General features: G+C 47.6%; 2 protein-coding genes across 6 annotated transcripts; both read right to left on the bottom strand.

Moving 5' to 3' along the window:
- Positions 1-22,762: 22,762 nt before the first annotated feature.
- Positions 22,763-107,989, bottom strand: LOC142803169 (neprilysin-1-like). Its single transcript, XM_075888267.1, has 3 exons — positions 107,827-107,989; positions 107,286-107,518; positions 22,763-23,279 (listed from the first exon to the last, which is right to left on the bottom strand). Exons 1-3 carry the CDS (start codon positions 107,987-107,989, stop codon positions 22,941-22,943), a joined length of 735 nt encoding a protein of 244 aa, XP_075744382.1. The 3' UTR covers positions 22,763-22,940.
- Positions 39,857-52,517, bottom strand: LOC142804171 (uncharacterized). 5 transcript variants are annotated; one of them, XM_075890814.1, is made up of 5 exons: positions 52,108-52,517; positions 45,859-45,921; positions 43,482-43,708; positions 40,305-40,464; positions 39,857-40,207 (listed from the first exon to the last, which is right to left on the bottom strand). In XM_075890814.1, the coding sequence occupies exons 1-5, from the start codon at positions 52,298-52,300 to the stop codon at positions 39,876-39,878; spliced, it is 975 nt and encodes a 324-aa protein (XP_075746929.1). In that variant the 5' UTR covers positions 52,301-52,517; the 3' UTR covers positions 39,857-39,875. The 5 variants fall into 5 exon arrangements, with proteins under 5 accessions (XP_075746929.1, XP_075746930.1, XP_075746932.1 ...); XM_075890815.1 differs by having other exon boundaries at positions 45,859-45,913; positions 52,118-52,516; XM_075890817.1 differs by having other exon boundaries at positions 52,118-52,512.
- Positions 107,990-144,179: the final 36,190 nt, after the last annotated feature.

A 144,179-nucleotide genomic window follows, 5' to 3' on the forward strand; every position in this document is an offset into this window, starting at 1 on the left:
TGTCACGACTCCGAAGAACGCGCTGTCTTCATCGGTGTCCTGTGGTGGTGGGTCGACGGGGGCGCAGGACAGGCAGTCGGAGTGTTTCCTGCCGGATTTGTAGAATATTGTAACGTCAAACTCTTGCAGGCGCAAGCTCCACTGCCCAAGACGGCCAGAGGGGTCCTTCAAATTGGCGAGCCAACAAAGCCCATGATGGTCTGTCACAACCTGAAACGGTCTACCATAGACGTATGGGCGAAATTTTGAAATGGCCCATATGATAGCCAGGCACTTTCTCGGAGGCAGAGTAGTTTCTCTCCTCCTTTGACAGACCACGGCTTGCATAGGCGATTACCTTTTCGTAACCGCTTTGCTTTTGGACGAGGACGGCACCCAAACCGATATTACTGGCGTCCTTGTGCATTCCGTTTCGACGTTTTCGTCGAAATGAGCGAGCACGGGCGGGTTTTGCAGGCGTTGTGGCAGCTCGCAGAATGCCTTTTCTTGGTCGTTTTCCCAGCTGAAAGGGGTGCTTTCTTTCGTCAAGTGCGTGAGTGGCTCTGCAATGCGTGCGAAGTTTGCGACGAAGCGCCGGTAGTATGCGCACTGTCCGAGAAACCTTCGCATACCCTTCTTATCTTTCGGCCTTGGGAAGTTCGCAATGGCTGATGTTTTTGCCGGGTCAGGTAGGACTCCCGTGGCGTTCACGACGTGACCCCAGAACTTGAGTTCCTCGTACGCGAAACGGCACTTCTCAGGCTTCAGCGTTAACCCCGACGTACGACTGGCCTCGAGTACAGATTCCAACCTTGTGAGGTGTTCGTCGAAAGTCCGAGCGAATACGACAACGTCGTCGAGGTATACGAGGCAAGTGTGCCATTTCAGGCCTGCTAGCACAGTGTCCATGTAGGCGTATAGTGTGTAGCGACACCACGGACCCGAGCTAACGGGAGAGTTTCTACTCCCTCCCACGCCTAGCCGTGCGTGACTTTGCCGTGTCCGGGGAAAAGGGGATCCTGGGGGTTGAGCCGACGCTGGGTGATTGGACCTTTAAGGCCCCAGAGGCAACACACCTCTTTGGCCCCGGCTTCACGTAGACGTCACCCCTGGGCTGACCCACCCAGGGGAAATCGGCAGTCGCCTTTTCCTATCTCTCTCCCCCACATCTTCGTCTTTTCACCTCCTTGAATCTATCCTGTCCTCTAATTTCTTGTGTTACTTCTCCATTTTCATGGGCGGCTTGGGTTAACCTTGTGCAACTAGCCAACCTTGGCCTACGCGCATTAGGTTATCGTAGCGGTGTACGGCTGGCGTCTGCACGTTTCTCGTTTCATGAACCTTGTAGCGTCCCCTCGTTGGGCTCCGTGGTGGGTGGCCGCCATCGTTACTGAATTACATTCCTCTATCATGCAGAGAAGTTTTCCACTCCTCAATGATCGTGCCGCTTCAAGCGCGTACGCACCGATTAATTTTCCTTTTTCAGCCGACCAAAAGAAGTATTCCCTCGCTATCATGTTGTACACAGTGAGAAGCCCAACAAAACAGCCAGAACAGTGTCTCCGTTCATAGTATTACGGTCCCTGACAGCCACATTAGGTGATGGCTACAAAGTTACAAAAATGGCTAGTGGTGACCTTCTTGTAGAACTCCGTGACAAAACACAATTTGACAAACTAAAGAACCTTACAACATTCGGCGACATCCCCATCAGCGTAACACCTCATCGATCCATGAACTCTGCACGTGGAGTTGTTTCTGACACAGACCTCCTTGACCTGACGGAGGCTGAACTCCTCGAGGGCTGGAAAGAACAGAATGTGACCAACGTGAAGCGAATCACTATCCGAAGGAACAATCAAGAAACCCCTACGAAACACTTGGTACTGACCTTTGCCACCAGTCAACTACCACAAACAATAGAAACTGGCTATACAAAGACACCGATCAGACCCTACATACCAAACCCCCGCCGATGTTACCAGTGTCAAAGGTTCGGCCATGGCTCTCAGAGCTGTCGTGGTCGACCTGCTTGTGCCAAATGTGGTGCCCAAGGCCACATCTCTGACAATTGTAATGAAACCCTACATTGTGTAAACTGTGACGGAGATCACGCATCATATTCATGTTCTTGTCCTCAGTGGAAAAAAGAAAAAGACATTATTACACTGAAGATTCGCGAAAATATCTCATTCAAGGAAGCACGCCGAAGGTGTTCGGCTTTTCACGGCACAACTTACGCTGATGCGGCGCGTCAGGGGGCAGCGTCGCATCACCCTCCGCCACTACCTAGGCCCACGCAAAGTGAGCCATCGGGTGTGGTGGCCGCCCCCATGGTGGAAGCAGCCAAGCCTGCTTCACCTACCAAGCCAGAGACTCAGGTGACTCCAGGGTCGTCGGGTCGACCGACCACGTCTCACCAGGCGAGGTCGCAAATACGCAGCAGCAGCTCGCGTACGCGGGCGTCCAGTGCTTCACGTGAGGCAATGGACTCAAACACGGTACCTCAGGTGCCGGAAACGCGGCGTGGCTCCATAGAGCGCGCTAAAAGAACCAAGAAACCAATAACAGGGCCTGACAACGGCCCTGCTACTTAAGTTACAACTTCCCACTTGAACAGCCACTTCACTCTCGTACACACAGCACCACTTTTCAACAAATATGGAAACACAGATTCTACAATGGAATGTCAGAGGCCTTCTCACTAACCTCGACGATGTCCAAGAACTTCTACACATTCACTCACCAAAAGTGCTGTGTGTACAGGAAACACACTTAAAATTTAAACACACCAACTTTCTACGCAGTTACATTATTTTCCGAAAGGACCGTGATGATGCCGTGGCATCATCTGGAGGTGTAGCTGTCATAGTTAACCAAGGTTTAGCATGTAAACACTTGAAACTCCAAACGTCTCTTGAGGCAGTGGCTGTTCGAGTGGTGCTTCTAGGCAGACTTGTCACCGTTTGCTCTATATACATACCTCCACATATTCAACTACGCAAACATGAATTCCAGTCTTTGATGGATGAACTTCCCGAACCATATCTTGTTCTAGGGGACTTTAATGCACATAACAGGCTATGGGGCGACTCTCGTTGCGACGCCCGAGGTCAACTGATTGAAAAGTTTCTTCTCTCTTCAAGCGCTTGTCTCCTGAATCGGAAACAACCAAATTATTATAACCTCGCTAACAATACCTATTCCTCAATAGACCTGAGCATAGTATCTCCATCGCTTGTGCCTTTACTTCACTGGAAAGTCATCACTAATCCCTACGGAAGTGACCATTTTCCCATAGTTTTGAGCACACCTACATCAACTGAATGCCCGCCCCAGGTTCCTAAATGGCTATTAAGCAAAGCCAACTGGGCACAGTTTTATACCATCACACATATAAATTGGCGCGACATATGCACTTTAGACATTGAAGCATCTTCACAGCATCTTTGATCGATGCAGCAACAAAAAGCATACCACAAACAAAAGGACATCATCGAAAACGACGTGTGTCATGGTGGAACTCAGAGTGCCAAAATGCACGCAGGCAGCAAAACAAAGCATGGAGGGTGCTTCGGAACTCACCAACAGCCGAAAATCTTGCCACTTTTAAGAAAATGAAGTCTCAGGCCAGGAGAACGCGTCGGCAGGCCAGAAGAAAAAGCTGGCACAAGTTTTTATTGGGAATTAATTCTTATACCCAAGAGGCCAAAGTCTGGAGCATGGTTGGTAGAGTAGCAGGAAGACAAGTGTATTCACTCCCACTCGTGAACACACAGGGTGACAGCCTGGAAGATCAGGCGAACTTCCTCGGTGCACACTTCGAGCAGGTCTCTAGCTCGTCACACTATACTGAAGCTTTTCTAAGATACAAAGCAAAAATCGAAAAGCAGAAACTGGAATACAAGTGTACAATATACGAGGCATACAACCAACCTTTCAACTTAGCTGAGCTACAAGCATCACTAAATTCCTGCAGTAATTCTGCCCCAGGCCACGACCATGTCATGTATGAAATGTTGGAAAACCTGCCGCTTGAAACGCGAAAAACTTTGCTCTCCATATACAATGCTATCTGGCTTTCTGGCACCATACCTACTTCCTGGAAAGAAGCCATTGTTATCCCTATTTTGAAACAAGGCAAGGACCCTTCCTCTGTTTCAAGTTAGAGGCCAATTGCACTAACCAGCTGCCTTTGTAAAATTTTTGAAAACATGATAAACCGCCGACTTTTATATTTCCTTGAAACACACAATCTGCTTGACCAATACCAATGTGGGTTTCGAGAGGGTAGATCTACCACCGACCATCTGGTGCGTATCGAGGCACAGATCCGAGACACTTTCGTCCACAAACAATACTTTCTTTCTGTGTTTCTCGATATCGAAAAGGCTTACGACACAACATGGCGTTTTGGCATATTAAGAGACTTGTCTCACCTGGGTGTGCGTGGTAGAATGCTTTCCATAATTGAGAGTTACTTGTCCAATTGGACATTCCGTGTCCGTCTGGGCAGTGTGCTCTACCAAACATTTGTCCAGAAAGCAGGCGTGCCACAAGGTGGCGTGCTTAGTTGCACACTTTTTATTATCAAAATGAATTCTTTGCACTTGTCCATTCCCCGCAATATGTTTTATTGTACGTATGTCGACGACGTTCAGCTTGGCTTCAAGTCATGCAACTTGGCCATGTGTGAGCGGCAGGTTCAGCTGGGTTTAAATAAGGTCTCCAAATGGGCAGATGAAAACGGATTTCGACTTAACCCACAAAAAAGCACGTGTGTTTTGTTCTCTCGAAAGAGAGTCATGCACTCGGAACCTGACATTCGACTGAACGGGCAACGTCTGTCCGTCAAAGCCGAGCATAAATTCTTAGGGCTAATCTTGGACAACAAGTTGACATTCGTGCCGTACATCAAGTATTTAAAAACAAAATGTTTAAAAGCCATGAATGTTATAAAAGTGTTGTCACGTACTACGTGAGGTAGTGATAGGCAATGCCTCATGAACCTCTATAGAAGCCTCATTCGCACCCGCATAGACTATGGGGCCGTTGTCTATCAGTCTGCTACTCAAAGTGCCTTGAAGATGCTGGACCCCGTGCACCATTTGGGCATCCGCCTTTCTACGGGTGCTTTTCGCACCAGCCCCGTAGAAAGCCTTTACGTTGAGTCAAATGAGTGGTCGCTTCATCTGCAAAGAACTTACATGTCCTTTGTTTATTTCCTTCAGGTGAAAGCAGACAAGGAGCACCCCTCATACTCTACAATTAATGATATGTCGAGCTCAGCTCTGTTTCAAAACAGGCCTTCGATGAGGCAGCCCTTTTCAGTTCGCCTGAAGTGTCTAGCTGAAGAAACTGCAGTGTCACTTGAACACAGTTTAATGGCTCCTGTAGCATACCCGCCACCGTGGCAGTGGCAGACTATAGACTGTGATCTGTCTTTCCTAGAAGTTACAAAACATGCACCTATTGCCCACATCCGAACATACTTTTTGGAACTTCAAAACAAATACACACGTCCTGAGTTCTTCACAGATGCCTCCAAGACTAACTCCTCTGTGTCCTACGCTGCTGTCGGCCCATCCGTTTCGGATGCTGGCCCTCTACATCCACGCACAAGTATTTTCACAGCGGAAGCTTACGCGATGCTTGTGGCAGCTAAACACATCAAACAAGTACAAATACAAAAAGCGGTAATTTATACAGACTCTCTCAGTGTGGTAACGGCTCTGCACAGTCTTAAAAAACAAAAAAACCCGGTCCTTGTCTCACTTTACTCCATTTTGTGCACACTCTACACACTCAAACAACATGTTGTAGTGTGCTGGGTGCCAGGGCACCGTGAGATCGAAGGCAACGTGAAGGCGGATCAGCTCGCTGCATCCGTCCATGAGAGCACCGCCATTACATCCATATCAATTCCGGTCCTTGATCTTAAGCCGTCTCTCAAACGAAACCTCAGGGACTACTGGCAGAGCAAGTGGGATACACACACACAAAACAAACTACACGTTATTAAGCCACACCTTGGTCATTGGCTGCCTGTATCGAAATCGCGTCACACAGAGGTAATACTAACGAGACTCAGGATAGGACACACATACAGTACACACACACACCTTTTGTCCGGTGGCGATCCACCATTGTGTGACAGATCTGGTGAAGCATTAACAGTCCTTCACATTTTAATTCAGTGCAAACAATTGGACACTGTAAGAAAACAACACTTTCCATTACCCTACCGACAACATATACCTTTACACCCTGGAATGTTCGTCGGTAGGGAACCACTTTTTAGTCACAAATCATTGTTAGCGTTTTTTAAAAAAATTCATAGTTTTCATATCATATACCCGGGCATTCTGTAGCATGACCTCTCCAGAGAGGTTTTTGCTGCGGTGATTACACAAGAAAGCACGTGCCTCACGGCCCTTGGACGCAAGGGTATGAACGTGTGAGGCACTTGTGCTAATGCCATACATATCCACCATCGTCTTTTATTATCACCAACTTTTGTCATCTATTCACACCACACACCCCTTTCACGGCATGGTCATGATTTTATTACTTGTATGTTTTTACCCGCCTTGCCGCGAGGAATTTTATGGCCCTTATACAGCCGCTGATCACAATCATCGTCCACATTCCATGTCCCATGAACTGGCGCTCTTTGGCCATCAAATGGTGCTTGCGCCAAAAAACACCATATATCATCATTAGCACAGTGTCCATGACTCTCTGAAACGTTGCGGGCGCCGTGCACAGCCCAAACGGCATCACCTTGAACTCGTACAGACCGTCCGGGGTTATAAATGCAGTCTTCGCTCGGTCTCTCTCGTCCACTTCAATTTGCCAGTAGCCGGTCTTCAGATCCATGGATGAGAAGTACTTGGCGTGGCAGAGGTGGTCGAGGGAGTCGTCGATTCGTGGCAGGGGGTACACGTCCTTTTTGGTGATTTTGTTTAGTCTCCGGTAGTCAACGTAGAATCTTAAAGTGCCATTTTTTTTCTTCACGAGGACAACCGGCGCAGCCCACGGACTTTTTGATGGCTGCATTATGTCGTCGCTGAGCATGTCATCAACTTGAGTCCGGATGGCTTTGCGCTCGTGTGAAGAAACGCGGTACGGTGACTGTCTGGTAGGTCGGGCTCCATCTTCGGTTATTATGCGGTGCTTCGCCAAAGGTGTCTGACGTAACTTCGAGTTCGAGGAAAAACAGTCGCTGTAGCGACGGAGCAACTCCAGTAATCTGTCCCGATTTTCTTGCGACAGCGCCGGGTTCACGTCGAAAGGATGAGGCAGCCTGGAAGCATCTGCGCGTGTGCGTTCAAAGGTGGCGACCGCGATCACTTGACTCGCTTCTTGCGTTTCTTCGAGGAACGCAATTGCAGCGCCCTTGTTTAGATGCTCGTACTCCTCGGTGAAATTGGTGACCAAAAATGTGGGATCTGCGTTGTATAAACCACGCAATGCCTCTTGCGACAGACACACCGTGGTCTAGAAGCAACGTTTGGTCAGTCTCAACGATAGCGTCGACGTCAGAAGCAGCACCTTCACAATAGACGGCGATCATCAAGCTTGCGCGGGGTGGCAGGGTGACGTGATCGTCGGCGATCCTTACAGCAGCACGGTTTCGGAGGTTCGGCTGCGGCGTCGTGGAGTGATCGGAAGAAAACGTTATCGACCTGGTCTGCAGATCAATTATTGCGCCATTGTGCGTCAAAAAGTCCATTCCGAGAATTACGTCGCGGGAGCAGTTAGGCAAAATGACGAACTCCGAAGGGTACGTAGTGCCGTCTATGGTGACGCGCGATGTGCACATTCCACTTGGGGTCACGAGGTGGCCTCCTGCTGTGCGTATGTGTGGACCGTCCCATTTTGTCGTAACTTTTTTTAGCTTAGACGCGAATGACCCGCTCATGACCGAGTAGTCGGCTCCCGTGTCGATGAGGGCGACTACGTCAAGGCCGTCGATAGACAACTGGACGTCGGATGCCGCTTTCCTCGAATTTCGGGTGCGTCGGGGCGTCGTATCGCGGCTTGCGTGTGTTGATGGTCGGGCACTATGCATCGTCGTCTTCTCAGCGACAGGCTTCGTTATTTCGGGTACGCGTCGCGCAGCGTAGCTGTCGTCGTTTTCGGGGGTCTCGTCAGGGTGTCGTCGGGTCGTCGGGATGAGGGCATGTCGTGAGTCACGGTCTTGCGTCGTTGGAGGGTTTTAATTTTCTCGCCGTTGTGCAACCTCACCTCCAGAAGTTGCTGCTGTGAAGAAGAAGATGTGCCTGCGGTGAGCAGCATCGCCAACGCCTGGCTCTCTCGGCTCGTGCTTCGGTTCGTTGCTGTGCCTATCGCTGGACGGTTCTTGACGCTGTCTCGTCGCTGTCTAACGGCTAATAAACCTCCTCACATTTGGTGGAGGTGCTGTTAATCCCCGTTGCTACACCCTGGAGCTGCGAAGCCGCATGCTACCACCTGTCATGACTGCCAACGCCACTACATCGACGCCTTCGCTCCAGTTCAACATCCCTGGCCATCCTAAACTACGGGAGCCGAAGGTCTTCAGCGGTGCGGATGGGACCGACGTCGAAGACTGGCTCGAGCACTATGAACTGGTGAGCGCCAACAATAAGTGGGATGAAGCCGACAAGCTGGGCCACGTGATATTTTATCTCACTGGCGTCGCCAAATTGTGGTTTAATAACCACAAACACAACATCCCCACATGGAGCGTCTTCAAGACGTCATGTGCTGAAGTGTTCGGTCGGCCGGCTGTCCGCAAGCAGAGGGCAGAACAGCGCTTGCGCGTCCGCTCTCAGCAGACTGGCGAGACCTTTACCAGTTATATTGAGGACGTCGTCGACCTTTGTCGACGTGTGAATGACACCATGCCCGAATCCGACAAGGTCAAAAACATACTGAAGGGCATCGACGACGGCGCATTTCAAATGCTTTTGGCAAGGAACCCAAGCACAGTTTCTGAAGTCGTCAGCTTGTGTCAGAGCTACGACGAGTTGAAAAAGCAACGCACTCTGACTAGGCAGCCTCAGCCTGGTAGTGAGTCGCTGTCCAGCTTCGACTCCATGCCCGACAATTCACCATTGCTTCAGCAAGTCCGAGTCTTCGTCCGTGAGAAAGTCGCCCGCCAACTTTCCCTAGTGCCCTTTACTCACGAGACCACCACACGTCTACCTGCCCTGCTTCGCACGGCTATATCGGAAGAGGTTGCACAAGCTGTTCCTCGTGCGCACTACGAGCCACCTCTATCTAGCCGTGGTCACTGCCCGGGTGTCGCACAGCCGGTAGGCGCTCCTGTCGCCTATACGCCAGCCGTTCAGCCTGTTGCCGCGCCCCTAACCTATGCAACGCAGGCTGTGGCTCCGCCTGTCGCCTTTTCACAAGAGATGCAGCCCGTAGCCGCGCCGCTCCCATATGCAGACGCTGTACGTAGGCTCCCGCAACCACCCTACACCACGCGCTCACAGCCCGCACACCCGGCTGCTTATACTGCACCTTGGACGGCAGCGCCAGTCGCCAATTCCTGGAGGACGTCCGATAACCGACCGATTTGCTACGCTTGCTTCACTCCAGGACACGTTGCTCGCTACTGCCGCCGTCGACCTCAGGCGTTCGGCAACTATGCCCGGTCGTCGCAACCCGGCAGCCAACCCTTCGTCCAATACGGGCCGGTCTCGCCACCTCGCTATGCCCCTACTGACCACCTTGACTTTCAGCCGCAACGCGCTCCCTCTCCTCGTCGGCGATCGCCCTCCCCCATGCGTCGCCGGCCCGGACCCTCCGACCAGGAAAACTAAGCAACGCAGTTCTAGAGGCAAGAACTGCGCCGTTTTCGAACTGTCTAAGCCCTCGCTCCTCTCCTGCTAACGTGGTCGCAGTAACTGTTGAAGGTTATTGTACTTTCGCCCTTGTGGACACTGGCGCCGCTGTTTCTGTTATTGCCGCTAATCTCTGCCGTTTATTACGCAAAGTAACGACGCCGCTTTCGGGACTGTCGCTTCACACCGCAAGCGCACAGCAAGTAACGCCTCTCGCAGCCTGCACTGCAAGAGTCTCCATTGAAGGCATTATTTACATCGTGGAGTTTATTGTTCTTCCTGTCTGTTCGCATGACGTCATCCTCGGGTGGGACTTCCTATCCCGCCATAATGCCGTCATTGACTGCGCACGCGCCGAAGTTGAGTTTTCGCCCTTGTGTGATGTCCCATTACTGGACGCTCCTCATCAGCCGCCGAAGTTGCTCGTTCTTGAAGATACCGATATTCCACCTGGAAATTTCGCCCTTGTTCCCGTTTCATGCAACGCCTACACTGACGCTACAGTTCTTTTTATGCCTTCCGATATCTTCAAATGTCGTCGAGCTTTGCCGCTGCCTTTCGCAACAATTGACCTTGCCGCCGGAAGAAGCAACATGTTCGTAAGCAATCCGCTTTCCACACCTGTCACAATGCTTGCGGGGGAATGTCTCGGCCGCGTGCAGGATCTCGACCCTTCGTTTTTGTTTGATGTCCCGGACGACTACTGCGACCACCCAAAAGCACTGTCAGCACTTGGGGAGTCGTCCAATTATACGTTTTCCAGCGCCATCGCTGACACTCTCACTCCCACCGAACATGCCGACCTGCTGGATCTTCTCCATGAGTTCAGGAGTTCGTTCGATGTGTTGCAACCTCAACTGGGCCGCACATCACAAGTCAAACATCATGTTGACACCGGCCTACACCAGCCACTGCGTCAAAGACCATACCGTGTCTCCGCTGAAGAGCGCCGCGTCATCAACGATCAAGTCGAAGATATGCTTCGTAGGGACGTCATTCGACCATCTCACAGTCCCTGGGCGTCTCCCGTCGTCCTGGTGCGTAAGAAAGACGGATCTATCCGATTTTGTGTGGACTATCGTCGTTTGAATAAGATAACCCGCAAGGACGTCTATCCTTTGCCGCGCATTCATGACGCCATTGACACCCTTCACGGAGCGGAATTTTTCTCGTCGCTAGATTTGCGGTCTGGCTACTGGCAGGTCCCAATGGCAGAAGCCGATCGCCAAAAAACGGCATTTATTACACCAGACGGACTATATGAATTTAACATCATGCCCTTTGGGCTTTGTAACGCGCCTGCCACGTTTGAACGTCTTATGGATAATACGCTACGTGGCCTCAAATGGAATATGTGCCTGTGTTACCTCGACGATGTCGTGGTTTTCTCCCATGACTTTCCTACGCACCTCCTTCGCCTCAGGCACGTTTTGAGTTGTCTGACCAACGCTGGTCTGCAGCTTAACCTAAAAAATGCCGCTTCGCTGCACGCGAGCTCGTCATCCTAGGCCACATCGTGTCCAAGCACGGCGTATTACCAGACCCAGCAAAACTTCGAGCAGTCGCAGAATTTCCCAAGCCGACGACCATGAAAGAACTTCGCAGTTTTGTAGGCCTATGCTCCTATTTCCGGCGCTTTGTTCGCAATTTTGCATCTATCATGTCACCGTTAACGCAGCTTCTTCGCGGTGACGTGAACCTCACCTCCTGGTCCCCTGCATGTGACGTTGCCTTCGCTACTCTGCGCCGTCTGCTTACTTCCCCACCTATTCTTCGCCACTTCGACCCGACGGCTCCTACCGAAGTGCACACCGACGCCAGCGCCGTCGGGCTAGGCGCGGTCCTCGCTCAACGAAAGCCCGGCTATTCAGAATACGTTGTAGCCTACGCTAGCCGCACTCTGACGAAAGCCGAAACTAATTACAGCGTGACAGAAAAAGAGTGTTTGGCTCTGGTGTGGGCGCTTGGAAAGTTTCGGCCGTACTTATACGGCCGCCCGTTCGATCTAGTAACTGATCACCACGCGCTTTGCTGGCTTTCCACACTGAAAGACCCTTCTGGCCGCCTTGCGCGATGGGCACTCCGCATCCAGGAGTACGACATTCGCGTCGTATACCGCTGCGGACGCAAGCACTCTGACGCTGATGCCCTGTCCCGCTCACCTTTGCCACCAGATCCGACGTGCGGAAACACGTGCCTCCAGTACTTGTCATCGTTAAATCTTGAATCGATTGCCACCGAACAACGTCGTGACCCATGGATCGCCTCTCTTATCGAATATTTATCTGGCACGCCCAACCTTCCAGTATCTCGATCCCTCCGACGTCAAGCTCTCCATTTCGCCATCCGCGATCAACTTCTTCATCGTCGCAACTACGCTCCCGATGGCCGCCGGTGGTTGCTGGTCATTCCACGCACTTTACGATCGCAAGTATGCGCCTCCCTTCACGACGATCCGCAATGTGGCCACGCCGGAGTGTTCAAAACATATGAACGCCTTCGCCATCGCTATTACTGGCGCGGCATGTACAATTTTGTACGTAAATTCGTGCAGTGCTGTCCTGACTGCCAGCGACGTAAATCAACACTGCCACGTGCGACTGGCGCATTGCAGCCACTTCCATGCCCTGCCAAGCCATTTGATCACGTCGGCGTAGACCTCTACGGTCCCCTTCCATTGACACCAGATGGTAATCGGTGGATTATAGTGGCGGTCGACCACCTGACACGCTACGCCGAAACAGCCGCTTCGCTCAGGATGTCGCCTCTTTCAGCTCAGGATGTCGCCTCTTTCATTTTGCAACGCTTTATCCTTCGACAAGGTGCACCTCGAGAGCTCCTTAGTGACAGAGGCCGCGCTTTTCTTTCCGAGGTCGTCAAAACTCTGCTTTCGGAATGCCACGTCATTCATCGGAAAACGACAGCATACCACCCGCAGACTAACGGACTAACGGAACGGTTCAACCGCACGCTAGGTGATATGCTCTCAATGTACGTGGCATCTGATCACAGCAACTGGGACCGTGTTCTCCCATACGTCACGTTCGCATATAACACCGCAATACAATCCACCACGGGATTCTCACCTTTCTTTCTCCTTTACGGACGTGAGCCTTCCCATACAATTGATACCCTACTTCCTTACCGTCCTGATGCTTCCGAGTGTCCACCTATCTCTGATGCTGCTAGACAAGCCGAAGAGTGCCGCCAGCTCGCCCGTGCGTTCACCTCGGAAGTACAACAACGCCAGAAAGAAACTTGTAGCACCTCTCTTCCGGATCCCAACTATGCCCCAGGGTCTCTTGTGTGGCTTGCCATCCCATACCAAACACCGGGACTCTCCTCGAAACTTGTCCCGCGGTACGAGGGGCCTTACACCGTTTTGGAGAAAACCTCTCCGGTTAATTTCGTAATTGAACCAGTTTCCCGATCGGACGACATGCGCCGGCGTGCACGTGACATCGTCCATGTTTCCCGGCTGAAACCATACCATGAGCCTTTGCCTGAAACTTCTTAAGTCGCCAGGATGGCTCCTTTTTCAGCGGGGGCGATTGTGAAGAAGAAGATGTGCCTGCGGCGAGCAGCATCGCCAACGCCTAGCTCTCTCGGCTCGTGCTTCGGTTCGTTGCTGTGCCTATCGCTGGACGGTTCTTGACGCTGTCTCGTCGCTGTCTAACGGCTAATAAACCTCCTCACACTGCTTTTAGTTTCCCCCTCGTGGGCTGGGGGACCTCTTATGGGCGAAGTCAGCATGGCTGCGACGGTTGGGGGATTGGTACGGGTAGGGCGACGGCGAACGGTTGAAACGGGATGGTCCACGGCTGGTGTTCGACAGGTATTCTTCGATCTCAAATGGGCGTTGGCCGGCTCGCGGGCGGGGTGCGTTGACGGAGAACCCACGCAAACCCAGCCTCTTGTACGGGCAGCGGCGGTAGACGTGGTTGGCCTTTTCGCAGTGGTAGCACAGCGGACGATTATCTGGCGTTCGCCACACCTCGGTCTTCCTGGGCGCCTGGTTTCGGGTTACAGGAGGTCGGGCGGGCGACATTGGGCGGCGGTACGGCGGGGCCTCTTGATAACGGGTTGGGACGGGTCGGGGTCGACGAGCAGCAGCGGAGTAGGTCATCGCTTGTGGTTCGCAAGATGCTTCCGACGGCGTGGAGTTCCCCAGTGCTTGCTGAACCTCCTCGCGGACGACGTCAGTGAGGGAGGCGACTTGGGGCTGCGGCGTTGCTGGAAAGAATTTCCTCAGTTCCTCGCGAACGACAGCACGGATGGTCTCCCACAAGTCTTCCGTCGCCAATCCAGGGGCGTTTACCGGGTCCACCGAAAGGGTGCTGAGTGGTCTATCGTATTGCCGCGAACGCATATCCGAGGTCCTCTCGATCATCGAAGCCTCGGTGAAGAACTCAGCGACGGTCTTAGGGGGGTTGCGGATGAGTCCAACGAAGAGCTCTTCTTTAACTCCCCGCATCAGAAAGCGCACCTTCTTCTCTTTTGCCATTTCGGGGTCAGCTCTCCGGAACCGCATCTTCATCTCCTCAGCGAACAGTACAACACCTTCGTTAGGGTGTTGCATTCGCGTCTCCAACAAAAGGGTGGCTCGTTCTTTCCGCACACCGTAGCGAATGTTTTGAGGAATTCGCTCTTAAAGACGTCCAGTCGGTTAGGGAGCTTTCATGCTTCTCAAACCACGTTCGAGCTGCATCCTCCAAATAGAAGAAGACATGACGAAACGTTTCTTCGTCAGCCCACCTGTTAAAGATGCGGATGCGCTCCAGCTTCTCCAGCCACTCTTCTGGGCCTTCACCAGGAGATCCTCGGAATGATGGGGGCTCACGAGGTTGTTGCAGAACGGCGGGAGGGTTGCTAGCGCTGGTCATGGTGCCTGCGTTGATCATCGTGGTTTTTACGTCTTCTTTCCTTTTTTAGATGCGGAGCATCTAATACTCGAGGCTTGTAGTGCGGCGCCGTCCGCAAGCTTCCTCCTCCTTCTTCCACCATCTGTGCATCCCTTCCTCCTCTACACACCGCGCGCGCTTCACTCCTCCACCATCTGTGCACCCTTCCTCCTCTACACACCGCGTGCGCTTCTCCTCTTCACGAACATTCGATAGCTGTATAATGTAGCGCGCAAGCGCCGTCACGCTTCGAGAACATCGGCAGCTGACGCGCGCGCATGCGCCGTCGCGCTTCGAGAACATCGGCAGCTGACGCGCGCGCATGCGCCGTTGCGCTTCTCCCCCTTCTCGAACATTCGACAGCTGACAGTGCATGCGCCGTCGCGCTGTATATATACTCAAGGTCGGTGCTCGCTCGCTCAGTTGCCGCTCGTCGGTTGGTTTGTACGGCGCGTCGACGTCCGAGGTCGCAATGATCGACGTCCCTTCGACCAGCACCGGCCAAAGTGTTGGCGGAACCGCTCAAAGTTCGTCGCAATAAATAAACACCGCCCTTTCGCATACGTGTCGTACGTGTTCACTCATTTAACACCCCTCCTACAACCACGTTAACCAATTTAGCCATCGACCCAAGTAAGTCGCACTTTAACACCCCTTTAACCAATTATATGCTCCGCATCCTCCTCAGTGTTCCCCCGAGGGAAGCTGCGGGCAATTTTTTTATCCGGGAGCAGTCCAAACTCTGGCTGAAGGCCTTGCTCTCGGCGGCTGACACGAGTTGGGCGTGCTTGTCGGCTTGGCAATGGCTTAGGGTTCATGTACCCCGCACCTCCGCCAGATGTCACGCAGCAAAGGACGACGCCGTTGTCTATGAGGAAAACAAGTTTATTGGAGCGAACCTGTGCTCCCCTAACAACTGAAAAAATACACAGGCGGCGAAGCAGCAGCCAGCAAAACGACGGGCACGCTAGTGAGCGTCGGCGATCGAATGACGCGGCATCGGCTGTGCGGGAATTTATATCCCTCGGCGCGAGGGTTTCTTGAATAGTCGAATTGTATCGGGAACGCCGTGATAGCGTTTGTTAGAAACGCTCTTCGTTCGAACAGCGTTTCTAACAAACAACGCTTGAAGCGTTGTTTCCATGCATGGTTCGCGGCACTATCGAACAACGCCTGAAGCGTTGTTCGATAGCGTTTGTTCGAAACGCTGTGGTAGCGTTTGTTCGAAACGCTGTGAAAACGGCGATAGCACAGGCCGGCGCAACCAGGCCGAAAAAACAAAACACAAATAAACAAGCCCAATGCATGGTTCGCGCAATATTTATAAGACATTAAGTGAAATATATTTATTCAGACTCTAATAAAATTGTAATAATCTAAAAGAGGAAAAGTGTTTGGTGACTCTTTACCTTCAGCGTCCTAGGTAAACAGGGTTTAAAATATTTAAGAGTGCCCCGCAGGGGCGCCTGCGCAAGTAGGCGTTTGGTGTGTAGCGACACCACGGACCCGAGCTAACGGGGGAGTTTCGGCTCCCTCCCACGCCTAGCCGTGCGTGGTTTGGCCGTGTCCGGGGAAAAGGGGATTCTGGGGGTTGAGCTGACGCTGGGTGATTGGACCTTTAAGGCCCCCCGGCAGAGGCAACACACCCCTTTGGCCCCGGCTTCACGTAGACGGCACCCCTGGGCTGACCCACCCAGGAGAAATCGGCAGTCGCCTTTTCCTATCTCTCTCTGCCTACATCTTCGTCTTTATTTCTCGCTATCTATCTGTCCTGTCTTCTACTCTCTTCTGTTTACTTCCAAATTTCCTGGCGGCAAGGGTTAACCTTGTGTAGTTACCCAACCTTGGGTAGTTATATCTGGTTATAGTGGCGATGTATGACTGGCGCCTTCAAGTGTTCTACCTTGTAGCGTCCCCCTGTTGGGCTCGGTGGTGGGTGGTCACCATCGCCGCCGAACATGAAGTCCACCACATGGCAAAATCTTTCCCCCCCTCAATGATCGGTCCCTGAAAAGGAACCACACCGATGAAAGCTCCAAACGAACTGGAAGTGATTGTGACCACTTCCCACGCTTTTTAGTCATACACTCTCTGGCAGATAACGTCTCAGTTGCAGGACTGTCGGTTTTCCTGATAGCTAAAACCCTTGCTAACTTAATAGGCAAAAAGTACGAGGCAAAGAAACTGTCATCCGGTGATCTTCTTGTTGAAGTAAGCCAGAAACAGCATGCAAACACTCTCCTTAAACAAAAGCAGTTCGCCCACCTGGACGTGTCTATCACCCCCCATCGCAGCCTTAATACTGTTCAAGGCGTCATTTCACAATGTGATCTGATGCGAGAAACTGAAGCTGACCTCCTTGAAGGCTTTCGAGAGCAAGGCATTGTCGCCATCCGCCGGATAACCATCAGGCGAAACAATGAAGAAGTGGTGACGCCTCATATAGTACTAACATTCAACCGCTCCACTCTGCCAGAATCCGTGAAAGCTGCGTTCCTTCACTGCAAGGTTCGCCCCTACATACCGAACCTTAGAAGGTGCTACAAATGCCAGAAATATGGACATGGGTCGAATACCTGTCGCGGAAAACAAACATGTGCAAAATGAGGTGATCATGAGCACCCAACAGAGAGCTGTACTTCCACGCAAACAGAGTGCCCTAACTGTCACGGGCCGCACGCAGCGTACTCGCGGACATGTGAAATTTTCAAAAAGGAAAAGGAAATCATCCAGATTAAAGTAATGGAAAACATAACATTCTCTGAATCCCGGAAGAAGGTGTCACTCTTCTCCGGAAGAACGTACGCTGACGCAGCGCGCCGGGGGGCCGGGCGGCGTCTAGTGACGGTGGGCACGCAATACAGCTTTGCTGATGCGTGCACATCTCTGCCCCCCACCAAGCAGCCACAGGCTGCACCAAACTTTCACGTCCCGGAGGTCGAACTTCATCAGACACTAGGGACCACTCAGACAACTGAGACACCTGTCTCTTCTGACAAACCTTTATTAGCTTCTGAGGGTCCACCGGAGGCAATGGAAGTGACACCAAGATCCTCAGCGTCTAAGATGCTGACGGAAATCTCCCAAGTGAGGCGGGGCTCCATAGATCGCCTCAGAGGGAAAAGACACCCGCCAGTTAAGCCTCCTAATAAAGGCAGCGAAGTGTGAATAAGTCACGCTCTTTCCCTCATTCATAAAAATGGCTGCCGAAAATATTATCCAAAGGAATTGCCGAGGCTTACTTAAGAACTTAGACGAAATCTATGAAATATTTGCACAACACCAACCATACATACTTTGCTTAGAAGAAACACACCTAAAACTTACACACACTAGCCTTTTGAAAAGATATGTGGTATACCGAAAGGACAGAAAGGGCACTTCCCATTCATCTGGTGGTGTCGCTATCGTGGTGCAGAAAGCAGTTCCGTCTCAAAGCCTCACTCTGGTTACTGACTTAGAAGCAGTGGCAATACGAACCCTAATTTTTGGACGAGTAACAACCGTGTGTTCACTATACATCCCTCCAGACTACCAACTCTCTACTAAAGAATTTGAAACGCTCATCGACCAGCTTCCGCATCCATTTCTGTTGGTCGGAGATTTTAACGCGCACCACCCTTTATGGGAATGTAGAAGAACGGATTCTCGAGGCTTCCTAATTGAAAACTTTCTGTTGTCCTCCGGCTCCTGTATATTTAATAAAAAAGAGCCAACATACTTTACCGCAGCGCACAACTCATACACAGCAATAGATCTTGCTATCGAATCTCCTTCACTCTTGGCAACCACTGAATAGGCTGTAATTCATAACCTCTATGGAAGTGATCATTTTCCTGTTTGTCTAGAATACAAAGGAAAGACGAGTACAATGACTGCGAATGTAACCAGGTTTCGAGAACAGGGTGTGAACTGGACGAAATTCCGAAAACTCTCAAAACTATCGCGCTCATCAATTGAAACCCTAGGCATCGATGAATCTGAAGCGTTGGTCACACTACACATTATACAGGCCGCAGAGCAATCCGTCCCACATACATCTAACAATACACGGAATAAAAGACGACCTTGGTGGAACTCTGAGTGCAAATTTGCTCGTGACAATCAAAAGAAAGCATGGTCGAAATTCCGCAGGTATCCTACAGTCGAAAACTTGGTGAATTTTAAGCGTGCAAAAGCAAACGGTAGACGTGTCCGACGAGAGTCTAAACGACAGAGCTGGCAATCGTTCCTATCATCCGGGAACTCTTACACTGACACACATAAGGTGTATAACAGAGTAAGAGCACTCCAAGGGCACAGCACTCATTCGATGCCCCTTGTTAGTACTGCTGGTGATACACTGGAACACCAGGCAGATGCCTTAGGCCAACACTTTGAGTATATTTTCAGCTCAGCACATTATACAGACTCTTTTAGGCAATACAAACTTGCCGAGGAACGTAAACTTATTCGTGATGACAGGCCATTGGCGGGAGGGTACAATGCCCCCTTTACTATAGGTGAACTAAAGGCAGCACTGGCAAAGTGCGGCAGCTCAGCAGCAGGCTCGGACAGGATTACTTACGGCATGCTGAAACACCTACACGAAGAAACGCTTGACGTAATCCTCATTCTTTTCAACAGTGTATGGTCCTCTGGGCGTCTGCCCATGACCTGGAAAAAGGCAGTTATCATACCCATCCTTAAACAAGGAAAAGAAGCCACACTTGCTTCTAGTTACAGGCCTATAGCGCTGACCAACTGTTTGGGCAAGGTGTTCGAAAAAATGTTGAATCGCCGCCTTATGTATTACCTTGAATACAATGGCCTCCTTGATCGTCATCAAGCTGGATTCAGGTCTGGCCGGTCGACAACTGACCAACTGGTAGCATTTGAATCCTATGCCAGGGATGCCTTCATTCATAAACAGCACTGCCTATCTGTATTTTTCGACTTAGAGAAAGCTTACGACACGACATGGCGTTATGGCATTCTCCGTGACCTGCGATCTTTTGGAGTGTCAGGAAACATGCTGAATACTATTGAAAGCTACCTTTCTGACCGTACATTTGTGGTTCGTGTTGGTAACGCCTTATCGAAGTGATTTACGCAAGAAAATGGCGTCCCCCAGGGTGGTGTTCTTAGCCGCACACTATTCATCGTAAAAATGAACTCCATAAGCACCATATTGCCCAGAACAATCTCCTACTCTGTATATGTGGATGACATTCAGATCAGCTTCAAATCATGCAACCTAGCCACATGTGAACGTCAGATTCAGTTGGCAGTAAACAAGCTGTCAAGCTGGGCAGACAAAAATGGGTTTAAGTTTAACTGTGACAAGACTGTTTGCGTACTCTTCTCAAAACTACGTGGCATAAGGCCACCCCCCAATATTTCAATTAATAGACAAACCATAACTACCAAAAAAGAACACAAATTTTTAGGTGTTGTGGTTGATGAAAAGCTCAGCTTTGTTGCACATATCAAACAGCTACGACTTAAATGCTTGAAAGCCTTAAACCTGCTCAAGATTCTCTCACATCAGTCATGGGGCACAGACCGTGACTGTCTACTAAACCTTCTCAACAGTGTAGTGCTATCACGTCTCGATTACGGCTCGGTGGTTTACGAGTCAGCTTCAAGATCTGCATTGAAGATGCTTGACCCAGTGCACCATCTTAGGCTTCGGCTGGCCAGCGGTGCTTTCCGGACCAGCCCAACAGCCAGCCTGTATGTTGAGACAGACCGGTGGTCACTAGAACGGCGACGTCAGTTTACAAGTGTCACGTATGCCACCAAGGTGCTTTCCCATATCGACCACCCAGCTCGTGCGCTATTGCAGGATACATCGAACGCCCCCCTGTTTTTGAGGTGACCATCAGCTACGCCACCGTATCCCCTCAGAGTGGCCTCACACCTTGGAAATATGCACATACCGGTCTCCAGTCTTCAACTAACCTCTCACAAGGACACTGTTGTGCCATGGGAAATGCAGGCTATCGATTGTGACTTGTCATTCCTAGAGGTAGGAAAAAATGGCCACTCAGTCGCGATCGATCAACACTTCAAGTACCTGCAGGCCAAATACAGGTGTGCTGAATATTATACTGATGCCTCCAAGTCCTCCGCAGTCGCATGTGCGGCACACGGTCCCGCTTTCTCTGAATCTAGAACAATGAACGAACATACCAATATATTTACTGCAGAATGCTATGGCATACTTTTAGCTGTAACGCACATTTTAAAGGAGAAAGAGCCAGCCTCAATCATATACACACATTCTCTCAGTGCTGTGACTGCGCTGTCCTCCACTTAGATACTCAAAAACCCAGTTACTAATACGCTTCGAAATTGCATCATGTCAGCCCGCAAATCTAAGCTCAAAATCACGCTATGCTGGATTTCGGGACACTGCAACATTGCTGGCAATGAGATAGCGGACAAACTTGCGAAGTCAGCAGCACTCCGCCCATCAGTTGACGTAAACACCATCCCGTATGAGGACCTGAGGCCACTCATCATATCCCGAATGCGTAGACATTGGCAAGAAGAATGGAACGCAGCAAACGCAAACAAACTGCACTTAGTAAAGCCAAGAATAGGAAGATATCTGACTGGTAAACGTAACAGGCACCAAGAGGTTGCACTCTGCAGACTCAGGATCGGTCATACACATGCAACACACTCGCACCTTTTAAAGAACTCTCCAGCACCACATTGTGCAAAATGTGGTGATGAGCATTCTGTCGTTCACGTTCTAATTACCTGTCCGTACCCCGAAGCAGAAAAACTGTGTCACTTTTCAAAGCTGTACAAATGTCACATTCCGCCTCATCCACAATATTTTCTTGGAGACGATCTCTTGTTTCCCCCAAAAGTAGTCTTAAAGTTTTTAGCTAGTGTAGGCTTCCTACATTCCATAACATATTCTCACTAATCTCAGCCTCCTCTCAATCCTGAGGGAACCGCTGAGTCTTTTTTTTATCAAATGTCATGCAGCACGCACTCCTTGTCTTGACAAGGACTGTTGACGACACGGCATGACTTTGTAAAACCCATAAGCCTAGCCCCTTTTGTACCCATCACACATAGTCACTACACCTAAGTTTAAGTTCTATACACTACTCTTTTACTCTTGCCACCCTGAGTAGACTTTTTATAATCAAATCGACCAAAAACCGCGTGTTTGGCGCTCTTTGGCCTGAGTTGCCCTTGCGCCACTAAAATCTACCATCATCATCATATTTAAGAGTGGCTGTCCAGAGGGGCCACGATGGGGCGTTTAGGCAGCGCCTGCCCGCTCCGTTGTGGGAGCTGGCCATGGTGGAAGCTCCCGTAAGGGGACTTTCCTAGTCGCCCCTGAGAATCTTAATAAAGTAAATTGTGTGTGTGGCTGAGGTTTAGACTTCATTATGTTGAATGATGCGTCACATCATCGGAAAATGACGTCTTGTCTCCACAGCAAACCTTCATGCCCGAGCCAGGCGGGCTTGCAACCCTCTAGAGTCGGGCTCCGGCTGGTTTTTGCGCAATTAGCAGGGCTGCGCTGTGTTCAGGCTCTACAATTCAACCAATGCACAGCTCTACATGAAAAGCGGCTACTATTGTCAACTCAGATGAGGCGCGCTCGCCCGTTGGTAGCCACATGGCACAAGAGGCTACACCTGTTTTTTCATCATGTGGCAGTGACACTTCTCACTAAATGCGCGTACCTTACCCCCATGCTGAGAATATCTCTGTGAGGATGAAGCAAGCAGGAATAATGAAGTATCAAATTACATGAGTATATGACAAGGTTAGTTCGAAAGACCTCTTAAAACACGGGTGACGACTACTCACAAATATAGTTATAGCCTATAAAAATACCTCGTAGTCGGAAACTGGAACCCAGAAAAATTAAGAAATCGACAAAAAGAACAATAAAAATTCTCATGGAAGAGATACTCGAACTTTCCAGTTTCCAACTTAGGAAGAGCAATGAGTTGGTACTTATAAATAAAATACTAAACGTATCGCTATACTAAACGTTAACCAACATGACACTTTTCCGAGAATTTTTTTGTATGTTATGTTCCTGTTTCAAAGGCTGCAATGCAAAAGCTTTTTCATTCGCAGACGTCACAAAGGCATTAGAAATACGAATTATTAATCTTTTTTGTGTGTGTAGTGGTCCGAAGACGTACGAGCGAATGGATTCGCGCAAACAATCCGCACCGCAGCATGTGGAGATGGGTACCATTCACGCCCAAAAGCGGCACTTCTCTCTTGGGTTCATGGGCTCTCCTGCAGTGCAGCCAAATGCATTCGAGAACTCCGGCATGTTCATCAACGGTACAATACAGCGAGAGCGGTATGGTGCATACTGTGGCGCCAAGTTATTCACTTGGGAGCATGATCGGAAGCAGTGGCCAATAAAAAAGAGGCGTTCGGCTGACATGTTGAGGCCGACCAATGTGAGCCTCCGCTGGTGTTGGGGCAACGACGAAAAGGCCTTGTACGCTAGTCTTACGCCCACGAAGTCGGCTAGGTTCTCGGAGTCGGTGAAGTCATCCACTTCTTCACGGGCCCTTTGTCGTATCTGCGAATTGCGAACACCGTTCGTGTTACAAGTGTCAGGTGAACGGCGCACCGACAATTAGCACAACAGCTAGGTTACAGTTTCCTTCGTAGAGAGATGCCAGTGAGCCTCACCGCATGGCAGCGCGGTAGTTGCCAAGGGTGACAAGCTTCACGGTACCCTGACAACTTTAAAAGGGCCCTGAAACACTTTTACTAGTAACCATAAAATGAATTCATCGGAAGAACTAATTGCCTTACGAATTCAACGCTGCAAAATTTTAAGAATACGTTCAGTGCGAGTGGAGTTACAATACTTTGTCGCATGCTCCAAATGCATTCTCTCTTCTCTCGTCCTGACGACAGCGCTGGAAGCTAAGCAGAGAGAGATGGCAGGTACAAAGAAAAACGTCACGCGCGCCTCGTGACTATAAGCACTTTTAAATTTTTTCTTTCAATGCATGGCTTTTTCAATGTGATCACGCTCGCACGCGTGGAGAAGTCGCGGCGTCCCGCGGCGATCTCTGTAACGACCGAGCGCGCCATGTTCAGATCAGCCAATGGCTGAAAGATGGACATTTTACGAGTGATTTTTGAGCATCTCCCGTGATTTGTCGACCGAATAGAAAGCTATGTTCAGCTGAGTTTCATAATTTATTGTGAATTCCAGGCTACGGGCTGCGCTATATAATATTTGGCTTGCGAGTTGTCGGGACCCTCTATCCGATCACGAGCGTTTTCGGCCCTGCTAATAAAGTGTTGCAGGGCCCCTTTAATGCTAAAGAGTGTCCGTAAGTGTGTCGCCATATGGAAACGAAATTTCTTCACAATAGAGCGCAGTGTTTTTATGAATCGTGTGCTACAATTACGTGTTGTGGTTTTATGTGCAGGTTGAAGAACTGATGGTGATTGATTGATTGATTGATATGTGGGGTTTAACGTCCCAAAACCACCATATGATTATGAGAGACGCCGTAGTGGAGGGCTCCGGAAATTTCGACCACTTGGGGTTCTTCAACGTGCACCCAAATCAGAGCACACGGGCCTACAAAAGAACTGATGGTGTGTGGCGTTCTTTTCACTTCTTGATTTTTTGTGAAACAGTATGAAGAAAGGGCAGAGAGTTCAACAAAATTTACATTCAGTAGGTTGTTGATTTAGAATTGTGACGGTTTTGGCGCAGGGCGTAAGCCGGCGCAAAAAACAGAACCCTAAAAATTTGGCTAATTTGGTTACACTTTTTTCTTTTCTGTGCAGTGCTTTACCGGAACATAAAAACTGTTTGTGAAAATGCGATAAAGCAGTTTGCCATATTAGGTTTTTTTCAGTCATATCGCGTGACATAACGCAAACGTGTCAGTTCCTATGTGCTGCTTTTAGGCACTCTGATGCTTCCGATATGATTTGTAGTGCCGAAAAATGGTTTTCTTTTACCGAAAAACGGCACCGGGCGAATGAAAATTGTGCCAATTTTTACTGCTGGGCTCTCATTATAGTTGTGTCTTAATAGTGCCACGTTCCATTTCCCAAGTTTTTGTTATCGTCCCAAAACACCACACGATTCTCAGCGCAAACCGCGCCTGCAGTTTTCGAGAAGGTTCCGGACTGTAGTAGATCATTTCAATAAAATCACGCCCACTGTGCGAACGGTACAGATTGTTCTGCAACCTACGCCACCGCCAGCGATAACGTTAGAACATTTGACAGCAAGAGTATAAATGCCGACGCGCTTCGCCGCTTGTCAGTTGTTGATTGAAGGCCGACGCTCCGTTCGCCGCTATCAGTCCGAGACTGCTATCTGTGCAAGACTACTGCTGTAATTGGACTTTCCGTTTATCGGGCACAGGTTTGCCCAAATAAACAGTTAAATCCCAACACGAAGTCTCCTGTCTTTGGCCACGTCACGACCCCGTGACATCTGGTGGAGGTGCTGGGTACACGGCTTGACGGTGGCGTCCGGTACATGAACGAAGCCCATGTCGGGGAGAAGACACCGACGCCAACCAAGAGCAGCGAACAAGCCGCCGACAGCAAGGTCTCCCACCGGAGTACGGGCTTCTACAAGACAAGGCGCGGAAGGCCAAGGCCATGACCTCTACTGCAGCGACAATGACAACCGGAGCGTCCCAGCCCGCGATCGTCAATCATCAACCCAGGGAACCACCAACGTTTCATGGGTCATCGTTTGAAGACCCGGAAACCTGGCTAGAAACATACGACCGTGTGGCCGCCCTCAACCACTGGGACAACGAAGAAAAGCTTCATCGTGTGTACTTCTACCTGAAAGACACCGCAAGGACCTGGCTAGAGAATCGGGAGTCCACGCTCCGAACGTGGGATGTCTTCTGCGGCGCATTTTTGCAAACGTTCGCGAGCGTCGCTCGCAAAGAAAGGGCCGCTGCTCTACTAGAGACCTGGGTTCAGCTACCAAATGAGAAGGTTCGAATTTTCACAGAGGAGATGACCCGCCTATTTCGTCACGCTGACCCAGACATGCCTGAGGAGAAGAAAGTTCGTTTCCTCATGCGAGGGGTCAAACAGGAGCTCTTCGCGGGACTAATGAGGAATCCACCAAACACCGTCCAAGAATTTGCATCCGAGGCGACCACCATTGAAAAAAACCCTTGACATGCGCACCAGACAGTATAATCGTCGCCTGACTCCAGAATGCGCTGCTGCTCAAACCAGTGACTCCGAAAACCTGCGTGAAACGATCCGAGCGATCGTGCGGGAAGAGCTGCGCACACTGTTGCCTTCGGCGCACCCTCAAGTGGATTCGATCGCCGACATTGTGCGAGGAGAAGTTCGGCAATCACTTCGAATTCCCCAAACAGCTGCTATCGCCGACTTCCCGCCGCCCACTGACAAGATGGCCGTGCGCTGATTTCTGGGCCTGTGCGCCTATTATAGGCTGTTCGTGAAAAACTTCGCCCGCATCGCCAATCCTCTCACTAACCTTACCAAGGCCGACGTGGAGTTCAAGTGGGAAACGCCACAGGAACACGCTTTCCAGGAGCTTAAACATCGCCTCCAGACGCCTCCGTTACTTGCCCATTTCGACGAATTCGCCGAGACAGAAATACATACTGACGCAAGCAGCGTAGGTCTTGGCGCCGTTCTTGTGCAGAGGGCTGATGGACTTGAAAGGGTTATTAGTTACGCCAGCCGATCGCTATCCAAAGCAGAAGCAAATTATTCCACAACAGAAAAGGGGTGCCTCGCCATCATCTGGGCTACGTCGAAACTTCGCCCCTACCTCTACGGCAGGCCCTTCAAAGTTATGAGCGACCACCACGCCTTGTGTTGGCTAGCCACCTTGAAGGACCCTTCAGGTCGCCTCGCACGATGGAGCCTGAGACTTCAAGAGTATGACATTACTGTCATTTACAAGTCCGGGAAAAAACACTCCGACGCCGACTGTCTCTTTCATGCGCCTGTCGACCAACCGCTACCCGACGACCCGGATGACGAGTACTTTTTGGGAACGATAACTACCGACGACTTCGCTGAACGACAGCGGGCTGACCCGGAACTTAAGGCTCAATAGAATACCTCGAAGGCAGGACCGCCGAAGTCCCGAAGGTATTCAAGCGCGCACTTGCGTCTTTCTTTCTACGAAACGGTCTTCTACAAAAGAAAAACTTTTCACCGCTTCGAGCTAAGTACCTCCTTGTGGTGCCTTCAGCTCTGCGACCAGAACTCCTGCAGGTTCTGCACGACGATCCGACGGCAGGGCACCTCGGTGTTTCTCGCACGCTCGCGAGGATACAAGAAAGGTACTACTGGCCACGTCTTAGCACCGACGTCACTCGTTATGTGAGGACATGCCGGGACTGTCAGCGACGCAAGAAACCGCCGACAAGGCCAGCAGGACTTCTGCAGCCAATTGATCCACCTTGCCGACCTTTCCAGCAGATTGGTATGGACCTACTGGGGCCGTTCCCGACGTCGGCTTTCGGAAACAAGTGGATCGTGGTAGCTACCGACTACCTCACCCGCTACGCCGAGACAAAAGCTCTGCCAAAAGGCAGTGCATCTGAGGTAGCTAAGTTTTTCGTCGAAAATATCGTCCTACGTCACGGCGCCCCGGAGGTCCTTATCACCGACAGAGGAACGGCATTCACTGCCGACTTAACCCAAGCGATCTTGGCATACAGCCAAACAAACCACCGCCGGACGACAGCGTACCACCCACAGACCAACGGCCTCACCGAGTGGCTTAACAAGACGATCGCCGACAGACCCAAGCGATCTTGGCATACAGCCAAACAAACCACCGCCGGACGACAGCGTACCACCCACAGACCAACGGCCTCACCGAGCAGCTTAACAAGACGATCGCCGACATGCTGTCAATGTACGTCGATGTCGAACACAAGACGTGGGACGCCATTGTTCCGTATGTGACCTTCGCATACAACACGGCGGTGCAGGAGACGACGCAGATATCTCCATACAAATTGGTCTACGGAAGGAGCCCGGCAACGACGCTCGATGCCATGTTACCCAACGTCACCGACGAAGAAAACCTCGATGTGAGCGAGTACCTTCAACGCGCCGAAGAAGCCCGACAACTTGCACGTCTCCGTATTAAGAATCAACAGACGACCGACAGCCACCGTTACAACCTTCGACGACGCTTCGTGGAATACCAGCCCGGTGAACGTGTTTGGGTGTGGACGCCGATACGCCGACGTGGACTAAGTGAAAAGCTTCTGCGACGGTACTTCGGACCGTACAGGGTGGTTCGACGTCTCGGCCCACTTGATGACGAGGTTGTCCCCGACGGCATCACGAACTCTCAACGACGCCGATCGCGACCTGAAGTCGTACATGTCGCGCGCCTCAAGCCGTTTCATGCGCGTTAACAAACTGAAACAGTGTTTTTTTTGTATCGTAATTTATTCATTGTAGTTTCTTGCATTATTATTGTACCTTCATCTTTAGTTAAAGCATCGGGACGATGCCTTTTTTCAGAGGGGGGCAATGCCACGTTCCATTTCCCAAGTTTTTGTTATCGTCCCAAAACACCACACGATTCTCAGCGCAAACCGCGCCTGCAGTTTTCGAGAAGGTTCCGGACTGTAGTAGATCATTCGGTAAGATCACGCCCTCTGTGCGAACGGTACAGATTGTTCTGGAACCTACGCCACCGCCAGCGATAACGTTAGAACATTCGACAGCAAGAGTATAAATGCCGACGCGCTTCGCCGCTTGTCAGTTGTTGATCGAAGGCCGACGCTCCGTTCGCCGCTATCAGTCCGAGACTGCTATCTGTGCAAGACTACTGCTGTAATTGGACTTTCCGTTTACCGGGCACAGGTTCGCCCAAATAAACAGCTAAATCCCAACACGAAGTCTCCTGTCTTCGGCCACGTCACGACCCCGTGACAATAGTGTTCATACGCCGGCAACCTGTACCGTAAATATCTGCAGAAGCTGAATAGCACTGCAAGTGTACGGTAAAAGTGACGTCACAACTTGAGCACTGAGTCGTCAGTAAAGAATGGTCACACATAAGGACACCAAATGCACTTTTCGTAAACATTACATGAAATTTTCACGAGAAAGGACTACGGCCACTTCTGAGGCGAGACAACGGACGCTCTGACCAGTAGAAATTATCGAAACGACATCACTGTACGTGCCCGATATGAGCATGTGCACAAATAGCAGGTACCTAATTATAAACGTAATTGACAAGGTGGGCTTGGGCTTTGCACATTCATGATGAACTTACAGGGCGAGTTTATAAGAACTTATCAGAACATGACACAATGTGCTGTCTGACAGCATGGTTAATTGATGCAGCTGTTTAATCTTCTTCTATATGGTAGGGTGCGTGTGCCGAAGTAAAGGGAAAGGATAAAATAAAAAAAGGAATGTGAAAGAAGTCAGTCCTTCAACACACCAATCATCAAAGTTTTGCGCTCTGAAACAGGGAAGCCTTTCTAAGTCATATGCACCATGCGTTGTCTCTGACACCCTTGTCGAAGAACTCACAATTAGCAAAGCCCTTGGGTGTACACTGCTTAGATTATGCTACGTGTTCAGATTCACGAGAAAAGGCACGTGGTCATCCTGATCGGATTTCAGCTCCCTCGCGATTTATTATAGATCATTAATATCAGGGAACAGGATAGCGCTTGCGTCAGCTCCCCCTGAGTTCCTCTGCCTACTCGTGGTTACCGTTCCGCAAGGGCCTTGTAAGCTTTTTGCGATTATAGGTTTTGATTGATTGATATGTGGGGTTTAACGTCCCAAAACCACCATATGCTTATGAGACGCCGTAGTGGAGGACTCCGGAAATTTTGACCACCTGGGGTTATTTACCGTGCACCCAAATTTGAGCACACGGGCCTACAACATCTCCACCTCCATCGGAAATGCAGCAGCCGCAGCCGGGATTCGAACCCGCGACCTGCGGGTCAGCAGCCGAGTACCTTAGCCACTAGACCACCACGGCGGGGCCGATTTTAGGTTTTAGAAAGATGTTTAGGTGTTGATCAAATTTTGTGGGTGGTTCCCAATAAATGGTTTAGGGGCTAAGAAACTCGGCTGCTGACCCGCAGGTCACGGGAGCGAACCGCTCTTCATCGACTTCATTTTTATGGAGGTGATAATGCTGGAGACCCGTGTGCTTAGAGTTAGGCGCACGTTAAAAAACTCCAGGTGATTGAAAGCCCTCTGGTGCCCTACACTAGGTCGTCTCACATAATAATATGATGCTTTTAGGACGTTAAACCCAAACTATTATCAGTATTAGTATCTTGCGTCTAGCAAATGTTAGCAATTTGCGCTATTACAAACTTAGTGACCACAGGTGATAGCCCTCGGAGTGGATACGTGCCTCCATTGTCGTAAACGGGGAACACTAATACACATTTTATACGCTCGCATATACCAATCCACAATAGACCACCCCCGAATTACGCGTTCGAATTACGCGTTCAAAACGACCTCCGAAATACGCGTTCGATTCGGAGGTCCTAGGTTCTATTCCTGCTCACGGTATTTTTTTCACACACTTTTCTTTCTGTTATTTACATTACATTGGTTCTAATAACTTCCCTTATACATTCCTTAACATTATTGTGTTTTAGATCTCATTTATTATTGTGTCAAAACACGGAAAAACGAGCCCTGAGGTATACACTTCTTTTCCATATATATATATATATATATATATATATATATAACGTAAGAAGGTAGTGATGGTTTGGAGTTGGTATAAGTAGATGAGGAAGAAGTGAAAATGGAATAAACATGGCGTATGAGCCAGGCCACGTCTCCCATTCATCATAGCATCACACGGGTCGACAGCGTGAAGACCTGGCCACCGCTCATCAACCGCACATCATTCACGAAGCCACCGGCAGTACGCCTCAACTGAATATCGACGACAGAAGAGGTGACCTCAGGCGCATGCCGTTACCGGCATCATGACAGAACCATCGACAGACCTTCCCATCCCCGAGTACACCGGAGCAGCGGACGATGGACCCGTACAGGACTGGTTCAACCTGTTCGAGCTCCACGCTACCGCTGCATCATGGTAGGAACGGGAGATGGTCGCCAACTTTACCGACTACGTCTCCGGTGAGGCCTTCAAATTCTACCTCACCCACATATTTCAAAACGATGAGTCATGGGAAAAGATCAAACAAGAAATGATCGTTTGGTTCAAATACGATGAAGATCTGTCCATACCTCATCAGCGAAAGGCTTTTCAACTCACCCATCACAGTTACGCGAAGTCTTCCCGCAGTAAGCCTATTTTCTAAACGAGACCTCAGAGAAAATATACCACAATTGCACCATCATATGACTCTTCCGAAAAAATGTCACGCATTCGGACATGGACTGGTAACTTGCACGTCGCAACAGACAAGGTAAAGCCTCCGCATACCAAAAAAAAAATCTAGACCATTTCGCCAAAAGACTAAACCTAAAGCCGGCTTTCCCAAGAGCAATGAAAGCGGCATTTTCAACGTGTTCACTGCACCAGAACACTTCACATTTTACTGAACCACCCGAATCTCTTGATGCTTCGTGTCACACACAAGGCCCAGACGGTTCCGAACGTGCGACGGAATGTACGCGTGACGAGCTGGTGAATCCTCATAATAGCAGCCCATACCTTGACGTTACGGACCAGGGTCGTTCGACAGACATTCTCAGCCTAATCACGCTGCAAAAAAAAAAACATATGCCATCAGAACCACCCGTCGTCAAGTGGTAACACACATGTGAGTCAAAGCACTGCAGGAATTTTGAATCCACCAACGCCGGCGCATTGTCAACTGACAGAAGCATTTACAATCAATGATGACTCACAACTATCTTGGGAGATCTCTCACCAATCTGTCATGATGCCTTCATCGCAAGACAAGCCCAGCAGTACAGTATCGACTACGAGCTATCTACTGATCAGATCACCATGCAGAGAAAAGCGGACAAATGTTCCTGAAAGATGCCCACCTGAACAAATTTCGCAACAAGACGAGCAATTTCAACAAAGGCAACTCCACAAACTCCAGGAACTACAACGGACACACCAACAAGGACGACGATGCAAAGCAAGCCTCTTAAAACAAATTCAAGAAGCGAGGCACCTTCGCTTAAGGGATCAGTGCCAGAAACGAATTTGGCACAAAAGATCAATACTGCGCCTAAGATTACCGCTCCGATACCTCAGAAAACACCGAACAAGACAATAAGTCACCAGTTCCACCAAGCAAGGATTCAGACACCATCCCATTAGTTTACGACAACGAGCACGCACGCAGGAAGAACAACGACGCCGAAGAACGATCTACTGCAACGCCTTCAATCAGCGTCCACTCCTCGCAATAATGGCAGCTATTTCATCAGTTTCTACGCCCAAGGTATACTTGTGTTTTCCAGAACGCAACAGTCAGCCTCTCTCACCAGAGCTGTACTAACCCCGGATTGCTGCCCTCTCCTGTGAAATCTTTGTGCGACATTACGGAACTTGAATCTGACGTGGAACTACAGCCCATTTGAACATTTTTTGTGTTTGTTCTAAGACTGCTTGTTCATCAGGGATTGTAATATGCAACGCGCATTCTTTCGGGGGGAGGGGGAATCCTGTAACATAAGAAGGTAGTGATGGTTAGGAGTTGGTAGAGGTAAATGAGGAAGAAGTGAAAATGGAATAAACAGCGTATGAGCCAGGCCACGGCTGCCATTTATCATAGCGTCACACACACACACACACACACACACACACACACACACACACACACACACACACACACACACACACACACACACACACACACACACACACACACACACACACACACACACACACACACACACACACACACACACACACACACACACACACACACACACACACACACACACACACACACACACACACACACACACATATATATATATATATATATATATATATATAAACGTCATCGATGAAAATGTTTGTGAACAGCTCAAGAGAATCGCTGATGCGAATGATACAATGATGATGCTAAAAGTATACACGTGCAAAAAAGTAAAATCGGAAAGCTAGAGGCAATAAATTACAAAGACACAAAAAGTTCACAGTTCAACGAACAGTGTAAGTACACTTACTATCACTAAGTCGATTACAGAGACAAACAACCTAATTTGCCAGCACATTCATTTAAACCAGACGCGGTGGTATCAAACTTGCGAATTAGGAAGGATTTCTGGGCTTCCCTATCCTAATTAGAGCGAAAGCCAGATTCAAGTAACATAGCCTTGAGGTTATTAAAAGAGTGACCGGAGAGATGCACATGTTTCGATATGGGCAGGTGCTGCAACGTGTTAGCGTGAGATTTATGATTGTTAAATCGTATTCCAAAAGGGCCTTCTGTTTGTCCGGTATATTGTTTGCCGCATATTGTACAGTATATCGGACAAACGGAAGGCCAGAAGAAATGTATATATTGTTACGGGGAGAAGGCGTCTGAAAAATACCTTTACTTTTGGTAAACAGGCAGGCATACAATATGGAGCCCGGTCTGCACGAGCTCACCCTGAACATCGTCCTCTTTTCTACAATGTTCATTTGTGGCACACCGTAGCATCACCCCCGGCGGCGAAGGCACCGTCTCGGTGCTTGGTTGGTCCGAGTAATATCGTTTCAGCCGAGTGACGTGAACAACGTCAGTACACGATCGCGCGCTGGTGGCGTTAAGAGGTTCAATTTCATATGTCACGTCGGTGACTTGGCGCACCACATGGTACGGACCCAAGTACCGTGAAGTCAGCTTTTCGCACAGGCCAACTCGCCGCGACGGCGTCCAGAGAAGGACTGTGTCACCTTGACTGAAATGGACATCACGATGGCACGCGTTGTAGACCTGTCGCTGTCGTTCCTGCGAATCGCTCAGACGCCGGCGAGCAATCTCACGTGCCTCTAGAGCTCTAGAGATCACATCGCGGGCATATTCTGACGTGTGGCTAACGGCAGGAAGGAGCGTGTCGAAAGACAACGTAGGTTCACGTCCGTACAGGAGGAAAAATGGCGAGAAACCTGCAGTGTCATGCCTTGACGTATTATAGGCAAATGTTACAAATGGAAGGGCGGAGTCCCAGTCACGATGGTCGGAAGAAACGTACATGGCGAGCATGTCCGTGTTGGTTCTATTTAGCCGCTCCGTGAGCCCGTTGGTTTGATGATGATACGCCGTTGTGAACTTGTGCTTCGTAGCGCAAGCGTGTAATATGTCTTGGATAACTTGTGATAAAAAGTAGCGACCCCGATCGGTAAGCAGTTGCCGAGGAGCGCCGTGGTGTTATATGACGTCTTCTAGAAGAAAGTCAGTGACGTCGGCCGCACACGGCCGACGTCGCTGGCCTTTCCTACCGAACTGGTAGGAAAGGCCCGTTTGATGGCATACCGAGTGGTGTAATCCGTGGCGACTGCTATCCACTTGTTTCCGCTGGCCGATAAAGGGAACGGTCCTAGTAAGTCAACACCTACCCTATAAAATGGTTCGGATGGGATCTGAATGGGCTGAAGGTGTCCCGCTGGAAGGGTTGCTGGTTTTTTGTGGTGTTGACAGGATTTGCATGAGGCTACGTAACGGCAGACGAATCGGTAAATACCGGGCCAAAAGAAGCGACGTCGAACGCGGTTATAAGTTCTTGAAACTCCCAGGTGACCAGCTGTCGGAATATCATGCAACTGTGCAAGGACAGTCTGACGCATATGTTGTGGTATGACCAAGAGCAGCTCAGGTCCGTCAGGATGCATGCAGTAGCGATATAAGACGTCATCTTGGAGCAGGAACATACGGAGAGACGGAGGAGTTGTGGGACCACTAAGCCGAAGGATTATATCTCTGAGGTGAGGATCACGGCGTTGCTGATCTCCGATGTTGCTAAACGCGGAAAGTGCCAAAACGCAAGTAGACTCATGGCTCTCAGAAAGGTCTGCTGGGTCTACTGGATGACGTGACAAGCAATCAGCATCCTCATGGTGGCGAATTGATTTGTAGACAGCCGTGTGGGAATATTCGTGTAGCCGTAGAGCCCACCGGCCGAGACGTCCACTAGGATCTTTTAAGGACGAAAACCAGCATAAGGCGTGGTGATCAGTGACAACCGTGAACGGGCGTCCATACAAATACGGCCGAAATTTAGCCACTGCCCAGACGAGTGCGAGGCATTCGCGTTCTGTGATGGAGTAATTTCGCTCTGCTGGCGATAAAAGACGGCTAGCGTATGCAATAACGCGCTCACAGCCATGCTGTCGTTGTGCCAAAACGGCTCCGATTCCGTGGCCGCTGGCGTCGGTACGCACTTTCGTTGGAGCGCATATATCAAAGTGGGCGAGAATGGGTGGCGTCGTAAGTCTACTCGTCAGTTCAACGAATTCTCTGGTTTGTTCAGGTCCCCACACAAAAGTAACATTTTTTTAGTAGTTCCGTGAGCGGGCGTGCGACGTCAGCAAAATTCCGCACAAATCTACGAAAGTAAGAACAAAGGCCCACAAAGCTTTGAACATCGTTCACAGAGGTCGGCACAGGGAAATCTTTGACGGCGCGGATTTTCTCAGGATCGGGACGAACACCAGAAGAATCGACAAGGTGTCCAAGGACAGTGAGCTGCTGGCGGCCGAAGTGACATTTCGACGAGTTTAGTTGGAGCCCTGCTTTGCGGAAAACCGAAAAATTGTTGAGAGACGCTCTAGGTGAGTTTCGAAAGTTGGTGAAAAAACAATGACGTCATCAAGGTAGCATAAGCAGATTGACCACTTGAAACCGTGAAAAAGAGCGTCCATTATTCGTTCGAATGTAGCCGGGGCATTGCATAACCCAAACGGCATTACTTTGAACTGATAGAGCCCGTCGGGAGTTATAAATGCCGTCTTTTCACGGTACAGATCATCAACTGATATCTGCCAGTACCCGGAACGAAGGTCGATGGAAGAGAAATAATTTGCTCCACTAAGGCAGTCAAGAGCGTCGTCTATCCGCGGCAGAGGATACACGTCTTTTTTGTAACCTTGTTAAGACTTTTGTAGTCGACACAGAAGCGCCAGCTGTTATCCTATTTTCTCACAAGCACAACGGGCGAAGCCCAAGGACTTGAAGAAGGTTCAATGATGTCTCGGGCAAGCATCTTGTCGACTTCTTGCTGGATGACGTGGCGCTTGGTGGAGGAAACCCGATAGGGTCACCGGTGTACTGGATTTGCATCACCGGTGTTGATCCGATGCTTTACGACGGTCGTTTGACCTAGGGGTCGGTCGCAGAGATCAAAGACGTCTTGATACGACGCAAGAAGGCCACAAAGCGCTGACACATGCTCGGCCGGGAGATCAGAGGCAATCATTCCAGTTATGCAGTCTAGTGTACTGCGCGACTGAATACTTACAGATGACGGTGTATCCTCTGTTAAGGCCGATATGTGGTAGTCGCCGGCCGGGGCAAGGGTTGCAAGAGATATTCCTCGTGGCAGCACTTCAGAGCAAAGTCCAAAGTTCACAATAGGGAGACATGCCACGTTGTTCTTCATTGTGATGATGGTGTGGGGGAACGCAACATTGAGCGAACAGAGTACTGTAGGATTAGGTGAAATGACATAATCGCCATCAGCCACAGGTGGATCAGAAGAGACGTCGATATACGTCACAGCTCGACAAGATAGGCGAACAAAGTCGGCGGAGCATAGTTTTGGCGGCGCAGGGTAAGGAGGGTCAACGGCGTGTGGTAGGACGAGCTGAACAACACCAGCAGAACAGTCAATTAGGGCGGAATGCTCCGACAGAAAATCGAGTCCCAAAATGATGTCATGTGGGCAGTGGTCCAGTTCGTAAAACAGAACAGTGGTATGACATCCAGCAACAGGGACACGGGCGGCACACATCCCGGTGACCGCTGGTGTTGCACCATCAGCCACTCGGACAAGAGTGATCGGAGCAGGAGTTAGCACTTTCTTGAGTCGAGCACAAAGGCTGGAGTTCATGATTAATATGTGAGCGCCGGTGTGAATGAGTGCTGCCACAGAAGTACCGTCAGCATTTACTTTAATCAAGTTGTTGTGTCCGAGTATCGTGTGTAGAGGAATTTCGGCTCGGGTCGTCGAAGCAGGCTCACCTCTAGGAGCTGCGCCCGTCAGTTTTCCGAGGACTGGTGGTAGGAGGGTGAGGGGGAGCGACGTCGGTTAGTTGAGCGGGACATGCGTCCAGAGGGTGACGGGGAGGGGCTTGGTTGGGCGGGCCTGGATGGCGAAGCATCATCTTGTGCAGTGTAGATCGGCATCCGAGAGCCAGCAGGTGGGCGTCGGGTGTTGGCCTAATGCGACCGTGGCTGCCAACCCCAGGAAGTGCGGCAATGACGTGAAATAAGGCCGACTGGTCCACAGTTGAAGCAGATCGGCCTGTCATCGGAAGTTCGCCATTCTGCGGGGTTCCGGTAACGTGGGCGGTTGTTCGGTCCACGGGACATATCAGGTGTACTGGGCAGTCGGTAGTCAGGTTGGTTAACGGGGCATAGCGTCTGAAGTCCAGCGTTGGCCAGTTCCTGGCGTACGACACCCCTGATCAAAGAAATCGTGGCGCGAGAGTCGTCAGGGGCCTGAACTTGGTCAGACAGGGGAGATGCTGCCTCGATTTCGTGGCGCACGATGCGCGCGATATTGTCGGAAGCAGCAGGGGCTGGTGCCAAACGGGCGTCCTCGCAGGTTGATGTGGCAGCCGTATTGGTACGGCGACTTTTGGCGTCTTCGAAGCGTCGGCATTCATTAATAACGTCGTCTACGGTCGATGAGTTTCAAAATACGAGGAGATTGAAGGCGTCATCGGCGATTCCTTTGAGGGTGTGCGCGACCTTTTCGGATTCCGGCATCTTGTCATCAACCTTCCGGCAGAGGGCGAGCACATGTTGTACGTATGTGACGTACGACTCGGTGCCGGACTGGAGTCGGGACGCTAGTTCTTTCTGTGCAGCACGACGACACACGATGGGCTTGCCGAAGAGATCGATGAGTTTCCGCTTACAGATGTCCCAACTCGTGATATCTTCCTCGTGGTTGGAAAACCAAACTTTAGCTGTACCACCAAGGTAGAAAATAATATTGGCCAACATGAACGTTGGATCCCAGTTGTAAAGAGCACTCACCCTTTCGTACAGCTGAAGCCATTCCTCCACGTCAGTACTATCACTGCCCGAAAATGTGCCTGGGTCACGTGGTTGAGTCAGGAAGACGGTGCGATTAGTAGCAGCTGGATGCTAGAAGCTTGATTCAACTCCCTTGTAAAGTGGTGGAAGTGTGCTGGGTACGCAAACCTGGAACTTTGAAGCCGGAAGCTGCCCACTGCATCAGCAATGCCCAATCAGATGACCGAGCAAGGCACCGCCCTGCAAAGCACGGCCCAATCTCAACTGGTCATCGTACCTACCACCCTGCACCAACGGGATTCCCCTTTCTTCAGCGGCAACGAGGACCAGGATGTGGAAGGCCGGTTGAGGCTGTTTGAAAAGGTGAGCGCCGCCAACAAGTTGGACGACCTCTCGAAATAGGAGTATGTCGTATTTTATCGCAAAGACGTCGCCAGCCTGTGGTTCACAAACCACCGTACTGAATTTACCACTTGGGTCACTTTCAAGACCACCGTTGCAGCTGTGTTCGATCGCTCCGCAGTGCGCAAGCTGCGTGCTGAACAGCGCCTACGCGGACGAGCAAAGAGGCAGGGCGAAAAATTCACTTGCTTTATTGAAGATATAATCGATTTATGCCAGCGCTTTAACTCTGAGATGACCGAACAAGACAAGATCAGGGATATCTTGAAAGGAATAGACGATGATGCCTTTCAAATGTTGCTGGCAAAGGGCCCAAGTACCGCCTCCGAACTTGTGACCTTGTTGCAGAGCTTGGAAGAGATTAGCAAACAACGTGCATCAGTTCGGAGGTCGACGACAGCAGACGACTCTCTCCCTGCCCTGGCCGTCGGTGGTGACAGCACCCTGCTAAAGCGAATAAAAGAATATATACGTGAAGAGGTCGCACGACAGCTTTCGTGTCTCTCGTATCTTCCGACCACCGAAGCACCAATGAACCGCCCAACGCCGACAATCAGACAGGCTATTCAGCAGCAGGTCTCCGAGGCGTTGCCTTTACCTACGTCTGCCTCTCCACCAATACCTATACCCGCGCCACTGGCTTATGTGGCCGTCGCGGCAATGCCTCCGCCTCGTTTGTCATTGTATACGCCACAACCCAGGCAGCACGCCGCCGTTGGACCAATCTTGGACCAACATCGGCTAACATCGGCACCGACGTCGGGCCGACGTCGGAAGTGCAACTTCTTCCAATGTTGGGCCGACGTTCAAGCCAATGATGGGCCGACGTTCTGCCGATGTTTTAGCCAGTATGCAACCAACATTGGGCCGACGAAGGCCCATCGTATTGCCGACAAAGCTGCCAATGTTCGGCCAACATTGGGCCATATTTCAGCCAATCACATGCCATTTTTACGCCGATGTTTGCTGCACGACGAATATTGGCTACGGATGTACGACCGACATTGGACCAATCCAGGGCCACATTGCAGCCAATCAAATGCCGTTATTACACCGATGTTTCCTGCACGACGAATATTGGCTACTGATTGGCTTGCCATTATGTAAACATTATTAGTAGGGAATTTTTCTTACAGAAAGATTTAAACAATATGCCTCGATGACCCGCTCTTGTAGCTTTGCAGCCCTGTATACTTGGGGCAACAGAAAATTGAATGCTGAAAACTGAAAGCAGTTACTCGATCTATTTCATCTTTTATTTCTCATTCCCTTTGCTAACACTAGAAGTGTAGTTTATTTTTTTACTAATTTATCTTTTGCAATAGCGAGTGCTTTATTTGGTACTGTTATTTGGTACAGCAGATCGAAAAAAGTCGTTAGGAAGTAAATGCTGAAAGCGTATGTCCCCCACTTGCAATCCCCACATATGTCCCCCACATGGTAATCAAGAATATTCATAGTTTAGAGCATTTTTTTTGTAACTAAAACATGGTGATGGTGCTTCCGAATCAGCATAAGCTAGCCGAACAGTGCACCACCGACAGTCTGCAGACTATTTATTCTTTGTTTTTTTTTTATTTATTTGGTACAACAAAAAATGTATACATTGAAAAATATATATACACAACTAAAAAAGGCCCCCTCCACTGCAGGTCAGGTTGCGTTGGGGGCACAGTGACAGTGGTGCTGTGAAGGCCCTGGCTGCTGTGGCTGGGCAGGAAGCCAGCTGCCGCGAGCAGCCGATAATCTGCACTCTGAGAGTGGGGATCATCGGGCTGCTCCACAACAAATGTTTCTCTGAAGCGCCGCTTCCTGCCCCCACAGCGATCACCAGACCCTGGCAGCCACCTCTTAATAAAGTTGAGGGCCTCCGCCTGGTCGCACCCTGCTTTTTGGCAGATGACATCTGCATACAAGAACAGAAATACCATAGTACACATGAAGCACTGCAGTACAGAGAATACACAAGGGTACACACACATAAAACAATGAACACGTCTAACCTGTCACTAATCTACAGAGCCTCAGGTTCACAAAGGCCCTTTTCCCTTTTCTGCCATGAAGGCTGTACAGCACTTGCACGTCATGTGCCAATACAGCCTTCATGGCATTCACACCAATTTCTCGGAGGCCACGTCCCCCAATCTGCAGGAGGTGCTTGCGCTGTAAAAAAATGCAAGAAGCATAGCTAGGGTAAACGCAACAGCACATCGAAATGTTTTCATGATAAATATCTGCAAGAAGAGGACACTGAAAACAACAACTTGAATTTTTGGGCATCACAACATTTCATTGTATTTTTACGCTAACTTCAACTCACTTGACCTAAAATGGTTTCCACATCAGCCCTCTCACACTCAGTGTGAGAACCTTTCAGAGTCCTTCCCTGAATGCAGTTTCGCTGTTATGAAATCAAATACAACACTGTTATAACCCTTAATAAATATTGATTCTAGCTATGAAATAGTATAATTACTTTGTACAGTGCTCAAATTCCAATACACGTTTCTTCGAGGTTACAATGTCTTTGCCTGAATGTTGACCAGGAGTAGCTTCTACAAGTGAAAAACGATAAAATATGTGGAATTCAAAAAGAAGCTTGGACATGTTTTTAATCAATGCATTGTAAGCAGAGCACAACAAGATAAATGAACATGATCAAGGCGTACTAAGAGGCAACCTTAGAGCGACCAAATCTTGGTCATAGATGAAACTGATAGAAAAATAAAAGTCGCACTAGATGGTCGCACCATTTGCTGTTTATATTTTTCTGTGATAGCCAACAAAGAGGCATGTCGCTGTAGAAATCTCATCACAATAAACAAGGGTGCATTTTTCTTCACACTGCGAAATTGGGTGCATGTTAGATTTTTAAAAAAGTAAGAAATCGGCTAACACAAGGCAGGGTGAACTGTAGCTCAAAGTAGAGAGAGCCGCACCGGACAGGAAATAGGGTGATAAATGAACAAAATTACTGAATGTCTGTTTTAAGCAGGCTATTGCTAGTCACTGCCCATCAAACACACCATGCCGCCTACATCGTCTGCTAGCTTAGGACAGTTCACTCGGACTTCACAGACTATAGTAAATACAGTCGAATCTCATTAATTCCAACACACTTAATTTGAACTGACACTGTGGTCCTATCAAAGCTATACCGTGCTCCGAAAATGCTCTCAGCACCCCGCCCAATCCTGCGGTGGCACTTCAGACACCTCATCGCTGTGCTTGAAGAAGAAAATGAAGAAAAGGAAAGAAAAGACTGCGGTGGAATGTTTGCCAAATGCCAATCTGCGACATTCCTGTGCCACGCTTCGGCTTTTTCCGTCCCTGCCACGTAGAGACCCTTCTCCACTTAACACTGCGCATGAAGAGAAAGAGGGGAAAAAAAGCTGTCGCAGAGAGTTGGCTCTCTCATGCCGATCTGCAACTCGCCGGTGTCACGCTTCCCTGTTTTTCGTTCCTGCTATGTAGAGACTCTTCTCCTTTCAACACCGCGCATGAAGAGAGAAAAAAAAAAGCTGCCGCGGAGTGTTTCTCTCTCGAATGCCGATCTGCTTTTCTCCAGATGGAGACGCTCCTCCATTCTCATCATGTGCTGGCCACGCTCCGGCTGCAGCGCAGATGGTAACAGCGGAAACACAGTTGTTTTCGAAGAGTGTCAGCACTGGACATTGCCACGCGCAACTTCTTTTGCCAGGAGAATACTGAAGCCGAAGTACAAATGCTTTGCAAACTGCACGCAAAACTTGTTGACTCGTTGTAAGGCCAACGTGTACAGACATGTATTGACTACTTTAATTAATGACGGATGTCCTGTAATTTGTGAATAAAACTCCATGCACATGCATCACTGCATGGTGAGCCCTCCGCTCGTTTACCGTATTTACTCAATTCTACCGCGCCCTCGATTGTAACGCCCCCCCAATTTCCAAGACAAAAAAAAAAAAAAAAAGAAAAACTTCGGTTGCAATGCGCACCCTTTTTTCTCGTTGGCCCGCTTGATCACACCACTCGCGAAAAGGACTCTTTTTGACAGCGTCTTCCGTTTAAATATGAAGTACGGGAGAAGCTTATGCCTATCTGACGTGCAACAGAGCATTGCTGTCACTGTAGTTTTACCGTGGCCCGATGTCAGTACACAAACTTGCTTCTCCTAGACAGTTGTGGTGCCAGGCATGTCGAAGTAAAGAGGCGTGTGATCGGCATTCCCGATTTGCCCAAGCAGGTAGCCGTTGTTGTGCCGCAAGTTTAGGAGGAACCTCTGAAGACTCTGAAGCTTTTCTTCGTACTCCTCCGGCAACTTACGGCATATGCCCATTGGCCTTCGGAGGGAAAAGCTTTTTCTCTTCATAAAGTTCGTTAGCCAGCACCTGCTCGCTTTAAAATGGCTCTGCATTAGCCCTTTTTCTAAGGCTAACTGCATAGCCTGCACTTGGAGCAGTTCTGTCGTCACGGGCCGCTGTGCCGCTCACTGCTTAATCCCATACTCGCCGAGCAGCTCTTCAATTTGTGGAAACCGACCCTGCTGTGGTCCACTGAAGCCTTTGCGTGAATCTTTGCTGTCGACAATATTCTGCTTTTGTTTCCGCCAGTCCCGCACGCACGTTTCGGGAACTTCGAATGACCGCGATGCGGCCCGATTTCTGTCCGTTCCGGCACACGCGACGACTTTTCTTTTAGAAGCAGCATTGTGGTGCACTCGTCGAGTTTTTGGAGTCGGCCCTACCATGCCGTCGATGCTAATGTACTACAAGATGACGAACTCCTCAGCACACGTATGAAGTGCCGCGCATGGGAAACACATAGGCAGAAATGACCGACGCGCCATGCCGACGCACGTAGGGGGCGGCCATTTTGTAAGTGGCGATGGCAATAGAATGACCATATTCATTTTTTTTTTCGTACTCGATTCTAACGCACATGCGATTTATGAACTCTCTTAATCGGAAAAAAGGTGCGTGTTAGATTCAAGTAATTACGGTAACTTTCATTATTTTGAACTTCTTTTAATTTGAACAAATTTTCTGGCCTCTTTGAGTACGAATTATTCATATTCGACTGTAGTACAGTGGCTCATGAGATAACCTGACTAGTTTGTTTCCCGAAACACAGTATCTTAAAGCAGTACTAAATTTCTGCATGTTACATAGGCATATTAAAAATCAAGAAATATACACCAAAGCCACAGCCACAGCTTTACTCTGCACAGCTGCCTCTGCTGCCTCCACTTCTCCAATTGTACCAGCAGGCAGCCGGGGAAGGTCAGAGGGGCGCTGTGCTGGCTGGGCGTGCTGAGGCACGGACAAGAGCCGTACCTCGTGCTTCAGCTGTCGCACCTCCTGCAGAACCTCTCTTTGTTGCTGCCGGATGCCAAGTTGGATCCGCAGGATCCGTAGCAATAGAGCTGAAACATACAAGAGTACATACATACCATATTTACTCGCACAATTTGCATCCTCACATAATTTGCTCACCAGTATAATTAGCCAGCCTGCTTTACTACAAGAAACTTTTTGCTCGCATACTTTGCCCTCCCCAACCAGCCCGAGCCACCTTGCCAGCACACACACAGACACATTTGACTTCATGATGCTCTGATCAGGCACATCTCTTGTCGAGCAGGCGAGTGCAGTCTTACACAAAATGGACTGAGTACAAGGTACCTTCTTCCATGAACTTTTATGCTTTCCCTAGAATATCGAACTTGAAAACCGAAACCTGTTTATGTGTAGTCCGAAATGCCTAAAGGTTTGCCTCCTATCTTCCCACCTCTTCCACGGCAAGAATGTATTCCCGAGACACAGCACAGATGTTGAACGCGTGCAAGGACCTGTCACATCAACTAGATGAGGCAGGTTTTCGCACTATTTTTTTTTTTTCGGTTTCGCCATCTGGCCATTGCGTTTTTACCGTTTCTTGTGATAGGCTACAATAATTATATACGAGGCAGATTGCTGTTATAAAGCTTACCGGAGAAAACTGAAACCGTGCTACCGCTAAGCACATCAGCGTGGAGTTCTTCGACATGCAATATTCAGTATGGGAGCCAGCAGAAGAGTGCGTTGAATAAGACTTAGCATAGAAGCTTGGGTGTGTTGGTTAGATATCGGAGGGAACACAATGCAATAGAAGACTGGGAGAAGGAATGGACACACACACACATGAAGGGCGACACACACAGCGCTGTGTTGGCATCGCGCTTCCTTGTCTGCATCTTACTTTACGTTGGGTTCCCGACAATTATTGGAGAGTACTTATGTTCTCTGGTATAACCCTGTCATGGGAACTGGTTTTTGTGAGCACTGTTCGGAAGAACTTCAAGGAAATGGGGGCATTTGAACAGGCTTAGCAAACAAATGACAATCCGCTTTGAGACAGCTGTGACAGCGCCTGCAACATATATTCCCAGTTGAGCTTTTAGGCCAGCGATTCCTACTAGCTTCGCACATGACCAGATTGACAAAAAAAGTACACATAATACGCGAGTATATACCGCATTTGACTCTGTAGCTTTGATGAACCAGGCAGATACACAAATTTATCCAAAACTCCATTGATTCTGTTGCAAAATTATTCAACAAACAAATTACGATGTTATCCATGTTACTATATGATTGTGGCACTTTACCATTGCAGCTTTCCAGGAGGCACACATAGTGCAGCACCACTCGCAGTTAATTGTATGCAGTAGGTTGCTCACAGCAACTGACTGCATGCAATGGTGAACACCTTGCATGCTTGCACCGCTGTTTCAGCATGCTGGCTGCTTCCCATACGGCTATCAATTGATGTTCACAAAATTGGGAAGATGAAGAAAGACTACACAGTGCCCTCTGGCCACCCTATACTCCAAACCTCCAGCCAACAAACAAACAAAAGAAACAGAAGTATGCAAATGAATATTATTCCCAATGCAGCTGGAATGGAGTGTAGTTCTCACCAATTCTGTGTGTTAAGTCAATATGGAGTGAGTTAACTCCATAAAGTAGCTTTTCTCATAACAGTGTTCACTCTATTGTAACACAAGAAGTGACTTCATAGCATCTAGAAGGAAAAATAGAATCTTCAGTATTTGATAGAAATGTGAGGCTCTACCTTAAAACAACAATAATCTGGAAAAAGAACTCATTACATTCGAAAAAAAAAAAAGGTAGCACAGTTGATCCCCTTTACAAGAGACACTGATGTAACAGACAAACGGGGATAAGAGGCACCAGTGTGCAGGCTGACATTTGGCCCATCATGCATCAGGCACTCCGTAGATGCGCCTGTGCAGCCGGGAGCCCTGCAGTCAAGCATACTGAGCAAGACTGTTGACCACTGTACAATGACACATTGCCACAAAATTTCAAAACTTCATTTCACAGACTTCTGCAAAAGCTTCTTACACTCGTGCATGATTTTTGCACAAGCTTCTCTCATTCTTGCGTGATTTTCGTCAGAACATATAAATGTTGGAAGTTGTATGTTCCCAAAAACATGCACAATACAAATAGCATACATTAAAGTCTATCACTTTATACGTGCATAGTGTAACAATGAAAGGAAACTCACGCATGGTTTGCTCCGAGCCTTCCCCGTGCGGTGCCTCCTTGAGCCTTGGAGAGCACTGTACAGCTAGAGCAAAGTAGCATCAACCCAGTGTTAATGGCAGGTTAACAAGACAACAAAACTAACCCCCATATTCATAAACACTCCCCGACTCGACTTTCACCCTTCATTTGACAGAGTTGAGCCCTGTGCCGCTGCTCGTTTGAAAGCGACGCTGCGCTACTCGAGTATCACAGCAGATTATTGCTGACATGCAGCAATTTTCTCTGCTTAGAGACGGCGCTCCCATCAGCCATCTCAAGTGAAGGTGAAGCGTTGAGTGGAGGGACGTTCTAGAATACGGGGGTAAGATTGGTTGCAAGAACACTACAATAGACACACTTAATTTTTACACTTCATCTATATTGTACAGCTACACACATTCTGCATCCTTATAATGCAACATATACATACAGGCTTATAAAGTAAACACTGTAGGCTGCTCAAATAACACCTACACAAAAAAATTACACAAAAGTGGCCATGCGCAAAGTACTTTTATTTGAAACTCACAAAACTTTTGTGGTGATGGAGATTAAATAAGACAGGTTACGCTTGGAGGCACATGAGACCTTCGCAGCTTTCATAAAGTACAAAAAACAATATGGTATGTGTGTGTGTATGTATGCATGAAGCTTCAGCCTTTACATACGGTTTCTTGAAAGAATCGACTATGAATTTTATGGCACCTGTGTCCTTCAGCGCAATTGAAAGCCTGCTGATCAGTGTGTGCAATTGTGGAATAGTTACATGGAAAATGGCGAGAAACACCTAAAATCAAATTTTTCTAGCTAGGAAATATGCAGCTGTGTATACACAACACATGCTGCAAACAGTGGGAGGTGACCACAAGAATGATTTGAGTGTAAGCGGCAGTATTCCACATTCATGCACCCCGCCATTTTCAACTGTTGCCCAAAAGCAGCACCACTTCAGCGTGCTACTTTTTTTTTTACATCATAAACAGCACGGAATACAGCGGGGATGAAAACAACATATGCAATTAAATTTTGAGCACTATTTATGGTGCGCATGATTGATTGATATGTGGGGTTTAACGTCCCAAAACCACTATATGATTATGATAGACGCCGTAGTGGAGGGCTCCGGAAATTTAGACCACCTGGGGTTCTTTAACGTGCACCTAAATCTGAGCACACGGGCCTACAACATTCCCGCCTCCATCAGAAATGCAGCCGCCGCAGCCGGGATTCGAACCCGCGCCCTGCGGGTCAGCAGCCGAGTACCTTAGCCACTAGACCACCGCGGCGGGGATGGTGCGCATGAAAAAAAAAAAAAAAAAAAAATAGGCCTTTGTACAACGACGAATGCATAATTTGCCTTCACGGACCTTCTGTTAGGCTGCACCACATACAGATTTTTTGTGGCTTTCAAAAGAGATTTGAAAAAAAAAAAATGATAATAACCGTGTTTACTCTCGTCATAAGCGCACTCACTAAGTCACCCTCATTTCAGTCGCCAAAATTTTGAATTTTTTTTTCTTCCACATATTAAACACACACCTTACGTTCATCCGCTGAAGTCCCGCGGGCTCCCCCCCCCCCCCCCTTGCCGCCTTCGCTGGCTGCCACGTGCCATTTTATTTTTGTTTCTATTTGTTCACGGAACGTCCCCTGTCTTTTTTAATTATCTCTTGTAACATATGTGGCATTATCTTGTTCCCGAGGTGCCACAGGTGCTCTGCTATGTAGATGCACCATTAAACTAGTATTTTTGATCAACTGGGCATTTCTGATGTTTACCTTGCAAGTACGTAAAACTGGCATGCTTCTTGATCTACGATACACATGTGGCTTGTCTCACTTTGAAGGAAAAGTAAGCATACAATGGTGTAAATGCTTAGAATTTGAAATATTGAGGCAGCAGCACACCGGAGATGATCATATGGTAAAGAAACAAGTGCTGCCTTATCCGTCAATAAATTTTGCGAGCTAAAAAAAGTACAAAAGCACAGCGAGGCTATGATGTGGTTCAACCTGTGGATTCGCTTCATTTATCACGCCATATGATGAAGCTTCCTTTGGTAAAACTGCTCAGATAAGAAAAAAAGTTTGCTGTCCAATACAGCAACTATACAAAGTGTGCACGTGCATCTCCCAGCGCCTTTTCGTCACTTCCGAAATGCGCCACCAACATGCCCGGGCACCAACCGAATCTATCGCCTACAACTGCCCTGTTGTCTCCTCGTGCTTGCACCCGTTTAGTTTTGCCTCACGATGCAAGTTTGAGAAATTATGAGCTGCTAGTGAGGCAAGTTGATTTAGTAGTCCACGCAGAGGGAGCAGAGCTTAGGGTGTTTCTTCGCTGAAACTTATAACCTGAAATTGAGAACGCACATTGCGATTTTCCTAAAAGTACCAGCGTATTTGGCTGGTGCAGATTAACAAAAGCTACTTGAAGAAACTTTGCAATATTTGCATCTTCAGGTGCAACTTCATTACGGGTAAGTGCCATAGCCAAGTATTTACCTGCAAACAGATATAGCTTACCAAGATACTGTACATACAAACTTGTCCGCAGTTAAAATCATGATGGCGAGGAAGGCGGTTAAAATCGTGAGGGCGATCGCGGAGATTTGGTATTGCATTGAAACAAACTATAAAGAATGGGAAACAATATTAGTTCACTTTGAAGTATAGCCGATCGGTTCAAGTTGGGCGTCAGGATTTTTTTTTATTAGTCAATTAATTCTATACACGGTCTCTATCATGTTCAGTGACTCCACTGTACATTAGCGTACAACAAAAGCAAAATACAAAGTGAAAAGTGTGTTAAAGCATACGCGAAAAATAAAGTGATGACTGGCATTACTGCGGCACACACCACGCAATGTCGCTATCTGCCTTGTATAATATTTTCCTCGACTATTTCCGCAAATTGCAATCAAAGAGGCTCAAGCTCAACATCAGCACTGTTTAAAACACTTGGGGGGGGGCATTGCTACTTTGGTGGCGTAGGCCGTGACAATATATTCATAATATTATATCTCTTGTAAACTTGCCTAGCTCTGCACGACTAGTTTTCGATGGGAGCAGCTGCGCTTCGCACATCCACTCTTAAAATTGCGGCTCGAGAGATTCTGAGCTTTCACTTGTTTTTGGGCCAGGTAATTTGTAGTAAAAGCAAGATAATAAACCCTCATAGGTTGTGGCGGGCAGCCGGTGTACGCCGTGGCTGGTATATGTGTCGCACATCTTGATTATCTGGTCTTGTATCGAGTGAACGAGCGAGGCCTCCCTAATCCAATGAGCTCGTTAAAGTAAGACAACAAAAAACCACAATGCTTCCATATCGTTCACAGCAACAGATGACGAGCCCCCAACAAACCGCACTGCAGCACGTGAACTGCCGTAGGTACCCAGGGAGTTACCCGGGCATGGCGGGAGAGGGCGACAATGGCAGAAGTGACATCAGAAGAACACTATGTATAAAGGGGACATTTAAAGACCTTTTTCCCATTTTTAAACTTCGTGCACTGTTCTGTCACAATTTATAGCTCAGAATAGTTGTATTTTGAAAAGAGCACTAATTTATAAGCCCAATGGTTCAAGGATGGGTGCATTTAGGGGGCCCATTCTACGTTTTACTTATGCCCTTCAAGAACTTGCTTACAGGGCCAAAGTCCTGTTTCAGAAAGAACACGCTAGTGCGTGGCCAGCAGTCCGTCAAGCATTAGTGCTGGTGAGATTTGGAAATGCAGCGCATGAGCATCCTCATCTGCTACTTCTCTGCTCATGCTCTCGGGGCTTACTTGCGAGGCACGGTCCTTCACACTTTTCATTTTCACACAGTAAATCAACTGATACCAACTCTGCCTTCCATTATTTAATAAACCAATATTTCATGGTCACGAGGACGAGCTTAAAATGTTTGCTACATCAGACCTGAACAGCATTTTGAGTCATCGAAACTTGCTAGTTGCAGCGAGCATTATGCAAAAAATATGATGTGCTTTACGGTGACAACTTGTAAAACACTGCAGCAACGATTAAAATCATGCATTTTTTGTGCTCACAGGAAATCCCTGAAGCAGGAGGCACTGGGCTAGATAAATTGCGCAGCTAAAATACGGATGCGCTTTCCAATGCTGTCATGCGTACAGGCGGAGAAATGGCAGACAAAACTGGGCGCACCCCGATTCTATGCGCAGGCGTCCCATTCACAAGCCTCGCTGCCAGTTAGCACAACATGGCTCACTGTCCATGAGCTCGCTTGTTTCCTGTAACAGTGGACCATACGGTACACCTATTTAAAAACGAGTTTTCGATGGGAGCAGCTGCGCTTCGCACATCCACTCTTAAAATTGCGGCTCGAGAGATTTTGAGCTTTCACTTGTTTTTGGGCCAGGCAATTTGTAGTAAAAGCAAGATAATAAACCCTCATAGGTTGTGGCGGGCAGCCGGTGTACGCCGTGGCTGGTATATGTGTCGCACATCTTGATTATCTGGTCTTGTATCGAGTGAACGAGCGAGGCCTTCCTAATCCAATGAGCTCGTTAAAGTAAGACAACAAAAAACCACAATGCTTCCATATCGTTCACAGCAACAGATGACGAGCCCCCAACAAACCGCACTGCAGCACGTGAACTGCCGTAGGTACCCAGGGAGTTACCCGGGCATGGCGGGAGAGGGCGACAACGGCAGAAGTGACATCACAAGAACACTATGTATAAAGGGGACATTTAAAGACCTTTTTCCCATTTTTAAACTTCGTGCACTGTTCTGTCACAATTTATAGCTCAGAATAGTTGTATTTTGAAAAGAGCACTAATTTATAAGCCCAATGGTTCAAGGATGGGTGCATTTAGGGGGCCCATTCTACGTTTTACTTATGCCCTTCAAGAACTTGCTTACAGGGCCAAAGTCCTGTTTCAGAAAGAACACGCTAGTGCGTGGCCAGCAGTCCGTCAAGCATTAGTGCTGGTGAGATTTGGAAATGCAGCGCATGAGCATCCTCATCTGCTACTTCTCTGCTCATGCTCTCGGGGCTTACTTGCGAGGCACGGTCCTTCACACTTTTCATTTTCACACAGTAAATCAACTGATACCAACTCTGCCTTCCATTATTTAATAAACCAATATTTCATGGTCACGAGGACGAGCTTAAAATGTTTGCTACATCAGACCTGAACAGCATTTTGAGTCATCGAAACTTGCTAGTTGCAGCGAGCATTATGCAAAAAATATGATGTGCTTTACGGTGACAACTTGTAAAACACTGCAGCAACGATTAAAATCATGCATTTTTTGTGCTCACAGGAAATCCCTGAAGCAGGAGGCACTGGGCTAGATAAATTGCGCAGCTAAAATACGGATGCGCTTTCCAATGCTGTCATGCGTACAGGCGGAGAAATGGCAGACAAAACTGGGCGCACCCCGATTCTATGCGCAGGCGTCCCATTCACAAGCCTCGCTGCCAGTTAGCACAACATGGCTCACTGTCCATGAGCTCGCTTGTTTCCTGTAACAGTGGACCATACGGTACACCTATTTAAAAACGAGGATAGAATGTATATAATGCAGCATCTGATGAAGCCATGATGATGTGTTGCTGATGAAATCTGGAACTCTAGTTAGTACCCTTATTGTTAACCAGCCGACCGACTAGCAAAAAGATTTGCGACTGAAATGATGGCATCTACACCTGCCCTTAAAGGGACACTGAACAAAGTTTTTGCCGCCGAGATTTTCAGCCAAAGCAAAAGATTGGGCCATGAAATTCATAGACAATAATAATTTTAAGCAGAAACTACGAAAACATACTGAATTTAATGAGCCTTTTACAAAATGCCGCGTCTAGCTCTTAGACACGGCGTTTTCTAAAAGGTCGCGACATTTATTTTTCAAGTGTTTTTTTTTGTTATTCAAGACAAATCTACGGTGCATTGTTCACAGAAAACAAAATTGCCTCGGTAAGAATTCTTTGCGAGCAGCTTACTAATTTTAAGGCAGGCGCGTTGATTCGTGAACTGAAGGATGCGAGTGATCGATCTTGCCTGCTAGTGGCTAGGCGACAAAGGCTTTACCTCATGTCCTGGTGTAGCTAAGTCACGCAAATGGAGCAGAAAATGTGCATTATAATTTATTTCACCTAAATATCACACGTATGTGACTTATTGCCGGTGACAGGTGATCAGGATGAAGTCGACAAGTTGCAAATCTGAACAAGAATTCACTCGAATGAAAAACCAACCTATACTCACGTCCACGGTGAAGTCGAACACGTCGTCCGTCAATGTTGTCGCTGATGCCCGAAGGAAAAGAGAAGAGGACAAGCGACGGGGTCGTCTCTTTCTATAAAGTCGGCGGAACTGCCAGAACGGCCAACACAAAAGGCATCGGGTTGACATTCCTCCATCTGGGCATCCGTCGCTCCACCCGGGCATGCAGCTGCTACTGGTTCTACTACTATCCTCTTCCACGTGCCTCTTCCCGACATTGCAGTGTTGCTGCCATACTCGCGAACCTTTTTAAATTAAAGCACGCAATCATGTATTATCGTGCGCCATACTAAACTTAAAAACAGTGCGCCGGTACATGAGATGACGAAGCGCGGTCCACGCCATCACAAGAGCAATTAGAGAAATGAAACAAAGAAAACAAAAATGTATAAAATATTTTGTCTCAATACGATCCGCAATCCAGTTTCCTGCAGCGGCTTTTGGCTCTGTATGAACGGCCAAGCCAGTGCCAAGCCAAGCTTGCGTCCCTGATCAGCTGTTTGTTTCCATCGAGAATTCAACAGTGAACTGGCAATTTGTTTAGATGATATTGCTTAAGGGCTTGAAATTAAATATTTCTCTACGTACTACTGCTGTACTTTTCCTCTCTGTTTCCTGATCACAGTGATGAGATTGAGGAAGTTACAATTTAGAAAACAGCAAGTGCAGCTCAAGCATTGCTAGTATCGCTGTTTCGGTAATAAAATGTTACAAAGATTTTGCCCCGCGACCTGCTTGCCGTGTTCGAGCACCCAGTAGAAATTTACGGTGCCGCGTTTGAAAGAGTTGAATAAAATTGCAACATTACGAAAGAAAGGCTCTGAAGCAACATCGCATTTTATCAGGCCTACACCTCCCACACCTAGACGAGTAAAACTCGTCGATATTATCTTGCAAAGCTGTGTATAATATTTAAAACACATTCTTTAGCCCACGATGAATTGTTCTCTCGTGTGGCTTCTCCATTTGGTACTGTCATGTTAACTTACAAAGGCAACTTTCCATATTTAGTCTCTTTAGATGTTGCAAAAGCTTGACACGTGGTGTGTATGCCATACTGATAATTCTCCTCGTAACCTGGGTCCGCCTCTTTAAACAGCGTCGAATTTTATTGTTCGCAATTGTGTTTATTTTATACTGTAAGCGAGCTGTGTGATTTCATCAATATTCACGAGTGTTCCCTGACTATAAAAACACGTGCGTCTTATTTGGTGCGGTGCACGTTTGTATGTAGCAAAAAATGTCATTTCGTCAGCGTGTGTCTGCATACACTTGCATGCCCTGCAGTACGTGTACATAATTAATGCAGTAAGGACTGCAATGCATAGCCTTGCATGGGACATATATTCCATGCAACCTCAGAGAAATGTTGTTTGTTATGAGCCTACTGTTTATCATTACATTTTTTTTTTTTTTCGTTAAAGTTTCATCTCCATATAAAGCAGCTGTATACAGGCACGAGCTTCAGCAGCTTCCTCGTTGTTCCATTTTAAATAAAAACACCAGGCCTATCCGAATCAATGATCTGTTTGCTATCATTAATGTTATGTGGTCTACGATGTACACAAGGACAGTAGTATACAAAAAATAGGGAGGGAATTGAATGTCCTGCCTGCATGGCTGCGCCGTTTCACAAGATCAGGCGCTGCGCTGTGAAGCTTCCTACCGGCCTGCAGAAATTCAAGGGAGCGTACAATAGCGTGGTTCAAGAGGACTTGTGGGGAATACTTGACACACTGGGTGTAAAAGATGGAGTCACTAATCGTTTAACGGAAATCTATAAAACTAACAAGGTAGCTAAAGTGGGAAAAACAGGTATCCAAGCCCACAGTGGTGAAACGTGGACTTAGGCAGGCGTGCCCACTGTCACCCTTCTTATTCATGATGTACCTACAAGGATTAAAGGCAAGGGGACTTGGCTTCAACCTCTCTTTAGTCAAACAAGGAAAACTCATTGATCAGGCACTACCAGTATTAACCTGCGCAGATGATATAGTGCTAATGGCCGACAACAAGAAAGATTTGCAGAGGTGGATGGACATCTGCGGTAATGAGGGAGGTAGGTTAGATTTTAGATTCAGTTAGGAAAAATCAGTAGTCATGATTTTTAATGATAACAAAGGTAGTGAGCTTAGAACACAGGAAGTCACGCTAGAAATAACAGATAAATACAAATAACTGGGCATATGGATAAGCAATGGGACCGAGCACCTGAGGGAACACGAAATATGCGTGACGACTAAAGATAACAGGAATGCAGCAGTGATGAAAAATAGGGCACTGTGGAATTACAATAGGTATAATGTTGTGAGAGGAATATGGAAAGGGGTCATGGTTCCTGGGCTGACGTTCGGCAATGCGGTCTTGTGCATGAGGTCAGAAGTTCAAGCAAGATTAGAAATTAGGCAACGTGAAATATGTAGGCTTGCTTTAGGAGCTCACGGGAATACACCAAACCAGGGAGTGCAAGGTGGTATGGGATGGACATCATTTGATGGCAGAGAAGCTAGCAGCAAGATAAAATTTGAGAAGCGATTGAGAGAAATGGGGGAGGAGCGTTGGGCTATGAAGGTTTTCAGCTATTTGTACATGAAGAATGTCAATACAAAATGGAGGAAGCGAACCAGGAAATTTACTGGTAAATACTTAGAAAGCAGCAGGTGGCCAAACCAGAAAGAACTATCGGTTAAAAAGGAACTGCAGGAAACGGAGACTGACATGTGGAGAATTGGCATGATTAAGAAGTCCGCACTAGAGATCTATCGAACTTTTAAGCAGGAAATTGCCAAAGAAAGAATCTATGATAATACTCAGGGTAGTTCTCTACTGTTTGAGGCCAGGACGGGAGTATTGCGAACCAAGACATATCGGGCCAAATATGAAGAGGTAGACACAATATGCAGTGCGTGCGAAGAGAAAGAAAAAACTGCCGAACACTTGACAATGCTCTGTAAAGGGCTTCACCTTATAGTTCAAGATGATGGCGCAGAGTTTCTTAAAGCACTGGTGTTTAGGACAGGGAGGGCAAAATAGACTTTAAGCGGGTAGACTTAACTAGAAGGAGGTTATCTGATTGGTGGCTCAAGTCAAGGCACGATTGAAAATTAAACCCTTCACTTCAAAGTACCCGTCCAACTTTACTATTTAAAGGGGAAAAAAAAAATCTAGTGGTTAGTTCACTAAGCATTACGGCTAGGTGACGTTAGCCGCCGCCCGATCTAAAGGGTACAGCCACATCCATCCATCTATCCAGCCAAGAATATGCTCTCTGGCTTGTTGCTCCAGGCCTAGTCAGGTAGATTTTCTGGCCTCACCGTTGAATTGTTTGCTCGGGTTGTGGCTTGCAAACATTGCGGTTTTGGGCTTCGTATCATCTTGTTCCGTCATCATGTCCTCCAAGTGGAGGACATGTCGAAGTGTGAGGAGGGAGTACGACAAGGCGCTGATAGAATGAGCTATCAGTCTTACCAGGCAGGCGGTTGAGAGCGCACCGAGGCAGCTGACGCACACCAGCACTATCCGCTTCCTGTATAATACAGGCTAGGGAATTATAGAAACACAGAGCAGAAATCAACTCTTGTGCCTCTCTCATGCACTCACAAGGCGGAACCTGCTTCGAACACTGAGGACCGAGCTAAGCAACACCATGCGTGACGATAAATCATGGTCTCCTATTGCAATAATGATTAAGGCACGCATGCAACTTAAACCATTGTCACGCAAGATGAATTCACAACACCATCGAAGTGAACCCAAGGCACGTGCTGATTATTATGTACGGTACTAGCGCTAAATTCATGCAGACGTTTAGTTGGCGCCGCAGTAGGCCTAGTTGAAGGAATGGCCACAGCTACTGCTGTGATGGAGAACGGGCTTATTAACATCTTCATGTAGATTAAAAGGGCTTACCCCGAAATGGCTGGGAGTGTCACGCTATCCCTAGCAGTGGCACATGCAGTTGCATATTTAACGATTACAGAAATGGCGTACCGATTTCCAAAGCACCTAACAATACTTCCGTCAAGGCGTAGCACCAAACACTTTATCGCACATTTCGGCAAACATTCCTTTTTCTCCCAATCTGGTGGCTAGGCATGACTACGCCCAAGAATAAGCATGTTATTATGTATGTTGGAGGTATTTTCATCTGATCCCTGAAAAATTATTTCCCTAAACCCATGGAAAAAAGAGAAAATGGAATTCGCACCTGTCATCATATTGCACCCCATCACAGGAATGGGATCAGATTGGCCTGGCGCTCAATACTCCCTTACGCTTAATCAGAGCTCGGTCTGGCACCAGCTCCAGACAAAACCATTTATAATCTCCTGTCTGGTACATCTGTTTTACTCTGCTCTTTCTCAACCAGAGTGCACCATGTACCTGTGGTTCACCCCTGGTGGATCTTTTTCACTGTTTGTGAATTGCACACAAAGCCCTTACTGGTAGATCCTATTCCCAATTCTTCACTATTCTCATGGGAGGCCACTCTTTGGGCAGCTTACATCACGACATGTGCGTGTCATGATGTCAGTGCCGTCTTTTTCAGAGTCGGCGCCGTCTTTTCTTTCTCTTTTGCTCCTTCCCTGTCCTGTGTTTCTGGTGTTGCGCTGCAAACAAGTGAAGATGTTAAAGAACACCAGATGTTCAAAATTTGCTTCTCATTAATATATCGTGGTTTTGGGAATCAAAACCCCAGATATATTGAAAGAAGATGCAAGAAAAGGGAAGGATGATATTGGAAACTGGCAAAAAAGGGATGACAGACTTCTTAAGCTATGCTGCCATTGAGATTTTCAGCTGTTCACGCAATTCTCACACGTGGCTTTGATGCAGCTATGCACATATCACACAAGCATGCTGACTGTACAGTTAGTATAACTGCAACCTTCATGTACCGAGCCTTCATGTACCCTCTATGACATTTCAGAACATCTGAGTCAGTGTTAGCATCAAGTTATGTTCTTCATGCTGGGGAACCAGTGTGATGAGTTACCATTTCTACAGAATGAAGCCCTGTCTACCTGGAACAAGCTGCAAGATATATAACTAAACGGCCCTTTTCAGGGCCAGTCAATCTCTGTCCGGCTTGGATGCACCAACTGATTCCCTTTATCATCAACCCTCAATAAAACTAGCAAATGTTTGTACTTGTGCAAGCAGTGTCATTCAATATCTTAGGAAATGCTTGTGAAGCAATTTCAAGGAGAATCATTTTTTTGATCTCATAGTGAGGCATTAGGAACACCTTAGTCACACCAAATGCCATTATTCAATGCGAGGAACAAGAGAAATATTTCACTGGGAACTATGAAGTAAACAAAAAAACAAATGTTTTCAGATACTGCGAGATCATTTCATAAAAAAGCTCAAAAGTTGCTATGTGGGACCACATTTAATCTGTGCAAGCATCGTGTGGTTACAAAATTCTGTACCAAACATAAGTTCAGCTTTCTGGGATTGACCGTGCTGCACAAGCTAGCTCAGTGCATGCACTTCTGTACCCTGCCAGAGTATATTTTTACCACCAGTATGTTGTAACATACTGGTGAAATGGTGATTGCATACTAGGGCACGTCTTGCAGGACCCCAATAAAGTTGTTTCACTTGATCGGTTGGTGTGCTGTAAGCAGAACATTTCCAAGAAAAATCGTATAGTTTGGAGGAGGACTTAAGCAAGGAAAGGTGTAGATAAAACACTGGATTCACTGGCATTATCCTCACCAAGTATAACATTGTTTTTCTGGTGAAGCTTTGTGTCTGAACAGCGAGCAGGATAAGCTGGTAAAAACATGCAAAATGGGAAGTCTAGCACAGCAATCTGTGCAATACTGCTCATTTCATGGAGCATTAATTTCACAGGCTTTGCTCATTGTTAGCGTTAAGCCTATATTATGTCCACTGCAGGGTGGAAGCCCAATCAATGTTCTGTGTCCTGTATGAGCCAATTTCATATTATGGCTGATAATTTCTTGATCTCATTGGAACTAATCACCTGCCACCCTCTGCTACATTTCGTGTGTCCTAATATAAATTAATTGACATTACTGACCTGTCATCCATCTTTTTATCTCATTCCCAACTAATGCATTCATTTTTGATAAACTCTGCTTTCTTCCCATGTCTTAATATTATGCTAGCCTTTTTTCATTTTTCTGAAACATTATCTTTGCTCAGAAGCTAGAAGTTATCAGAAAGAACATAACGACATTCTACCTCCTTAGCATATGGCATCATCAATACAAAAATGTAATAAAAGTGAGAAAACATCGTATCTATATAAGAGGCCCTAAAATACTGCAGGAGTCAACAAATAAACTGGTATTTGTATAAAGGCAGTGACAAAAACTTTGACTACTGTCACTTATTCTGATTCTTGGGACATCTTTTTTAGTACATCATAACACATAATTACACATATACACAATTTACACAGAGGAATTGCCACCACGTGCATTGAGGCCACCCTTTAGAAGTCATGTGAGCACAAGGATGAGGTAAGCCTTAAAAACCAGATTAAAAGACTAAAGGATGCTGGATATCCCAACAGCACCATCACACCCGTGTGCTAAACCCTCCTGCAGAAAGTCAAGTTAAACAAAACAGGACCAAAATAAAAACAGAATGACCAAAGATCTTTGCATGCTATACCGTACGTACATAAGATGTTTCACAATATAAGAAAATAGCGAGCCGATATGATTTTATCTTGTTATTTGCCATCCCTTGCAAGTTTTCAAAAGTGTGTGTACTAAAAAGCAATAGAAATAGCCATTATTTCACCATTCGTCACGAGAATAGGTATACTGAATGCTAATATAATGTTGTGTATGAGATACTATTGACACGTGGAAACGTAAACATAAGACAAACTGGACAATGCCCCAATGTTTGAGCAAGACAGCATGCTTAAAATGTTAAGAATGGCTATGGTAGTCGCATGGCCATACACTGTAAAGAATGTAAGTGCAGTTCTATGTTTCATAAAACACTGTTTTTGAAAAGAGCAAGAACAAGAAATGAAAGAGAGACTGTGAAAGCATTTTCTTGTCAGGAAGGCCATGGATCAGTGCATCAGTATACCTTCACTCATCCATTCAGAGAGAGAGTATTCTTTTCTCAGTTAAGATTATATTATCATGGTCTCACATGTGTCGTTGTGCATGAGCACTGTTCTTGTACTCTGTAAAAAAGTGGGCGTAGTACCTTCAATAAAATTTAGTTGGCAGTCAGCGCTCTTTCCTGTCCTTTTTGTCTCTTCCTGAACTTCTCTCACTGTTACTAGAACACAACCACGATGAACCAACTTGCCCAGATTAAGCTATTGTTGACGAAAAGTCAGAGCATGAAAATACTTCAGGGGCTCAGAACCTCCTCACTACCCGTCTAGTTACGGCCCTGGTCTATGTGTTCCGAGAGTGAAGCACTAGTGGAGCTATCTAACTACCTAACGGTGAGGAGGGTTTGTGTATACTCGAGCTTGTTTCATGACATGGTGAGAGGTGGCAGGTTGTTGAAATAATATGCTGTGTGGGAGGTCAAGATTTTGATTGAGAACGCTGAGTATGAGCCAGTGACATTAGGCGTTCAAGACTTTTTGCGATATTCACTCTAGCATAGGACCTTGGTTGGTGGTTGACGTGTGCATTTGATCACATTGTAGTCTTCCATCATAATTTTTTTGCCACTTGGCGTCGACGCTCTTGAGTTGTACCAAAGTAATTAAGCATCCAGGTACAAGTATCTTCTGTCAGTGTTTCAATGAAGAGCTGAATATGAGTAATAGCTTCCATCGATACTTCTGGCATTGGTGTATGCACATTTCTTTTGAAGTTCTCTTGTAAAAAAGGCATTAAAGGTATGTTTTTGTGACTTTTTAGTGTTTGCCAGAACTGCTGGTGTGTCCGAACGGCTCTTCGATTGGTTGTGGTGTTGTCTTGTTCAGGGCCACAGAGCTTTCAGTCTTTTTTTATATTTGCCTTCACAGGAATGCTCTTTGCATGCTTCTTCAGTACTTTGTATTATTCCTAAAGCATTGACTTCCAGATTTTGATTGTGGTGCTTTAATCTAGTGTTCAACTTCACGCTAGCTTCATTTGCACGCAAAGCAAGAACTCAGGAGTATGGTAACTTTTGCTATGGGTTTCCCTTCTTCAGTCTACTGTATTTTTGCCTGTGTTGTCTAAGCGCTGACAGCCTCGTGCGACAGCTTTTTTTTTTTGTGCACTTATTGGGTGCCAATGACTTATTTGCCTCCTCAGCTAAAGACTTTTTGTATTATAAGAGAAAGCTCTGTCTGTATTGCTTCGGTCATTTGCTGATGGTGTATCTTCAGTATCTTTTCTCAGTGTACACTATACTTGAATGGAAGAGCAGCATGACTACCTTCAGCTGTTAGCAGGCTTTTAGCTGCTGTAATACTGATTCATGCTCCTTTCTCGGGCGTTCTATTTTGGATGGTTGGCATGTCATTGCTTCTTTTAAACTTTAAAACTGCAGGTGCACCTTTTTCTGGTTACACCTGGTATATTTTTCCAGTGGTTACATATATATATATATATATATATATATATATATATATATATATATATATATATATATATATATATATATATATATATATATATATAATATATTGCTAACTTGAGAAACAAGGCCTCTTTACGTTAGGTGCACATCAGGTGGGAAGAGTACTTCTATTACTTGCCAAGATTGTGGCCCCTTATGGTGGGAATCATAATGCACTGTTGATGTGTCAAATTCACATAGCATAATTCCAAGGCACTTGATCAATATCCAAGGAAGAAAATTGTGTTCTTTTGCGTGAGTTTCAGCAACTCATAGTAATTTGTATGTAAATGAATACTTCATCATTCTTGGCTGTCATGTTTTATGGAAGCACATGTGCTTCGTTGATAACAAAAAAACACGCACGCTCACGCCACTGCAGTGGCGTGAGCGTGCGTGTTTTTTTTTTTTGTTATTAGCGATTTGCCCTACGCATTCACGTTTCTTCTTTTTTTGTGGGTCGTACTTCTCGTATCGCGCAGCCTACCGTTTTGGGCACACGTAAAAAAGTACATAAAAAAGATGCGTTCCACGCCGAAATTCGCCTTCGCAACGAGCTGGGCACCGACAGGGTGCCCTACGACGCCCACACACTCCGCAACACCTTACCAACCGTTCGCTGCGATGTTGTTGGGAATTAATGTGGTCGTTGCATGAATATAGCGCGTGCGTGCGTGCGCACGCGCGTCTGTGTGTTAGATCACGGCAACTGCATATGTTGTATGATTCAGTCACCATAACGCAACTGACGACCCCCGCTCTTCCCACACGTCAAGCAGCAGCAAGTGCCGTTAACCGTACTGTGCTGTGAACGCAAAACAGATTCGAATAGGTCGCGTAGATAGCTAGCCCGACACATGATACGTAAGATTTGCGTCAGATATTCGACGTCTACATGCACGCGTAAGACAGCGGTATCCGCAGCAGCTTCGTCATACGTACGGATAGCACCGCATCGGACGTCACGTCTGACAGAGAAACTTGATCGGTAATTTTTTCTCACTTAAAAAGTATACCTTGCACAACTTCAACCAACGATTATGCATTTCAACGAGCTGTGCATGGTTTAATGATTGATTGATTGATATGTGGGGTTTAACGTCCCAAAACCACCATATTATTATGAGAGACGCCGTAGTGGAGGGCTCCGAAAATTTCGACCACCTGGGGTTCTTTAACGTGCACCCAAATCTGAGCACATGGGCCTACAACATTTCCGCCTCCATCGGAAATGCAGCCGCCGCAGCCGGGATTCAAACGCGACCTGCGGGTCAGCAGCCGAGTACCTTAGCCACTAGACCGTCGCGGCGGGGCATGGTTTATTGACGAAAAGATAGTTCTAATATTGTGCCCGGCACATATATTACTCTCTCTCTAACTTGAAAAATCGGCGCGTGAATTGGGGCCAGAACAGCGCCAAGAAGCAGCACACGCAGAAATTGGCTCATATTCTAATATTATGACATCGTGATGTTGACTTTTCAGCTGACGCCGGCAATAACGTTCAAACGGCGGGCCAATGATGCCGGTCTTATTGGATGGCTCCGCCCATATTGGCTGCTACTTGTACAACCTGGCCCGATGTGGCCGTTCTAATAGGCCGGCACAGCCTATATGGGCGGAAAGTTCTGAAAGCTGGCCCAATATAACCAATCTAATAGACTGGCACAGCCATCATTGGCGGAATGTTGTTAATGCTGGTCCAACATAGCCGTTCTATTCGGCTGGCAGAACCAATATTGGGGGTACGTTGTCAACGCTGGTCCAACGTCGCCGTTCTATTTGGCTGGCATAGCCAATCTTGGCGGTACGTTGTGAAAACTGGGCCGTTCATGGGCCAGGCAATGCCGATCTATCCCCAATATTGGGCCAACCTTCTGTGCTGCCTGGGAACCTGTGCGACCTTCCACCGCCCCGTTTCCAGCTACACAGCAGCATGCCGGAAATGCTTGGCGCACAGCTGACAACTGGCCGATATGTTACTTTTGCGGAATTACAGGTCACGTTGCATGTCTTTGTCGTCGGCGCTTCGCAGTTAACGCACCAAAATACCCTGACTACTCGTTCCAGCCTCCATACCACGCGCCTCAAGTGCCACCTGAAGTTCACGAACGCGATGCGCAAGCTGCTTCCGGCACCCGAACCTCCGCTTCTCGACGTTCTACTTCCCGCTCGCCTTCCCCTTCAACAAGTCGTCGTTCTGTATCGCCTATGCGTCGACGACCCACCTGCATTGAGACGGAAAACTAACTGCCGCAGCTTCGGATGCATGAACTGCGTCATTGTCTAATGGTTTAAGTCCTCGCCTGTCTCCCGCCAATCGTATCGATGTGATCGTCGAAGCTGTACGAACACTTGCACTCATCGATACCGGTGCCGCAATATCAGTGATTAGTCAATGACTCTGCTGCTCTCTTCATAGAGTGACGATGCTTTCTCCCGCGGTTTCTTTTAGCACTGCGAGCGCCTAACAAATTGAACCCGTCGCGGTATGTACAGCAAAAGTGGTTATTGGAGATTTGTTGTACATCATTGAATTTCACGTGTTGGCTTCATGTTTCCGCGATGTCATCCTAGGATGGGATTGCTTATCACGTCATCACGCCGTCGTGGACTGCGCTCGGGCCGAAGTGGAGCTGTTACCGTTTTGTGATGAGCCTTCTGTTGATGCGGCCGTATCTAATGTGGCTAACATTGCCGTCGCGACGGACATGGACCTTCCTCCTTTCAGCGCCCAGTTTGTCCCTGCCTGCTGCGCTTCACTTTCTGATGCTACCGTCACATTCACGCCATCTGAGATCTTCGGTAGCCGCCACCACACATCGCTGCCATTCGCTGTTCTTGCGCTTTGTCAAGACACTACCGGAATATTTATTTCCAATCCCAACTCATGCCCCCTCAATTTGCGCCGCAACGAGACGCTCGGCCACAATCAGCTTATCGATGAAGGTACTATCGTGCCTGCCAATTTCTTCGACACCAAGCCGAATATGGGGCTGAACGTGCTGGTTCCTCACTTTGCCTCGAACAGCGTGTCGTCCGATGTATTTCACTGTTCTATTGACAGCCATCTTGCCCCGGCTCGACGAGAGCAGCTTGTTACCGTGTTGCACGAATTCAGATGTTCGTTTGACTTTCCCCAAGTGGTGCTAGGAAGAACGAACACCGTTGTGCACACAATTGACCCAGGGAAGAGTACTCCTTTGCACCATCGTCCCTACCGTGTGTCCCCGGTGGAACGTAGCGTAATTGCAGAACAAGTAGATGACAAGCTACAACGTGGAGTCATCAAGCCTTCTTGTAGTCCTTGGTGTTCCCCAGTTGTACTCGTCAAAAAAAGAAAGGATGGTTCGATCCAGTTTTGCATAGACTACAGGCGCCTAAACAACATTACGAGGAAAGATGTTTACCCTCCTCCCCACTCTCGATTGTCTCCAAGGTGCTGAATTCTTTTCCTCGCTTGACCTTCGCTCTGGTTATTGGCAGGTCCCAATGGCTGAGTCTGATCGTCCAAAAACCGCGTTCGTCCCACCGGATGGTCTTTATGAATTTACCGTAATGCCATTCGGACTCTGCGATGCACCCGCCACATTGAAGCGTATGATGGACAGCATTTTACGCGGTCTCAAGTGGAACATATGCTTGTGCTATCTTGATAACGTTGTGGTCTTTTCACCCGATTTCACTTCGCATCTCACTCGTCTGCGTAAGATTCTACAGTGCCTTACAAACGCCAGGCTTCAGCTCAACCTGAAGAAATGTCACTTCGTGGCGAAACAACTCACCATACTTGGTCATATCGTCTCGAAAGCCGGCATCCTTCCCGACCCTGACAAGCTTCGTGTTGTTGCCGAATTTCCTAAGCCGAATACAGTTAAAGAACTACGGTGCTTTGTTGGAAGGCCTGTGCTCCTATTTTCGTCGGTTTGTCCAAAACTATGCTTCCATCATCGCTCCGCTCACCAAACTCCTTGCTTGCCCTGCAGATCTTTCGAATTGGACAGCTGCCTTTGACAAATCCTTCGCAACACTGCGCCAACTCCCTACCTCACCACCTGTACTGCACCATTACAACGGTACTGTGCCGACCGAAGTACACACGGATGCAAGTGGCGTCGGCCTTGGTACAGTACTCACACAACGCAAACCAGGTTTTACGGAGTATGTGGTCGCCTATGCCAGCCGCGCCCTCACTAAGGCAGAAGCCAACAAATCTGTCACGGAAAAAGAGTGCCTGGCGATTGTGTGGGCGTTAAACAAGTTTCGCCCCTATTTGTACGGCCAAACGGTTGATGTGGTAAATGACCATCACGCACGCTGTTGGTTGGCTTCACTGAAAGATCAATCTGGCCGCCTCAGACGTTGGGCACTACGCCTCCAGGAATTCGACATACGCGTCGTCTACCGATCGGGGCGAAAGCACTCTGACGCAGATGCGCTTTCACGATCACCCGTGAAATCTTATAATACGGAAAAACCAGCCCCTGACCTTCCTCTCTCTGCCGTAAACGTCACAGACATGCCATCCGAGCAGCGGAAGGACCCTTGGATTGTCTCGCTCTTGAATATTGTCACGTTAAAGAGACAGGAGACGTTTTTAAGGCGTCCTCACAAAAGTCCGAAGAGCGGTCGGCTCAGCGCAGCCAAAAACAGAACAATGGCACGAGGGGAACTGCCACTTCGTCTGCCTCTTTTGCGCTGGCAGATCAAGCGCGCGGCACTGCCCCTCCTCCCTGAAGAGCATCGCCTCGATGCTAAACGAAGCGTGTATCGTAAAAAAAACATTGTCACAGTGTGTGGTACGGTTTTAACCGCACCACGTGCACAATCTCGGGTCGTAGCTGTCGGCGTCGGGGTGGTTGGCTTCCGTCCGGAAGGACTTCGTAATTGACGTCGCTCACTTGTCGTAGCACTTTGTACGGGCCAAAATACCGACTGAGAAGCTTCTCAGAGAGACCTTTGCAGCGCACAGGGGTCCAAACCAACACCTGGTCACCTGGTTTATAATCGACTTGTCTGTGGCAGCGGTTGTAGCGCTGTGCATCGACGCCTTGTTGTTTCTTGATGTTTACGCGGGCTAGTTGACGTGCTTCCTCGGCTCGTTGCACGAAACACTCAGCATCTTCGTCGAGATTCTCGATGTTGTCAATGTCGCATGGGAGCATTGCGTCCAACATCGTCTGAACGTCCCGACCGTATAGAAGACGAAACGGAGTGAATCGTGTGGTCTCTTGCGTAGCGGTATTATACGCGAATGTTACGTAAGGCAGTATTTCATCCCACGTCTTGTGCTGTACGTCTATGTACATAGACAGCATATCAGTCATCGTTTTGTTAAGCCGCTCGGTCAGTCCATTTGTCTGAGGGTGATACGCTGTTGTCTTGCGATGCGTGGAGTAACTTAACTGAAAAACTTGTTCAAGGAGCCTTGCTGTAAACGCTGTTCCTCGGTCTGTGATGACACAGGATGGAGCACCGTGGCGTAATACAATTCTCTCGATGAAAAACTGAGCAACTTCACAAGCCGTGCTTTTAGGAAGCGCCTTAGTTTCAGCATAGCGGGTTAGATAATCTGTAGCGACGATTATCCACTTGTTGCCGGAAGATGACAAGGGAAACGGACCCAGGAGGTCCATGCCGACTTGATCGAAGGGTGTTCTGGGTGGCTCGATAGGGTGAAGTAATCCCGCAGGCTTAACAGATGGGGATTTTCGGCGCTGGCATTCGCGGCAGGCTTGAACGTACTGTTTAACGCAAGCGGCAAGTTTCGGCCAGTAGTAAGACTTTCGTACCCTAGCGATGGTTCGGGTGATGCCCAGATGGCCCGATGGAGGCTCGTTGTGGCAGGCAAATAGAATTTCCTCACGCAGCTCTGCGGGGACGACCAACAGGTAAGTTTTGTTGCTGGCGGCTGCGTTCTTCTTGTACAACACGCCCTGTCGTAAGCAGAAGGATGACAATCCGCGAGTTATATGCTGGGGCAGTGATACGTTGCGGCCCTCTAGATGTTCAATGATAGGTCGCAATTGAGAATCTGCTCGCTGCCGTAAAGCCAAGTCTGTTACGCTTACGGAGCCAAGGAAAGGGCAGTCCTCTTCGAAGCTCTGAGCGGCAGGCTCAACTGGCGCGCGTGACAACGTGTCCGCATCTTCGTGTGCACGACCGGACTTGTACACGATAGTGACGTCGTACTCCTGCAGACGTAGGCTCCACCTTGCCAGTCGTCCGGAGGGGTCTCTGAGGTTCGCAAGCCAGCACAGCGAGTGATGATCCGTCACTACTCTGAATGGACGGCCGTAAAGGTAAGGTCGAAACTTAGCAATTGCCCACACGACAGCAAGGCACTCCTTCTCCGTGGTACTGTAGTTTGACTCCGGGCGTGTTAGGGTTCGGCTTGCGTAGGCGATAACCTTTTCAGTTCCCTCCTGCCGTTGGACGAGTACCGCGCCCAGACCGACGTTACTGGCGTCGGTATGAATTTCTGTTTCGGCTTCCTCGTCGAAATGTCCAAGAACAGGTGGTGATGCCAGGCGAAGCCGAAGCTCTGTGAATGCTGATTCTTGTTCAGCACTCCAAACGAACGGCGTATCGTCTCTAGTGAGTCTAGTTAATGGTTCGGCAATTTTCGAAAAATTGCCTATAAAGCGCCGGTAGTACGCGCATAGACCAAGAAACCGCCGCACACTTTTCTTATCGGCAGGAGTCGGGAAGGCTGCGACAGCGGCGGTTTTCTCAGGGTCAGGACGGACGCCTTCTGCGCTTACGACATGTCCAAGGAACTTTAGTTCTTCGTAACCGAAATGGCATTTTTGCGGCTTTAACGTAAGGTTAGCCGTCCGAATCGCCTCAAGTACTTGTCGTAGTCGCTTCAGATGTTCGGAGAAGGTGGTTGAAAACACGACCACATCATCCAAGTACACAAGGCAGCTTTGCCATTTTAAGTCAGTCAACACAGTGTCCATCATGCGTTGGAAGGTAGCTGGCGCAGAGCAGAGTCCGAACGGTAGCACCCGAAATTCGTAGAGGCCATCCGGCGTGACAAAGGCGGTTTTTTCGCGGTCGCGCTCATCAACCTCAATTTGCCAGTAGCCACTCTTTAAATCCAGGGAAGAAAAATACTTCGCTCGTCGTAGTCGGTCAAGCGAGTCATCAATACGCGGCAGCGGATAAACATCTTTTTTGTGACGTTGTTGAGCTTTCTGTAATCTACACAGAAGCGAAGCGTACCGTCCTTCTTCTTAACCAGAACGACCGGTGAGGACCAGGGACTGTTCGAAGGCTGGATAACGCCGTCGTCGATCATTTCTTTCACTTGCTGCTTGATAGCTGCGCGTTCTGTCGGCGAGACGCGGTATGGCTGTTGGTGAATAGGTCTTGCGTCGTCGTAAGTGATTATCCTGTGCTGTGTAATTGGCGTCTGACTCACTTTAGACGACTGAGCAAAACACGCCCTGAATTCAAACAATAGCTCTCGCAAGGCCCTCTGGTTCTCTTCTGGCAGTGCACTGTTCATGTCAACATCTATTACGGTTTGTCCATTGCGGCTACTGTCTTCACAGGCAAAACACTCAATGACGTCCTCCAAGGCTTCAGCGTAGGCGACCGCAGTGCCCCGGAAAAGGTGACGATGCTCATTGGTGAAATTTGTAATCATGACCTCGGCTGTACCGTTCCGAATGTCAATGATGCCTCGTGCCACAGAAATTCCAAGCGCCAGCAGCAGGGAGACGTTGCACTCTGCCACTGTTTCACCGTCACTGGTTCCTTCGGAAGTCACCTGAATTAGGATACTTGCACGAGGTGGTATTGTGACACTGTCGTCGGAAACACGGAGGGCGGTTGTACGGCGGTTGGAGTCCCTTGACGTAGCGTTGACTGTCGAAAAGGAAATGCAGCGTCGCCGTAGGTCGATTACGGCGCCATATTCCCGAAGAAAATCGAGGCCGAGAATTAATTCGCGGGAGCAGTCACGTAGCACGATGGAGCTGACCAAAAACGTGCAGCCTCGTATTTGTAGCCTGGACGTGCACAAACCAACCGGCGTTACAACATGTCCGCCAGCTGTACGTACATGCGATCCTGTCCAAGGCATTATCACTTTCTTCAAGGTACGTGCCAATTGTCCGCTAATAATCGAGTAGTCAGCACCAGTGTCTATTAAGGCAGTTAAATTGCGACCGTCGAGCAGCACAGGTATGTCCATTGAAAAGTCGCTCAGCTGGGATACAGGCGCCGGCGTAGTCGAATTTCCGTTGGTCCGATGTCGCGTCGATTGGAGGGCGAGGTCTTCATCACGTCGAGAATCAGCGGCCTCGCCTCGAAAGGTCGCTGGCGTTAGTTTTCCAGGCGAGGGCTCGGAGACCGTCCTTGCGGCCTTCGATTTCCGTTGCCTGAATAAGATGACGACCGCGGTGACGGTGAGCGCGACTGACGCCTGAGTGGGACGTTCTGCCGAGCGATAAAATCTTCAATTTCTGGTGGTCTCTGTCCAAACCGGGGGCGGGGTGAATTGGCAGGAAAACCCTGCAGCCCAAGTCGGCGGTACTGGCAGTCTCGGTAGAGGTGACCCGCTTCACCGCAGTGGTAGCAAAGCGGTCGTCGGTCGGGCATGCGCCATATGTCGGATTTACGCATGACGGGTCGAGTGTCTGCAAAATAAGGGACCACCTGTGCGGACTGCAGTGTGGCGTACGGGGTTGCGGCAGGTAGTGGGACTGGTGCAGGTGCGTTGTGTTCGAACGTGTCGGTATAAGTGGTGCGCTGGAAACCACTCACTGGGGATGGTGTCGTGGACGACGGAACGGTGCGTCTCAATACGTCTGCGTAGGTCACCCCTAGAGGTTCACTTGAAGTTGCGAACGCCTGAAGTGGTGCAGCAACCTGCGTTGGTGTCTCGCGGCGAGATGTGCCGAGCGCATGCTGAACTTCGTCACGTATGATGGTGGCGATGCAATTCGTGGAAGGCTGCTGCTGCGCCTGGTTCAGCTGTTGCAGCTGTTGTAGCTCGTCGCGAACAACCGAACGTATCAGCTCGCGAAGCGCTCCCACGTCGGTCGGGAACGAGCCTAGCCCGGTGGTATAGGTAGCATTCACTTGCCGATCGTACTGGTTCCGCTGCTGCAGCGCCTTTTCCATGGCGACGGCTTCAGTGAGGAACTCCGCGACCGTTCTAGGCGGACTACGAATGAGTCCAGCGAAGAGCTGCTCTTTCACACCTCGCATCAAGTGTCGCAGCTTCTTGTCTTCCGGCATGGTTGGATCAGCGCGAGTGAACAGATGAACCATATCCTCCACGTATGTAGCCACACCTTCATTAGGCATCTGCATGCGGGACTGGAGGGCCCTTTCAGCGCGCTCTCGACGATCGAGACTCGAGTACGTTTCGCGGAGCCTGTGACAGAACTCATGCCACGACGTTAGGAGGCCCTTGCGGTTCTGGAACCATGTGCGAGCACCATCCAGAAGACTAAAGTACACATTCTTGAGCTTCGCTACTTCGTCCCACCCGTTGAAATCCGCTACGTACTCGTACTCAGCCAGCCAATCTTCCACATCTTCATAGAGGCCACCACGAAAGGGACTCGGAACACGTGGTTTTTGTAGCGTGTAATGAGTGGGTGCAGCTGCGGGTGCAGCGGTTGGAGCAGCGGCGGCTCCAGCGGTAGGGGAAGCGGTGACAGCAACAGTATTCTCCATACCAGTCGACGTACTTGTACTGTGAGGCACAAACTCGGGGGACAGTCCTCGAATCCTCCGACTGAAACGGTGTACCGGCGTAAGCTCTGGGTTTTGGGTCACGTTCCGGCTGCTAGAAGGAGTCTGTTGCATAGGTGAGGTTACCCAGCACCTCCACCATTAAAATGTCACGTTAAAGAGACAGGAGACGTTTTTAAGGCGTCCTCACAAAAGTCCGAAGAGCGGTCGGCTCAGCGCAGCCAAAAACAGAACAATGGCACGAGGGGAACTGCCACTTCGTCTGCCTCTTTTGCGCTGGCAGATCAAGCGCGCGGCAATATGCTTTCTGACGCGTCAACTTCCGGTTACCGCGTGCTCTTTGCCGCCAAGCAACGCATTTCGCCATACGAGATGGCCTGTTATACCGTCGCAACTATCAAGTGGCGGGTTGTAAATGGCTGCTAGTCATACCCAGCCATATGCGGTGTGATATTTGCGAGTATTCTCATGCTGAACCACAACACGCACATGCAGGTGAGCTAAAGATGTATGAGCGGATCCGCCAACGTTATTACTGGCGGGATATGTACACGATTGTACGCGAACACATTCGCTAATGTTCCCTGTGTCAGCAGCGCAAGACATTTCCTCATTCACCCGGTGAAATGCAGCCTTTACCATGTCCTGCACTCTTATTTGACCGTGTTGTGATTGACCTATACGGCCCGCTACCGTGCTCTGTTGATGGCAATCGATGGGTGATTGTGGCTGCCGACCATCTGACAAGGTACGCCGAAACGGCAGCGCTACGTTCGTCTGGTGTTCGTGACGTTGCAACCTTCATCTTGCATCGGTTTGTTCTTCGCCATGATGCACCACGGGAGATCCTGAGTGACAGGGGCCGCTTATTTTTGTCCGAAGTTCTGCAGCAGCTCTTACATTCATGCCGTACGGTACACCGCACATCAACAGACTACCACCCTCAGACGAACGGCCCAACGGAACGTTTCAATAGAACCCTTGAAGACATGCTCGCTATGTATATCGATTCTGACCACTCCAATTGGGACGTTCTTCCTTTCGTGATGTACGCCTATAAAACGCCGATTTAATCAACAACACGGTTTTCTCCATTTTTTAATTTATATGGTCGTGACCCATGCAGCACACTTGACACAATTCTGCCATACAAGCCTGATGCTTCTGAATTCAGCCCAGTTTCTGAAATGGCCAAACATGTCGAAGAGTGTCGTCAGCTTGCACGGTCTTTCACAGCCGATAATCAAGCCCTCCAAAAAGATTGCCACGACCGTGATCTTGTTCAGGACACTTTCCCCGTCGTTTCTCTCGTGTGGCTCCGGCTGCCTTTCCACTCTCCTGGACTGACTCCCAAGTTTGCACCGAAGTATACTGGCCCTTACCGCGTCATACAGCACCCTTTTCTGCCACCTATGTGATTGAACCGCTCAAGCCGTCCAAGGACAAGCGCCGCCTTGGTAGTGAGACGGTCCACGTCAGTCGCCTCAAGCCCTGCTACGATCCTCCTGTTCTTTTGTCACATTGAGCCGCCAGACTGGTTCGTCTTTGTCGCCGGGGCATTGTAGTGGGGAATTCGCAAGGCACTGATTTGTGGGACCATCTCTGAGTGCGAAGCGCGAGTGTGTGCACGAGCTGTAGACACTGGACTGCTCGAGCATTGGTGTCTGTACCGGCTGCCTGCCTACTACCTGGCGTCGCTAATAAACCACCTTGCATTAATATATATATATACATACATACACACACACACACACACACACACACACACACACACACACACACACACACACACACACACACACACACACATATATATATATATATATATATATATATATATATATATATATATATATATATATATATGTGTGTGTGTGTGTGTGTGTGTGTGTGTGTGTGTGTGTGTGTGTGTAGACACGTTTCATTGGAAGGGACAGCAACTTTTTTTCCTGTAACCAATTTTTTTTTCTGCGTGCGCACCCTGACGTGTACAAGCACGTGAAACGGCTGAAACAATGTTGGAAGAAAGCGCGTGTGTCATCTTTTTTCTCGTGCTTGAGCAGTTGGGCTCTAAATTTGCTGTCGTTAGTATACCTTAGATTACTCCTTCAAGTACACATTGAATATTTACATTAGAAGTGGGACTAAACTTCACATGTATAACTAGCGCACGTGTCCGCCTACTATTCATACTTTCAAGCTGAAGTACAAGGGAAAGTCTGGTTCGATAATGTCGGCTTTTTGGTAAGAAAAGCGTAAAGGCTGCGTTTTTATGCAAGTCCCCATAAGTTTTAACAGTGTGAGCAATGCCGCATCTATTTTATCAATGCCAGACAGATGCACCTGATCCAGCCGTTCACCATCCTCTCCTCTAGCCCTTTCCTGCTCTCGCGAATCGCCTAGCCTATGCATATGCTTTGCGGTCATGGGTTAGAGAACCCCGCATGGAGTGCATCACAACAAATTTTGTATAAAATAAATTTTTCGTTCAGTTGTATACAGATCCACGGGGCGGAGCCTTGCATCCCTCATGTTGACAAAATATTGGCGGTCCCGCTGGCTTTGTAAAACACACGGTGATGTGAGATAGCGAGTCGCCGCTCAAGGCGCTATGTGGGCAACTAATGGGAAACGTCACTGCAACGCTACTTACTGCCCTTGCTGCGCTACGATGCGGTGGCGGCGTTGATTAGAGCCACAAAAAAGGAGCACGAAGGAACAAATATGACATACACGTGATACTGGAGTGGTAAACACGTCTGTCCCTACTCCGGGAGAAAGCGCTCGGAAGCAATCGTGACGCATTAGCGCTACCCATCAAGTAGCGTCGCAACAAGACCACTACGTGAACTAAGAAGCTTTGATAGCATGCAATTGATTGTGTACCCATGTTTTTTGTGCTTTAGGATGCTACTGTATTTATTACGCGTGGCGGTTATCAGTTAATTGTCGTCATCATCAGCCTGGCTACACCCACTGCAGGCCAAAGGCCTCTTTCATAATTCGCCAATCAACCCGGTCTTGTGTGTTCTGTTGCCACGTTATACCTGCGAAATTTTTAATCTCATCGACCCACCTAACTTTCTTTCTACTCTTCGTGTGGTTTCCTTTTCTGCAAATCGAGTCAGTTACCCCTAATGACCTGCTGTTATCCTACCTATGCTACGCGCGCGGCACATCTCCAGCTTTTTTTTTTATTTCAACGATGATATCCTTAATCCCGGTTTCTTCTCTGACCCACTCTGCTCTCTTCTTGTCTTTTACGGTTACACCTATCATTTTCCTTTACATCACTCGCTTCCTCCTCTTCAATTTAAGCTGAACCCCCTTTGCAAGTCTCCAAGTTTTTGCTCCAATGGTAAATACTGGTAAGATGCAGCTGTTATATACCTTTTTCTAGAGAGTTACTGGCAGATTACCAATAATGATTCGAAAATGCTTGCCGAATGTGATCCACCCAATCCTTATTCTTCCAGTTATTTCACTCTCAGGGTTAGGCTTTCTGGTTGCTACCTGTCCTTAGTAGACATATTTCATTCCAACTTCGAGCGTCTCTCCGCCTATCGCAAAGTGCTGTCTTCTGCGGAGACTGTTCCACATTACTTCAGTTCTATGCTTATTTATTTTCAAACGTACTTTCTTGCTTTCCGTGTTCATTCCTGTAATGACGAGCCGTAATTGGTCTCCTGAGGTACTCATCAAGGAAACGTCATAAGCGAATTGCAGGTTGCTAGGATACTTTCCGTTAATTCTTATTCCTGACTCTTCCCAATCTAGGGTCTTGAAAACCTACTGTAAACACGAAGTGAATAATATTGGAGATGTTGTGTCTGGCTGCCTCACACCATTCTTCATTGGGATTGTGTCGTTTTCATTATGGAGAACAATGGGGGATGTACATCCGCCGTGGATTTATCTCGTAATCCTTCTCGTAACGCCTTCTCGTAATCTATGATGGCTATGTTCAGGGATTGGTTGTATTCCGCGCATTTATCTATTATCTGATTCGTAGTGTGAATATGGCCTATTGTGGAGTAGCCTGCACGAAATCCTGCTTTGTTTTTTTGTTAATTGAACTCTAATGTCGCCTTGATTCTATTAGCTTATATTTTTGTAAATAGCTTGCAGAGAACAGGCAGGAAGCTAATCGGCATGTAATTTTTCAACTTCTGGGCGTCTTCTTTCTCAGAGATAAAGATGATTTTGGCGTTTTCCCAAGATTCTAGTACCCTTCCCGCCAAGAGACCTTTTGTATATAATGTGGCTCGTTTTTCTAGCACAATTTCTCCGCAATATTTCAGGAGGTCCGTTGTTACCCTATATTCAAAAGCGGCTTTGCCTTTTTGCATTCCTTCTAGAGCTTTCCTTACTTCCCCTGTCGTTACTTGTAGGATGTCGAATTTCTCTGGACTATTATTGTTTCTCACAATATCCTGGTTGTCATGATATCACCCTGATTGAAGGATGATATCGCTTATCAGTTAGTTGCATTCAATCGCTAATGAAGGCCTGCCAAGTGTGTGTGTTGTAGACGGCAGCATGCAACATTGTACATTTTTACTTGCTTTACAAATATTTTTAACACGTATTCTTTAGATATGTCACAGACAGTGAACCTAAGCAGTAAAAGCAGCTTTTTTAACACTCTTTTTGTCTGCACAATATATTCACAAAATAACTTTCATTTGGTTTTATATTGTGTGTAAGTCGTTATGTTGACCAACGTAGCAGTGGCAATGTGTAGGATGAAACTTTTTATTTGGTCGAGATTGTGGCCGAGGTGATTAGAGTCAAAATACAAGTAGTACACAGTGTGAACTGATAGCGGAGAACTGAGCGTCGGCTGTCCATAGCCTGATAATCGTTGGGACAAGCCATCTTTTATACATCAGCTATTGAACCTACTAGCCACTGGTTACCGGTGTTGGCAAAAGCTTGAAATACACTTGACAGTTCTGGTCCTGTTGACAGTCTTAACAAGACGATGTACTACAATCGTGAAGTTTCGCGAACACTGAGCCGCGGTAGTGCTTATCGTCTTTGTGGGTTAAAAACGAATAGAGCAAACTAGTGCCTAGGCGCATTGAACTTTGTATGTAGGAACCCAGGTGTATGCACTCACAACTGCCATGTGTGATCGACGAACACAGAGCGCTCTTTCAGTGTATTCTCTTGTGAAAGAAGTTGAGACCCAAGGACGCGAGGTGCCGTTTTCGTCGTACGATTTTCCTGTGACGTCGTATGCATGCATCATCTCGTGGCCCACTATCTGCAAGGTGGTAACTTTTTTATGTTAGAACAGTGCACCGAAAAAGAACTTTTAAATTTTGCAGCCAATAAAAAAGCACGCCTCGGTATTACAGGGCAGTGACTAAGCAAATAACGAAATTAGCTTGGGGAGTAAATAAGAGACGTGAATGAGCATGCAGGGCGTTCTTACTAAGCATCTGGGACGTTCATCAACTTTGATTGATATGTGAAGTTTAACATCCAAACACCACCATATGATTATGAGAGACGCCATAGTGGAGGACTCCGGAAATTTTGACCACCTGGGGTTCTTTACCGCGCACACAAATCTGAGAACACGGGTCTACAGCATTTTCGCCTCCAACGAAAATGCAGCTGCCGAAGCCGGGATTTGATCCCGTGACCTGCGGGTCAGCAATCGAGTACCTTAGCCTATAGAACACCGCGGCCGGCCACATTCATTGACTTTCAGCATAAGCCGTGCCAATGGCGATGCTTTATCTCTGTACGTGGAAAATTTAAATAAATTTGCCCCTTTAGATTTCGAAAAAGATTGCGCCAACGCTGAGTGGGTAATTGTGTGAACAGAGTCTTTCCAACACCTCCTCTATTTTTTCAGTGCCTGGGTGAAGAAGCGGATTTCAATGGGCTTGCGGCCGTCAGCTTCAGTGTAGCTTTTCGCCGCCAGGCGCCGCCACCGGGGCAGACATGCCACCGCGTCATCTTTCGCGCAAACGAATGGCGCGGCTCTATTCGGAGCTGCCATACGCTACAGTTTTCGGCTGTATTCTCGTCGTTTAATGTATAATGAAAACTTGGAAATGAAAATCGTAAAGCACTTGTTGTTCTGGACCCTCATCTGATTTCAAAGCATGTGTCGTTCGCGGCTTGTTGGTCGAGGCGCTCGCGCGTCATCTGTTAAGGCGATGCCGGAGAGCGCATCCCAGTAATCCGCGGAAGACCGTTTTTTCGCCGTTACGTTGGCTCCACTGTGAGTTGCTTGTTTGAGTCACTGAAAGTTGATTTTTGAAAGCAGACTTTGGGAAGAGTTAATACTAAAAGCCTGGGTACCTAATGTTCCTTGATGCTTGCTGTGGTCGTCTGGTGTGGTGTAGTACATTATGTAAGCCCGACGTTCACGCACTGAATAGCAAAAGATGCCACTTGACTGTTTCCAAGGATTTAGGGGATCAATCGTTCCTATCGTGATTCGTTTGACTGTTACCTCTGTTGTCACCGAGAAAAAGCAGGTGCCAAAAAATGAAAAAAAAATGTCAGGTAATTTCACCACTTCAGAACAGAAACAATGCTTGTTTTTCATACCACCACGATTTCAAACAGTTCTATATGCGGCGCGACTCTGCAGCCATGGTGGATGTTTTGAACAGGCGCTGATGTTAAAGTTGAAATCCTAATGCCTACTCTCCTTTGTCCCAACGTGACAGGGGTGAAAATTGCAGCCTATTGTCAGTTGCTTGAGCTTGTCTGTCTATTTGTTGTAGCCTCAACATACGGCTACTGGTCTGTTTCTTTTTTCTTCCCTGTAGCTTCTTTGGTAGCGAGCAGAGTAGAGACTGATTGGCTGTCGACCTGAACGCTTTTGTCGCATGGGGCACCCTGTTCAGCTTTTAAAACACGTATTCATCATGACACTTTGCTTCATATTTGTCACTTGTTTCGCTGACAACTCATGCAAGGCCCAGGGGCTCCCATTCAGCTTCAAGGCTTAATGCTAGCTTTGTACAAGGCAGTGATCGGTAGGTGGCACAGCTGCTGACAGAATCATTCGTTGACTTTTCGTACACAGCGTGGTCACGTTTAGTGGTACCTATTGTCATGCTTGCAAACGTGAAGGGTAGTCTTCAGCCACCACTTCTTGTAATTTATAATTTTTTTGGCTGCAGTTGGTGGCTACGCATACGAGTGTAGTTCACATGTGTAATGAGTATTCGTAGACGAGTAATGCCGCCTGATTGCTACTGCAAGCACCCTTCCCCAAACACTAGCGGCAGCTGAATATCACGGAACGACAGCCGTAGAGTGTATTGATGTGAAAGCCTTATATGTGTCAGTAAAAGCAAAGCATGATCACCGGTGGTGTCCGGCGTCGTCTCACGTAGGCGGGCTGTCAACACGGGTGATGCAAGAAATCATCATTACGTGAAGCCGTTTTCATATGGCGTCCGAGATTATAAAATTTTGTGACTTTTCGGAAGGCCACACAATTACTTGACTGGATCATATAACATCCTCGCATAGTTGAAATGGGCCGATCACGAGGGCGGTGCAAACGCAGCTGAGAGAGAGAAAGCTACAGTTCGTCTAAACCCTTGAGGCAGTGATAAAACTACGTTGGGCGCTAAAAAATCCAGTAGGGAAGTGGAATACATTGTTTGTATAGAATAGGAAAGAAACGAAAGTGTTTTTTGCCTTTTTGTCGTCCCAGGTTAATTCATAAGGGAACCTGTCAGTTCAATATCATATAACTTTATTACTAATGAAAAATTATCTGATTTCTTTCCACCAGATACGCACAGAAATACACAGTAGTTTTATACACTGAAGCATGCAAAAGATTAGTTAGCAATAGCCTGAAAAATAAAATAAAACGCGAGTGCTTTGAAACTCCATTGCGAGCATCAAACGGGTAGTACGGTCTGAACGGGTACCTATGCTCGCGGAATGCGTACGATGGGCGTGGAAAAAAATTCGTACGTGCTGTAGCTACATTATTTTCTGCTTCGCATTTATATCTAAGTGGTTTTAGCTTGAATGATTCACAAAAAGACAAAGTCTTATATGTTATATAGACAATATAGCATTTTTTTATCGCCAGCACGGTCAAAGCCCAGTGAAAAGAGCATGCCACTGTGTTCGTGTTACTTTTCATCTCCCCAATACCTGTGAAAGCCGGCGAGAAGCACGAACGCAAATCAACTCGCATGAAAACACGAATTCGCGAACTTCCTAATAATACGCGCTGCTGTTCAGCGCCACCTTCCCGCAGTCTACCGGCGAAGCGCCACCACGCAGCAGAGGCGAGCGGAGGTGGAGCGCGACTCGACGGCTGAAGAGAACGTTCGCCCAGACAATGAGAAAAAAAAATAAAGGCGCTGGTTCTACGCCTAATATGAAGTTCAGACTACGGTTCTCTCAAATTATACACGAAATTGTAATATTGAACATGAAGATGTAAAGAGAAATTTCCATCCCCTCGCTACATTCCATTGTCATAATGGAGGGTAACAAAACACAGAACGACGATGTCACAAGAAGAATGAAGGTTCGTATTGAAAAATAAAAAAGAGCAGACTTCGCAAAACGCCATCTTCCTCAGGGTAGAGGTGGTTGCTGCTCGCGCTCGTTACTTAGTTGTCCTCTGCCACCCTGCGTCTTTTAGTCGTGACAGTATTATATGACGCCGTATCTTTACTCCTCCCCCTTCTTTCCACCATCGCCATCACGCGCACTTCCCTTCCAACCTAGCTTTGCAAACAGACCTAGCTTTGCAAAATAGCTTTACAAACAGACCTACCAGCCGTTCAAAATTGGTGCCACAAGTGGCAGATGAGTTTAAACATTTCCAAATGTAGATCAGTGTCTTTTCACAGACGTACTAATCCGTTAGTGTACAACTATACCCTACATAACAGTTTTCTACAACTGACTAACTCGTATAAATACCTTGGAATACACATCTCAAGTGACCTATCATGGACCCTCCACATCAATCACGTCATTTCAACAGCTCGTAGATCTTTAGGTTATATCCAAAGAACCCTGAAGTTTGCTCCCAGCCACTTAAAAAAATTAGCTTTCACCACAATAATACGCCCCAAACTGGAGTACGCCGCAGCAATTTGAGAGCCACACCAGCATTATCTCATCCAAAACCTAGAAGCCATCCAAAACCGCGCTGCCAGATTCGCCTTTTCCGATTACTCATCGTTCACCAGAGTAACAGACTTAAAGAAACGTGCCGCATTCATTCCCCTTAGTCAACGCCGAAAAACTGCGCGGCTCGCATTATTCCACAAATTCTATCACGCATCCCCACCCAGCATTTACGTCACCCAACGCCCCCATTTCTCTGATCGTTGTTGCAACACTATGCAAGTACATTACCCTCGTCCCAAAACTACCACATTTGCAGAATCTTTCTTCATTCGGACAGCTAAGGAATGGAACGCCCTACAGGATACCATTGTTAGCATTCAGGATGCAGGAGCCTTTAAAAATTCCCTGACAACCATTACTGAACTGTAATAGCTAACTGAACTGTGACCTACCATGCTATTTCTTGTATAATGGTTTTTAGTGTCATCTTCCTAGTATGGCATGTATGTATATTTTGTGCACTTAGCAATGTTTCGAAACCTTTTAAGTGGTACCTTTTGTCACTAAAAAATGTTTTCATCCAGAGTCCTCAAACAAATGTACCTGTTACCGCCCCCCCCCCTCTTCTTGTATGCCCACCCCTCATGTAATGTCCCTTCTGTTAGGGACCCTTGAGGAAAATAAAATAAATAAATAAATAAATAAATAAATAAACCTCTCATTATACGTTATATTTTTCTGTATGTCGTTATATTATGTTATATTTTTCTGTACCCCTTTCAATAGCCATCACTATTACATTTCTAGTCACCGCCAGATATCTTTCTCACGATATTTAATATCGCCATGCAAAACTTCGATTACGCTTTTTTTATACAAGCCAAGCTTAGAGCGCTTGCCGACCGCGGCTGGAATTCAGGTTTCTTCAATTTCCTTGTTTTAAATGCACGGCTACAGACAATAATGCGAAGTATGGTTAAATAAAAATGAACACAGCCAGTACAGAAGTGCTTTATCACTGTCTAGGGACAAACACACGTCATATTTTTTGGAAACACTCGTTATCTAGGCTTCTATTTCCCCACGTGATAGTTCGACCTGCCATTATTGCCAAAATTCAGGGCAGTTTGCCAGTGTGTACCACTTGCGCTTGACGAATGTGGAAAGGCTACTCGCGGCATGCCCGCTGTTCATTGAACCGTCTCGATGGAACACCCAAGTGGCGAGCGCCGCAGTCCATTTAGGAGGCAGGAATCTCAGTCTTAGGATATCAATTTTATGTTGAGCATGTCGAGCTACACGAGATAACTTAGACGCAACTCAGTGAAGCCAAAAAAATAAGGTAGGGTCTGTCATACCTGCATTCAGACATACGATATGCCAATTATTATCCAGCACATGTTTTAACTATGAAGAAAATGCGCTTTCATCCACCAGCATCGCCAAAACTTCGCTCGCTCGGCTCGTGCTTCGCGCCGCTGCTCTGCTTCATTAAGCTTCTTCGCGCTGCCTCGCCGTTGACGACTATAACGAACCGGAAACCAATACACCTTTTCGCATTTGGTGGAGGGTGCTGCTCATCGCCATCGCTGCATCCTAGAGCTACGAAGCCGCACGCTTCCGGCCATCATGACTGACAACGCCAACTCACGGGCGTCTTCATCCCACTTCGTCACCTGCCCTGGGAATCCTCAGCAGCGGGACCCGAAAATCTTCAGTGGCGCAGATGAAACCGACGTGGAAGACTGCCTCGACCACTACGAACTGGTAAGCAGAAATGACAAGTGGGATGATCCCGAAAAGCTGGGCCACACCATCTTCTACTTTACTGGCGTGGCCGAATCAGGTACAACTACATACACAACATTCCTACATGGAACGTCTTTAAGACATCCTCAAGTGACGTGTTCCCTCGGCCGGCTGACCGCAAGCAGGGCGCAGAGCAGCGCTTGTGCGTCCGCTTTGAGCAGACGGGCGAAAACCTCACAAGCTACATAGAGGACGTCGTCGCCCTTTGTAGACGCGACACCAAGCACGAAGCTGACAGAATGAAGCAAATCCTGAAAGTCATTGACGACGGTGCCTTTCAAAGGCTCTTGGCTAGAAATCCGAGTGCCGTTTCAGAAATGGTCAGCTTGCGTCAGAGCTACGAAGAACTAAAAAACCAACCCTACCTGACTCGGCAGCGTCCGCGTGGTGGCGAGTCGCTGTCCAGTCTTGACACCAAACTTAGGCATTCCATGTTGCTTCAGCAGGTACGAGGCTTCGCCCGTGAAGAAGTTGCCCGTCAACTTTCTTTACTGTTTTACACTCAAGAGGCCTTCTTCCGTCTGCCCGGCACGCTCCGCAGTGTAATTTCCGAGGAGGTCGCCCACGCTGTTCCCCTTGCGCACCACGAGCCGCCTCCAACCACACCTGTCAACTATGCGCCTGCCGTCTAGTCCTGGGCCGCCCCTGTCACCTTCCTATACCCATGCAGTCTGCCGCCGCGCCCCTCGCGTACGCGCAGGGTGTGCGTCGGCTTCCGCCGCCTCCGTACACCACGCACTCATGGCCTGCGCAACCACCCGTCTATATTACATCCCGGCCAGCGCCACCAGTCAACCATCTTTGGCGGACGTTTGGTAGTCGTCCAATTTGTTATGCATGCTTCAGTCCCTGACACGTAGCCCGTCAGTGCCGCCGTTGCCTCCAAACAATCAAGAACGGTGCGCGATGGTTGCCATGAAACAACCAGCTCTTCCCCCAATATGCTCCTTACTCCTCACTGCGCCATGCTCCTCCTAACCAGTCTGACTTCTATAAGCAATGCTCACCATCTCCACGTCGGCGATCGCTCTCTCTTATGCGTCGACGGTCCGGGCCTTCCCAGCAGGAAAACTAATCACCACAGTTCCAGAGGCAAGAACTGCGCCGTCTTCGAACTGCCCAAGCCCTCGCTCCTGCCCTGCTAACGTGGTCATAGGTTGAACGTGGTTGAAGGTGTTCGTGCTTTTGCAGTTTTAGACACTGGTGTGGCCCTTTCCGTTATTCCGCTAAGCTCTGCTGTTCTCTACGCAAGGTCACGAGGCGGCTTTCCGGACTATCCCTCCACATCGCATCTGCGCAACAAGTGACGCCTCTCGCAGCCTGCACTTCAAGAGTGTCTCTAGAAGACCATTTGAGTACGGTGGAGTTATTCGTCTTTCCCGCATAGTCGTATGACGTCATCCTCAGCTGGGACTTCCTATCCTGCCAAAATGCCATCATCGACTGCGCACGTGCCAAAGTTGAGTTTTCACCACTTTGTGACGCCCCATTACGAGATACCTTTCATAAGCCACCTAAATTGCTGATTAGGGAGAAAACCGACATTCCACCAGAAGTTTTCGCACTTGTCCTTGGCTCCTGCGACGAAAACGATGGTACAGTCGTTTTCACGCTTTCTGACCTCTTCCCGAATCATTATGCTGTACCGCTGGCTTTCAAAACTCCTGAGGTGGTCGTCGGCAGCAGCAATATATTCGTGCTCAACCCGTTGTCTGAGCATGTCACGTTGTTTACAGGTGAATGTCTCGGCCACGTGGAAGGCCTCGGCTCATCATCTCTCGTTGGCGTTCCAATGAGTATACTGAGATGAAACACATGCCATTTCATGCCTCGAGGAGTCGCCAAGTAGCATATTTTCCAGTGCTATCGCCGACACCCTCACGCCTGCCGAGCACACCGACCTTCTTTTCCACGAATTTCGCAATCCCTTCGATGTGTCGTAGCCTCAACAGGGCCGCACGTCGCAAGGGCAGCATCACGTCGACACAGGTGTGCGTCGGTCGCTGCCTCAAATACCATACCGCGTGGTCACCGAAGAGCGCTGCGTCATTACCGGTCATGTCGAAGACATTCTTATAGGGATGTTATTCAACCATCTCACAGTTCCTGGGCATCTCCTGCCGTCCTTGTTCGCAAAAAAAAAAAGGATTAATCCGCTTTTGCGTAAACTACAGTCGTTTAAATAAGCTGAAGCGCAAAGACCTCTATTATTTGCCGCACATTGATGACGCCCTTAACAATCTTCAAGAAGCAGAACTCTTCTTCTTGCGCTCCGGTTACTGGCAAGTCTCGATAGACAAAGCCGATCGCAAGAAAACAGCATTTGTCATGCCTGACGAGCTATACGAACTCAACGTCATGCCCTGTGGGCTTTGTAACGCGCCTGCCGCGTTTGAAAGACTAATGGACAACACCCTACGCGGCCTGAAGTGGCTGATGTGTCCTTGCTTGTTTGTAGTAGTAGCCATCTTTCGTTTATTCCTTAGAATATCTGCTGGATGACGGTGGTTGTATACGATGAATTAATGATAAAAAATACGAGATAGCGCTACTTGGAATACTCACCAGATGGACGGATGGATGGACGCACTGACGGACAGCCAGACAGACAGACGGCCGGTTGCACGTACGGACAGACAGAATCACGGTCAGACGCGTGGACGGATCGACGAATGAATGGACGCATGGATGGATGCATGGACAGGCGACCGGACGCTTAGCTCCACTATGATCATTTTCTCCGTGGATATGCAGTGATTTTTTCGCCCATCTTGCCTGCAAACCTACTTCGTCTATAGCACGTTTTCGCTTGTCTAACCAACGCTGCCTTTCAACTAAACCTCAAAAATCTCGCTTCGTTGCAAGGTGGCTCATCCTCTTAGGCCACATTGTCTCCAAGTACGGTGTCTTACCGGAACCTGCAAAATTTCGTGCAGCCGCGGAATTTCCCAAACCCATGACAATGAAAGAACTTTGCAGTTTTGTTTGCCTATGTTTACATTTTGGGCGATTTGTTCACAAATTCGCATCGATCATATCACCATTGACCCATCTTCTTCGAGGTCACGTCGAGCTCTCCGCGTGGTTCCCAGATTGTGACACCGCCTTCGTCACGCTGCGCCACCTGCTCACTTTCTCTCCCATTCTTCGCAAATATGATCCGACAGCTCCTACCGAAGTACACACCGACGTCAGCGGCGTGGGGCTCGGCGCTTTCCTTACTTAACAAAAACCCAGCTATTCGGAATACTTCATCGCTTCTCTGCTATGCGCACTTGGAAAGTTCCGGCCATACTTATATGGCCGCCTGTTCGACGTTGTAACTGACCTCCACGCGCTTTCTTGGCTCGCCCCGCTGAAAGACCCTTTTGGCCGCATAGCGCGATGGGCACTCCGTAATCAGGAGTACATTATTCACGTCGTATACCACTGCGAATGCAAGCACTCTGACGCATACGCCCTTTGCCGCTCTCCTTCACCACCAGACTCGGCGAGCGGAAACACTTGCGTGTAGCCCTTGTCATCTCTCGATCTCGACTCGATTGTCACCGAATGAAGTCGTGACCCGTGGATCGCATCTCTTCTTGATTAGCTACGCGGCACGTCTAACATTTCTTTATCTCGATCCCTCCGACATCAAGCTTTCCATTTCGCCATCCGCAATCAAATGCTTCATCGCCACAACTAGGCTGCCGATGGCCGCTGGTGGCTTCTGGTCTTTCTACGTAGCTTATGATCGAAAGCGTGCGCCTATTTTCATGACGACCTACAATGTGACTACGTCGGGGTGCTTAAGACACACGAACGCATTGGCCATCACTACTAGTGGCGCGGCATGCGTGCACGATTTCGTACAGAAATTCGCGCAGTGTTGTTCCGGTTGCCAGTGATGCAAATCAACACCTTTACGTGCGACTGGTGTATTGGAGCTGCTTCCATGCCCTGCCAACCCATTTGATCGCGTCGGCGTTAACCTCTACAGCCCTATTGTAATGACACCAGATGACAATCGCTGGATTATAGTTGCTGTCGACCATCTGACGCGCTACTCCGACACAGCCGCTTTGCCGAGCGCTACCGCTCAGGATGTCCCCTCTTTCATTTTCGCGTCGCATTATCCTTTGCTAAGACGCAGCTCACGAGCTCCTTAGAGACAAAGGCCGCGCTTTTCGAGGCCATGAATCTCTGCTTTCGGAATGCCACTTTGAATTGAATATCTTTTATTTCTTCTTTTTATGACAGAAAGTAAGCAGAAGCTAAAGGTTATGTGGCCTGACAAAGGCTGTTGCTCCTACGACAGTTCGGCACGCAGGCCGTACATAACACAAGTCAATACAAAGTATACTGTGCGGACATATTTCACTGAATAGTCACGAAATTGAAAGAAAATGTGTACAAAAAATGGAAAAGCGAGAATAAGCACGTTATGACTGCAAATAAACAACAACAAAAATGTTACATTATACACTGATAGGTCATTTTGCCCAAGTCAACAACTGAAACTTGCGATTGGGACACGGAAATTGAAAATAAATACAGCAGTTTTGTCAAACTCAATATTTTGGGAAATGAGCAATGAAATGAACTTAATTCATCCGACAACCACAGCATGCCATTCGCACTCGCATGCCCACGCAATGATTCAACCGCACGCTGTGACCAACTGGGACCATGGTCTCCCATTTGTAACATTCGCATACTACACCACGATACAAACAACCAAGGAATTTTTCACCTTTCTTTCTCTTTTACGGACGCGAGCCTATCCATACCCACGACACTCGGCTTCCCTGCCGTCCTAATGCTTCCAAGTGTCCACCTGTCAACGAAGCTGGTCGACAAGCTGAAGAGTGCCGCCAGCTCAACCACACGTTCACCTCGCAAGAGCAGCAACGCCAGAAACTAACCCGCAACGGCTCTTTTACAGATCCTATCTATGCCCCAGGGTCTCTTGTGTGGCTATTTGTTCCATAAAAAGCTCCAGGGCTCTCCTAGAATCTTGTACATTGGTACGAGCGGCCTCACACCGTTTGGGAGAGAACCTCTCCGGTTTTTTCAATAGAGCCAGTTGTTCCATCTGATGACATGTGCCGCCATGAACATGACATCGTCGATGTTTCCCGCCTCACGCAGTACTATGAGCCGCTGCTTCAAACTTCTCAGGTGCCCAGGATGGCTTCTTTTTCAGCGGGGGTGATTGGGAGGAAGAAGGTGCGCCTCCATTCAGCAGCATCGCCCATGCCCGGCTCGGTGGGCTTTTGCTTCGGTTTGTTGCTGTGCTTCTGGATGCTTCTTCGAGCTGCCTCGTCGCTGACGACTATAATGGCCCCAGAAAACCAATAAACATCCTCACATAACAAAATTTTATATATAGTAGTATGATATAAACGTGCCCTTTTAGGCATTACAATCACAATGTTCTGAAATTGTAGTTGCAGAATTTGAACAGTGAAAGATTGAACTAAACATTCCTTTACTAACACATGACGTATTAAAGTCATATAGGGGACAAAAAAAATCTGGCTTACAGCTTCTGTCCTGAACTTTGCGTCGTTCCTAAATAAATATGAGGCTAATAATCTGGATTGGTGTGCTTGGTTGCATCAGGATATCAGTAAGTCATTAGGATATTGATAAGCTATTACTAGTGCTCACAATTCTACTACATCGCTGTTTTAGGGGCAAAGATCCTTGTATCGAGAGCTGGTCGGTTGTCGATTGTCGATCCTTCTGGCGTACCCCGTAGTGCTCTCTTATCGTGCAATTGAAGGCGCTGTCCCATAGAAATGCCCCGCCGTGGTGGTCTACTGGATAAGGTACTCGGCTGCTGACCTGCAGTTCGCGGGATCAAATCCCGGCTGCGGCAGCTGCATTTCCGATGGAGGCGGAAATGTTGTAGGCCCGTGTGCTCAGATTTGGGCGCACGTAAAAGAACCCCAGGTGGTCGAAATTTCCGGAGCCCTCCACTACGGCGTCTCTCATAATCATTTGGATGTTTTGGGACGTTAAACCCCACAAATCAATCAAACCCATAGAAATGCATGCAAACTGCAGTTGAGTAACGATATACTAGATGGCGCTGTAAGCGTTCTGAGTTCAGTTTGGACTATCACGGTGGATGGACGTGTTTTTTGAGCGCTCTCGATCGACTGCGCAGATAAGTTGTTTTGCAGGGTTTGAGCTTGTGTTTAGAATTATAGGGCAGCATTTAAAATCCCTGTAGCACTTACTATATTACGGCTTTTTCGGAGGTCAGTCACCAGGTATTTATTAGTTTGTGTGTGTGTTTGTTTTTTTGTTTTTTTGTTGTTGTTTTTTTGCCACCCTGTGGGGGAGGTGCACGTACATTGAACACGCATTTTTTTGTAGTAGAGCTTAGACTTTCTCTTTTTCGTAGGACAGGGCTCAAGGTTTGTAATTATCGAGTGAGACAAGTTATAAAACAATTGGTGCAGGAAAGACGTGGTTAAAAAGACTGTGAAGTGTTCAGGATGTGGGGTTGGCTTCAAAGTGAAACCAAGTGTAGAAGCGGAAGGAAAATAGGCTGAGGCGAAGTGTACGCAATTTGAGGTCGAGGAAAAATGGAGAAAATGATAGTTACCCACAGTGACATGATGATGAGAATCACCGAGAATCACGTGATGATGAGAATCACAAAATCAGGGAGTACAAGGTGATAAGGGATGGATATCATTTGAGGGCAGGGAAGCTAGAAGCAAGATAAAATTTTAGAAGCGATTGAGAGAAATGGGGGAGGAGCGTTGGGTCAGGAAGGTATTCAGCTACTTGCACATGAAGAATGTCGATACAAAATGGTGGAACTGAAACAGAAAATTGACTGGTAAATACTTGGAATACAGCAGGGGGGCCAAACCAAAAAGAATGATCGGTTAAGAAGAAGGTGAAGGAAGCTGAGACCGATATGTGGAGAATTGGCATGATTGAGAAGTCCGCACTAAAGATCTATCGAACTTTTAAGCAGAAAATAGCCAAGGAAAGGACCTATGATAATACTCGGGGTAGTTCTCTACTGTTTGAGGCCAGGAGGGGAGTATTGCGAACACAGACATATCGGGCCAAATACGAAGGGGTAGACACGGTATGCAGTGCGTGTGAAGAGGAAGAAGAAGCTGCCGAACACTTGATAATGTTCTGTAAAGGGCTTCACCCTGTAGTTCAGGTTGATGGCGCAGAGTTTTTCAAAGTGCTGAGGTTTAGGGACAGTGAGGGCAAAACAGACTTTAGGCGGGTAGAATTAACTAGAAGGAGGTTGTCTGACTGGTGGCTAAAGTCAAGGAACGAGTGAAAATTGAACCCTTCGCTGAGAAGTACAAATTCTCAACATTACTATTTAAGGAAAAAAATAAATCTAATTTTTGGGTCAATAAGTATTACGGCCTGGTGGCCCTAGCCACCGCCCGATCTAAAGGGTACAGCCATATCTATCCATCGTTGTAGGTCATGATGTACCTACAAGAACTAGAGACCAAATTAGAGGGAAGTGGACTGGGCTTTAACCTCTCTTTCGTCAAACAAGGCAAACTCATTGAACAGGCACGACCAGCATTGATGTACGCAGATGATATAGTGTTAATGGCCGACCACAAGGAAGATTTGCAGAGATTGGTGGACATCTGCGGTAAGGAGGAAGATAGGTTCGATTTCCGATTCAGTAAGGAAAAAGCAGCAGTCATGATTTTTAATATCAATGAAGGTAGTGAGCTTAGAAAACAGGAGGTCACGCTAGAGATAACAGATAAATACAAATATCTGGACGTATGGATAAGCGATGGGGCCGAGTACCTAAGAGAACACGAAATTTACGTGTCGACTTAAAGTAACAAGAATGCAGCGGTAATGAAAAACAAGGCACTGTGGAATTACAATAGGTATGATGTTGTGAGGGGAATATGGATAGGGGTCATGGTTCCTTGTCTGACGTTCGGCAATGCGACCTTGTGCATGAGATCAGAAGTTCAAGCAAGATTAGAAATTAAGCAACGTGGAATAGGCAGGCTTGCCTTAAGTGCTCACGGAAATACACCAAAGCAGGGAGTACAAGGTGATATGGGATGGACATCATTTGAGGACAGGGAAGCTAGAAGCAAGGTAAATTTTTAGAAGCGATTGAGAGAAATAGGGGAGGAGCGTTGGGCTAGGAAGATATTCAGCTACTTGCACATGAAGAATGTCGATACAAAATGGTGGAACTGAAACAGAAAATCGACTGGTAAATACTTGGAATACAGCAGGGGGGCCAAACCAAAAAGAATGTTCGGTTAAAAAGAAGGTGAAGGAAGCTGAGACCGATATGTGGAGAATTGGCATGATTAAAAAGTCCGCACTAAGGATATATCAAACTTTTAAGCAGGAAATAGCCAAGGAAAGGACCTATGATAATACTCGGGGTAGTTCTCTACTGTTTGAGGCCAGGACGGGAGTATTGCGAACACAGACATATCGGACCAAATACGAAGGGGTAGACACGGTATGCAGTGCGTGTGAAGAGGAAGAAGAAGCTGCCGAACGCTTGATAATGTTCTGTAAAGGGCTTCACCCTGTAGTTCAGGTTGATGGCGCAGAGTTTTTCAAAGTGCTGGGGTTTAGGGACAGTGAGGGCAAAATAGACTTTAAGCGGGTAGAATTAACTAGAAGGAGGTTATCTGACTGGTGGCTAAAGTCAAGGAACGAGTAAAAATTAAACCCTTCACTACAAAGTACGAGTCCTTAACCTCACTATTTAAGGGGAAAAATAAATCTAGTTTTTGGTTCATTAAGTATTACGGCTTGGTGGCGCTAGCCACCGTCCAATCTAAAGGGTACAGCCCTATCCATCCGTCCGTCCGTCTGTCCGTCTGTCCGTCCGTCCGTCCGTCCGTCCGTCCGTTCGTCCATCCATCCATCCATCCATCCATCCATCCATCCATCCATCCATCCATCCATCCATCCATCCATCCATCCATCCATCCATCCATCCATCCATCCATCCATCCATTGTCGTTATCTCCATTTCTCCTCTCGTATAAAGAGGGCGCTAGCCCATAGACATGCGTACAATATCGGTTGGGTGAAGGTGCTCTAGATGGCGTTGGTGGTGCTGCTGCTGTCCAATTAGCTGATTCGTGAGGCTGCGCAGGATTTCTCATTCTCCTTGATCGTCTCCGTACGTGGAGGAATGGGCTTGCTGGTTTGTTCTGGGTTGGATGCGCGCATGAATGGATGCACGGACGGAAGGTTCGCCCCACTCGCCGTTATTCACTCAATAGGTATGCTGTGATTTTTTTCTGGTTCGCATTTGTCACAGCTTGGAAAGAAGCGTAATGGATGTTTATAAAACGGCCAGTTAGCTTATATTGCACTTTAGGTTTTTCAAAAAACTGTGTAAAGATGAAATAAATTTCTGGACACAAACGCAACAATTATTTGTGGGGAACCGATTGCTCCATGCCGGTGCCAGAGAGCATACACATCGGGCTTCTGCACAGCAATATTCGCGCTATGAAAACATACTGGAGCGAATACCCAGAAAATATAAAGAATGACTTGTGCAGTACAGGTAGTCGTAATTCTCCTTTCAAATACTGACAAAAAGCTTACTTAAGTACAAGCAGTGACTTGTAGAATACTCCAGGCGGGCACCTCTTCGCACGGTACACTGCTTTAGTGTATGCATAACTTCAGCAAGAACGGCGTATACTACGCTGAGGATGCGAATATTTTGTAGCACGTGGTATGGTGATGCTGGAATAACGCCCGTAACCAGCCGATTGACAAACAGAGCGTGCTATATTAGTCTGACTACGAGTGCGAGGTGCTGCTGACGTCATCAAACCCTGAGAACCAGCTCTGGCTCGCCCCTGCAGGGGCGTCTGCGCAAGTAGGCGTTTGGTGTGTAGCGACATCCTCGATCCGAGCAAACGGGGGCGTTTCGACTGCCTCCCACGCCTAGCCGTGCGTGGCTGAGCCGTGTTCGGGGAAAAGGGGATCCTGGGGGTTGAGTTGACGCTGGGTGCTCTGACCTTTAAGGCCCCCCGGCAGAGGCAACACACCCCTTTGGCCCCGGCTTCACGTAGACGGCACCCCTGGGCTGACCCAACCAGGGGAAATCGGCAGTCGCCTTTTCCTATCTCTCTCCCTACATCTTCGTCTTTATCTCTCACTATTTATCTGTCCTGTCTTCTACTATTTTCTGTTCAGTTCCAAACTTCCTGGCGGCTAGGGTTAACCCTGTGCAAATAACCTACCTTGGTCTAGGCGCATTGGGTTATAGTAGCGTTGTACGGCTGGCGTCAGCAGGTTTTAGCATCCGCAAACTGGTAGTGTCCCCTCGTGGGGCTCCATGGTGGGCGGCCACCACCGCATCTGAAGAAAATTAAACTGGCATGCATAGAGCTTTTCCCGTAATAAGTGATCGTACCACCTTAAAGCGCGTACGCAACGAAGACTTAGGGCCTTTTCAACCGATCAAATGAAAACTTCCCCAATTTTCATGTTATACATAGTGAGATAAGTGGCAAGCAAGCCAAAACTGTATCCCCCTTTGTAGTAGTCTGGTGTCTCACAGAAAATCTTGGGGCCGGGTACAAAGTTACCAAAATGGCCAGTGGAGACCTCCTCCTTGAAGTTCGAGAAAAAGAACAGTTTGATTAGCAACAGAATCTTTCAACTTTTGGTGACACTCCGATCACTGTAACACCACAGATCCATGAACACAACCCGTGGAGTGGTATGTGATGCTGATTTGCTCGGCTTGACCGAAGAGGAACTTCTCAAGGGGTGGAAGAGTCAGAATGTGACTAATGTACAGAGGATCATCATCAGAAGAGACAACAAGGTAACACCAACAAACACCTAATACTCACGTTCGCTTCAAGTAATCTGCCAGAAAGTATTCAAACAGGGTACACGAAGACGTCAATCAGACCATACATACCTAACCCACGTCGTTCTTTTCAATGCCAGAGGTATGGCCACGGCTCACAAAGCTGTCATGGTCACCAAACGTGTGCACAATGTGGAGTGTTGGGCCGCAATTCTGACAACTGCGAAGAACCATCACACTGTGGGAACTGCGGCGGAAACCATGCCGCATACTCACGGTCTTGTTCATTTTGGAAAAAAGAAAAAGAAATCAACACATTGAAAATTAAAGAAAATATCACATTCAAAGAAGCAAGATGAAGAGTGTCGACATTTTACGGCGCTACATATGCTGATGAGGCGCGTCAGGGGGCAACGCCACACCAGCCCTCGCCACTTCTTCGGCCAGCGCAGAGCGAGCCGTCGGTTGCGGCGCCTGCCCCCAAGGCGGCAGTAGTTCAGTCTACTCCGCCTCCTAGCGAATTGAGGCTGGAGACTCCAGGGTCCTCTGGTCTCAAGGCTTCACCTCAGCAAGCGAGGCCTAAAGTCTGAACAACCAGCTCGCATGTGCGGGCATCCAGTGCCTCTGAGAAGGCAATGGATTCAACGGTACCCTTGGTGCCGAAAGAGTGGCACGGCTCCTCGGAGCACGCCAAGAAAAATAAAAAAAACCAATAATGGGGCCGGACGACCGTCGTGCCATCTAAATTAATAAGCACACTCCAACACAGGATACTCTCTGTACACACAGCAGCATTTTTTTAATATGCAGACAGAAATATTACAATGGAACATTCGAGGCCTTCTTCGAAACCTTGATGACTTACAAGAACTCCTCCATTAACACAATCCTAGAGTGCTTTGTGTACAAGAGACACACTTAAAACGAACAAACACAAACTTTTACGTAAATACGTAATATTCCGAAAGGATAGAGATGATGCCATGCCACCATCCGGTGGTGTAGTGGTTATAGTTAGTCAAGGTATAGCATTTACACAATTACCCCTTCAAACATCCCTTGAGGCAGTGGCCGTCTGAGCAGTTATTCTAAACAAACTTGTCACCGTCTGCTTTTTGTACATACCTCCGCACCGATGTCTTGAAAAACTTCAATTCCAGTCTTTAATAGAAAATCTACCGAAGCTTATCTGGTCCTTGGGGACCTGAACGCTCATACCGGTCTGTGTGGTGACTCTCGCTGTGATGCACGAGGTCGTCTCATTGAACACTTCCTCATTTCATCAGGTGCTTGTCTGTTGAATAGGAAAGAGGCACCATACTTTAACCTTGCCAACAAAACTTCCTCTTCCATAGACCTCAGCATCGCATTTCCTTTACTTGTACCATTACTTCAGTGGAAAGTCATAAATTATTCATACGGAAGTGACCATTTTCCTTTAGTTTTGAGTACACCAACATTATATGAATGTCCTCCACATCTTCTCAAATGTCTGGTAAACAAAGCCGACTGGGAACAATTTCAAAAGATTGCTCACTTAAGTTGGACTGACATACGCGGATTCGGCATAGATGAAGCTGTGCAGTACTTCACGGCTTTTCTTACTGACGCAGCAGCCAAGTGTATTCCACAAACATCTGGACTGCCCGGCAAACGACACGTCCCATGGAGGAATACTGAGTGTCGTAATGCGCGAAAGGAACAGAAAAGGGCAAGGAGGTTGCTGCGGAACTCGTCGACAGCGGAAAACCTTGAGAGCTTTAAGAAAATAATTTATCGCGGCAGGAGAACACGTCGGCAGGCCAGAAGAGAAAGCTGGCACATCAGGGATCAATTTTTATATCAGGGGTTTTTATCAGGGATCAATTCATATACACAAGAGACTAAAGTCTGGAACATGGTTGGTAGAGTAGCAGGAAGACAAGTATATTCACTCCCACTCGTAAACACACAGGGTGACAGCCTGGAACATCAGGCGAACTTCCTCGGTGCAGACTTCGAGCAGGTGTCTAGGCCGTCACACTACACTGAAGCTTTTCAAAGATATAAAGCGAAAATAGAATAGCAGAAACTGAAATACAAGTGTACAAAATACGAGGCATAAAACCAACCTTTCAACTTAGCTGAGATACAAACATCACTATACTCCTGCAGTATTTCTGCGGCAGGCGACGACCATATAATGTATGAAATGTTGAAAAACCTGCCGCTCAAAACGCGAAAAACTTTACTCTCCCTATACAATGCTATCTGGCTTTCTAGCACCATCTCTACTTCCTGGAAAGAGGCCATTGTTATCGCTATTTTGAAACAGGGCAAGGACCCTTCCTCGGTTTCAAGTTATAGGCCGATTGCATTAACCAGCTGCCTTTGTAAACTTTTTGAAAAATGATAAACCACCGACTTTTATATTTCCTTGAAACACACAATCTCCTTCACCAACACTAAATGTGAGTTTCGAGAGGGTAGATCCACCACAGACCATCTGGTGCGTATTGAGGCACAGATCCGAGACGCTTTCGTCCACAAACAATACTTCCTCTCTGTGTTTCTCGATATCGAGAAGGCTTACGACACAACATGGCGTTTTGGCATATTAAGAGACTTGTCACACCTGGGTGTGCGCAATAGAATGCTTTCCATAATCGAGAGTTACTTGTCCAATCAGATATTCCGTGTGCGCGTGGGAAGTGTTCTCTCCTAAACATTTTTTCAAGAAACGGGAGTACCGCAAGGCGGTGTACTTAGTTGTGCACTTTTTATTATCAAAATGAATTCCTTGCACCTCTACATGCCCTGCAATATGTTCTATTGTACATATGTCGATGACGTCCAGCTTGGCTTTAAGTCATGCGACCTGGCAATGTGTGAACGGCAGGTTCAGCTAGGTTTGAAGAAGGTCTCCAAATGCGCAGAAGAAATTAGATTCCGACTGAACCCACAAAAGAGCACCTGTGTCTTTTTCTCCCGAAAGAGAGGTATGCACTCAGAACCTGACATTCAACTGAATGGTCAATGTCTGTCTGTTAATACCGAGCATAAATTCTTAGGCCTAATTTTGGACTACAAGCTAACCTTCATACCGCAAATTAAGTATTTAAAAACAAAATGTATAAAAGCCATGAGCGTTCTGAAAGTGTTGTCACGTACTACGTGGGGTAGCGACAGGCAATGTCTCGTGAATTTGTATAGGAGCCTCATTCGCACACGCTTAGATTATGGGGCCGTTGTTTATCAGTCTGCGACTCAAAGTGCTTTGAAGATGCTGGATCCTGTACACCATTTGGGTATCCGCCTTTCTACGGGTGCTTTTCGCACCAGCCCTGTAGAAAGCCTTTACGTTGAGCCAAATGAGTGGTCACTTCATCTGCAAAGAACTTACATGTCCTTTGTGTATTTCCTTAAGCTGAAAGCAGACAAGAAGCACCCCTCATACTCTACTATTATAGATTTGTCGAGCTCCATTCTGTTTCAAAACAGAATGGGACAGAAAGGCCTTCAATGAGGCAGCCCTTCTCAGTTCGCCTGAAGGGTCTAGCTGAGGAAACTGGAGTGTGTCTTGAACACAGTTTAATGGCTCCTGTAGCATACCCGCCCCCGTGGCAGTGGCAGACTATAGACTGCGATGTGTCTTTCCAAGAAGTTACAAAACATGCGCATATTGCCCATATCCGAACATACTTCCTGGAACTTCAACACAAATACACACGACCTGAGTTCTTTACAGATGCCCCTAAGTCTAACTCCTCTGTGTCCTACGCGGCTGTTGGCCGTTCCTTTTCGGATGCTGGCCCTCTACATCGAGGCACAAGTATCTTCACAGCGGAAGCTTACGCGATACTTGTGGCAGCTAAACACATCAAACAATTACAAATACAAAAAACAGTAATTTATACAGGCTCCCTCAGTGTGGTAACGGCTCTGCACAATCTTAAAAAAAAACCTGTCCTCGTCTCACTTCACTCCATTTTACGCACACTCAACCATTATGTTGTAGTGTTGCTGGGTGCCAGGGCATCGTGAGATTCAAGACAACGTGATGGCGGATCAGCTTGCTGCATCCGCTCACGAAAGCACCACCACTACACCCATACCAAATCCCGGCCCTTGATCTGAAGCCGTCTCTCAAACGAACGCTCAGGGACTACTGGCAGAGCAAGTAGGATAGACACATACAAAACAAACTACACGTTATCAAGCCACACCTTGGCCATTGGCCACCAGTATCAAAATCACGTCATACAGAGGTAACACTAACGAGGCTCAGGATAGGACACGCATACACGACACACTCATATCTTTTGTCCGGTGGTGATTCACCATTGTGTGTCAGATGTGGTGAAGCACTAACAGTTCTTCACATTTTATTTCAGTGCAAACAATTAGACAGTCTAAGAAAACAACACTTTCTATTACCCTACCGACAACATATACCTTAACACCCTGCAATGTTCGTCGGTAGGGAACCACTGTTCACTCATAAATCGGTGCTAGCTTTTTTAAGAAATGTTCGCTTTTATCATGTCATATACCCAGGCAATGCGTAACGCGGCCTCTCAAGAGAGGTTGCTGCTGCAGTGGCTACATTGAAAAGCACTTACCTCGCGGCCCGTGGACACAACGGTGCTGATGAGCCACTTGTGCTAGTGCCAAATATTGTTACACGTTTTTATTATCAAAACCAATTTTCACCAATTTTTACTTTCCTTATAACTCCACTGTCATGATTTTAATACTTATGTTTTTACCCGCATTATAGCGAGGAATTTTAAGGCCCCTGTACAGCCACGCAACATATCATTGTCCAACTCTAGTCATTGAAATGGCGCTCTTTGGCCTTCATTGGCCCTCTCGCAATAAAGCGCCACACATCATCATCATCAGCTCTGGCTCGTGGAAAGGGTTCTGACGCCTAAAGGCAATGGCTACTACTTTGGGTTGAAGAGGATGGTGGCTTGTCTTAAAGTGTAGCTTAATAATCGTCTCTCTCTCTTTATTCAGTTCCGAATTTTACTCTCGTGTTTAATTATTCAGTATGATTATGAGTGGCAGTTTTGTGCAAACTCACTTCGATACTGCTTTTCTTTTGTTTCAGTGCACTTGCTCTTCCAACTCCTGTAAGCCAAGTGACTAATAGTGCTGCAAAAAGGACATTCGAACTTGGCTTTACTATGTTACGAATTTTAATATCATCGCTAATTCTTTCATCCTATGCATTTTCTTCACATTTCGATATATTGTGTAGCACGACCCGCAGTGGTATACGATACGTTGATTTCTATTTTTGTTTGATGTAAACAGCTTAGTGCTCCCTCCACTCTTAGTTTTTCCGTGGGTGTCAGACGAAGTCAATCACTTTTATAAAAGTATTTTCCGAACTGTTCTTTTTGATTCGAAGCAGCTCTTTCACTAGCCTGTCTAACGCTGTTTGCCCCTGTACCCATGCCAACGCGCTGCACCGTGCTCCCCTTGCCACAGGTGTTAGAGGGGTGCCAAGTAGGTCACTTCCACGGTTGACACCAAAATAGCAGAAAAGGAGAAAGAAGGAAGGAAGAGGTGCGCGCGTGCATGCTAGATTGGAAGGGCGCGTGCAGGAGAGGAGAGCGTGGAAGACGGAGAAAATGGGGGATATTTAAGACAGCCTGGCTCTCGCCCCAGGACTGCAAGAGGGCAAGAGCCGCCCGAGTCTTCACTTGGTCAGTTGCCGTCTTCGTGTCTCCAGTCGTCCAGCTGGCGAGGGGTGCAGCGAGCGGCCGGGACAAATAAGCATCACGCCGCTGACCTCGAGCGAGCCCGGGCTTGCAGCCATTCGTCTGCCACGTCAACGGCGCATTAGCCAAGGCAGTCTGGGAGGTGCCCAAAGTTTCTGCCGGCAGCATGACTTCCACCACCAAATGGTAAAGACGTTGCGTACGTCGCCTTTTTGACGGAGTGCCCTTTCACACCAACAGAAGCAACAGCATTGACTAGAGGGGCGCGTGTAGGACTTGGCCGTACTGAGACGTGTACAATATTTCGTTTTGGGGAACTACATGTTTGCTCTCAGCTTTATTCTTGTGTGTGTAAATATTTATGTCTGTGTGTGTATGCAATCGAGCTCGTGTTGTTGTGCCACGCACTGTGTCCCCCTTCTCGAGTTAATCCCGCTGACTCGAACAAACCGAGCCGGCAATCAGAACCGAGAACGAACACTGGCGTCACTGCAGTCACGGCATGAACTCGCCTCCTCCGCCGCTGACGCCTGCCGATGGTCATTTGTATCTGAGCCCTACGTGTACCCGCTGTTTAGCGATACGTTGATGATTTCTTGTCAATTTCGAATGGTAGATTACTAAAGGTACAAAGTAAAGGCACTTAGGGCTGATAAAGTCAAGAAGCTGCAGAAAGTATCAATACACTTTGAAAATGAAGGAGCAAGACAGCGAAACATATGTTGCCTTCCCCATACACGTACTCGGCAAAATCAATGCTAAGAAAGTATCCGTGCTAAATGAATCTGACTTAATTAAAACTTGACATAGGCTACGCGATTAAACATTTCCATAAATATATTGGAAATGAAATCAAGACGTTTTCTGTTTACTCACAGCATTGCAATTTACTGTGCAAGTTATGTCTGCCTCGGCAATTTATGTAGCTTATTAGAAAGGATTCCGCTTTGGGATAAAGGAGACTCTAGATGAATCTGTCTTACATACACAATCACTTATAATAGCGAGAAAAAAAGTAACGCTGTGAACCACAGATTGGTTTCCGCAATTTTGAGAATTCAGTATACTCGGATCTCATGTAGTACAGATTTCTTCTCAACAATCGTCAGGATTACGTAGTCACATACCCTGATATACGCGAGCAGCTGACACGATCTACCATCACGTCAGGAAAGGTATTCACTTTACATGAGAGCACTGTTGATAGCAGTCGTTTGCAAAACAAACGCCAGAAGGTTGAAATGAACTGTTTCAATGGCGCACGCCGCTTCGTTGCCTACGTTATAATGAAACGTCCGTTGCCTCATTGAAGCAACGATCGGTTTCGCACGTCATGTCCATATGCAGATTGATGCTGTTCTGGGTTAATCAACCATAAGAGAATGTTATTCATCAGGTTGCTGATGATGATGTTTGGTGCTTTGTGGCACAAGGGCGATTTGATGGCCAAAGAGCGCGCGTTCATGGGACAGGAGATGTAAACAGTGATTGTGATTAGCGGCTGTATAAGGGCCTTAAATTTCCTTGCTTTAAGGCGAGTTAAAAGATAGAAGTGATAAAATCATGAGCATGACGTGAAAAGTGTGGTGTTAATGAATGACGAAAGTTTGTGATAATAAAATACTTGGTCGACATGTATGGCATTAGCGCAAGTGCCTCGATCGTTCACACCCAAATCGATCGTTCACACACCAAAGCTCTAGCCTCACGTCCATTGGACGTGAGGCTAGAGCTTTCCGCAGCGGATACCTCCATGGAGAGGTCGTGCTACGGAATGCACGGGTATATCACGTGAATAGTAAGGACGTCTCTCAAAAAAGCGAACAACGATTTATGTGTGAAAAGTGGTTCCTTACCGACGAACATTGCAGGGTTAAGTGGTACCTGTTGTCGGTAGGATAATGGAAAGAGTTGTCTTCTCAGCGTGTTTATTATTTACACTGTATTATAATGCAAAGTGTGGTGAGTGCGTCTCCAAATCTGTCACACAAAGATGGATCACCCCCAGACAGAAGAAATCAATGTGTTGTGTGTGCATGTCCTGTTCTTAAGCTTGTAAGGATTACTTCTGTGTGGCGTGATTTTGATACTGGCGGCCAATAGCCAAATTGCGGCTTGACGACATGGAATTTATTACCTGTGTGTGTGTGTCTTATTTGCTCTGGCAATAACCCCCGAGCTTTTGTTTAAAAAAAAGGTTTCAAGTCGAGTGCACAAATTAGTATCGATGTATTGGTAGCGGTTTTGTCGGCGCGTCCAGCTAGCTGGTTCACCAAAACGTTGCCTTGTATTTCGCCGTGTCCTGGCACTCAGCAGACTACATCATGCTGTTTGGATGAGTTGACAATGTGTAATAGCGAATAAAGCTAGACAAGGACAGGGTTTTTGTGCTTTTCAAAAGTTTTCAGAGCTTTTACTGCGCTTAGGAAATCTGTAAATATATTTGATTGATATGCCGGGTTTTACGTCCCAAAACCACCACATGATTATGAGAGACGCCGTAGTGGAGAGCTCCGGAAATTTTGACCACCTGGGGTTCTTTAACGTGCACCCAAATCTGAGCAGACGGGCCTACAACATTTCCGCCTCCATCGGAAATGCTGCCGCCGCAGCATTTCCGATGTTACCGTAGAATCGAACGAAGTTACCATTCGTTCGATTCCACGTACACGCCTTCCACGGAGCTAGTGCGATAAGCACCCGTAGAGAGACGGATACCTAGATGATGAATAGGGTCATGTATTTTGAGGGCAGAAGGTGCCGCAGACTGATATGCTATTGTCCCACAGTGTAGGCGTGTACGTATGAGGCTTGTATACAAATTGATCATACACTTCTTGTCTCTTCCCCACGTTGTGCTTGACACTTTTAGAGCATTTATGGCATTTATGCACTTGTTTTTTAGGTACTTGATGTGTGGTATGAACATTAGCTTGGCGTCCAAGATCAGGTCTAGGAATTAGTGTTCGATATTAACGGAAAGACGTTCCCCGTGCAGTCGAATATCGGGTTCGGAATGAATCGCTGTCTTCCTGGAGAACAAGACACACGTGCTTTTCTAGTGGCTAAGGTACTCGGCTGCTGAAACGCATGTCGCGGGATTGAATCCCGGCTGCGGCGGCTGCATATTAGAAAGAGGCGGAAATAATGTAGGCCCGGGTGCTCAGATTTGGGTTCACGTAGAAGAACCCCATATGGTCGAAATTTCCGGAGTCCTCCACCACGGCGTCACTCATAACAATATGGTGGTTTTAGGGCGTTAAACTCACATAGCAATCAAGATTAGGCCTAAAAATTTGTGTTCAGTTTTAACTAAAAGACGTTGCACATGCAGTTGAATATCGGGTTCCGAATAAATGCGTCTTTTCCTGGAAAACAAAACACAGTTGCTTTTCTGTACATTCAGTGGGAACTCATTTTTTTTCTGCCCACTTGGAGACATTCTTGAAACCAAGCTGAACCTGCCGCTCACACAAGGCCCGATTTCAAGACTTAAAACCAAGCTGGACTTCATCGACATATGTGCAGTAGAACATATTTCGAGGGATGGACAAGCGGCAGAAATAAGTTTGATAATAAAAAGTGTGCAGCTAAGTACACGACTTTGTGGCTTTCCTGTTTCTTGGACAAATTTTAGAGAAAGAACGCTGCCCACTCGGACATAGAATGTCCGATTTGACAAGTAACTTTCGGTTATGTTAAACATTCTTCCACGCACGCCAAGATGAGACAGGTCTCTTAATATTCCAAAGCGCCATGTTGTATCGTAAGCCTTTTTGTTATAGAGGAACACACAGAGAAAATATTGTTTGTGAAAGAAAGTGTCTCTGATTTGTGCCTCGATATGAACAAGGTGGTCTGTGTTGGATCTACCCTCTCGAAATACACACTAGTATTGGTCAAACAAATTGTTTGTTTGAAGGAAATATACAAGAAAGCAGTTTATCATTTTTTTCGAAGAGTTTGCACAAGCAGCTTGTAAGCGCAATAGGCCTTTAACCTTTAGCTGAAGAAGGATCACTGCCATCTTGCAAATTAGGAATGATAATAGCCTCTTAACAGGAAGTAGGGATAGCGTCAAAAACCAGATAGCATTGTACAAGAAAGTAAGGTTTTTTGCGTTTCGATTGGTAGGTTTTTCAACATATCTTACACCACTCGATTAGAACCTGGGGCGAATTTACAACTGAAGTTTAGTTATGTTTAAGCTCAGCTAAGCTGAAAGCTTGATTTTATGCTTCTTGTTTTGTACAGTGGTGTTCTAGTTTTTGCTTCTCAATAATTGTTTTGTGTTTTTGCAAAGCGTCAGTATAGTTTGACGAGCTGGACACCAGTTCAAAGTCTGCTCCGAGGAAGTTGGCCTGATCTTCAAAGTTGTCACCACGTGTGCTTACGAGTGGGAGTGAGCGTGCTTGTCTTTCTGCTACCCTACTGACCATGTTCCGGACTTAAGCCTCCTGTGTATAGGAGTTGATCCCTGGTAAACACTTGTGCCATCTTTCCCTTCTGGCCTGCCGACGCGTTCTCCTGCCATGAGATTTTCTTTTCTTAAAGCTGTCAAGGCTTACCGCTGTCAGTGAGTTCCGAAGCAACCTCCATGCTCTGTGCTGCTCCTTTCGCAAATTTCGACATTCAATGTTACACCATGGCACGTGTCGCTTTCTGGGCAGTCCAGATGTTTGCGGGATGCACATGGCTGCTGCGTCAGTAAAACTCCACAGCTTGTGAAGTACTCCACAGCTTCATCTACGCCTGTCAGGCGTAGATGAAACTGTAGATATGTCAGGCCAATTGAAAGGAGTAATGATATGAAAGTGCTCACAGTTGACTTTGTTTATCAGCCATTTGGGAACCTGCGGAGGGCACCCATATATTGTACGTGTACTCAAAATTAACGAATAACGGTCACTTCTGTATGAATTATTTATGTCTTTCCATTTTAGGGGGGGGGTGAGTAGGAGTGAAAGAGGTACGATACTGAGGTCTGTAGACGAGTATGTTTTGTTGGCGATGTTACAGCACGTAGGTTCCTTCATATTTAACAGACAGGCACCGGATGAGAAGAGAAACTGTTCAATGAGACGGCCATGTGCATCACAGCGAAAATCACCTTATAGACCACTATGTACGTTCAGGTCCCCAAGGACCACGTAAGGTTCAAGTAATTCATCTATTGAAGACTGCAATTCCCGTTTGTCAAGACGGTGGTGTGGAGGTATGCACAAAGAGCAGACGGCAACGAGTTTGTTTAGAAGAGCTGCTCGGACAGCAACTGCCTTGAGAAAAGCTTGATGGGGTAATTGTATACATGCTATCTCTTGAGTAACTACACCAGTTACATCACCGGATGATGGCATGACATCATCGGTATCTTTTCGAAAGATTACCTACTTGCGTACAACGTTTGTGTATGTTCGTTTTAAGTGTGTCTCTTGTACACACGGCAGGCTTGGTTTGTGTTCATGGAGGTGTTCTTGTCGGTCATCGAGGTTTCGAAGAAGGCCTCAGATGTTCCACTGTAATATTTCTGTCTGCATATTAAAAAAGATGCTGCTGTGTGCACAGAGAATATCCTGTGTTGAAGTGAACTTGATGGTTCAGGCAGCAGGATGGTCGTCCGTCCCAGTTATTGGCTCATTTTCCTTGGCGCGCTTCAACGAGCCATGCCGCTCTTTCGGCACCAACGGTACTTTTGTTCCCATTGCCTCATTGAAGGCACTGAATGCCTGCACGTGCGAGGAGTATGTTCGGGTTTTGGGCCTTGCCTTGTGAGGTGAGGCCTTGAGAACAGAGGACCCTGGAGTCTCCGGTCTCAATTCGCTAGGAGGCGGAGTAGACTGAACTACTGCCACCTTGGGGGTAAGCGCCACAGCCGCCGGCTCGCTCTGCGCTGGCCGAAGGAGTGGTGAGGGCTGGTGCGGCAGTGCCCCCTGACGCGCCGCATCAGCATATGTGGGGCCATAAAATGGCGACACTCTTTTTTTTGCGTCTTTGAATGGGATGTTTTCTTTTATCTTGAATTTGATGATCTCTTGTTTCCAAATTGAACAGAACCGTGAGTATGTGGCTTGATTTCCGGCACAGTTCACACAGTGTGACGGTTTTTTGCAGTTGTCAGAATCGTGGTCTGACACTTCACATTGTGCACAAGTTTGTTGACCCGACAGCTTTGCGAGCCATGGCCATACCTTTGGCATTCAGGAATGACGTGGGTTAGGTATGTATGACCTGATTGAAGTCTTCGTGTACCCAGTTTGAATAGTTTGTGGTAGATTACTGGAAGCGAGCATGAGTAGCCGGTTTTTGTTGGTGTTTCCTTGTTGTTTCTTCTGGTGATGATCCTTTGTACATTGGTGACATTCTTACTATTCCACCCCTCCAGAAGTTCCGCTTCGGTCAGACCAAGCATGTTAGCGCCAGATACTACTCCACGAGTTGTTTTCATTCATCAGTGTGGGGTTACAGTGATCGGAGTGTCACCAAAAGTTGAAAGATTGTGTAGCTTCTCAAACTGTTCTTTTCTCGAACTTCGAGGAGGAGGTCTCTGCTGGCCATTTTGGTAAGTTTGTACCCGGCCCCAAGAGTTTCTGAGACACCTGGGTACTACAACGGGGGATACAGTTCTGGCTTGCTTCACACGTTTCTCGCTATGTACAACATGAAAATTGGAGAAGTTTTCATTTGAAGGGTTGAAAAACCAGTCTTCAATGCGTACGCGCTTTAAGGTGGTACGATCACTTGACAGAGGAAAAGCTCTATGCATGCTTGTTTAATATTCTACAGAAGCGTTGGCGGCCACCCATCATGGAGCCCAACGAGGGGACGCTACTAGTTTGCGCATGCTGAAACCTGCAGACGGCAGCTGCACAACGCTACTATAACCGAATGCGCCTAGACCAAGGTAGGCTGTTTGCACAGGGTTAACTCTAGACGCCATGAAGTTTGAAAGTAAACGGCATAGAATATAAGACATGACAGATAAAAACTGAGAGATAAACATCAGGTGGCTGCCTGAACTGGTACTTAAAATTCTTAACAGCACAGTTGCTAGGATGTTGCACATTGACACTATCTTAAATCAGAATCAGTTTCTGCAACCAAGCTCAACTTGTTTTTCTAATGAAATGGAGTGCTGAAATTATTCCCGGAAATACTAAGCTAAATAACGTGATAAAATATGAGCAACAAACACAAGAAAATCCAATGCAACAGCTGCGGCGGCATTCTCGGGCGAGCGGATTTGAGATATCTTGTGACACTCAATACTAACTTAAACACACGCCCACAAAGAAAAAAAAAACGCTGCCAGCAGTCACTTTGATACAGGTACCAATGGTGGAGGCGAATCAATTACATCGTTTAAAGGAATTGCCCGTGAACAACGCCGCATGAAATGCAGGTACGCTGTCGAACACGTTTAAAATGCACGACATGATTTTGAGGCACGCTGCAGGGTAATTGTGGTCACTTCGCATTTTTAACCTGCTAAACATGCATTGTCTTGCTGTTCGCCACCGTCGGAGTGCGGCTACCGTGGTCGAAAGTGAAACCCATTTTCGAAGTAAGCAGTGCGACACCGTAACAAACCTCATTAAAGCGCTTACGCTGGAACACAGGCACCGTTGGTGATGCTACTCTAAAAAAGATGTTTAGTTCTTCATTCTTTTACCAGGATCATATCATCAATGCTGCTTCCGTCATTTATTTTAAGCGTGAGGCAAGCAAAAAGAGAACGCTGGCCGCGCATCGGCTTTCGAAGCGAGCGCTTGTTATGTATACGCGCAACACAGCAAGATTCGAAGAGTCTGTGCCGTGACGTCATGCAAGCCGCCCAACAAGCGGTGCCACTCGAACTTCTCGGGACCAATAGCGTGACAGTCATGCCTTCCCTTGCGGTGTGCGGTGACGTCACTCTTTACCTCGCCAGCCGCGCACTCGCCGCATGTCACCTCTCTTTTGCTTTACCCTCTTTTCCGCTCACAACTTTCAAGCGCACATCAAGTGAACACTCTTTCGGCTCCTTTATCTAAGATGGAGGGCACGTACACCGGAAAGAGAAGCTCTTTCGGCCGCCGTAACATGCGTCGAAGCGATTTGGCCTAATACATTCGTCGCTGGCGTTGCGAAGGGCAGCAGAGCCGAGCGCGTTCGCGAATGGCGACGTTGCACCTGTGACACCAACGAGGTGTGACCCAGAAAAGCCGAACGAAAGCGTTGGCAGTGGAAGAGCACCGACACCGAAGAGGTGCGAGTAAGCATGCTGATCGTGTTCGAGAATAGAGGCAGCGCCCGGGTATTACCGACGAGATGCGAGCCAAGAAAGCTGAGTGGAAGCGCCGGCATCGTAAAGCCTGCGCCGGCGAGTCCTGGACGTCTTCACTATCGGAAACGTCTCGAAAGCGCCAGGCGCACTCCGCCGAATCGCTGTGCGCATCGCTGCTGCTTCGTATCCCAAAGGGTTGCCTTTGGGAAGTTGTCCTTGTTTTTTTCCACATTTAGGAAGAGTGAAAATAAACTAGAGCGATTTTATCAAGGCGAGAAGGGAAATATGAATAAAAACGCCTAAACGCATCTGGAAAGTGTAATGTTAGCACAGGGTGAAGCGTAAGTTCTTTCTAATACGTGTATGCTCTCTGGAGCCTCCACGATTTGCTTTAAGCCTTCTTACACATCTCTGTTAAGGACAGAACCAGGCTTTTCATTCACCTTGATGGAGCAAATCTAGTGATGTGTTCCAAGCAAATGTAGCGAAGTGTATTACTAAGTGAAGCATTAAAGAAAGATGCGCAGCGTCGAACCGCTGCAAATACCCACTCACGCTTCCGCTCATAAAAAACAAACAACATTATCGAGTTCCGACTCAACGATTGTGTGAATACGTGCTGTAAAAAGGTTTCATTCAGACAAATTAAGCCCTTCCGGAGCAATGAGACGAGTTTTAAACATTTGAAATGTATATAAAATGTTACTAACAGAAAATTTACATCAAACAAGTTTAAATACTCAAGTTCACTTTGCTTACATATATCGCAAGAAATGGAATATGCATTTATTTTTGGTAAAGTGGTGAACGGTGTATTCATGTGTAATGACGTATATAAAATTATAATTGTTTGATTGCTTCGCTATTTGAATACCAGCTTGTCCGTCTATAAATGCTAAACATCAAGTTGCAAACCCATCTGCGCATCAGATTTATGTTTTTAATTTTATACCAGGTTACTGTTCTCGCGCTGTCAAGTACGGCGCCTCCTGGGCCCATTTAAGCTGCTAATGGCAGCGTTTAGCCCCGGAGAACGTTTTTACTTTGTACTTGAAGAAATATTAGAGTTGAAGTTGAACTCCTAGACGAATTCTACTAAACGCTGGGTGGCGCAATTTATCGTCGTGGATGAGCACGGCTGCTCAACGTCGGTTCTAATTAAAGTTCGACACTCACTGCTCCGAGGGCACCGTAGTTAATGGCTGGTGGACCCTGGTCGTAGTATAGAGGACGTGAGATAATGGCCGTTGGTAGGACAAGAACATTCTTACGAATTTCGTAAAACGCATTGACTTCCGTCTCATCGTAAAGCCACGTTGTCGAGTCGGCCCAAAGATAATGTGAAGAAAGCGAGAGAGCCTCGATCCACGAGGGAAAAAGGTGGTTTGGTGGTACGTCGGGGTATGCTTCTGTTCAATACAAAAAGAAATGTTATTTGAAACACTGTATGCTTGAGCCAGGTTTATTGAATTACAAGTGTGTCAAATGGTTATGACTGCTTATTAGCAGGAAACGTTGTACAATAAAGAAATCTTCATATACCCTCTGACCAACCTTACAGACTGTTAGAGCGTTGAACAAAAACAATGAGTATTTTAGGCATTCCGAAAGCTCTAGAAGTTCTCACGACACTAAATTGAATACTTTAAATGACCGCCCAGGCCTAAGGTCATCCTATATTTCATGCAAACCACCGTAGAAAGTAGGGAGTACCAACCATAAAGTTTTTCCACGTAGTCGCCTTTAAAGCGTTCTCCTGCACTGCCGACGTAGGTCTTCATGTTGGCCAGTTTCTGCACGACAACCAGTCGATCGTCTCCCGTGACCCAGCTTGACGCCTCGAATTTTTCACGAAAGGCCTTCTGGATATTGGACACCATCGTCCTTACTGATTCTACCATAGACGGCTGGACCACTGCGTGGAATAGAAATGTTCGCGTGAATAAAGAAAACGCAATTCCTGTTTAATGCGAGGTAGTGTGATGTGGAGCTCGCAATCGGCCCGGTTGTTTTATGCAAAGTTAAACATGACGACGTCGTTACATGTCCAGTACTTTGTATTGGGGTACGCAGACTCCTCCATTAAGATGTCCAAGTTGCTCTGGTGTGTCCCCGTCCGCACCGCTTGCACAAAACCGTTATCGCTTACTAAAGAAAACGTGCTTCGCAGCGGATGCAAGAATAAAAATTGTGCGACGACATTTATTTGGCAACTTGACACCTGAGACATCAGCAGTTCATCCTGTTCAAAATCTTGCGCATTTCGGCTGCCATTGGCATCGAAAAGCCTCTATCCCAGCAACCTTTTCATTGAAACAGTCTTGGTGCCCCTTCAGGAAATAAGGCCTACTGAAGCTGGAGCTCTATTACATTCCCCCGCTCCCTTTATGCGTACAATTTTGTTTCAGCGCATGATGCCAGAGCTTTGGGTGCGCGGAGTAGTATCATAACTAGTGATTTGTTTGTTGCGTGACATCTCATTCTCACAAAAATTTATGCGCACACAGAAATTACACTACGGCAGAGTTGAACGCTTCTGGGCGTACATGTGTTCTATAATTATAGTACCTTCCTCCTATGTATCTGATAATTACAATATGTGTATGCGAACGACACAGTCATTGCGCTATACACGTGGTATGGAACATCGCACTGCAGTTGCGAACACAAGAACGGGGTAGCTGATAAAAGATGACAGTTGGCAAAAACCCGAAGTTAGCTTAAACTGCGGTTAGCTACAGCGAGCTGGCAGTTTATAGACACAAGCCAGTGTTAGTGGACAGGTGACTGCAAGCATGTACGAGCCTGCGGTAGCTAAAATTGGCCTACAGCAATAACGCATACAGGTACATACATGTGTGCATAGTCACATGTCTTTCCAGCTGATACAGTCGTCCCCATCACTTTCTCCATGAACGCCGACAACATTTTCCGCTCCTGCAGCACCTCTGAGCAGACCTCGCTATGACCAGTCACCGTACCCTGCTCGTCGTCAGTCCCGGTCGCCCCCACAATGACGTGCTGCCTTCCCGACCTATTCGCAGCACCTCCGACCGGAAAACTAGGCCGTGGAGCTTCTGGAGGTGAAGCTGCGTTGACGACCTTCGTAGAAATCCTCGCTTAACTTTAACGACGAATCGTAACCTTTTGAACGTTACTGTCGACAATGTTCGTATCAGTGCATTCATAGATACTGGCGCGCATGCGTCCTTTATGCGTGCTAACCTTCGCCGCCGGCATAAAAAAGTTGTCATGCCCGCCCTCAACCGAGCTGTACGATTTGCCGAAGGAGGAACTGCCGCGATTCTTGGCATGTGCTCTGTGCTCCAGGAAACAAAAACTGGTGTTGCGGACAGAAAAAAAGAACGCTGTAAAGGTGAATGGGTAATATATATATATATATATATATATATATATATATATATATATATATATATATAGACAGACAGACATAGACACAGTGCTAACATATCAGAAATCAACATGCCATATATCAAAACACTGTCATTTGTTTGCTTATGAACTGAGAATATTGTTTGAGATATAGAACTAGAGTTTTAGAGGTGACGTACTTTCCCGAACAACATCGTGGTGGCGAATTCGACAATGCGAAATCACAAGCAAAAACTCACAGCATATCCACGCGGAGTGAATAATGATGAGTGGGGCAAAGCGTCCGTCTGTTCATCCGGGCGTCCATACTTCCTTCCGTCCGTCTGTGCGTGCGTCCGTCCATGCGTCCGGCCATCCGTGCGTTTGTCCGTGTGTCTGTCAGTCCGACCGCGTGGCCATTCGTGTGTCTGTCTGTCCCTCCATGCGTCCGTCCATCCTTCCGTCCGTCTGTCTATTTGCCCATCCGTACGTCCGTTCATCAAGTAGACGCTCCAAGTACCACCATCTCACGTATTTTCCTCATATCGATACATAACAGCCGCTAAACGCGGCTGCATGAAAGAGAAGAACGAAGTGAGTTTTTTATTGATGTTGGACTGGCAACATCTTGCTCGTCAAGTTCTTTGCTTTGTAAATAGATTATTAAAGAAGTTGCTTGTAACATTATTGGTGGAGGGGGACGACCCCCGTACCTCGATGGAGACGCGCAGCGGTCGCTACATCGGCGGCCCTTCGACATCTGGTACTTCCTCTGCGCCTCCCTCATCAGTCCAAGCCACCACCTACATCACACTCCCGCATCTCCGGGATCCCGACACTTTCTCTGGTGATGGTACGATCGATCTTGACACTTGGCTGAACCGGTACGACCGCGTCAGTGCTACTAACGGCTGGAATCCCACGCTCACGCTCGCCAACGTGCTATTCTACCTGAACGGCACTCTCCTAACATGACTTCAGTGCCACGAAGCCGACATAACAAGTTGGAATCTCTTCAAAGAAAAAATCCGCGACCTGTTTGGTGATTTATATGGCCATCAGCTCGCTGTGAAGAAGGTTCTTGCCACGTGGGCCCAGTCTTCTACCGAATCATAAGTCTCCTACATTCTTGACGTCTTGGCCCTTCGTTCCAAGGCCGACCAGTGCAAGTCGGAAGACGAAAAGGTTAATCGCGTCTTTAAAGCCATTGCCGACGATGCTTTCAGCCTGCTGGTTTTTAACAACGTCTCGAGCATCGACACCATCCTTAAAGAATGCCGACGTCTCGAACAAGCTAAAGCCCGTCGCGTAGCCCAAAGCATTGCGCGCCTTTCAAACACAGCGGCTACTTCTTCGTGTGACGATGCTTTCCACCACGCCCGTTGACAAACTCAAACGCATCATTCGTTGAGAGGTCGAGGCAGCACAACCGGTAGCCACGCCATTACCGACGCCTGCGCCTTCCCCAACCACGATCTCTTTGATACAAGCCGTCGTTCATCAAGAGCTATTGAATGTCGGCCTACATCCTGTTCCTGCCGTATACTCTGCAGAGCCTTCTTATCGCCCCCTTCTGCTCCTCGCATCTGACGCAATCCATCCGAATGACGCACCCTTGATGATAGGCTCATATGTTTTAACTGTCGACGCGTTGGTCATATCACTCGTCACTGCCGCAGCCGCTGGGCTCCACCGAGACATTATGCACCGCAGTCTCACGCCACTTATGTCCGCCAGTCGTCCCCATCACTTTCTCCATCAACGCCGACCACATTTTTCGCTCCTGCAGCACCTCTGAGCAGACCTCAATACGACCAGTCACCGTCCCCTGCTCTTCGTCAGTCCCGGTCGCCCCCACAACGCCGTGCTGCCTTCCCGACCTATTCGCAGCACCTCCGACCGGAAAACTAGGCCGTGGAGCTTCTGGAGGTGAAGCTGCGTTGACGACCTTCGTAAAAAATCCTCGCTTAACTTTAACGACGAATCGTAACCTTTTGGACGTTACTGTCGACAATGTTCGTATCAATGCATTCATAGATACTGGCGCGCATGTGTCCTTTATGTGTGCTAAACTTCGCCGCCGACTTAAAAAAGTTGCCATGCCCGCCCTCAACCGAGCTGTACGATTTGCTGAAGGAGGAACGGCCGCGATTCTTGGCATGTGCTCTGCGCGAGTTTCTATTGGGGAGAGAAGCACTGTCGTTCTTTTCGCCGTTATCGAACATTGCCCTCATGATTTCATTCTTGGTATGGATTTTCTAGCCACACACTCTGCCCCCATAGACTGTTCAGCTGGCTGTCTCCATCTCGATTTACCTCTCTTTTCCGAACCGACCAGCCCACCGCAAACCAGCCTCTGCTGAATTGATTTCACGCACATGTCGACTTATCCTCCACGCCGCCAGTACTTGATGGTGATTACCTGATGGCCCCAATTCCCGCTGTGGTGCTTACGCATGGGATTGCTGTGCCGCATATGATTCTGACGATTACGAGAAAAGGCACCTTCATTCCACAGGTCAACTACTCACTCACCACCCAAGTTCTACCACAGGGTATCTCCCTGGCCAAAATTACCGCTCTCCAAGACGACCACGTTGAGCCCTTTTGAGTTGACGATCGCTGCAGCTCAGCCAGTGGGTCCACTCCATCACGTTCTTGGGGTGCCGACATCGAGTGAAGTGTGTCATCGGACCTCACGTATGAGCAAGCTGCAGCACTTTGCCACGTTTTTGAGGGCTTTTGTAGCATTTTTTACTTTGCCAGCAACTCTTTAAGCCAAACGACCATTGTCACCTATCGCATAAATACTGGCCATGCGACTCCCGTTCACCGACACCCCTACCATGTTTCTGCGTCGGAGCGTGCAATAATACAACACGAAATCGGCAAAATGCTTGAAAAAACATTCTGGAGCCTTCATACAGCCCCTCGGCTTCTCCAGTCGTCTTTGTTAAAAATAAGGATGGAACATGGCACTTTTGTGTCGATTAACGTCACCTCAACAAAATGACAAAAAAACATGTTTATCCTTAGCCTCGCAACGACGACGCTTTCGACTGCCTGCCTGTATGGTGCTACTTATTTTTCAACAATTGACCTTCGGTCGGGCTACTGGCAGGCGAGATGGACCGCGACAAGACGGCATTTATCACTCCTGATGATCTTTATCAATTTGAGGTCATGCCCTTTGGTCTCTGTAATGCGCCGGCCACATTTGAAAGAATGATGAACTTATTGCTCCAATGATTGAAATGGTCCACGTGCTTGTGTTACCTTGACGATGTTATTATATTTTTGCCCACATTCAACTCGCATCTAGATCGTTTGTCAGCTATTCTGGACGTTTTCTGTCGAGCTGGACTCCAGCTTTACACCTTCAAGTGCCACTTGGCTTGTCGTCAAATTTCCGTGCTCAGTCACCTTGTCGATGCCCAAGGCGATGTCCAGACAAAGAGAATATTCGAGCAGTCACAAACTTTCCCGTTCCGAGGACCACAAAGAATGTCCGCAGTTTTGTGGGGTTGTGCTCGTACTTCAGAAGCTTCGCTAAGGACTTTGCGATCATTGCACGCCCTCTCAAAGACCTCTTAAAGAAAGACGCCTCGTTTATCTGGGGCCATGACCAAGCGTCATCGTTTTCCCAGCTTACGACCCTGCTTACAACGCCACCAATCTTGGCTCACTTTGATCCATCAGCCCCAACCAAGGTGCACACGGACGCCTGTGGACACGGCATGTGGAGCTGTGCTAGTGCAGCATCAACGAAGACACGACCGTGTTATAGCCTACGCAAGTCGACTGCTATCTCCAGCCAAGCGCAACTATTCTATCACGGAGCGTGAGTGCCTCGCTGTTGTATGGTCTGTCGCCAAGCTTCGTCCATACCTGTACGGGCGCTCATTTTGTTGTCACGGATCATCACGCGCTCTACTGGCTAGCATCCCTAAAAGACCCCACGGGACGTCTCGCTCGTTGGGCCCTACACCTTCAAGAATACACGTTCTCTGCAATGCATAAAACAGGGCGATTACATCAGGATGCGGATTGTTTATCCCGCTACCCTGTGGACGAAGCAACCGATACTGACACTATCACGGACGTTTTTTTCCGTGTCGCAGCTGCTGAACATTGGCGATGAGCAATGTCGGGATGCTTCTTTACGAGTCATCATTGTCAAACTGGAGTCAACGACTCGCGACACGTCCCTATGAACGTTTTTGGTGAAAGACGGGATACTATACTGCCGTAACCTTGATTCCTTTGGAGCAGACTTACTTTCTGTCTTCCTAGCGCACCTGTGTTCCACTGTCCTGCATAAACTTTTAGACGCCCCTATGACGGGACATTTGGGCATTTCTCGCACATACGATCGGGTACGACGTCAATTTTTTTTAGCCTGGACTTGTTCACTCTGTTCTACGCTATGTCGCCGCTTGTGAGCCCTGCCAGCATCGCAAAATGCTATCTGCCCTACCGGCCAGCTACATTCAGCCGATCGACGTTTCCACTGAACCTTTCTTTCGAGTTGGTCTCGATCTGTTAGGCCCTTTTCCACTCTCCACAGCCGGAAATAAATGGATCGCTGTTACCACAGACTACGCGGCGTGGTACGCAATCACACGATCACTCCCGACCAGTTGCGCTACCGACGTTGCGGACTTTCTGCTGTACGACATAATATTAGTGCATGGTGTTCCCCGCCAACTTCTCACCGACCATGGCCGGACGTTCTTATCAGCTGTCGTTCAAGAAATCTCTATGTCTTGCCATACAAAGCACAAATTTACTTCTTCGTACCATCCCCAGTCATATGGCCTCACGGAGCACCTAAACAGGACCCTAACGAATATGCTTGCCAAATACGTTGCGCCAGACCACGAGGATTGGGACTTTCATTTGCCTTATGTGACGTTCACCTACAATTATTCCCGTCCCAACACTGCAGGCTATTCTCCCTTCTATCTCCTATATGGCCGGGACCCATCTCTACCCTTAGACATTTTGCTGACTGCTTCCACTGATTATGCCGGGGAAGCCATCGCCCGCGCCGACCACGCGCGCCTAGTCACCTGTAACCGTCTACGGGCCTCACAGGCGCACCAACGACAGCTCTACGGTTCTCACTATTGGGACGTGCACTTTTTCCCGGGTTCTCTCGTGCTCTTCTGGTCACCAGTTCGGTGTGTGGGACTGACTGAGAAACTGTTGTCGCCCTACGCTGGACCATTCCGTATCGTTCGCCAAGTGACAGACTTCACGTACGAGATTGTTCCGACCGATCCAACAAAGTCATCGTCAGCTCTGAGCGACGCCGTTCACGTTGCTCGGCTAAAGCCCTATTACTCCCCTTCGACATCACCTGCGTAGATTTAGCACTTGGATGGCGCTTCTACCGCCGGGGTTAAAGATACATAACGTCCGCTAAACGCGGCTGCATGAAACAGGAGGACGAAGTGAGTTTTCGATTGATGTTGGACTGGCGCCATCATGCTCTTCAAGTTCTATGCGTTGTAAATAGATTATTAAAGAAGTTACTCGTAACAATATATTCATCATATCAAAGCACCGCCATCTAGCGAACATTTTCAGGATAAAACGAGAAGTGGCTACTACGACGACGACACGGAACACAGGACCCACGGCGTAAAAAGCTTCACCCTTAAAAATTGGGATAGAGTGGAAAAGAGCTCTGAGCTCATGTTGATGTTTTTTTTGCAGAATGGCAGGAGATATACGGAGAGATTACAATAAAGATAAGCCTAATCGATACATCGATTGTGAAATCGAAACACGTGCAAACATTCGTTACACAGGCTGGCCAAGTAATCACGCTCAAACTATGACAGTGCCCGGGATAGAGAGCTTACGCAGCTGCCCCCTAATTTGTGTATCTGTTCCTCTCCTCTAAGCTCGCATTTAGCTTGAAGCTTTGCCTTGTCACTATTGCACACTCATTGAAGATGGAGCTGCAACCGCAGTTCCTTGGCAACCATCTCCGGGACTGAGATTGCAGCCGCTATCAGAGTGCAGTAGCGGCAAGACACTGGTTCCAGCTAAATCGCTAGCTTATAGAAGTGGAAATATGCACAATTTAGACGACAGCTCCGTATGCTCTCCATCCCCGTCACTGTGAAGATTATAGCTTGATTAGTATGACGCACAGTATGACAAATATCTGCACGTGTTGTGATTTCACTGTCTATGTATCAATCAAGATTCCCCCTATCTTTATCTACATGTATGTATTCTACCATTACACAACAGGAACCAACTGGAAGTGAGCGCTCTTTTCTACTTTTTTTCTTATATAATTATTTTAACCCAGACCAACTAGACCAAGTTTTGACAACTGTAAAGGTTTTCAGCGTGCTTTCATTTATTTGAAGTAGGTAAGCACATATTTGTAAACTCATAGCGCTTCAAATGAAATATGATGAGACAGAGCGAACTGTTACTTGGCTGTGTGTGTTATTGCAACATGCAAGTTCTTAGTGGAGGAGTGTTCGAGACGTCGCCCCAGATACCCGCGAAAAGACGAGGCGGTTTGTACACCACACTTTATATATACACGAAAAAACGAGCACACACAACATGGACAGATTATATAAACAGTCCTTCACTGTTTCTGTGCGCTACCGAAGTCCTAACCTAACAGTCCCTCATCTTAACATGGACACAAGACAGGAGGCCAGTCTCACCACAGTCCGTTGGTACTTCTCGAGCTGGATCACGTTGTCCGCATGGTAGACCAGGCGGCAAATTGAAGGGTAGGCACCACCACCGTAGCCGCGTCCCGGCCGGACATCTCCGCTGGAACTCGTGCCCGTACCTCAACAGCTCCGCGTTGCTCGTATGGCAGACCAAGCGACTGCTTGAAGAGTAGGCACCATTACTGGCCGCGTCCCGGCCAGACACCTCCGCTGGAACTCGTGCCCGTAGCCCGATAGCTCCGCGTGTCCTCTGGCACAGGATGCCTTGAAGCCGCAGCACGTTAGCGACGCACGGCCGTGGTAGGTAGTACGTGGCAGGTAGCCCGGACTCGGCTGTTACCAGATTTGGGTCCGGAATCCAGCGGCCGAGTAGCGAGCCCCGTCTTCCTCGTTTCTACTCTGGTATCTTCGCCGCCATGCTCCACCCTCCCTTTTATCTTCCTTTTCCGTTTCCAGCCAAGCACTCGTGCCACCTTCGTCGTTGTCTGTTTTCAACTCTTGTAATGGGCGCACACTTTGAACTTTCACGCACGTCGCTTATCACACGAACCAAATGCGAAGACTCCCTGTACTGTTACCAATGCAAAGATGCAGTGCACCCAACAATGCGTAAAAATATACACGTGTCATTATGCACGCGTTTTAAGATACGCTGCACCTAGTCTATGAAATTATGCATTCAGAACTGAGACAGTATTGGCATAGTATTACTAAAAAGAAGTAACACACCTGGAATGAAACACGTAAAAAGCCATAAACTCTACTAATCTTCGTGCGAATGTGAGTTAACACTGGCTGATTATCACAAGTACACGATAATGAAAATTCGCCTGACAACAAAATACTTGTGTACAGGTTATCGGCTTGACATTCATGATGGTATATCCACAGTAATATTTGTGGTGCTAAAAAATCTGGCCTCTTAGCAATACCTTAGAGTAAACGTTCTTTTCCAAGAATCTAAGTAAGCGCACCTGTTTTAAAGTAGGAGCTCAAAAGTGCCAACTGCATCGTTTTGCCTGTGTGCTCGTAGCAAGCGTCACTTGCAGTTCTCCTTTTAGTCAGCATATCAGGCACAGTGTATCCCACCAGCTGCCTGTACATGCTCCAGGCGACAAGGTAACGGAGCCCATTCTCACCCACGGTGCTGTTAAGTATATCCACAAGAACGTTCAGCGCGGGTTGTATGACGATAATATTGTCCTCTTCCGTGTAGGTACCGTTCGTGTACTTCGAAATGGGATTCACCCATCGCTCTGGAAAATATTTAAAAAAGCAAACATGGCATTTAGTCATGCAAAAAGGAGCCGTAGAAATCAGGAATTCATCACCCTATTTTTGCATTGTAAGCTAAACTTGAGTAGGAGTTTCGCGACTTGCGGTAATGGGGAAATCCACATTACCGTATTTGTTTCACGTTTGCATAGCGTTCGCCACACTGGTAAAATTTAATCGAAAACTTTATTGACTGAATTGTGAGGCACTGTTACTAGTTTAGCATAGAATATTTTGCTACGAGATCTCCACCGCGGTTGTCTAGTGGCTAAGGTACTTGGCTGCTGACCCGCAGGTCGCGGGATCGAATCCCAGCTGCGGCGGCTGAATTTTCGATGGAGGCGGGAATGCTGCAGGCCCGTGTGCTCAGATTTAAATGCACGTTAAAGAACCCCAGGTGGTCGACATCTCTGGAGCCCTGCACTACGGCGTCTCTCATAATCATATGTTAGTTTGGGGATGTTAAACCACACATATCATTTTCCTACGAGAAACAGGGAGTAGCAGAAAAACTGCACGCACCTTTAGATACGAATGTAGCTGTGAAGTTTTGAAGCTCCCCGATGGCCACATGAAAAGGTGCTTCACGGTGACGCCGTCTGATAATACTCCTAACTGCAGAAAATAAGAAACACTGATACAGTTAAACCTTGCGAAATGCATATTTTCATAGCTGTATACTTAATTTCCCGCAACTCCGTAGCGTTCTAGTTGGAATCATACTAGTCACATTTGTGGAGGCAACGCTGGATTCATGTTCGAAGTTGGAATCAGTTGATATGTATGCTTTCAAAGGAAATTAAATTAGCATGGAAGCAGGTCTGGCACAGGAACTCAGGTACATGACATTGCACGTAATAAATGCAACTTTACCAATCTTTTGCCGACAACGTGAAAGCAGGTGAACCACTTGAACATTATGTCAATCATGTGTGGCACAAAAGAGGAGATATACTAGTCAGCTGAGTTCGCAATAACAAATCGCTTCCAGAGGCAGATATAGATATTATTATTGTGATGAAATATTTGATGTGAACTGATCGTAGTGACTAACACAGATGAATGTCAGGCCTCAGGTTATTTCTGTTGTACAATCATGATATTTATTCTACTCGCAAATTGAGAAGGATTGAAATGTGGACTGATTGGTGACCGTACTTGCACGTTTTGAAACAGCACTACTACAACGTGGACAAAAAAAAATCTGGTTTGTCCTTCCTATTTCACTAGTCCGCACCATCGTAGTGCTGTTTCAAAAAATGCTCACAAACTATTCCCAACTGACATGTTACAATTTGTCTACACCTCGAAAAGTATAGATTTTTCTTTCTCTGCTATTTTTGGTACCGTTTTCTGGCTACAGAGTTTGTCATAAGAGCTCTATAAGCCAAGAATCTGTAAGAGCTGTTAGTCCTGTTATATGATACATGTAATTTAAGTCGGCATGTCAGGTAAAAAGGCTGCATTCGTAGTAGAATTGTACTTGCATTTGCATCTAAAATGCAATGCTGCACAAATAAGAGCTTTTATAAACTCCGCTTCTAAAAAAAAAACAAACGCAACAATGTGATCGTTATACAGGCACCATTTCTGACTACAAAGACATCACTGATGACGTGTTTGCATTTCTTAAATACACTTTTTCTTTAATACCCTGCCACCATTTATTAATAACGTATGAGACCAATCAAACTCACCTACACTTTACGCTAGCGAAACTGCTTCACAGTTAGCAGCACCGCGAACAAGTTTTTTGGAGTAATTCTAGCGCACCATATACGTAGTATTTATGTGGTGAACAATAATTGTCCTACCGAGTACAGCTTATTCGTTGCTTTGCTCATGTTATAAATATATACGCACATTTATGAAGCTTTTTATCAAAGCAGGCGTGCAATACATTCACAACAGTTTAGAAGAGACCACTACTTTCTTATGACTCTATAGCTGCACCACATTATTTTTTTTGTTATCGCCTCATGGTTTAGCTGCCAAGTAAAGCGCCTAAGCTGATGGTGGGGTTGTCGTCATGCTGATAAAGTACAGACCCGAAGGTGGTGGGTTCGTAGAGTGGCTGCGGCCGTCATATTTTAAACGAAGCTTCTTCAATCTCGTATTCGCCTGTGTGCTTAGAATCAGGTGGAATTTCAAGAACCCCAGATTACCAAAACTCGGGAAGCCAGAACTTAGGAACTGCAGCGTCTCATAATCCCATCAATGTTTCTGGAACGTATAACACCGCCAAAATATCTATAAAGCGCCTTCTTTCACATATACATACGAAACATTTGTCGTTATTTATGACTTCTGTGCGTTGTACAACCATTCGGTGTTGCTGTTAAAGGCAAGGTGTGTATTCCTACTTTGTGAAATTTGGTATGCTTATATGCGTCATGTGAATTTCGAAGATATTTCTGTAGTAGCAGTAGTAGTAGAAAACTATTGCGTACATAATTCAGACAGGCTAGAACTCTAGTGGGACCGACGCGAAACGCTCCATTAGCAATCATTACAGATGCGCCAAAAGGTTGCGAATCTCTCTAAAGGGCTAAATTGGAGCACAGGTGCTCCGTATATTGGTTGGGACAAGATGGGACCCCACAGCAAAATACGTACAGACTGTCACTTGGGCACCGGAGCACGAGGGCGTGATAGGGAACCTGCATGCGGACGAGGTGGCTTGGGGCTTCACATATCACGGAGCCAATCAAGACGATGCAATAAATGGCCCTACACCCCTGGACCCTTGTTTCACAACGCTTTTGAAGCACTACAGGGAAAATAGGCAGTTCTATTCACGTCCTCATAGCAAGCTGAGCGCTGCGGAGGCAACAGCGCTAAGAAGAATACAGACTAACACTTACATAAATCTGCACACTCTTCACCCACGGCCTACAGAGATATATGCCCGTGGTGCGGAGCCACTCCAACACTCCTTCAGATCACGTGGGAGTGTGCAGTGCACGACGAACAACACGAAACCAATGGCACATTGGAGGAATGGGAGGCGATTCTGTCTAGCTCAGCCCTGGTGGATCAGCTGCGACTGATCCACAGAGCTGAACGAATGGCTCGCGCCAGTGGGGCCTAGAACAGGGGCACCACCCTGCCGGACAGACTTCGCTTTTCACCCTGTATATTCCTTGGGGAGATATTTCTATAGAAAGCGCTAAGTGAGAGCGAGAAGACTTGTCAGGTTACCATGTAATGCAGCCTTTTTTCATAATGTTCTCTAAACGAAAAAACAAAAAAGCTCTTCCTTTTCGCTAACAAATTATGCCTTGGAATTTCCATTTTTATTTTCCGTGGAGACTTCTCCAATACCTATTTTCTTTATATTTTGGGTCTCGGAAGAGCATGAACGAAAAATGAGCTAGTAGTGCACAAGATGGCATAGAATTAAGTCAACATAGCTCAGTGGTCACAAAGTAGAAAAAATGCTATTCATGGTACTCATTAGAATACATAAGTCTGAACTAACGTAGTATTTGGCAATTTAGAAGCCTTGGATTGTTCAGCACTTCACCCCGATGATGGCGTCATCGCGCCAATGCTCGCCCACCTCGGCGTCACACACGACTTCAGTCAGGCTCCTTTTTTACGGCCCCCAACTCTACGAAAATTCCACAAAATGATTTAGATCGCAGTAGGGATCGTTAAAAAAATACGCCTTCAAGAATTATCAGGTTTTGTTCTGTTCTAGCGATTCTAAAACAAATTTTGAGCGTATGAGTGCAAATAGTCGTAACCAACACGAGGGGGCAGAAAAAAGACACAGAGATAGTAGTAGTGTAGTATTTAAGATTGCAGGTCATAGTGTTGTCGTCAAATGCAGAAATCACAGCAGACGCGAAATCATCGAGGCAGGCAAGATTTTCCCTTTACAGTTTGATTGTGTAAGTACTCCTCTGTCGGTCTCACTGATAAAGAAAAGATGTGTTTAGGTTTACTCAGATGATGAATTTCTGCAACATCATTTCGTCCCACGCGTGACTGTTGTAACAGTGTGTGTAACTGTATAAAGGTGAAGGCTTCACAAAGAAGTAAGAACCAAAGGAGTAAATTGTTCGAAGTTGCGTGCAACATGTTCTCTTTTGTCCCCTCCATTTGGTTGCACTAATTTGCACTCATAATCATGTCGTACCAAGACAGCCCAATCCTACAGCCTCCTAAATTATGTGTGGTATTGACAATTGATGACTTCAGGACAAAATGGTTTAATGATCAGTACCCCATAGAATCATTTAGGTATGCCTCACTTCATTCGCCTAACTGCGTCATTTTAATGATAATGAGAATAAAGTTTCTCACGGTATCTCTCATATTTCACAATGGTCGAAGCCAGAAGAGTGTCACGATGGGGCAGGACGCCGTACAAGCGCAGTAACTTGGTGTAGTAATCTCTGCTGACATTGTCCGGGAGGCTTTTACGATGATGTAGCCAGCTTGCTTCTTCTGTGCTAAATTCAAGCTGCCATGAAAAAAAAGTAATGCCGTATTGGGAATTTCTACAAACATGGTTTCATGGTGATAACGCAGTGTTGAACAGTGTATATCTGCAATAAATTTGGTGACCTGCCAATTTGTCGTTTCAAGTTCAACACCGCGCAAGCATATTCAGAAATAATCCTATTCATGACTAATGGTTTCCGTAGTAGCAGAAGACAAGCAAAAGAGTAGCATTCTTTTTTTCACGTGTATACACAGTAAAAAAGACTGTCGCTCTTGGTAGGCGATGCACACCGTTATCCCATGGGGCTGAATCTTGCTGAAATGACCACTAAGTGCAACGCAAGGACATTTTCGCAAATAGATGACTGGCCAGGAGTAATATAAATAAATGTAGGATGATTCATACTAATTCATCGCAATTGTTTAGGGAGAAGAGATACTTCTCAAGAAATTGCTGCAAAAACAGGCACGCCTTTTATCTTGCCCTGATGGTATTCATTATCGGTTACGTTTGTAAAACAGTTGTAGCTTGATAAACTTTGTTCTATTTAGATAAAGGAGTGTTGAAATATTTTACATTTACTCTTCCTAACAGACCTGCTGTGGGATTCCCACAAATGGCTGAGAAAACTGAAGAAAAAACATGGCTCGTATATTAGTTATGAAACACAATAAACCACGAATGTAAACTGCAGTTTACCAGAAGGTTTATGTACTAGAGCTTGCATTTGTCACCTATAGGATCATATTTGAAGTCGATGCACGGAAGCTAAAGCCTCACGACACATGTCTATCCTGTATGCCAACATCCATAATCATGATTTGCCCAAGTATTTACCATACACCCGGCATAGTATATGGTGAACCTTTCATAAAGATGTCACCAAGAATCACATAATAAATGCTGCTGTTGAATACACACTATATCTAAGTGTTCTTGTTTACCCTGTAGTGTACACGTATACCGCGGGAGTAAGGTCACTAGCATGGGTTCCGCCTTAGCCAGTCCCAGGGCCGCATTCACTGCTGCTTGACATGAACTATCGCCGCTGCACATGTGCGGTCACACAGCCAAGGCGCCGAGCCCACCGCAGCAAGTACACAATATGCTCTCAAGGAATTCGCAACAATTTATTGCCCGTGGCATCGCCTTAACGAAATACTAAGCCTGTTGCCAAAGGCGGAGGGAAAGCAAAGGAGGCTTACCCCGGTATTCACAAACTCTCCTCGATTCAAATTTTATTCTTCACTTGACTGAGTTGAGCAACGCTGCAACGCTGCAGCTTATAGTCAAGCAACGCTGCAGATTATAGTCAATATGCAGTGGCTTCGTCTGCCAAGAGATGGCGCTCCCATCGACTTTTTCGGACCGAGTACCTGAAGGAACACGAAATATACGTGACGACTAAAGGTAACAGGAATGCAGCAGTGATGAAAAATAGGGCACTGTGGAATTACAATAGGTATGATCTTGTGAGAGGAATATGGAAAGGGGTCATGGTTCCTGGGCTGACGTTCGGCAATGCGGTCTTGTGCATGAGATCAGAAGTTCAAGCAAGATTAGAAATTAAGCAACGTGGAATAGGTAGGCTTGCTTTAGGAGCTCACGGGAATACACCAAATCAGGGAGTACAAGGTGATATGGGATGGACATCATTTGAGGGCAGGGAGGCTAGCAGCAAGATAAAATTTGAGAAGCGATTGAGAGAAATGGGGGAAGAGCGTTGGGCTAGGAAGGTTTTCAGCTACTTGTACATGAAGAATGTCGATACAAAATGGAGGAAGCGAACCAGGAAGTTGACTGGTAAATACTTAGAAAACAGCAGGTGGCCAAACCAAAAAGAACTATCGGTTAAAAAAAAAGGGAAGGAAACGGAGACTGACATGTGGAGAATGGGCATGATTAAGAAGTCCGCACTAGAGATCTATCGAACTTTTAAGCAGGAAATTGCCAAGGAAAGGATCTATGATAATACTCGGGGTAGTTCTCTACTGTTTGAGGCCAGGACGGGAGTACTGCGAACCAAGACATATCGGGCCAAATACGAAGGGGTCGACACAATATGCAGTGCCTGTGGAGAGGAAGAAGAAACTGCCGAACACTTGATAATGTTCTGTAAAGGGCTTCACCCTATAGCTCAGGATGATGGCGCAGAGTTTTTCAAAGCACTGGGATTTAGGGACAGCGAGGGCAAAATAGACTTTAAGCGGGTAGACCTAACTAGAAGGAGGTTATCTGATTGGTGGCTAAAGTCAAGGCACGAGTGAAAATTAAACCCTTCACTGCGAAGTACGAATCCTCAACTTCAGTATTTAAAGGAAAAAAAGATAAATGTAATGGTTAGTTCACTAAGTATTACGGCTAGGTGGCGTTAGTCGCCGCCCGATCTAAAGGGTACAGCCACATCCATCCATCCATCCATCCATCAAGTCAAGGTGAAGTGTTGAGTGAAGGGACGTTCTATATTACAGCGGATATCCATCCCACGCGTGAAAACACAACATAAAAGTGCTGCTAGCACGTGTCCGAGGGCCACTGATGAAAGCTATCCCTCGCGACTACACTGCGTGCTCTCACAATCAGGGACAACAGGAATTTATAGCTCGAGACAGGGCAAACTCCGCCCAAGTTGGCTTGGTGCGGCTCGGCGTAGTATGACCACGCGCGAACACACGACCGCACTGCTCTTCGGCCTAGGGTTGGAAAAGGGCAACGAAAGTTAAGCGTTCGCCATGGGCACAAGGCAGCGTTCTCGAACTCTGTCTGAGCGAGGCCGAAGAAGCAAGTAACCGACTGATGAGAACGGAAAGGCTTGCTGTTCATTCGCTTTCGAAAGAGCTTCTCACTCCTGTCACGCGTGCGAAACGTCTCGGGAGGCTAGAGCATGGCGCACAGTCAAAATTCTCTGCTGGGTGAGAGTTCAACGTCAATCCCGCTTTGCCAGCAGTGATGCACTGTGAAGGAGGGAAGAGTAATGTTTGAACAAGTGGAGGGCAGAGATAGGCAGAAATACACGCGCAAAGGCGATGGGCTAGCTTCAGTAGCCAAAAATGAAAGCAAGGCTAAGGCCAGCGCTACTGAGTATTAGGGTAATCTTTGGGAGTGTTAACGCACAATTACCACTCAGAGGTGCAGGACCATGGCTCAGACAGGTTTTTAGCTTGAACCGTGTACTCGGGGAGACCTCCCTCTTCCCGCTTGAGAGTAAATTATTTGCTACCTTTTTTTCATTATTACTTATATATCAAAGCATATATAAATGTGCCAATTTATGAATTTGTGCAAATGTTGTATACAAGAGATGCTGGGGTGAACAGCGTTATAAGGACCAGAATATGCACAGATATGTCGCATATGCGTAGATGTAAATATAGAAATGTGTAGAATATGCAGTGCGTGTATCTTATATGTGTTCTTGCTGTGAAACAAGTGATGTAGAAACCCGAATTAGGGGATGCTGTCCAGCTTTTTATTCCTTGCCCTTTCGTTTTCTTAGCTTTTTTGCTTTAAAACAGGAAAATGCAAAATAAACTTCAGAACTTCACATTCGCCCGTAGATGCCATTACCTTTCTGTACCGGGTGCTGGAGCAGTTATATGTATATTAATCAGTGGCTACCACACTACATGCACTACTAGGAGTAGAAATGCTGTTGATTCATGTGCAAGGTGGGTCATCATCATCATCAGCCTGACTACGTTTACTGCAGGACAAAGGCCTGTCCCATGTTCCGCCAGTTAACTAGGTCCTTTGCTTGCTGCTGCCAATTTATACCAGCAAACTTCTTAATCTCATCTGCCCACCTAACCTTCTGTCTCCCCCTAACCCGCTTGCCTTCTCTGGGAATCCAGTTGGTTACCCTTAATGACCAGCGGTTATCCTGTCTACACGCTACATGCCCGGCCCATGTCCATTTCTTCTTCTTGATTTCAGCTACAGTATTCTTAATCCTCGTTTGTTCCCTAATCCACTCTGCTCTCTTCTTGTCTTTTAAGGTTACACCTACCATTTTTCTTTCCATTGCTCGTTGCGTCGTCCTCAATTTAAGCTGAACCCTCTTTGTAAGTCTCCAGGTTTCTGCTCCATAGCTAAGTACCGGCAAGATACAGCTGTTGTATACCTTCCTCTTGAGGAATAGTGGAAATCTACCTGTCATAATTTGAGAGTGCTTGCCAAATGTGCTCCACCCCATTCTTATTCTTCTATTTACTTCAATCTCGTGCTTCGGCTCCGCGGTTATGACCGCGGAGCCGAACCATGAGAGACATAGTCTTTTACAACTTGAAGTGCACTATTACCTACCTCGAAGCGCTGCTCTTTCCGAGCTTGTTGTACATTACTTTCGTTTTCTGCAGATTCATTTCAAGACCCACCTTTCTGCTCTCCTTGTCTAACTCCGTAATCATGAGTTGCGATTCGTCCCCTGAGTTACTCAGCAATACAATGCCATCGGCAAAGCGCAGGTTACTAAGGTACTCTCCATTAACTCTTATCCCTAACTGTTCCCATTCTAGGCTTCTGAAAACCTCCTGTAAGCACGTGGTAAATAGCATTGGGGAGATTGTGCGCCTGCCTTACACCCTTCTTGATTGGTTTTCTGTTGCTTTCTTTATGAAGCTCTATGGTAGCAGTTGATCCCCTGTAGATTTCTTCTAGGATGTTTATATATACTTCATCGATGCCCTGATTCCGCTCTGTCTGCATGATGGCTGATATTTCTACTGAATCAAACGCCTTCTCGTAATCTATGAAGGCTGTGTATAGTGGTTGGTTATATTCTGAGCATTTCTCTATTACCTGATTGATAGTATGAATGTGGTCGATTGTTGAGTAGCCTGTTCAAAATCCTGCTTGTTCCTTTGGTTGATTGAATTCTAATGTTTTCTTTACTCTGTTTGCAATTTACTTTGTATATAGCTTGTATACTACAGAGAGCAAGCTAATCGGCCTGTAACTCTTCAAGTCCTTGTAATCTCCTTTCTTATGTATTAAGGTGATGTTAGCGTTCTTCCAAGACTCTGGTACTCTTCCTGTCAGGAGACACCTCGTAAACAGGGTGGCTAGTTTTTCTAACACAATCTGTCCTGCATCTTTCAGCAGATCTGATGTTACCTGATCCTCACCAGCAGCTTTGCCTCTTTGCATTCTCTCCAACGCTTTTCTGACTTCTTCTATCATTAGTGGTGGGGTGTCATCTGGGTTACTGCTAGTTCTTATAGTATTAAAGTCGTGGTTGTCCCGGCTACTGTACAGATCTCTGTAAAACTCCTCCGCTATTTTAACTATCCTATTCATATTAGTAGTTATTTTGCCTCCTTTGTCCCTTAGTGCATACATCCGATTTTTGCCTACCCCAAGTTTCTTCTTCACTGCTTTGACGCTTCCTCCGTTTTTTCGTTTTTCAGAGCGTGTTCAATTCTTTCCATGTTATACCTTCTTACACCGGATACCTTACGCCTATTAATCAACTTAGAAAAGCTGGGTTACTTGCCCTAAAGTGGTCGCATGGTAACACGACATGAAACGTAAAGCACGTATTGGGTCTTCACTGAACCGATTCACCGCGTACGCCGAATCGTGTAAACCGTAGTCAACTACAAAATCGCAGCACAAACCTGCGTTCCGCTGAGACTTCGAAAGAACTTCCAAGAAGCCTTCTTTCGTGTCGTAATGTCGTGCTTTGCTTCACCACCCTTAGGCCACTTGCCGAAGCCGTGAACCAAAAGAACTAATTGAATGAGCGAAGGTGTGCACGAGATAAGGCGTGCTTGTAAGTCTTCATACACGTGCGCTGACAGTGCAGTGGCATAAACAGATTTTTTGGCGGGGGGGGGGCACCCCTTTATTCATAACTAATACCCGGGTGGGTGGACCAGCTGGAGTGTCATTTTGTGCTGTCTATGCCACGGCCCCTCCAAAATAAGTTAGGGGGGGGCGGAGCACGGACGTTTTGTGTGACACCCTGGCTACGCCACTGTGCAGTGGGTAGAGCTAGCACCCCCCCCCCTAACTATCCTTGTGTGCTTAGAGGTCCTGATTTACGTAACCAAGACGTCTCAACCAACGAAGGCTTTACATCAGAGCTAACGACCTTTTAGTTATACCGCGTGGTGTGCCCTGAAAACACACATAGGTCAAGTAATAGCACGCACTCTTCGTTTCCTCGTTTTTCTGCTTTCACTTCACACCCAGAACATGTGCGCCGATTTTCCAGCGTGGATTGCGATACCCGTGCTGGCCGAAAAAATAATGTTGTTGTTGGCGTCCCAACAGCACAATACGGTCATGCGGTCACAGGTGCGAGAGTATGAATGAAACATAGTTACATGAATGTACAGGAAGAATTGGAGGAAGCTGCAGCCAAGATGGCGGGACAACGAAGACACGAGTGCAATCGCATTCGTCGTATTCATCGTCTGTCTGATGATTTCTCGTTGCCGTTGTTGTGTAACTTATAAAGCTCCGCCGCCGGTAGCGCCGTCTTGGTGCCTAAGCAAGCGAAGGATGATATATGCGCAGATGTCTGGTGTGAGATGGGAGCCGTGCACGATGTCATTGGCGGGTGCGGACGAAGACGAATGACTGTCCAACAGAGTGATTTCATATGTGACATCAATAAGCCGGCGTAAGACCTTGTAAGGTCCGGAGTAGCGAGATAGAAGCTTCGAAGACAAGTCAACGTGGCGGCATGGTGTCCAGAGGAGGACCAATGAACCTAGAGAGTAGGAAACTGCATTCTGATGGCTATTGTAGCGGGCCTTCTGAGACAGCTTCGAGGCAGTCAGATGCTCCCGTGCAATTTGGCGGACCGATTGAGCCCGAGCAGTGTTATCCCGAGGTAATCTGTAGCCATCTGCGTAGTTGATGGGAAAAGAATCTAGAAAGATATTATTTAATATGGCGACAACACAATATATAGAAGGAGAAAAGCCAGTGGTGTCGTGGCGCGAAGACTTGTACGTGAAAGTCTCAAACGGCAAGGTACTATTCCTGTGAAGGTGATCTTTGGAAACGTACTTAAAGACCATAGCTGTCAAGGTTCAATTTAGGCGCTTTGCAAGCCATTTGTTTCCGGATGGTTGGCAGCAGCGAGCTTGTGACGCGTCTAACACGAGCGAAAGATGTCGTTTACGATATGTGAGAGAAATTAGCGACCACGATTGGTCAGCAGCTGTCGAAGAGTGCCATGGTGAAGAATGACGTCATGAAGCAAGAATTCCGTGACGTCAGAGGCACAAGTACTGATGAATGCGAGTTGGTGCATGATAAAATGATATTGCTTTAGCGGAGCTCAGTTTGAGCATGAAGGAAAGATTCTATGCTGTCAAAAAGGAAAAAAAAACGGACGACAGTGTGAGCGCTAACCTCCAACTTTTGTTTATTGCGTACCCTTGCAACACAATATAGCTCATTCCACCTGACGCAACACACATGACAAAACCACACACGTGTGGTACAGCACACTATCAAGGAAACCTAATTGTGATCTGATTACAAATTATCAGTTCTCTACCAATGCTTCACAGCACGCGTTCCAGAAAATTGAGCTCTTTTTTTAGATAAGGCCACCGATAGCGTACTCACACACAGCTTTGCACATTTTTCGATAGCGTTCGCCTCAATAATTTCTCTTGTCAACTGGTTACGATTGCGGCCCAAGCTGACACACTGATCAAAGAATGAATTGCATCCACATGTCTTACAATGCATAGGCAGAAAACTACCAGAAAAAGCTTGTTTGTTTACAATGCAAGAGTGCTCGCGCAAGCGGTCATTAACACACCTACCAGTGTGCAAACTGTAAACCGCGCCACACGACAGCAGGAACGTGTGCACAACAGCTAGGGCCCATTCAAGAAACTTAGTTCTATGCTTTTTTCAACAGGTGGGTTGCACCTCCTTTTTGAGGTTGGTAAGCCTACATAGACGGCTTAGTTTGTCAGGAGCACAGAACACCACGCGAACATTTCCTCTGACACTGTCGTCTGTTTTTTTCTGCATATAGTATCTGCATATAGTATCTTTCCTTCACACTCAAACTGATCTGCGCTAAAGCAATATCATTTCGTCAGTGGCACAGCTTGTCGGTACAGCTCTCTTGATAGCGTATCATGTGGCGTGTTCAGTGGCCACAGCGATTCACTTGTTCTCTGTGAGAAACGATTATATTAATCAAAATAGGTCGATGCCAACGCGGTAGAAGAGAAGGATGTGGATTTCTACTGGTTGGAGTGAACCAGCTGGTGAAAAGGAGGGAAGCTTGCAGCGCTGACTGACAAGCAGCGGCGTGCCGGCGCACAGAACAGTAAAAGCCTGCTCAGAAGAATCGACACCACACATGATCGTACGTACGTCCAGTGGTTGGGGCGTCGTGAAGCTGTTCAAAAACATTGAAAGGAAGAGTTGCAGAAAACACGAGCAGTAGCTCTGGAGCCTCAGCGCTGGTGTTCCGTCGGTAAAGAATGCCATCGCGTAGAACGAACAAGTGTAGCGACGGGTCTACGTGTGAAGGATGTAGACTATGCGTGATAGACCACAAGTGGTCATTGCATAGCTGTTTCTGGCGTATGTCTGTGAAAGCACATATGATCATGACACAGGGGTAAGTACGATGTGCTAAAACGTCGAGTGGATTCACAGGATGACGAAATAGACAGTCGGCCTCTTGGTGCATTTGGTCAGATTTGTATGCCATGTCAAAGCTGTATTCTTTGAATTTCAAGGGCCAACGTCCAAGTCGTCTAGTGCAATCTTTAAGGGACGACAGACAGCACAAGAAAAAGTGATCCGTAATTACTAAATTATTGAAAAAGTGTGGTGAAACAAAAATGGTCGAGACAGAAGGACGTGTTGCTAAGCTAGCCGGTGTCGGATGAAACTCACATTATTGCGCAAAAATGACAAGATGAACACAAAAATGACACTCCACAATTGCTACTAACAACAATATTGAAAAAAAAATGATGGTGCACATAACATAGCTTCCAAATATGCAGGCGCGAGGAATACACAAGGCTGGTTACAGGGGACGCTAGGCAAAGATTACACATCAACAGTATGATTGAAAAAAACATATGTTCGGAGGCAAGGAGGACAACAGAGGTTTGACTAACACAATCGCTACCATATCTCATGGTAGAGAAAGCTGCCAACAGTTCATGTGCTTTCTAATTTTAATCCTACCCAATATCTTGACCACATAAAACCTTAGAGAACAAGTGATGTCTGACCCGAAGGAGCTCATCACAATAAAGATGTTGCCGTCGGATTTCAGCAGGCTTTGCAATGCGCAGAAAGTTGCGCATTCATGTTCTTGTTCAAGTTATTCGCGTGCTCTCTCTTTCTGTCATTGACGCATCGATCACTATGCCCTACGTAGCACTTGCCGCATGACAGGGGGATCGCATACACTGGTTTCATACACTGAAAGGCAGCTGATAAGGCTATCCAAAGCCCTCGTTCTGTCTTGGCGTCTGAGGCAGAAGCGCTCCTAAAGAAGATAAAAGGGGTAATCCATCGATTGGTGCTATAGCCAGTGAGCTGAGTGGCCCGAGGCCCAAAGTTGTGCCCAATGTGCACAAAAGTAGCTACAGTTGCCAGAAAGTGGTCTGTAGGTACGGCATATTCATTGCTTTTTCGGCACCAAATAGGCTCGTGCAATAGTCTGCCCGCATGATGGGTAGGCATTTGAAAGGCTGCCAAGTTCGTGTATGAAATTCCCTTGTCATGAGGCAAGTCCTACGTAGGGCATACTTGTGGATGCGTCAATGACAGAATGATGGAAGACGCGAATAATTTGCACAACGGCATGAATCCGCATCTTCCTGCGTATCGCTAAGCCTGCACTTGTTTTCTAAGGCTTCGTGAGGTCAAGATCGTGGGTAGGAGTAAAGATACAAAGGCACTTTAGCTTTTGGAAGTCTTCTTGGTCCACATATATGGTAGTGATAGCGTTAGTCAGACATCTGTTGCCCTGTTTGCCTCGGAACATGCCTTTTTAAATCGTGTTGTTCATCCGTAATCTTTGCCTAGCGCCCCTTGTAACCAGCCGGCTGTATCCCTCGCCCCTGCGTGGTTGGAACTTGGAAGATATATTATATATGCCTTCAATTTTTTCATTGTAGTTGTAAGTTGCGCTTTTGGTGTGTCGTTCGTGGTGTCCCTCTCGTCGTTTTTAGCGCTACATTATGAACATGAAGTATTGTTGAAATTATGAATAGTCAAGTATGTTATTACATTACGACTGCGATGTATGAGCGAAAAAAGAGTAGTGCGAAGCACTCGCGCTCAGTGGTGGAAATTTGCTCTCCGAAGAAGAAAGGAAGTGACTGCCATAAGAGACGACGTGATCGTTTCCTCGTTGCAGCTGGGCGACAACAGCACCGATGTCATGGCCGCTGGCATCGGTACAAACTGCACTTGGAGGTGATTGGTCGGAATGGGCTAAGAGGGGTGGGAAGATAGTAAGGTACTAAGGGTTCTGAATGCAATTGTTTGGCCAGTACCTAATAAAAAAACATGCCCTTCTTCAGTAATTCCGTAAGTGGTCGGGCGATGTCAGTGAAGTTGTTCGAGAAGTGTCGAAATTAAGAACACTGGTTAATAAAGCTCCGTAAATATTTCGCGAAACTTGGTACGAGAAAATCTTTGATAACTGTAATTTTGTGGGGATCAAGTTGCACGCCTCAAGCACTGGCAAGTTGACTCAGCGCATGGATTCCCAGATGGCCAAACCAAAATTTGGAAGAGTTGAGCTGAAGACTAACTGTCCGGAAAACCCGAAGAACAGCCGACAGGCGTCTTCAAGGTAGCACAGCACGTTGACCAGTTGTATCCATGAAGAAGGGAGCCCATCATTCTTTCAAATGTTGGTGGCGTAGTACATAATCCGAATGGCATAACCTTGGGCTCAAAAAGTCCATCCAGTGTTATAAATGTGGTTTTGAACTAGTCTCGATGATGGAAATATGCCAGTATCTCGCAAGGGGGTGCCTTGATAACGTGGTAGTAAGTAGATAGATGAGAAATCGGCAGACCCATGTAGGCAGCCCAAAGCACCGTGAATCTGCGGCCGGGGACACACGTATTTGCTTGTTTGTTCAGGTGACGGTAGACTCCGCAGAAGCACCAGCCGCCATCCGTCTTGACTAGCACGACCGGCGATGCGCATAGACTGCAGGATGGTTCTCGGACGTCTTTTGCGAGCATTTTTTCAACTTAGTGCTGGATGACTTCCCGCTCAGCCTGAAAGACGTGATAAGGACGTCGTCGCATAGGGCTGAATAACAAGTTACGAAGGATGTTTGACCCAAAAGTGGTCGTCAAAATCAAATACGTCGTGGTGGGATCTCAGCTGTCGGTGCTGAAATATGTATATATTGTAGGCATCTATTATGCGCTTCATCCTCATCTGAACAGCAGTCAATCATCATCCTATGTTCTGGCTGACAATCATCATCTTCTTGACACGAGCGCTTCTTTGTCGGGTCCGTTGCGCTTGTTCGTTCTCGAGTTCACGACGAATAAACCTCGTTACAACCGAGTCGTCATACGTGGTGGAGGTGGATTGACGTTCCCAGTACCTCTCCTTACAACGCCTACTCGCTGGAGCTCCGTTCACGCCGCCGCTTGGACCCTCAGTCCGCCCTCATGTCTCAGAGTGAGTGGGTGGATGCCCTTTCTGCTCCCGTCTCTGCGCCGCAAGCCGTCACTGCGCCGCAAGCCCCTCTTTACATCGTAAACCACCAGCGTGACCCTCCGATCTTCGCTGGTCTCCGCGGCGAAGATGTGGAGGACTGGCTCGATAACTACGAGCGAGTAAGCGCAACTAATCACTGGGACGACTCTAACAAGCTCCGCCGAGTATCGCTTTATCTCACGGGCGTTGCCAAGACATGGTTCTTGAACCATGAGATCGACCTCACCGACTGGCCTGCGTTCAAGCAGCAGCTTCGCCAAGTATTTGGCACGCCAGCCGTTCGATCCGCTCTAGCTAGGAGGGCCCTAGATACTCGCCAACAACATCCCGGCGAGTCATACACATCTTATATCGAGGATGTCCTTGCGCTTTGCCAGCGCGTCAATTCTTCGATGTCCGAGTCGGACAAACTGCGCCACATCCTGAAGGGCATCGGAAGCATTGCCTACAATGCCCTTGTTGCCCAGAATCCTTTCACTGTCACTGACGTCGTCTCTACGTGTCAGCGTCTCGACGAACTTGATTCTGTTCGCCTTCAGTCGGGCAATAGTGAACACCGTACAGCAGACCGGGACCTGCGTGTCATGATACGGGAGATCATACGAGAAGAACTTCAATCAATGGGCATCTCACAACCTTCTCCATCTGTCACACAGCCTTCAAGCATGGCCCTCCGTGACATCGTAAGGGAGGAACGAACATCATTCACCGGTCCAGCCTGCGTCCAGCCACCTCGGTCTAGCCCTCCAACGTACGCGCAAGTTGTTGCCGCGCCTCCTCGCAACGTAAACTCTACTTCACCGCTGCCATCATGCACGCCGGTTGCTGCTGCACCACCGGTCCACTTCCGGCCAATCCCACCCGACCCTCCGTCAGTCCACTTGAGTGCGCTATCTCCCGGTGCGCCGAACACCCTCTATTACCCGCCTTGGTGCCCGTCCCGCCCAACATGCTTTTACTGTGGATATCGTGGCCGTATATCTCGCTTCTGCCGCAAGCGCCAGCAGGACGAACGTCGCGGGTACGACATGCGTGAACGGGACTTTTCCAGAAGAGATTCTTACGCTCCGCGTTATTCATTTGGACAGCAGCGGTCTCCATCTCCGCCCGCGTCGACTGAGACGCGGAACACTTACCGTTCAAGCCGACGCCGATCACCTTCGCCCTTCCGTCGCTCCTCCTCTCCTCTTCGGCCAGCCTCGTTTACTACTGACAACCGGTCGGAAAACTAAATGATGCAGTTTTCGGAGGAGAAACTGCACGTAACAGTAGGACTCATATTCCTCCAGCACGCCCGTTCAACATGGTTTCTGTTACGGTGGAAGGAGTTCTCGTGGACGCTTTGGTGGACACCGGTGCTACAGTTTCTGTGATTAGGTATGATTTGTGCAAACGCCTGAAAAAAGTAATGACACCTTATAATGGACCCAATCTAGTCGAAGCCCAGGGGAACGCTATCCGCCCTTTTGCTCTTTGTACTGCTCGTGTGTTTATTGATGACATTTTTCATTACATCGAGTTCACTGTGCTTACCCGGTGCTCTCACCAGCTAATTCTAGGGTGGGACTTCCTATCTTGTTCTTCAGCCGCTATATGTTGTGGTGAACGGATTCTGCACCTAACTAATACGGACTCCATGTTCGACGAAGGCGTCTACAAGCCTCTACGCCTGTTCGCTCGCGAAGATCTCGAACTACTGCCACATCAAGAACGAATTGTGACCCTGATCTCTAAGGACATTGACCACGGTGACGTCTTGGTGTCCCCTTCGTCGACTTGCGTCGCAAAAGGCATAGCCCTTGCATCAGGTGTCGTACGCTTTCACCATGGCTCCGCGCTCGTCATTGCTACGAATGAAACACCAGAGAAAGTTCTCCTGCCAGAGGGCACTGCAGTAGCCTGTGTTGTGGATGCTGAGCCTGTCAGCGTCACGCCACTTAACCCTGCCTCTACCAACGACCGTTCTATGAGTAAGCCTGCCTCATCCTCTCCCTTCACAGCTCTTATCAGTGATGACTTAACAGCTATGCAGGCGCAGCAGTTGCTTGCGTTATTAACGAAACACGCCGATTCTTTCGACACCTGCTCCTCAACGTTGGGCCGAACTACCACTGCAGCGCATCGCATTCAGACGGAGGGAACATCTATTGTACATCGCCGCCCGTACCGCGTGTCTCTCGCTGAGCGAAAAATCATCGAGGAAAACGTCGCTGACATGCTCTAACGAGAAATAATTCGTCCATCAACTAGCCCTTGGTCATCCCCTGTTGTTTTGGTACGAAACAAAGATGGCTCCGTGCGCTTTTGCGTAGATTACCGGGCACTTAACAACATCACACGCAAGGACGTATACCCCATGCCACGCATCGATGACGCCCTTGATTCACTGCAAGGCGCCGAATACTTTTCAAGCCTTGATTTGCGTTCGGGATATTGGCAAATTCCCATGCACGATGACGACAAAGAAAAAACGGCATTTGCAACCCCCGATGGCCTATACGAATTTAACGTGACGCCTTTCGGGCTCTGCAATGCGCCCGCGACGTTTGAACGCATGATCGACACCGTCCTGCGTGGTCTGAAATGGAAGACGTGTCTCTGCTACCTTGATGACATTATCATCTTTTCATCAACGTTTTCTCAGCACCTTAGCCGCTTGGATGACGTCCTAACAGGCCTCGCCGGTGCGGGTCTGCAGCTCAACACTAAGAAGTGCCGTTTCGCCACCAAAACCATCAAGGTTCTCGGTCATGTCGTCAGCAAGGACGGTATTCGCCCTGACCCCGAAAAGATCGCTGCCGTCCTGCGATTCCCATGCCCCACAACACTTAAGGATTGTCGAAGTTTTCTTGGCCTCGCATCATATTTTCGTCACTTCATACGAAATTTCGCTTCAATAGCTGCACCACTTCACAAACTACTTGCATATAATTCACCCTTTGTGTGGTCCGAGGAATGTCAGTCGGCGTTTCACCTATTGAAGAAAGCTTTGACGTCAGAGCCTGTACTCTGCCATTTTGATGACACCGCCCCAACACTCCTGCATACCGACGCCAGCGGCTGCGGTATAGGTGCTGTTCTCCTCCAACGCGATAACTCTGGACGGGAAAGGGTCATCGCATATGCTAGCCGAGTGCTAACTTCTACCGAAAAAAACTATACCATCACTGAGCAGGAGTGCCTCGCCGTGGTTTGGTCTATACAAAAGTTCCGTCCTTATCTGTACTGCCGTCAATTCAACATTGTAACGGACCACCACGCCTTATGCTGGCTTTCTACAATGAAGAACTTGTCCGGACGCTTGGGTCGTTGGATTTTACGCCTACAGGAGTATCAGTTTGACATTATTTATAAATCGGGCAAAAACATCAAGACGCCGACGCTCTTTCTCGTTGCCCACTACCTACGGCGTCGTTCGACACTCCAGCTGCCACCTCCAACGACACCAGTGCGGACCTGACTCCCACTTCTGTTGCCTTGCTCGCCTCGCTGCACCAACCGCCAATCGACGATGAACAACCCTTCAGTTCTCGCCAGCAAGCTGACCCGTATTGTCGGCGCATTATAGACCACCTTTCAGGAGCTACGCGTCCACCCAATGCACGCCTTCGTCGACAACTCGAGCACTTCAAGTTTGAGGACGGTGTGCTGTATCGTCACATATATCATCCTGACGGCTAACGCTTGGTACCTGTTCTGCCACGCGCTCTTCAAAATCATGTACTTAACGCCTTTCATGACGATTTGACTGCTGGCCACCTAGGCTTTCAGAAAACCTACGACCGCATTCGAAGCCGCTTTTATTGGCCTGGGATTTCTACCAGCGTAGCAAAGTACGTGGGTTCCTGCTCTCCATGCCAACTTCGCAAACTTCCGACATCTCCCCCGGCTGGTCAGTTACAGCCAATGACAAGCCCTACAACACCTTTCGAGGTCGTCGGTGTCGATCTTTATGGACCCCTTCCTGTTGGTGGTGCTGAAAATAGATAGATAGTCACCCCCGTAGACCATATGACACGCTACGCCGAGACAACTTCAGTAGCTACTGGTTCAGCATCGGAAGTGGCTGACTTCGTCCTTAAGGCCATAATACTACGTCATGGTGCTCCTCGTGTACTTCTGAGTGACCGTGGAAAGGTGTTCTTATCACAGCTTTTAGGTGAAGTTCTTCGCGTTTCTGGTACCACACACAAGATGGCGTCTAGCTACCATCCTCAAACAAACGGTCTGACCGAGAGATTTCATCGAACCCTTGCCGACATGATCGCCGTATACATTCAACCGGATCACAGAAACTGGGATAAACTTCTACCGTTCCTCACTTTCGCCTACAACACCGCTGTGCAGCGCACAACCGGCTACTCACCGTTTTACCTCGTTTACGGACGTTCACCTAGTTTCTTTATCGATGTTTCCTTCTTCACCAGCAATGGCCCTACATCACCATCTTTTTGCGAAGAATATATTTCTCGCCTGGCCCAGTGTTGCCAGCGCGCTCGTATGAACACGGAAGCTACGCAACAAGCAAGGAAGGCCGTCTACGACACCTCTCATTGTGTGGTATCATTCCGACCGGGTGACGAGTTGCTGCTATTGACACCAATTAGCACACCTGGTCTCTGCGACAAGTTCCAGCTTCGATTCATCGGCCCATTAGTTGTTTTAGAGCAGACTTCACCTGTCAACTATCGTGTGACGCCTCTTGTCGTGCCAACTGACCGCCGTTACCGCAGCACCGAAATTGTACACGTTTCCCGCATGAAGCTTTTCACACGACGTTCCTCGTCACCTTGACTACCCGCCCGCAGCGGCCAGGCTGGCTGCTTCCACGGGGGGGGGGGGAATCAGTGTAGGCATCTATTATGCGCTTCATCCTCATCTGAACAGCAGTCAATCATCATCATATGTTCTGGCTGACAATCATCATCTTCTTGACACGAGCGCTTCTTTGTCGGGTCCGTTGCGCTTGTTCGTTCTCGAGTTCACGACGAATAAACCTCGTTACAACCGAGTCGTCATAATATATATATATATATATATATATATATATATATATATATATATATATATATATATATATATATATATATAGAGTCCAGTAGATCCTCCGTGGTGAGCGGTCACAACGTGGTTTGTTTCGACGTTTCGGCCTAGTGTCTGGCCTTCATCAGGATTAAAGATACAGTTTGTCGGTGCTCAGCTTTATACAATCTCAAATCAGAGGGCAAGGAAAGAGGAAAAAAAGACAGAAAAGAAAAAAAAGGAAAAAAAAAAGAGAAAGGAAAGAAAAAGAAGAAAAAGAGAAGAAAAGAAAAATCATATACGGTGGACGCCCCTCGGGTGCCCCCCTTCCCCTCTTCCCTCTACTTCCGCCTTCATCTTTCTCCCCCTTCTCCCCTTCACCTTTCTGATGTCAGCGGTCTGTGTATGTTTCCGTTCAGTAACGCATTCCTCCCGATCAGACGGCCTCTCCTGGCACTGGCGGTTCGGTGTGGGGCAAAAAAGTGCTTTTCAGGAAGTCCTAAGCCTTTAACTACACGGAGTCCCGTAAACAATTCGTCGTAGAAGGAGGGGTGCCGCGTATTGTGGCAGAGGCTGGTAAGCGGGCATTTTAGGAAGTTCTAAGCCTTTAACTACTCCGCGCCCTGTCAACATTTCGTCGTAAAAAGAGGGTTGCGCCGTATTGCGGTAGGCTGTGCAAGCGGGTGCAATGCGAATTCCTTGCGCGCTTCTGGATTACGCGTGTAGTGGGGGCCTCCCGGCTGTGCACAGGGTTGCTGTTGGGCATGTCATGCATGGCACAATTGATTGATATATGTATATATATATATATATATAAATATATATATATATATATATATATATATATATATACATATATATATATATATATATATATATATATATATATATATATATATATATATATATATATATATATATAGTGTACCGTGTGTGGCTCGTGCTTGCCGGGTTCCTGCCTGTACCAGCTTGTTGCGGATAACGTTTCTCGAATAATAACCTGTGTTTTTACGCAACCTTGCTCGTTGCGTTTGGTGGAAACGTGCTGGGTAACGTCCTGGAGCTCCGCAGCCGTAAGCTATCATCTCAGTCCGTGATGACCGAGCGCGTCGATCACCCCCCCCCCCAAGGCTCTTCCACGCTGCCACCTGTCATGTGCTCTGGTGTACTTCGTCTGCGTGACCCACCAGTATACAACGGCACTGAAGATCAAGATGTCGAGGACTGGCCTGCAAAGTACGAGCATGCCAGCGCGATTAACAAGTGGGATGACCCTGTGAAGCTGACTCACGTCATCTTCTACTTGACGGATTTGGCCAACCTATGGTTCAAGAAACCACCAAGCCGACATCCCCACATGGTCGGTTTTCAAAGAGGCCGTCACCTAGTTTTCAGTCGTTTAGCCACGCGTAAGCTTCGTGCTGAACTGGACCTGCGGGGACGATTTCAGCGAAATGGTGAGAGATTCACGAGCTACATTGAGGATGTGATCAGCCTCTGTAGGTGAGCTGATGCGAGGATGACGGAGGCTGACAGAATAAAGAATATATTGAAAGGTATTTATGACGACGCTTTTCATATGCTTGTGGCCAAGGACCCACAGACCGTCACGGCCGTGATTCAGCTATGTCAAAGTCTCGATGAGGTGCGCAAGCAACGAATTTCTACACGTCGGGCTAATACGCAAACAGCCGATATTTCGGCTTAGGAGTGCAAAAGCAGTGGGCCCGACTACAGCGTGTTAATACCTCAAATTCAAGAGTACATCCGGGAGGAAGTTGCTCGACAGCTCTCTCTTGTCGCCACCATCAACGAGACCCCCACAACACTAGACCACTCCCTTCGCCTTGCTATTCAGACGCGAGTTGCCGAGGCTCTCCCTTCGCCCGCGTCCCCAATATCAGTGGCTGCACCGCTGACTTATGCAGAAGCCGTCCGCCGACCTCCTGCACAACCGCCGCTCCCTTCATACAGTTCAGCCACCAACTACTACAGGTCACCAGTTTCAGTTTATCCGGTAAATCAGCCCTTTCCACCACCTCAAGAACCTGTAAAATCTTGACGTACTCCGGATAACCGGCCCGTCTGCTACAACTGTGGTATTTCAGGACATGTCGCGCGCTACTGTCGTCGCCGTGGGTTCTATTTTAATGAAGTTCAGCATTCCGGCAACATACCTCGGCAATCAGAATCGCATGTGACACCTGATTCACATGACTCCCGCTCACGTCGACTAGACTTCAGCCGGCGGCGATCTCCTTCACCCCGTCTTCGGTCTCCTTCCCCCATGCTTCGCCGTTCCAACCACGCCCAGGAAGAAAACTTACAGTCGCAGTTCCCGAGGCAAGAGCTGCGCCATCGACGAAATTTCCAAGGCCTCATCTTTCGCCCCCTAACGAGATTGCCGTGTTTGTGGACGGTTTCGCCACAACTGCTCTTGTCGACACAGGTGCCGCTATTTGTATAATCAGTGAAGTTTTATGCCACAAACTGAACAAAGTGACGACTCCACTGGTTGAAATTTCTTTACGCACAGCGAGTTCACAATACGTCCAACCTTCTGCCACATGCACTGCTCGTGTTGTGATTCAAGGAGTGCTTTACATCGTTGAATTCGTCGTCCTTCCGCATGCGTCTCATGACATCATCCTGGGATGGAACTTTCTTTCCGGTAATCATGCGGTTGTCGACTGCGCTCGTGCTCAACTCGTTTTGTTTTCATTCAGCACGACATTCATAGATCTCCCTCACTCACCCCAAAAAGTGATCGTCGCCACTGACGTCGTAATTTCTGCTTTTTAGGTCACCGCGGTATCTCTTTTGTGCAACTCCGTTTGCGATTCAACTGCCCTCTTTATGCCGTCACAAGAATGCGCTCGTCGCCGGAACCTTGTCGTCCCGTTTGCCATCATAACACTTGCCGATGGCTCCAGTGCCGTGTACGTGTGCAATACGCTCCCTTGTCCTGCTACCTTAGTGCATGACGAATGTATTGGGAGTCTTGACACTTATGATGACATCTTTCCTTTCGATGTCCGTTTTGATACGACACCGATGTCCGTGGATGCTGTCACAGCTGCCACCGCGCCCTCACTACCTGACGAAGACGTTCTGTTGCGCAGCATAGACACCGGCCTTACGCAAGACCAGCGCAATCAGCTCATTCAACTACTTTACCGTTTACGCGCCTCCTTCGACCACGGACAACCTCCCTTGGGACGCACGTCAGTGTTCGCTCACCATATCGACACTGGTCATCATACTCCACTTCGTCAGCGCCCCTACCACGTCTCGCAGGCTGAGCGTGACGTCATCTCTCAACATGTTGACGAGATGCTGCAACGTGGTGTTATTCAGCACTCACACATTCCCTGGGCTTCGCCAGTGGTCCTCGTGCGAAAAAAGGATGGCTCTTCAGGTTCTGCGTGAATTACCGTCAACTAAACAACATCACACGCAAGGATGTTTATCCTCTGCCACGCATTGATGACGCCTTGGATTGCCTTGAAGGTGCGGAGTTATTCTCTTCACTGGATCTGCACTCTGTATATTGGTAAGTGCCAATGGCTGAACTAGACCGTTCAAAAACGGCGTTTGTGACCCTTGACGGCTTATATGAATTTAATGTAATGCCCCTTGGTCTTTGCAATGCACCTGCGACTTTTGAAAGAATGATGGACAGTGTCTTCAGGCGACTTAAATGGCACATCTGTCCTTGCTATTTAGACGACATAGTTGTATTCTCGGCCAATTTCGAAACTAATCTTTCCCGTCTGGAACAAGTTCTCCAGTGCCTTACGGCAGCCGGGTTGCAACTAAACTTCAAGAAATGTCGTTTTGGCGCCCGCAAACTCACAATTCTCGGCCACGTCGTTTCAAAACAAGGAATATTGCCAGACCCTGCCAAACTACGTGCCGTTGCAGAGTACCCCAAGCCTACTACCTTAAAGGAGCTTCGTTGTTTCGTTGGCTTGTGTTCCAATTTTCGGCGTTTTATTCGCAATTTTGCCTCTATAATTGCCCCTCTGACTCAGCTTCTCTCCCGTAGCGCAGACCTCTCTGGCTCGAATTCCCACTGCGATGACGCATTCACGCCGCTGCACCGGCTACTCACGTCTCCGCCAGGTATCCGCCACTTCAATCTCAATGCACTCACTGAAATTCACATGTATACAAGCGGTGTCGGCCTCAGTGCCATTCTCGCTCAACGCAAGGATGGCTGCAACGAGTACGTTGTCGCCTATGCCAGCCGTACCCTAACGAAGGCAGAGTCCAACTATTCCGGGACGGAAAAGGAGTTCTTGGCTATCATTTGGGCTATAGGAAAATTTAGCACTTACCTTTACGGACGCCAGTTTGATGTTGTCACAGATCACCATGCCTTATACTGGTTAGCGTCTATAAAAGATCCTACTGGCCGCCTCGCTCGTTGGGCTTTACGCCTTCAGGAATACGATATACGTGTTGTTTATCGCTCAGGACGCAGACATTCAGACGCTGATGCACTATCCCGTTCTCCACTGCCTCCTGACCTTGCCTGCTTATCAACTGCCATTTACGATTCATCATCGTTGAGCATCTGGGACATGCCATCCGAACAACACAAGGATCCTTGAATCAATTCTTTGCTCGACGTCCTCTCTCACAGTTCATCAGAAACGACTTCACGCTCCCTCTCTCGTCAAGCAAGACACTTTGCTGTCCGTGAAGGCTTGTTGTATCGCCGCAATTACGTGACGGACGGCCGTAGGTGGCTCCTTGTCATCCCTCGTCATTTGCGTTCGGACATCTGCGCTGCCTTTCACGATGACCCCCAGTGTGGCCACGCTGGAGTATTTAAGACTTACTCTCGCCTTCGTCTAAGATACTACTGGCGCGGCATGTATCGACACGTTCGCCGGCACGTTCGCCAGTACGTTCGGTCATGCACCACGTGTTAACGACGCAAGACGCCTTCTCACAGCACTGCTGGCCCTTTACAACCCTTAACCTGCCCAGCGAGACCATTCGACCACGTCGGAATTGATATTTATGGTCCTCTACCCAACTCTCTTCGAGGCAACCGATGGATTATCGTCGCCGTCGATCATTTGACACGCTACGCTGAAAAATGTGCGCTGCCTGCTACCACTGCGAAAGACGTTCCGTCCTTTCTTCTTCACCATCTCATTTTGCGACACGGCGCACCTCGTGAATTACTGAGTGACCGTGGACGCATGCTTCTCTCGATTGCCGTCGACGAGCTGCTCAAGGCACGCCACACTGTCCATCGGAAATCCTCGGCATACCATCCTCAAACCAGTGGCATGACGGAATGCTTTAACCGTACCCTTGGAGATATGCTTGCCATGTACGCCTCTGACGAACACACTAATTGGGACCTAGTGCTACCTTTTGTCACGTACGCATACAACTCTGCGCCACAAACAACCACTGGCGTTTCTCCTTTCTTCCTCCTGTACGGACGTGAGCCATCATGATCCATGGACACTATACTCCCTTACAGGCCTGATGTTTCCAGAGCGACGCTGTCACAC

This window comes from Rhipicephalus microplus, chromosome 3, assembly GCF_043290135.1.
Source record: "Rhipicephalus microplus isolate Deutch F79 chromosome 3, USDA_Rmic, whole genome shotgun sequence".
NCBI classification, from domain to species: Eukaryota; Metazoa; Arthropoda; class Arachnida; order Ixodida; family Ixodidae; genus Rhipicephalus; species Rhipicephalus microplus.

Coding starts and splice junctions, on each gene's coding strand:
- LOC142804171 (XM_075890814.1), bottom strand. CDS start 52,300: ATGCCCGGGTGGAGCGACGGATGCCCAGATGGAGGAATGTCAACCCGA. Junction 40,465..43,481: donor AAGCTGTGGCTGTGGCTTTG/GTGTATATTTCT, acceptor ATTTTTTTACAG/CGCAAGCACCTCCTGCAGAT. Junction 40,208..40,304: donor GCTCTGTAGATTAGTGACAG/GTTAGACGTGTT, acceptor TCTTGTATGCAG/ATGTCATCTGCCAAAAAGCA.
- LOC142803169 (XM_075888267.1), bottom strand. CDS start 107,989: ATGGTGTCCAATATCCAGAAGGCCTTTCGTGAAAAATTCGAGGCGTCA. Junction 107,519..107,826: donor CTACGTGGAAAAACTTTATG/GTTGGTACTCCC, acceptor TGTATTGAACAG/AAGCATACCCCGACGTACCA. Junction 23,280..107,285: donor ACTACGGTGCCCTCGGAGCA/GTGAGTGTCGAA, acceptor CGCAATTCGCAG/ATACGACAAAGGGCCCGTGA.